This window comes from Dasypus novemcinctus, chromosome 1 (assembly GCF_030445035.2).
Source record: "Dasypus novemcinctus isolate mDasNov1 chromosome 1, mDasNov1.1.hap2, whole genome shotgun sequence".
Taxonomy (NCBI): domain Eukaryota; kingdom Metazoa; phylum Chordata; class Mammalia; order Cingulata; family Dasypodidae; genus Dasypus; species Dasypus novemcinctus.
In genome coordinates, this window is record NC_080673.1 from 9,036,656 (window position 1) to 9,180,834 (window position 144,179).

Below are 144,179 nucleotides of genomic sequence, written 5' to 3' on the forward strand. Positions count from 1 at the left end.
CAGAAAATGATGTAAAAATCTTCCCCATGTCCAGGGGTATGCATGGCCTATCACTGATCACAGCTTTTGTTCAGTAACTTTATATCATGGGGTGCCCAGCTCTGAGGACAGCTGTTGTTTCAATCCAATCTGGCCTGGGAGGCAGTGGTAGAAACTTGAGGTTGCGGGAAACGGGCTTGGCCCAGTGGTTAGGGCGTCCGTCTACCACATGGGAGGTCCGTGGTTCAAAGCCCCGGGCCTCCTTGACCCGTGTGGAGCTGGCCCATGTGCAGTGCTGATGCGCGCAAGGGGTGCCCTGCCACACAGGGGTGTCCCCCGCGTAGGGGAGCCCCACGCGCACTTGCGCCCCGTAAGGAGAGCCGCCCAGCGCGAAAGAAAGTGCAGCCTGCCCAGGAATGGCGCCGCACCCACTTCCCGTGCCGCTGATGCCAACAGAAGCGGACAGAGAAACAAGACGCAGCAGATAGACACAGAGAACAGACAACCGGGGGAGGGGGGAAATTAAATAAATAAATAAATCTTTAAAAAAAAAACGAAAAACACTTGAGGTTGCTGCACTTTTTCAGGGTTGTGGGGGGCGTTTAGTTGAAGGGCTTCATTTTCTGCAGAGCAGGAAAGCTCAGGTTTAGGGAGACATGCAAGAACCTCTTGACACTCTTCCTGATTCCCACTTCAGGGTACTGTGGAGCCAGTCTGCAACCCCTCGTAGATCCTTGGGCCTGTTTCAGGTGGAAAAGACTGATTTGGGAAAGTCCTCTCTGGTGTGTTCCTCCTCCCAGAATTTTCCTTTCAGGCAAAAACAGTGTAAGAGAACAAAAGGATGCGAAAAATTATAGAGGGAGAAAGTCTGGAAAAAAGGCTTGCTGGCTTCAAACACCCAGGAGATGGAGGTCTGTTACTCTAGAAAGAGACTGGCCAACAAAACTCTTGCAAACAGAAGAACTCCAAAACAGTTAACAAGAAAAATCTCAGGACAAGACATAGACCCAGAAAGACAGGGAAAACCTTAGACTTTGCATTTGTCTTAAGAAGACCTTCCTGACAAGAAGCTTGAAGCTCAAGAAATTATCTGTCTTATCACCAAATGGTTACAAAATCCAGAAGCAGACATTCCAGGGAAAAACCCCAGACTTAACATTTAAAAATACTAAAATGTGCAGACAAAGAAACAGAAAATGATGGCTCATCCAAAGGAAGAGGATAAAAATCCAGAATACACATATGAAGACCAGAATGTGGATAGGCTAATAAATTTTTTAAAAAAATTATCTAAAAAATGCACAAGGTGATGAAGGAAAATACAAAGAAAGAATAAAATGATATTAGTAAAAAAATGAATAAACAATATAAGAATCTTAGTAAAGTAACGGAAATATAAAAGGGAACCAAACACAACTCCAGGAAATTCTGACATTCAAGAAATTCTCATTCATATCAACAACGGTTACAAACACACAAAACAGATATCACAGGGAAAAGGCCACAGAGTCAACATTATAAGATAACATTATAAATTAAGATTATAATACAAATGAAGAAACAGGAAATAATGGCTTCTCCAGAGGTGGAGAATAAAAATCCAGAAAACATGAATAGAAGACACTGGGCAATGACTTTTTTAAAAAAATGGCTGTGAATATCCTCAAGGATATGATGGGAAAGATAGAGAAAGAGTTGAGGGATATAAGGAAAACAATGAATGAACATTTTGAGAAGCTCAATAAGTGATAAAAATTTTAGAAAGGAACCAAACAGAACTGCTGGAATTGAAAACCACAATAATTGAAATGAAAAGAGCCCAGAAAGGTTCAAGAGCACATTGGATCTAGGAGAAGAAAGAATCAATGATTTCGAAGACAACACACTTGAAATGAGTCAGGATAGGGAGCAAAGAGAAAAAAGAATTACAAAAATCTAAAACAGCCAAAGACATCTTTGGGATACCATCAAGTATGCCAATAGACACATTTTTGTAGTCCCAGAAGAAGAAGAAAGGGAGAAAGGAACAGAAGGAATATTCGAAGTGATAATGACAGAGAACTTCCTAAACATTGCAAACTAAATGAATATGTACATCCAAGATGCCCAAAGAACACCAAATTGGATAAACATGAAAAAATATATATATATATATATATACCCCATCATATATTTACCACACTACTGAATGTAAAGGAGAGAGTTCTGAGAACTATAAGGGAAAAGCAACATGCCATATAAAAGGGGGTGTCAAATAGAGAACCAATTTTGTATTAGAGAATTGGAGGTAAGAATGCAGTGGGTTTAAATACATAAAGCACTGAAAGAAAACAACAGTCAACCAAGGATTTTATATCCAGTGAAACTTTTCTCGAAACAAGAAGAGATTCATTCATTAAAACGAAACCTGAAGGAGTTCATCACCACTAGACCTGTCCTACAAGTGATACTAGAGGAGTTCTTCAGACTGAAGGGAAAGGACATTAGACAGTGGTTCAAAGTAGAATAAATAAATAAAGGACTGTGATAAAGGTAACCATTTAGGTAATTATAAATGCCAGTATTATCATAGTGTATTGTTTGGTATGTAACTCCGTTTCTTACTTCCTACATGTGCTAAAATGCAAATACATAAAATGTAACAATAAATCTATCAGATTGAAAATAGCATGTAGAAAGATGGAAGTAGTAACAAGTATGCAAAAAAGTGGAAGATGAAGGGGTATCTATGTGTTTGCTATTGAAGTTACGTCTATTAAACTAAGCATGATTGTGATATATTAAGGATGTTAAATTTCAACCTACGGTAACCATAAGAAAATAGATAAAAGATATATCCAATTATAAAAGAGAAGGTACTCAATATGGTCAAAGACTTAAAAAACAGATAAATATAAAAGTAGGTATTAACAGAACAATTGAGCGATCAAAATTGTGTAAGACATTCAATGGCCAAATAGCAGCATGATCCTGCTTTTATCAATAGTGACTTTAAATACAAACAGATAAAACTCTCCAGATAAAACTCTCCAGTGAGTGGCAGAATGAATAAATAATCATGACCCAACAATTTGCTGTCTGGAGGAAATGAACCTTAAACGCAAAGATACAAGTAGTTTGAAAGTGATGACAGAAAAAATATCCCATGCTAGTAGTACCCAAAAGACAGCAAGGGTAATTATATTTATATCAGATAAAATAGATTTTAAAAGTAAAAAACAGTTGCAAAGGACTTAGAAAGTCATCATATACTGATAAAGGGGACAATTAAACAAGAAGATGCAACAATAACAGACATATATATACGATGAACAGCAGAGCCCCAAAATATATGAAACAAATACTAACAGATTTGAAGGGAGAAATTGACAGCTCTATGTTAATAATAGGAGGCATTAATATACTACTTTCAATAATGGAAAGAATATCTAATCCAAAGATCAATAAGGAATTACAAGACTTGAATGATACTTCAAACCAACAAGATCTTACAGAAATATATAGAACCTTTCACCCAACAAAAACTGAATACACATTCTTCTTAAGTGCATATGGGTCATTCTCTAGGATGGACCAAATATTAGTTCTCAGAATAAGTCTCAAATAAATAAAAAAATATTGAATTCGTACAATGTATATTCTCTGACCATAACAAGGTGAAACTAGAAATTGATAAGAGAGGGAGAACTGGAAAACTCATAAATATGTTGAAATTACACAACATACACCTAAACAACCAATGGGTTAAAGAGGAAATCACAAGCAAAATAAGAAATATCTTGAGGTGAGTGAAAATGAAAATACAACATAGTGTTACCAGATTCCTCTACATTATTGACTATGTTTCATGAAAGAATTTAGGAATATGCCAGCTTATGTAGGCCAGTAGTTTATTAAGGAAATGAGAGAAGAGAATAGAAATGGGAGAAAATAACAGATTACGGGTCCCCAGTTGTACCTGAGCGCTGGTCCTGGCAAAGAGAGAGAGCTTTATCTTACGAGCCTACTTTTAAATCATTAATTACTCCTCCCGTTGTTAATGTTTGGGGGAGGGGTGCCGACTGTTGGCTGTTTTGATTGATTACCCCACCTGTCAGTTTCCCCTGGGGGAGGGGGAATCAATGGGTAAGGCCCTTGAGAGTATCTGGGGCTTTTCCTTGATCCTGGATGAAATGCTGTTCTCTGCGGAGTATTCCTGTGGGATTCTTCCAGCAACATTCTCATGCAGTCTTTTCCCGTGGGGTTTCATGGCCACATGTTTCATGCCATGCTTTTCTGCCTGGATTTAGATTCATTTTCCCATTCCCTAAACTAGCCTGCCTCAATAGCAAACCTTGTGAGATGCTGCAAAGACAGTGCTGAGAGGGATATTTATAGTTCTAAACGCTTACATTAAAAAAAAAAGACTTCAACTTAAGACCTAACCTTAGCACTGAAGAACTAGAAAAACAAGAGCAAATCACCAAAACAAGCAGAAGGATGGAAATAACAAAGATTAGAGGAGAGCTAAATGAAATAGCAAAGCATTAATAGAGGTAATCAACAAAACTAAAAAGGTTCTTTGAAAAATCAATAAAATTAAAAACCATTAGCTAGACTGACAAAGAAAAAAAGAAAGAGGCTACAAATAACAAAAATGAGAAATGAAAAGGGGACATTCCTACTGACTTCAATGAAATAAAAAAGATTTTAAGAGGGTATTATGGACAACTGTACACCAATCAGTTACATAAACTAGATGAAATGAGCCTATTCTTAGAAACACACAAGCCAACTACATTGACTCAAGAAGAAATAGAAGATCCTTACAAACCAGTTGTTAGTAAAGAGATTGAATCAGTGTTCTAAAATTCTCCTAATAAAAAGCCTAAGGCAGGCAGGTAAAGCGAATTACTCAGTTTTTTTTAACAGCAGTTTCTCAGTCTTTTTGTCCTTTTCTCCCCATGGCCTCTGGAACTATAGAAGAGTTGTTTTCCACCATTTCTCTCTGTCCCCTACTTCTGTCTGGAAGTTCTCAGCCTTGGAGATTTTGCTTTGTACTTTCATCTTACTCTTTATTTTTATGGGCACTAATATTCTTACTTATCTTCATGACCATTACCTTTGGGGTTAGTAAAAGTCTTTTAAACAAATATAGAAATTTGTGTTAATATTGAATGATCTCAACTGTTAAAACCCATTTAAAAATATCAGTACATGCAATCAAATTACTATCAGGATCATGAGAGACTTTTAAACTTGGTTAAAAATCTTAAGTGAAATAATTTTGGTAGGTTCATAATTTTATCACAGTATTTAAGTTCTGTAGGAACCAAACCCATTAAATTACCTATTATATTTTGATTTCTATATGTCATTTAGAGTGTTCCCAATTCATTTACAACTATTTTTCATTGTTGTTGGTTGTCTTTGAGGTTTTACTTTCACATCAAGCAAACTGTTCTAAGTAAGTTACTGATAGAAAGAACCAGATCAAATTCCAGATTTTTATATGAATTAAAATAGTCATCATACACATGCCATTCTCCCTGCTAAATTTTCATTCTGGATTCTGGGTTTATCACAGGCTCATTGATAAGAAGAAAAACCAGGTCTCGTTCAAGTTATCTGTGCAGGATCCAATAACCTTCCCAAATGGAGGTCATAGTCTTACAAAATCTGAACTTGTTGACCAGGGGTTAAATTTCCTGTTTGGATAGAGTTAGGTACCTAATTTATTTTTAATTGCCTGGGATTTGCCCAGATTGTTTCTGCTCATATGATCACCAAACACTTAACTTGCACTAACTACTTATTTTGAATCAGTAGTTCTCAAGATTATTATTTTGCATGTCCAATTGGTAATTGCTTTCAAATAGGGGAGTTATCACTGATTATCCCAATGCCAGGACTTTCCACTATTTTAGGAAGAACTGCTGGACTCCCCAGATGAGGAAGCCAGAACACCTCAGGCTGTTTTTAATCAGATATTAACAATCCCCTATGAAGGCCTTCATTTAATCACATATCACACAATTCATTCATGTACAGTGCTTAATGCAATGGTTTTTAGTTGTAGTTCGCAGAATTCATAATACCAATACATGCCACAACATGGATGAACTTTGAAATTGTTACACTAATTGAAAAAGACCACATAAAACATGATTCCATGTGTTTGAAATGTCCAGAATATACAAATCTATAGAGATTGAAAGATGGTTAGAAGTTGCCTAAGGCTAGAAGGTACAGGATGCTATCTGCTGTCTTTCTTTTGGGAGTGATGCAAATTAGTTTGTGGTGATGTGATTGCTTTATTTTGAGTGATTTCCATTCAAGCCTGTATTTTCCCTTCTTCATTTGTCCTTTCTTTTATTCCCTTAGAGCAGAACCCAGACCTATTGTGACATTCTCCTACCCTGTAATCTTCCAGCCAAGACGAGCTTGGCTGTGTCTGAGCTGCGCACATGCAGAGGGCTCTTAAAGCTAGCCTGGGGCCCCAGCACCTGGCTGAATTTTTATCACAACAACTCCAAGCAAGAGGTCACTCCTGTCATCTGTTCCCTCTCAGGATCTAGCAGTCAGAGCTCCTGATGCACAGATAACTAATGAACAAGACATCATTGTTTTCATTGATTAATATTGTCCACTAATGGCCTCCCATATTTCACTGTCGGAAGCAATGAGGAGCCAGTCAATGTCCTCCCCACTACCTATTCATATGCATTCACACTCAGTTTGTCCTTTTCTTTCATATTTCAGAACTACAGAAGGCACTCCCAAGCCAAGATTATGCTAATCTCACTCTAACTGTACGTACTGTGTCCCTGCAAGATTCATCTCGAGCCAGAATCTTGAATGCGACCTTATTTGGAAATTTTTTTTTTATTAGAGAAGCTGTACAATTGCAGGAAAATTATGCATAAAATATGGAGCTCTTCTATACCACCCCATTATTAACAACTTGTTACAATTCATGGAAGAATGTTTTTTTCTTTATTAGAAAAGTTACAGGTTTACAGAACAATCATGCATAGAATGCAGGATTCCCGCAGACTACACCCTATTATTCATACCTTGCATTGATGTGAAACATTTGATACAACTGATGACAGCACATTTTTACGATTGCACTATTAACTATATGCCATCATTTACAATGGAGATAACTATTTGTGATATACAGTCCTATGTTTTATTTTTCTAAATTTTTATGCTAGTAACATCTATACAACCTAAAATTTCTTCTTTTAGCCACTTTCAAATAATTCAGTGCTGCTAATTATGTTTACAATATTTGGCTACCATCACCACCATCCATTACCAAAACATTTCCATCAGTCCATATATAGAATCTCTGTGCAATGTAAGCATCAACTCCTCATTCCCTTCACCCACCCCAGTCCCTGGTAACCTATAATCTAGTTTTTGACTTTGTTCCATTATTTCATATCGATGATATTGTAAAATATTTGTCCTTTTGTGTCTGGTTTATTTCATTCAACATGATATCTTTAAAGTTCATGCATGTTATCAGATGTATCAGAACTTCAATCCTTTTTATGGCTGAATCCATTGCATGTATATAACACATTTTATTTATCCATTCATCGGTTGATGGGCACTTGCACTGCTGTCATCTCTAGGCAATTGTGAATAATGCTACTAATAACATCAGTGTGCAAACATCTGTTTGAATCCTTGCTTTCAATTCCTTTGCTTATATACCTAGAAATGGGATTGTTATTGCATATGGTAATTCTATACTTAACTTCCAAGGATCCAGCAAATTGTCTTCCATAGTGGCTGCACTATATTATATTGACACCAAATGTGAATGTATGTTCCTATTTCTCTATATCTTCTCCAACATTTATTATTTTCTGTGTTTTTAATAGGAGCCATTCTAGCCAGTATGAAATGGTATCTCGTGGTTTTGATTTGCATTTCCCAAACGGCCAGTGATGTTGAGCATTTTTCATGTGTTATTTTGCCATTCTTATATCCTCTTTGGACAAAATTTCTATTCATCTATTCAGCCCATTATGTAATTGGGTTGTTTGTCTTTATGTTGTTGAATTGAAGAATTTCTTCATATATTTTCAATATTAAACTCTCATTGGATGTGTGATTTCCAAACATTTTCACCCATAGTATAGTTTGTCACTTTACTTTCATGATAAAATCCTATGATGCAAGAGTTTTAATTTTCATGTGTTTTTTTATTTTTCTTAATTTGGATGTATAGGCTAAGAACCCATTACCTAAAACAAGGTTCTGAGGTGTTTCCTTATGTTTTCTTCTAGGAGTTTTATAATTCTAGTTCTTGTATTTAGGTCTTTGATTCATTTTGAACTGATTTTTTATATGATGTGAAATAGGGGCCCACTTACATTGTTTTGCATATGGACATGCAGTTTTCCCAGCATGTTTTTGAAGATAATAATTTTCACAATGGAGTAGACTTGGCACACTTGTCAAAAATCAGTTGGTTGAAAAAATCAGGTTGATTTCCGAACTTTCAGTTCAATTCCATTGGTCTATTTGTCTTTGTTTATTTATGATTATTTTTGATTTATGTGGCTTTGTAGTACGTTTTAAAATTGGGAAGTATGAGACCTCCTACATGGTTCTTCTTTGTCAAGATGGCTTTGGCAATTAAGGGTCCCTTACCCTTCCACATAAATATCCTGACTGGTTTTTCCATTTCTGCAAAGAAAGCTGTTGGAAATTTAATAGTATTGCTTTGACTCTGTAAATCAGTCTGGGTAGAATTAATAATATTTAGTCTTCCAATAAATGAACATGGAATGTCCTCCTTCCATTTATTTAGGTGTTCTTTGATTTCTTTTAATAATGTTTTGTAGTTTTCACTGTATGACCTTTACATCCGTGGTTAGATTTATTCCTAGACATTTGATTCATTTAGTTGCGATTGTAATTGAAAATTTTGTTTCTTGATTTCTTCTTCAGATTGTTCATTACAGATTGTTAATTTTTGCATATTGATTTTCAAATTTGCATCATAATTTTTCTTACTGTATTGGCAAATTCTCCCAAAAATATATCAAATTAAAGCAATAATAGTGGCCATCCTTGTTTTGGGTCTGATTTTTAAAGATTGTATGTAAAAAATATTTAATGACATGAGTAAATATCCATGATTTTATATCAAATTTTCAATTATAAAATAATAGAATCTGATCTTGATTAGTTAAAAAATGTGCTTATATCATGCAGTTCCCTATACATCTTGCTCATTTTTAAGTATTTGAAATGTAGTTCTGTATCTATCTCATGAATTCAAATGAATCTTACAAAGGCTTTGGACTCATGTGTTTGTCTGTATGTGTTGGATCTGTACAGTGGCTCCAAAGTGTAAAGACAATATAACATGTACCACTATGAAACAAAGGTTGGATCTGGAATATACATGTAAGACATGCTAAGATACTATCAAACTGGTTCTATCATAAAAATCATGTGCCCACCTTGATTAATGAATTAAATGAATCAAGGGAGAGAAAAAGAGAGAGAGGAAGGAAGAATATTACTTTAGGGAGAGTAGTTGAAATGTTGTTACATTTGCCTCCTCCATCTTCTCCTTAGACACCATGGAGAAAGCCTGGTTTTAAATTTCTTCTTTCCTATTTCTAAATGCATTCTCTATTATAAGTTAGTTGCTTAGAAAGTTTTGGATATTATATATTATGTGTAGCTATAAAGTAGGCATTTGATGTCCTACATCTGTTAATGATTCTTGATCACCCCAATCAACAGAGCAGGAGAGCATCAAGAGAAACATGAAAATCTCAGACTTTACCAGTTTGGGGAATAAAGAACCTGATGTCTGAGATCCTAGCAGAAGAAAAAAGGAAGACGCTTGACTGCCTGTGTGAGCCTGAAAGCACAGCAGGGGAAGGTGGCTGTGATGGGAGATGTTATCTCTATAGTGAGAACAGAGCCAAAGAGAATGTATTGGGGAACCAAATTCAAATATTTTTAATGTAATCTGGACCAGTGTTATCTTTAAAGGAATTCTTCTCTACAGAACCATCCAGATAAATAAAGGGACCTTGTGGTAGCCATTGTTGTCCATCAACCAAAATGTGTTTCCGTAATCTGAAATGGTTACTTGGAATCAGCGGCCCAAACAAGGTTTTCATTTTTTTGCCAACTTCACATCTTTGCAAGGTCAAAAGACTAATTCTTCACAATGGGATATAATGAAAATGAGTGTCACTCCAAGACTAAGGAATTTAAGTAACAGGTAGCTTTTCCAAGCTCTCTTTCTCTCCCTTCTAGCTTAATGTAAAGCTCTCTGAGGCTTTCAGGAATTGATGTAGCCACATGCCTTAAGGAACCTGGCCTTCTGAATCATCACATGGAGGTAATCACTCATCAACTAAAAATATTGAATTATTATACAAATAAGAAAAGAACTCTGTGGTGTAAAGTCAATGAAATTTGGAGTCATATTGCTATAGTAGCTATAATTACCTGATAAATATAGATGTTTTTGAAGATTGGACAACCTGTAAACCCAGGGTATGAGAGGACCCACAAAAGCTGTATAATGTGGGAAAGAAAGTCAGAGAGTCCCTGTGAAAAGATTCCTGATACTAGGACATTTGATTCCCTGAGGGCAGAACCAGTGACTAGTTGGAGAATAAGTAGATTTAGAAATAAAAAAGGTAAAATCCCTCCCACTAGAGTAATTCTGGGTGTATTATTAGCTCCCTATTGCTGCTGTAACAAATTACTACAATCTCAGTGACTTGAAACAACACATCTTATTACCTTGTAGTTTTTGTAGATCAGGAATCGGGTGTGTTTGTTTGCATCTCTGCCTAGAATCTTACAAGGCTGAAGTCAGTGTCTTGGCAGGGCTGCATTCTTTTTGAGAGACAAAACCCCATTTCCTTGCTCATTCATTTTGCTGGCAAAATTTAGTTTCTTGCAGGTCTAGTTCTGATGCCCTGTTTCTTCGCTGGTCATCTTCGGAAGACTTTCTCTGCCTTCAGAGGTTCCCACATTCCTTGGTTTGTGACTCCTTTCCTCTGACTTCAAAGCCAGCAAAGATGGGTTGACGCCTTTTCACACGGCGTCTCTCTGACCTTTTTCTGCCTTCTTCTCCCACTTGTAGGGACTTATTTGATTACATGGGGGCAAATCCTGACTATCCAGGACAATTTCTCTACTTTAAAGTCTGCTGGCTAGCAGCCTTAATTCTTCAGTAAAGTCCCTTTGCCAAGTAAAGTAATATAACCATGGGGGAAACAGGAGAGTAGCAGAGAGCAAATATTGTGTGGTCCAAAGTCCTGCCTACCACACTAGGATTCTAACTTAGTTACAGGCCTCAGGAAAGGGAATATTTTTTTAAAAATCGACAAAAGTATACAGTCCTTTATATCGGACCGTATTTTTGTCCAGCGAAATACACCTGGCACAACTTTGGCTCTGAATAAATATCTGTTACATGACTGAATTATAAGCAGGACTTGATTTTTTGATATTTGAGATTAATTGGAAAGCTATGGACTCTGTCTAAGATTTCATATAGCAACTATATTGGGAAAATTCTCTCCACATTTTAAAAATAAATTTCAAATTCACATATACTTTTTGATAATTTAAAAATATGCCAAAATGTTTAATATAAATATCTTGTGATAAATACTTTATAATAAGAATAGTACATTTCATAGGGCAGTAGAAAATACAGATACATAAATAGAGACTCTTGGTAGGAATTCAAATAGAACTATTTTTCTAAGGGTAGTACTATGTTTAAAAGGCTTTAGTTTCCGCATCCTTTGTTGGAGACATATTTATCTTTATGTGTCAATTTCAATCTACTGAAGTGCTCTACGAAGTTCTTGATTATACTTAAAACAATTAAGTTTTACATATTCATCCTATATTTCTAAATTTAAAATACTATTTTTATCTCTTTTAAATACCCAAAGCTCCTTATCTGATCTGACCTTTAACTTAGCTACAAAATCCATTTAGTATTTTCCTACAAAGAATTCTTAATGAATTTACTTAAGTCCTCTCCTTTCTCTCAAATAATTATTTTCCAAGGGCAGAATGAACAATTCATAATTATAAATGTAACTGGACTTGCATTTTCAATTTTATTGTTATATAGAAAATTTACATTATAATGTTTTTACATTATAATGTTTATTTGTTCTGTTACTTTCACACACTTAATATTTTATATAGACTATATTTTCACTATAATAAAAAAAGGAACTGGAATAATACCTTTACTTTTGACCAATATGTGTCCTGGATTGGCTTTTATAAAGGGAATTTTATTAAGGTAAGACCGGAAGTGGGTTGGCGTTTAAAAAGGAGATTTTACTTAGGTACAATCTTAAGGTTCTGAGGTGATGAAATGTCCAGATCAAGGCATCATCAAAGATGCTTTCTCACTGAGTTGACCTCGAGCAGATCCTGGAATCCTGCCATGTAGTGAGGCAAGAAGGCAAGTCTGCCTGTCTCTCTCTAATGTTTCCTGAACTCAGCTGTGGGTGATCATATATCACTACCTTGGCTTTGTCTCCGAGCCTCTTAGGGCTTCTCTGTCTTTCTGCAGTGGTAGGGGAACATAGAGTCTTCCCTTTCACCTGACTGGATCAAAATGGCAGAGCTCCCTTTTCTGAGTCTTTCTTTCTGTGTGTTTTCGGTTTATATAAGACACAGGAAGATGGCCTGGGTCACACCTCACTAATGTAGTCCAATCAAAAGCCCTAAAGCAACTTAATCAAGTAATCTAATCAAAGACGCCTTAATGCAATCAAAGGGCCTCACACCCACAGGAATGGATTAAGTCAAGAATAATATTTTCTGGGAATCACAATATTCAAACTGTCACAGTGTTTGAAGAATATTGCTGCTGTTATCTTGCCTTGAGAAAGGAGATTGAAGAGTAATATGTTAAAAAGGCAATAATTCAGAGGGAAATTTAAGTGGGTTGGCTAGATCTTATAATAAAATTATGATAAAATATATTCTACTCTCTTGATAAATAAAATTTGTGGTCGTCTCTTCTCTCACCACTTGTAGGTTATGGCCTTACCTCCCCCCTTTTCCATAAAGCTTTGTCATATGTCAAGCAAAATAATAGAAGGGATCCTTTGGTCAGGAAAAGAAAACAAATAAAGTCACCATTATCATGAAATTCAATGAGTTATGCTTCATGTGGTTATTTTAAAGTGTTATTATCCTGTTAACTTTGTAACCAAAACAGAGTCCAACAAATGATGTGTTTATAGGAACATGCCATTATCATCAAATCAGTAAATATCCCATGTAGCCAGGGAAAAAATACTTCATTTTTTATATTAACTTACATTGAAACCAGTAAGGGGAGACTAAATACTTCATAATTTAGGCAAATTCAAATAGGTCTCTTTTCCTTTTCTAAATACTGGGACTCTGTGGTGGTTTGAAACTTTAAACACCCCAGAAAAACACGCTATTAAAGTTAATACATTCCTGTGGGAGCGAATCAGTGTGAGTAGGACGTTTTGATGAGGCGACTTCAGTTAAGGTATGGCCCACCTCATTCAGGATGGTCTTACCACTCTTATTGGAGTCCTTTATAAACAAGATGAAGAGAGAGGAGGAGAAAGTCACCAAAGCAAGAAGCAGAAATAAGTGAAAGAGAAGGGAGAGACCAGCAGTTGCTGCCATGTGCTTTGCCATGTGACAGAGAAGCCTGCAAAGAAAGTATCATTTTGATGATGCCTTGATTTGGACATTTTCATGGCCTCAAAACTGTAAGCTTGTAAGCTAATAAATTCCCATCTTAAAAGCCAACCCATTTCATTGTATTTGCTTTAAGCAGCTTAGGAAATTAAAACAGACCCTATCAATAGGATCATTAAAATTGGCTAAGGTGGACTTTAAGGTTTTCCCTTGTACACATGCATTCAGATAAGCAGAAAGTCTTCCACCATAAAATCATATCTCTAATTGAATGACCATCCGAGCTCATCCTATTCTACAAAAGTCACTCTTGAATGTTCCTCCCATGTTAAGCTTTCTATTCTCTGAAATATGACGGCAACTTAATCTTCATTACACAAACTAACATGAAGTAATGTTTTGTCATGTATTTTGTGCTACTATTTCACATTTGTCAATCTCATCTTTCAACTTAAATAAGTGTTTTGGAAGATAGCATATTTTTATTATTTTATAAGCACTTGTACATTACTAGATTTAGTTACTATTGAAGGACTGATTGACTCCTTGAAATAGCTAGAAGTTGGGATAGATACGATAAAGATAAATAGACGTAGATGTAGATGTAGCTATAGATAGACATAGACATAGACATAGACATAGCTATAGATAATACACACACGTACACATACATACCTACATTTTATGCTATGTGAAATGGTTCTGAATATGTAATCATATTTGTCAAGCATTTCTTAATTACCTAATGAAGTCATTTTGTGCTCATTTATTTTTCTCAATGCTTAAGGTCATTTCCTAGTAGCAAATTAGATGCTAGTAAGCCTGGAGAACGTCTGCTACTGCTAAAAGTCTAAGTCATTGGATCAGGTGCTTTATTTCTTGTGATTGAAACCACACCTCTGTATAAGTAACAGAGGCCTAAAGTCTGCTGAGATGAGCTTGGGGAAAGGTACTAGAGCTGAGCCCCAGTCTGCTTCTTCCTCACAATTGCACATCCTCTTGTATATTTTTGCCTTGTTCCTCTGATGACTTTCCACAGTATAATTTTCAAAAAGGAAAACTTAAGATTGCTCAAAGGTGCACACTGAGGATATTGCATCTAAGCTATAGGCCAAATTTCATACTTAATGAAATGTATTATGTTTGCTTAATTCTATATTTCATAGAAAACTTATAGGTATTAAAACTAAGAAGGTAAGGTTCTAGGGCCTTTACTATTTCAGAATTAGGAATTCCAAATAGTTAAATTAAATTGGACTCAGCAATGAAGAAAGGCAGAACTCTAAATTTGCCTTCGTTTCTTAGGGAGGATATGTCATTATTCCAAACTGAAGTACCTTGAATGGCCAAAGACTTACATAATAATCTTATTTCCTGTCTTTTTGTATTCCCCACTAACACTTCACAATTTCCTGGTCAGTTTCTGCAGGTTGCTTTGCATGAGGTTAGGTTCATTATATCCCCTATGTAGCATTATGTTTACAAAATGTAGGGTGTTCACAGCCTCACGGTATGGGCATGGAGGCCTGTATCACAGCCTATTTGCAAATAATAGTCCCAAGACAAAGCAAAGCCCCTAAATGAGAAACATCAATAAGCTCTACCGGCACTTTTTAAAAATATGAGCTACATAGTTTTTGGAATGTAGGAGGGAAATAAATGAAGCCCAGAACAATGGAAGGGTCAAGTAAGCAACCTTTAGGTATAGCTACTCCAAGAATATGGTTGTTATATTTGCTAACATCTGTCAAGTTGTGTATAAACCAAAGGAAGTTTCCATTGGCTTTGTTGGTCTAAGCCTCTATACCATGTGATTGTTTATGAGCATCCTGATTTCATCCTGCAGCGCCAGAATTCAAGGTGAAGCTGAGATGCTTTTAAGTGCAGTTACTTTTGTTCTCTTTGTCTTTCACCTCAAGACTTGCCCTTTCCTCTCCACAGAATGTCTCAGACACCATTTTGACAACTGCTGAATTATAGACCTTTAAGGTCTGATCATTAAAGTACAAAACTTGCAATCTTGTTTTTTCTATGTATTGACCTTATGAAATTCACCATTCGAATAATTTTGTTTATAGGAAAAAGTATTTACTCTGATAGAAAAACCAATTATTTTATTTATTCATCTATATTTCACATTCCCTATTGACCTTTATAGGTTTCAATCTCATCACTCCTTAGCATTGTGGATCATCATTCATTCATCAAATATATATTGACTATCTGATGCAATGTCAAAAGATTTGGTCTAGTTTTTGATGCCTTTAAATCAGTCTTGAAAATCATGCACATTTTCTTACTGACAGCAAAAGCAATAACCCCAACTACCTTTCTTTTAACCAAAATATGATTCACTTTTAACCTATGCCGCCCAACACAAAAATCTCTTAAAAAACACTGAATATTTCTAACTAGTCGACTCTGTAGAGTATCGTGATTTCACTGCTGGTAGTCCATACTTGGGACAGTGAAAAATAAAAAAGCCTTGGAGAAGTGTATGATAGATTGGGTTAAGTACTCCAATTTAGACATGTTCTTAATCCTTATTCACATTTCTTTGGGAGTGAACCCATTGTAATAGCATATGTGAAGATGTCATTTTTAGTCAAGGTGCAGCCCAACTGATTGAGAGTGTGTCATAATCCTGATTACTGCCGGCATTCTGAAGAGAACTGGGAAGCCACAGAAGCTAGAGAGGAGAGGACATTGCCATGTGACATGAAGCAGAGATGCAAGTCAAGGAGCCCCAAGGGTTGTGGCAAACATGGACCATAACATTACAAACTCCAGTAGAAAACAAGCCTTCCAGGCTCTAAAATTGGGGGACAATAAATTTCTAATGTTAAAACAACCCCATTGTCCAGTATTTGTGAGAGCAATTTAGACAAACTAAGACAGATGGTGGTAAGATGATGAGACAACCTGCCTGATGAATTATGTATGTGTTCAGCAATGCAAACATCTGTTTTGGGTAAGGATTTAAGGTTTCTGAAAAACACAACGTCTACTTATTCTGTGGTGACTGGGTCCCTAATCCATTGGTTAATTCAAGAGGGAGATAGAGTTACTTTTCCATGTCATTAGAAGCCAATGAATTCAGTTGCTGAAGTGAGAAACAGGCAAACCAGGTTGGTTGCTGTCATAGGTTTCATGAGGAAGTTTAGTAGAAAACAGGAGTTCATGACTCGTATGGATCAAAGGGTGTGATGGAGAGTTTTGTGTATCAACTTGGTCAGGTAATGGTGTCAATTTCTTTGGTCAAGAAGCACTGGTGTGTATGGGTATCTCCTGGATGTAAATCATTAGTCAGTTGATTGCATTTATGGCTGTTTTTACGTCTATTATCAACAAAGGGAATCGCCTTCATCAATGAATGGTCTCATTCAATCAGTTGAAGGCCATCAGAGGAGAAGTGATGATTTCTGCAGCCAGAAAGCAAAATCTCTATATCTGCTTCAGCTAGATAGCTTCTTCTGGAGAATTCACCATTATCATCAAGATCATCAAGTTCCCAACTTGTAGCCTGCCCTATGGAATTTGAACTTGCCAATCCCTATCGTCTCATGAGCCAATTCTTATAATAAATCTCTCTATATTTGTTGGTTCTGCTTCTGTGTGGAGAACCCAGACTACTGTAGAGAGTTTAGGGTAAAATTAAGGAAATATATTACAAAATGCAGGTAACAAATTAATATGAAGCAAGACAATTGGGAAATGAGATTCATGGATCCATGCTTCCTTTAATTTGGGCATTCTCCATTCACCACCAGCTGATTATGCCTGTGTGTGAATGAAGATCCAGGGAAGATACTTTGATTTCATTTTACTTAACTTTTATTATTTTTAGCTGTGTATCAAAACATAAATCAAGCAGAAATCTATAGTGAGCACCTATAGAAACCCTTGCCTTGTTAAGAAATATAATATCGTCATCTCTCTGGAAGGATTCCCAAATATCTTTGCAATTGTTCCTTGCCATCTCTCTGATTGTTTTCTTATTTTTGCCTTTTTTGAATTTTTAAAGAAGTTTAGATTACATAAAAGTTACTTTGAAAATATAGGGGATTTCTGTATTCTGATTGTTTTCTAACTTATGTCATCTTTATTCCTTTATGTCTCTTTTTCTGTCACATTTTGTATTAATCATGTATTTTATTATTTTGATTAATTGCCTCTGTTACCTTTTGATATAGCTTTTAATATTGCTCTAACAGTATTAAATAGTAATACCAAAATATATATTTATCTCATTACAGTTTATCTTAAAATAATACTTTTGCTTTATCCCAAATAATTCACAAAAATGTTTAACACTTTAACTGCAATTAACTTCCTCCTGCCCTTTTTTTTTGATGGAGTCATATATTTTTACCTCTATGTAACACAAGACAATTTGATTATTATTAATGCTTTAAACAGTTATTAATCATACACTAATTATATTCAACCATATATTTGCAATTTCTGCTGATGTTCATTCCTTGTTATCTGCTTCCATTTGGGATTATTTTTCTTTAGCCAAAGTAATTACTTTTCATGTTTGTTATACATTGGGCCTGTTGGTGATAAAGTCTCCAAGCTTTTGTTTCCAATAGCAGCTTCATTTTTATTAATTCTAAAGGATATTTTCACTGGGTATAGAATTCTATATTGACATTTTTTTTTAGCACTTCAGAGATTCTATTTCATTACCTTTAGTTTCTATAATTTCTGTTGAAAGCTCATTGTCCTTGCTGTTGTTCCTTTGATCAGCTCCCTCACTCCGGTTCCCTGACTTTCTAATCTCTGTCTTTTTAGCAGGCTTAATGTTTGATCTCTGCTCATTTGTACAATATGGGAACTCTACACTGGTGCTCCAATTCCTTGCACCATGGTTTGCAAAATAACCCCTGGGACAAATCAATGGTGAAGGTGGGGTTCATTTAGTTTATTTCATGTTTTTCACTTCTCAAAATCACTGCACTGACAACATCATAGATATAAGTTTTAAGGTTGTTGTTTGAACATACCAACCTGTTGTTAACAGTTATTCCATTATTCCATTATACTAGAAAGTTAATATTATTTGTATGGAATAGTTGGCCCATCTGCATTTCACAATATCACTCATGTAAGTGGGTTTAAATGTGTCAAGCATATGGCATTTAACATTTCTTGACTTCTTTGAGAGTGACCAAGTACATTTAGTCATTTTTATCTATTTTTTTTTTAGGTACCCAGGGCTGGGATTGAACCCAGGACCTTGTATATGGGAAGCTGGTGCTCAACTACTGAGCCACATTGGCTTCCCTGAGTTGGATTTTTCCTTTGTTTCATTTGCTGTTCATTTCTGTTTTTACAGGATGCCCTGGGAACCAAACCCGGGACCTCCCATGTGGGAGGAAGGAGCTTGACTGCTTGAACCACACCTACTCCCCCTTTTTAATTGTTAATATATGCACTTTTATTTTCTTCTTGTAGTAGTGATCCTAGAAATTACATGTACATCCTTCACTTCCTGAAGTCAATGTTTGTTGAAACCTTTAGTGTCTTCCAGAAGATGAAGAATGATGCTATTTTTATTGGGATTACAGAAGTAATGCATCTAGAGCAAAAAAAGATTTTTGATATATGCATACCAAAATACCCCACAGTACTAGAGGCATTTGTAGAAAGAAAAACTACAACAGCATCATCTGAAGTCTCTAGCAAATTCTAATAGGACAGTCTCGGTGAAGATCTCTCAGTTTCTGGAGTGAGCCCTGTCCTTTGCAGCAGAAAATTACAAACTACTCACAAAAGAGCTCCCAGCATATAACTATAGCAAGAAGAACCTCTGACAGTGAAACAGTAAGAGAAAATGTGGCCAGAATTGCTCATCATACGCTGAGTAGTAGTATAAGCACCTAAGGATGGGTGGGCCTAAAGTCAATCTGTCATAAAATGGTGATGATATAGTAGGACTAAGCTTGAGTACGGCCAGAGGGCACACCTAAGTTGTAAAATCAGATGGCCTCCACCATCATGGCATGCCTCATTTTTTCACCAGTACCTTTTACTCAGCTTATATCTATGACCTCATGAAAGATTTCTTTAATCAGCTGAAGACAAAAGCCTGAGCTTGCTGGGGCAGCTTGGTATGTTCATGCAAGCCAAAAATGGACAATTTTTGTAGTACAGATCAACTGAAACATAACCCTGAGAGATGGTAATGAAGTGGTGATGCAATAGGTTATTAACTTCGCATGAAGATAGAATTGGACCAACACAAAGATACACGTGACCTGAGGAAAATTATTAAGCATATGAAAGGATTAGATGACTAACATTTTATTCCATGGGCTAATTTCATATAAAGGTACTGGACAGAAACCAGGCCAATATTTTGAAAGTAAAGATGGTGTGGATTTTCCCACAAAATCATGAAATTTATTCAATTATTCATTCACAACATGCCCTGTAGAAATAAAATTAATACAACAAGTAACTTTGCAGTCAAATTTTTGCTGATTTTCAGAAGCATTTGGAGTAGCCATTAGTGAACTACAGAGAAATCTATATGCCTGTTAAGACTCTCTTTTCGGCTTCAGGGTATACCAAGTTCAATCAGCAATGACTGTCAGATTAAATTCAGATAACATTTAGTGTGTAAGATCATTGGTATTTCCTTTATCCTTTCTGCAATGAGGTTTAATTGGGTTCATGACCTCAGCAGAGAAGAAATGCCAATAGTTGTGCCCAATGGACATTTAAGTTCCAGACATGGTCTTCCTGTGGCAATAGTGCTGCACTATACATATTAAAAGGAACCTAATATACTGAAGAATGGACTAAAATGTATAATTAAATCACTGACTGAAGTATGCTGTTAAATTGGTTTGGTTTTTTAGGAAACTGCTATTTTTTGCACTGCTCGAGTGGTAATAGATTGAAGCACAAATGGGGGGGGGAATACAAATTTAATTTACATTAAGATTTTGAAAATAAAAATGTATCAATCTCAAAAAAATTGATGTTTCTTTTTTCTAATATATATGGTATGAGGGCAAAATTTAGAACTTGCGTAACTGTGTCGAGAATTCTGAGTTGCCTGAAAATAATAGACTATAGAAATTACAAAGATGTTAAGTAAAAGCAGAAAGTACAAAAATGATGGCAGTATGTGACATAATTCACCTAGCAGAGAAAAGTTTAAAGTTGCCATTAATTCCTTCACAAAAGATAAAGAAAAAGTAAGATGGATAAAAGCCATTCTTGGCAGGATGGAGGAAAAAAGAGAACTGTAGGTAAGCTATAGCTTAAATAATGACAAAACCAATGAAATATCTTCCCATATCTAAACTCCTGTATCATGAAACAAGGAGTCCGAGGTTGACATTTTCTGAAAATGGCTTCTCTTCAAAGAACTACATAGGCCTTCTAATTAATTGGGATATTAAATACCAATGATTTGTTATTTCGGTAGTTGTTTTTTTTTTTTAAGGAACATAATTTCATGTCCTGAGAGTGCCTTTATATACACTTTCCTGCTAAGTTGAAGGGGGAGAAAATAAATATAGATTCCTGCAGAGATGAAGTGTGTACCAGAAGCTTAGAGCCAGAGAAATGATCTTGGAAAATGTGATAAATTTAGTATTATAAAAATCTCCACTTGAGAGTGACAGAAAATTGAAACAAAGTACATAGAAAAAGTGCAGTCTTTAAAGGCCCATTTATAAATGTCATGGTATCAAGGAAACCTATTTCTAAAGACAGATTTTTCAATTCATTTTAGTGTTAGGTGTCAGCGACAAGTGGCACAGGTCAATCCTTAGTCAACGATGAAAGGCAAACGAGTGGCAAATATTTATAAATATACTAAACTACTCATGGAAGGTCATGTAAACACCGAGTATTTTTTACCTCTACCCTGAATGGTATAATTGCTTATTACTCATCCTGACCTTAGAAAAGAGACTCATATTTAATAGCAATAGCAGAACTTTCGTGGTTCCCTTTTCTGAGAGCAGTTTTTCCAAAGTTCATAGCAAAGCTTTGCATTGGATAAACTGGTAGTGGGGACTGAATTAGGAGCGATTTTTAGGATTAGTTGTCCTTCAAGGATAAAACCCCATACCCTAGATGGAGGTATTTTGGAAGACATTTTTTCTGTGATCAGTATATGAGCATTATTGAATGGTATCTTTAATTTTAGCAAATAATAATTCTGTCTTTGCTAAAACATTTCAAGGAAGCTTTAACATGCAATTCTAGCGTAAGTCACGGAGGGCTGTTTTTGTCTGATCTTAATTGTTTTTTCTTAAGGTTATATATTTTCATTATAATAAACTGTAAAAACAAGGATAAGAATATAGAAGATAAAATAAAATTTTATCAAAAAGCTTATTATCCAAAGACCATGTAATCAGGATTTTGATGAAAAATCTGTTGGTTTGTTTTTATTTTACAGATACAATTAATACTTTTTAAATATCAGGATTATGATGTACACATTACTTGGTAGTATATTTTCTTTTTACTTAATTATATACAATTGATTTATTTTTCAAAGTGCTCTGATTAATATAATTTTCAAATATGGTACAAAGACTGGGTATTTAGTGATGCAAAAAATTGTTCACATTTTTATGGCTAATCCTTTGGCCGCTAAGTGCCCACAGATATGCATTGTTAATATTAATTCAAGCATTGTTATCTTACTTTTTTTTGAAGATAATTTCCTAGTCAAAACTAAAAACAGAAAGAAAATAATAATAAAAATAATCACCAAAGCATATATTTTTATGGGCTCACAATAATTCTTTTATTCTTAAGAATGAAAAATGGAAAGAACTAGGAGTAGAAAACATTGAGGCTCTGGATAAGGGTTCATTCAAAGAGTAATATTGCTTTGGATGTAGAATTATGGTCTTTATTTGGAGGATATCTGTATCTCAATTCCCCCATTGAACTCTTAACTATGATAAACAGCAGGAAAATCAAAAGATGATTTTCTACAAAGAAAAAATAAAGGATATTTTGATTGGAAAGCATGGCCCTTTGGTTAAGCAATCTGTTTAAAAAAATAAAGTATGAAAATTGTTCATCTCTCTTTTGCTAATTGTATGTACCTCTGCATAATGATAAATGCATTGTTACCAATTTATAGAATATTAAATATGATGCAAAGAATACAAATATATCAGAAGCTTCCTGACCAAAATAAAGTCCAGTTCATTATAAATCACTATGCACATGATACCTTTACGAAAACCCATTTTTGCCTTCTACACATATTGTTCAATCAGCTTGATATGTTTTAATTAAAATTTAACCAGTCCTAAAATGGCAAAAACCTAAGGGCATATTTATAACGTTTGGAGGAAGTCATGTGAAATTGAATTTGCACTAATTCACTTGAGGTAGAATAGCAAGAGCAGTGAATGGTTTTGTCAGGTGTAATAATAGTTTCATAGGACTGCTGTAACCAAGTGCCACAGAGTGGGTGACTTCAAACAGTAGATACTTACCATCTCACGGTTCTAGAGGCTGGAAATCTGAAATCAAAGTTCTGGCAGGGCCATGCTATCTCTGAAGGCTTTAGGAGAGGATGGTGCAAAGCTGCTTTACTCATCTCTGCCACTCTCTTGAAATAGTGTTATCCCTTCTGTGTCTTTCTGGGTCTTTTCTCCTCTGAGAAGGACACCAGTCCTAGGGTTAGGGTGCTCCTTTTAACTTGATTACATCTGAAGAAGCCCTGTAAATAAAGTCACATTCACAGTCACAGATACTAGGGGTTAAGACTTCAACATTTCATTGTGGGGAATCCAGTTTAGTCCATAACACCAGGTTTACATGATCCTTTATGAGTTTCTTTCTAAGCAACAGAAACTTTCTAGAAAGAAACTGCTATTAGCTTGGGTATGGCAGCTTGATTGTGATTCACAAAAATTTTAAGGACCAATTGTGTTTATTAAAGTCAATGAATAATTGATATTTAATGCTTCCCATTTCTCTTTGTGGACAAACTTTTTCACCCATAAACACTGATTGAGATTTTCACTGGAGTTTTAAAGGTGTAATGATGGCAATCAAGAGTATATTACCATAAAATGTTCTGGTGACATATGAAGGATTTGGGGTCTCATTCTTATCCTTAGCCCCAGAGGTTTCATATTGCACTTGTATCCTAGAATATTTTTTTACTCAGTTTGAATCTGGATGATTGTTATCTAAATATGTAAGATTAAAGAAATTTTTTTAAATAATGCAAAGTAGATTACACAAAAGTAATGTGGAAATTCTAGGATCATTTCTTTTTTTTTTTTGTAAGCTCATGGTAGATTTTACAGAGAAAAAGAGTAACTATTTCATGGAAACTTCCTTTTTCAGAATATCTTAAATGTAGAGTGATTCTTTTTGCCACAGTAGAAGCAGAGGCCACTATAAGCTATTGCTTCATGCTTATGAAGCGTTTAATATGGCTTGCATATTTCATTTAAAATGCAAGGTCTGTTTGTCCTTGTTGACAAGAATTGGCAATTAAAGTCAATTAAGAAGAAATAGAATTTTAAAAATTGATTAGGCTTTATGTGCATGATGAGTTAACTCTCTCAAGACAAGCCTAAATATTTCAATATTTTTTATTCCTCTTAAACTTGTAAGCATCCTTATTGTGCTTCCTCATTAATAAGGGGAAATGACAGAATCTACGGTCCCTTTAGCCCTGGCCTTCATTATTAATTTAATGAGCAAGGCTCTAAACTGATCAATGCTTTTTGTCCTTACCTACATGTTTGGAACAAATAAACCACGAAGATCACAATTCTTGTGTGGCATCCCTGCAGCAGTTACCTCCCTATTAACATAAACTTTGTAAGTCAACAATATTTGTTAAGGCTGTTAAGTGCTGAACACTTAATTTATTACAGTGAGCTGCAGAGAAATTAGAAAATGTGGCTTTTGTATTTTCAGAAGTTTATAATTCATGCTTATATACACATTCGTCTCTCTGACAATGCCATTGATAATGCTTAAAATTGCATTGTTTTCCTTTCTTGAATCAAAGTGCTGCATGCAACTGTTTAATATAAAATGATACAGAAAGACTTAGAATGAATAAAGTTGTCCCTCCTACCTTTCCTTGACTAGTCCTAAGAGGCCATCATCTTCAACCATTTATGGTTAAATTATATATTACTATTTTGTACTAGCAGCTGTAGACATTACCCATTTGCCGGATGTGATGAAATATTTAGATTTAAAGAATTTAATTGACATTCATTTCTTCTCTTTTCTTCCATTTTCAGATATTTTTATTTTTCAGTTCTACTTTTCCTAAGCATTACCTTTACAATTTTAAATAAGATACTAATGTTTCTATTATTTAATTCCTCAATATGTACCATAAAGATATCATATTTTTGGGAGAAAATCTTCAGAAAACACATATCCAACAAGGGTTTGATTTCCATGTTATACGAAGCGATTACACAACTCAACAACAAAAGACAAGCAACCCAGTTTAAAAATGGGCAAAAGACTTGAACAGACGTTTTTCCAAAGAGGAAATATAAATGGCCAAAAACCACATGAAAAGATGCTCAACATCACTAGCTATTAGGAAAATGCAGATCGAAACTACAATGAGATATTTCACACTTTACAGAATGTCCATTATTAAAAAAACAACAAAATCAAAACAAAACAAAAAAACCCAGAAACTCACCAGTGTTGAAAAGGATATGGAGAAATGGGAAACACCTTCACTGTGTGGGAGTATAAAATGGTGCGGCCTCTGTGGAAGACAGTTTGGCGGTTCCTCAGGAAGCTAAATATAGAATTACCATATGATCTGGCAGGCCCCCTGCTAGAAATATATTCAGAAAAACTGAAAGCAAGAACACCAACAGATATTTGCACAATGAAATTTATAGCAGTGTTTTTCACAGTTGTTAAAAGATGGAAACAACTTAAGTGCCTGTCAGCTGATAAATGGATAAACAAGATGTGGCATCTACATAGTATGGAATACTATGGGGAAGCACATGACAACATGGATGAAACTTGAGTGAAATAAGTCACACACAAAAGGACAATGATACTGTGGTCTCACTAATATGAAATAAATATGATTAGTAAACTTTAGAGTATAGATTAGTAGGACAGACCATGAGATGAGAAGGGGGGGCTGATACTGAACGGATGTAAAATGTTTAATAAGGTCAATTGTAAACTTAAGGTAATGGATAGAATCAATGGTAGAACATTATAATGAGTATAACTAACATTCCTGATATATAAATATGAATGTGGAAGAAATGTGTAGATCAGGGAGTTTAATTTTAATTGAAAGCCAGCTAAAGGATAATTTAGGGACTGTATAACATTATGATTTGGGTGGTAGATGAGAACTATCTTTAATAATATAAATACAAGAATGCTACTTTACATGTTAGGAATATGGTGTTACATGAGAAAAATACAACTATCATAACTTATGGACTATAGTTAACAGTATTTTTATAGCAAAGCCAAAGAAAGCACTATATCAATGCTAAAGATAAAAAAAAAGAATATGAGATTTAGTTGTATGAAATATGAATATGTTTAAACATTTTTTCTTCATTTTCTTCATTAACAGGAATACCTTGGTCATGTTATTTAACCAATCTATGCTCCTTTATGTTTCTTTCTGAACACTGCAGAAAAAATTGAGTTTGTTTAGGATAAGCTAAACGTGCTTGGACAGAATTTCTTAAAGCGATTCTTGTTTTGTAATGCTATTGGCATTGCCTGTTATTTTATTTTTTGAAGGGGAAATAAAGTTTACTTTAAAAAAAAATCAAGTTTTCTTTTCCCAGCTCCACCTCCCTAGTCACTTTCCAAATGCTCTCATCTATTTTTATGAAAAAATAAATTTTACCTTTTCAAGATTCAGACCTGCACATTCTATAATGTAGAGCAATTTAGAACACCCAACACATGAAATGTGTTTAATTGCAAAATTTGAAGATTAATAAATATCAATAATGTAGCAAATTATTACTGCAGAATATCCCTCCATGCAATGTCATCAGCTCTGTACTTGCTGGAGAATGCTGTTCCTATTGTTAGGGTTCAGTGTATTTTCATTTTTATAAGAACCCTTGATCAAATCACACCACATTTTAATTTGCTTCTTTCTATCTGAATAATGACTTCATCATTCAGGTTTTGTTTTTCTCTTTATCAAATCACTGAGATCTTTCAGGCTTTTACTCTGTATTTTAAATAGAAATCAACTCCACTTTTCTTATAAAAACAGTTCTTTGGCCCAAAGGAGTTTTTTCCTAAGGTAATACTTCCTAAAGCACAAGCAGAATTTCATTCTGAAATTTCTCATTCACGTAATCTTTTTCCACAAGTGCACAAATTTCTCCAATATTTAAAATTGGTATGTGCATCTTTAATTTGCTAGAAGATACTGGTGTTTTAATATACTTCAAACAATATAAACTGCCCAGAAGTATATGAATGTCCCAATATTGTCTCCAACTTTTTATTATTTTTCAGTGTGGTGAATATGAGAAAGTACCTCTTGTGGTGTTAATCTATATCCCCCTGATTACCAGAGAGGTTTAGCAATAATCCAAACGTAGGCATACCTCACAGATAATGTGTATTTGGTTCCAGATCACTGAAAGAAAGCAAGTCACATGAAATTTTTGGTGTCCCAGTGCATATAAAATTTATACCACACCATAGTCTTATGTGTGCAATAGCATTATGTCTAAATCAACAATATACCTACTTTAATTAAAAATACTTTTACTAAAATAATGCTAACTATCATCTGCGCCTTCAGCAAGTTGTAACTATTTGCTGGTGGAGGTATCTTACTCCAATGTCGATGTCTGCTGACTTGTCTGGGTGGTGGTTGCTGGAAGTTGAGGTGGCTGAGCCAATTTCCTCAAACAAGTCAATGGTGAAGTTTGCGACAACGATTGAGCCTTCCTCACATGAAAAATTTCTTCATAGCATGAGATGCTGTTTGATAGCATTTTACTCACAGTAAAATTTCATTCAAAACAAGTCAATTCTGATTTACCACTGATTTACCAACTAAATTGCTGTACTATTACCAGCAGCCACTGATTTACCAGCTAAATTGGTGAACAATTCTAGAATATTTGTTGTATTTCAACAGTGTTCAAAGCATCTTCACCAGGAGTATTTTCCATTTCAAGAAACCATTTTCTTTGCTCTTCCTTAAGAGGGAACTCCACTTCCATTCAAATTATATCATAATATTGTAGCAATTCAGTCACAATTCAGTCAGGAATTAGAAGCTCCACTCCCAATTTTAGTTCTTTGGCTAATTCCACCACAACTGCTCTTTCTTCCTCCACTAAAGTCTTGATCCTCTCAAAGGTCTCCACGAGGGTTGTAATCAACTTCCTCCAAATTCCTGTTAATATTGATGTTTTGACCTATTCCTGTAAATTACATATGTTCTTAATGGCATCTAGAATGGAAGGTTTCAATGGACTTGTTTCAGATTCATCAAAAGAATCACTACCATGGCAGCTACAGCCTTATAAAATATATTTAATTAATAATAAAACTTGAAAGTTGAAATGACTTCTATCAAGGACTGAATAATGGATGTTGTGTTAGCTGGCATGAAAACAAAATTCATCTCATTATACTTCTCCAACAGAGTTTTTGGGTGACCAGACGCAAAGTCAATGAGCAGTAATCTTTTGAAAAGGAATCTTTTTATCCTGAGCAGTAGGTCTCAATAGAGAACTTAAAATAATCAGTAAATTATATTGTAAACAGATGTGCTATCATCCAGGCTTTCTTCAGGTAGATTGAGCATTCCTCTGAAGGGCCCAAAGATATCTGGAATGATAAAGGAGCACTGGCTTCAAAATAATGTTACCATCATCATTAACGCCTAAGGAGAGGGTCAACCAGGCTTTTGAAACTTTGAAATCAGACATTGACTCTCTCTCTATGAAAGTCTTAGATAGCATCTTCTTCCCATGTAAGACTGCTTCATCTACATTGAAAATCTGTTGTTTAATGTAGCCACCTTCATCAGTTCTCTTAGCCACATCTTCTGGATAACATGCTGCAGCTTCTTCATTAGCAGCTGCGGATTCCCCTTGTACTTTTATGTTATAGGGATGGATTCTTTCCTTCAACTTCATGAACCAACCTCTGCTAGCAGCAAACTTGTTTTTTTTCCGCTTCCTCACCTCTCTCAACCTTCCTAGAATTGAAAAGAGTTAGGACTTTGCTCTGGATTAGGGCTTTTGCTTAAAGGAATGTTGTGGCTGGTTTGATCTTCTAGTCAGACCACTAAAACATTTTCCATGTTCGCAATAAGGCCTTTGTGCTTTCTTATTATTCATGTGTTCATTGGAGTAGCACTTTGCATTTCCTTCAAGAACTTTTCCTTTGAAGTCATATCTTGGCTTACTGTGTAGAGCAGAAGGAGTACAACTTTTGGCCTATCTTGGCTTTCCACATGCCTTCCTTTTGATTTAAAATGAGAGACACTTGAAGACTTAGAGACCATAGTAGGATTATCAAGGGGCCTAATTTCAGTATTTTTGTGTCTCAGGGAATAGAGAAGCCAGAGGGGAGGGAGAGAGATGGGAGAACAGCCAGGTGTTGGAGTAGCCAGAACACACACAGCATTTATCAATTAACTTTTGCCCTAAAATGGTTATCACAAATCACTACAACAGATATAATAATAATGAAAAGTTAGAAATATTGTGAGAATACCAAAATATCATAGAGAAATAAAGAGTGAGCCCACGGTGTTGGAAAAAAATCACAGTGATAGACTTGCTTGACACAGAGTTGCTACAAACCTTTCATTTGTAAAAAATGCAGTATCAGCAAAGCGCAAAGTGCCCGAGACTTTATTTGTGTGATATACACAATATATGCAATATATGCACTGGGAAGCCAAAAAATTCCTATGACTCACTTTATTGTGATGTTCTTTTTACTGTAGTGGTTTGGAACCAAACTGGCAATCTCCAAGGCATGCCTGTATTTTCTTCTAAATTCAAAAATATATTTTTTTCACACCGAAGTATTTACTACTGATGGAATTAATTTTTCTGTAAAATGTCGAGTTAAGGTTCAATTTCATAATCCCCCATACAGATAACCAATTTTACTAGCATTATTTATTTATGAGAGCTTTCTTTCTCAACTTATCTGCAATACCAGATCTTACATTACATCTTGTTCCCACATATATGTGAATCCTTTTGCCACTTGGTTCGCTTCTATTGATCAGTCTAATTCCATGCTAATATTCCTTCTTCACCCTTTGGTTGGGAGATACAAGCCACCATGGTTCTCTGATTCTCGTTTGTGTCTTTACTGGCTGTATCCCATCCAGGGTACCACATTATTTTCAGTTGCCATCTCTTCTTAGGCTCCTCTTGGCTGTGACAATTTATCAGACTTTTCTTGTTTTTGACAACATTGGTAATTTTGAGCATACTGGTCAAGTATTTTGAAGAATGTCCTACAATTGGAATTTCTCTGATGTTTTCCTCATGATTAGACTAGGGTATGAATTTTTTGGAGGAATACCACAAAGGTAACATGCCAATCACATCACCTCATACCAAGAGTACACTAGTAAGATGATTTTTTTCCTGTTGATGCTAAACTTCATCATCTACCTGATGGAGGTAGTATTTGTCCCCGTTCTCCACAGTAAAATTTACTCTTTTATTTTCATACTTCCTTACTATACTCATTCCAAAGAAGTCACTCCACACAGCCCACACCTGTGGAGTGGGGATTTATGTTTAAAATACTCGAGGACAAGGCATCTACATAAATTGTTTGGAATCTTCTGCACAGGAAATTCTTGTATTCCCTCTATTTTTTTCTATCATTTATTTACATTAGTGTGGACTTACTGGATATTTATTTTATCCTTTAGGTTATAATCCAATGCTATTTTTTTGTTGTTGTTCAAATTCTTCCAGCTTTGGCCATCGTGTTATTTTTTCTTTGTTTTGCTTTTTAACACTTCCTCATCTTCTAGCACTAAACGATTGTCCAGGTTCATCTTGTATATTTCAAACCCCAACCATAGAATCAGACATTTCTCCAAGGAGCCCTGATTCCTTTTATTGCAAAATGGTATTAGAAACTGAGATTTGCTCATTGCAATTGGGGCATTTGCCTCTAGACTCTCTCAGCTGACAGAGCATGTGGGTATAGTGACCACATATATACATTTATTTATAAATCTCTTTATGTATAATCACCTTTTTATAGTAAGCTAAACTTGGTTCATATCAATGTCTCCAATCCTAATCTATTACCACCTAGATTCTAGCCTCATTCATGCCTCCTCTACTTCATTATCTGTAACTTTCCTCTTCAGCAGTGAGAAACCTGTCTCCTGCCATGAATTTACTTAATTATTGTATACTCTATTTTATTATTATTGTTATTTTTATTTCTCTCCCCTTCTTCCGCCACCCTGGGTTGCCTGTTCTCTGTGTTCATCTGCTGCATGTTCTTCTTTTTTGTTCGCTTCTGTTGTTGTCAGTGGCATGGGAATCTGTGTCTCTCTTTGTTACATCATCTTGCTGCTTCAGCTCTCTGCGTGTGTGGCGCCATTCCTGGGCAGGCTGAAATTTCATCCGCGCTGGGCAGCTCTCCTAATGGGGAGCACTCCTTGAGCATGGGGCTCCCCTACTTGGGAGACACCCCTGCCTGGCACAGCACCCCTTGCGCGCATCAGCACTGCACATGGGCCAGCTCCACATAGGTCAAGGAGGCCCGGGGTTTGAACCACGGACCTCCCATGTGGTAGACGGACGCCCTAACCACTGGGCCAAGTCTGCTTCCCTGTATACTCTATTTTTAATTCAACTTCTTGAGTGGGATAATTGGTTCTTAATTTTCTGCCTTTCTTCTAATTGCCTAAGAAATTTTAAATCTAAATTTTATTCCAAATGTTTCTTTATTCGTGTACTCATTTCATAATTAAAATTTCTGTTTAATTTGTTTGGCCCAATAATTATTTTGGAATGTGAATTTAATAATGAATTATGATTGTTTATCCATTTTGGTTTGCTAGCCTGTTGAAGGTGATTTCATGAAATGGGTTGACTTTTAACAATGGGAATTTATTAGTTTACAAGCTTACAGATTTGAAGTGGTGAGAACATCCAAATCAAGACCTCCTCATATGATGTTTTCTTCCCAAATACTGCCTGCCAGCAATCCTTGACTCCTCTGCCAAAAGGCAAGGCATGTGGCAATGTCTGCTGGTCTCACTCTTAACTTCTTGGTTTCATTGCTTTCAGCTTCTTGCTTCTGTGACCTTTCTTTCTTTGTCTTAATTTAGTTTTCTTATAAGAGGATTAAGACCTACTCTGTACAACACCTTAACCGAAGTTACCTTCAGAAGGTCCTGCTTAAATAGAGCTACACCCACAAGAATGGATTTATGTGGCAGTTTGAGATTATTTTATCAATCTCAAAAAAGAAAAAGATTTTGTTTCTAAACAATGGTTTTGATACTGTTTGTTTACATTAAATTGAAATTTTAGATTTGTTAGAAATTTCTGGAACATATTTCACTTATTTTTATGTAGCTATTATATTTATAACAATGTTATATTATTTTTGCATAAAACTTTATTTTGTATGTTGATACAACCATATTTCCAAATAACTAATGAAACAGAAAAATATAATAGATATTTAAAAACACTTATTGTTGGATAATATTGAGTAATTCATACAATATCCTTTACTATTTTTAACTAATCTGCCTTATCATTTTTTTTCATTTTTTCATTTTCAATCTTTGCTACTTTGTAGGTGAGTCTCTACAAACAGTACTTATTTCTCTATAATCACATTTGAAAATAATTTGTCTTTCAATTACATAAATATATCATGATCACTGATGTATTTGGTTAGTGTACTCATTTCTAAATATATACTCCCTCTCCCATTGTTACTACTCTCCTTTTAAAATTATTTTTGTCTTCCACTGAGTGATTAAACATATTTTTCTTATTCACTATTTTGCTTATTTTTAAAATGTTATTTATTCTATTCTATTCTTTTACTGAATTCACGTAAATATTTTCTTGCATACTTTAAAACGTCTAAACTTAGACCCAGAAAATTGCTATATCTAAAAATGCATTTATTCAAATCATTCCTTCCACATACACCTTATTTTTTAGCATATCAATTCTACTTTGTTTTTATACTCTGTATATGATCTTATTGTTATTGCTAAAATAGCTAGTGTTTGCCTTAGTTTGCAACTTGCTTGCCAACTATATTCGCAACATTTTTCCTTACCCATCTCTCCTTCCTTGAATGTTAAATTATCTTTCTCCTGACTTACATATCAAGATAGTGTTTTGGGTAAGAGTCCTTGACTGGAAAAGTTGTCTAAAATATATATATATATATATATATATATATATATATATATATATATATATATATTTAGATTTATAAAACTATATAGCTTTATTCTCCTTGACACTTGGGGGATTTTTCTACCATTATTTCTGTGGAGATATTTTCTTTTAGTCTAATTGTCTTTCGTTTGCAGGTAATAGCTGCAAAATTTTTTATTATTTAGTTCATTGAAATATTTTCATTTGTTGTCGAGATTCTGTAGTTTTGTTACAATGACTCTGCTGTATATTAAATAGCTTTAATTAATTTGAAAAGCATCTAGTTGTAATTTCTTTCATTATTGCCTCTTCTCTACTCTGTAAGATTTCCTTCCACATCTTTTAAAACATTTTAAATCTATATATACTTTGAACATTCTTTCATATTTTCTCTTCATTTTTCCATGTTGCATTTTTAGTAATTTTTTTTGATTTTCTAAATCACAAATTCTTGATTCAGCTGGTGTCTGTTCAGTATTAATTTTCAAAGAATAGTTTAGGCATTATAACTATTGCTATCTTATTATTAAAAATATCTTTCATTTTTAAGTGTGTTTACTTCTGTTCATTTTATTTTTTTAAATTTTTACTGCCTGTAAACTTTGTTACTTTAATGCTCTATATCACTCTGTTAAATAGAAGTTTCTCTGGCAATGGATTATTCTATATCTGTTCTGTCCAGTAAAGTAGCCAATAATTGCCACATGTGGTTACTGGGCACTTAAAATGTGGTTCGTACGATTGGGGAACTGAATTTTCACTTTTATCTAATTTTATGATAGTCACATAAGGCTACTAGTTACTGTGTTGACTGTGATGTTCTATACATGTCTAAAACTGAAGTCTTAGGGGTTTAACTCTTTTATGTAGCGTTTTCTGTTGTAACACAAGGGTTTTGTCTTTTTTTGGATTGTGGGTTAATTTTCAGAGGAAATTTGTCTGTGGAAATGCCATGCAACTTTTGGGGAGGATACTTCACAAAACAATTCCAAGATGCAATTTTCACATCTAGTAGTTCTTGGGTGTTAATTATAATTTAACCAAATGATTCTGGAATATGTCCTTTTGATTTGGGATACTGATTTCTATATTCACTAAATAGCTTAATAATCTCTTTTGTTTTTAACAATATAGACTTTTCTTTTTAGGTGTCTATATTTTGTCCAGCTCTAGGCTCATGGTGATGACAGGTCCTGCTTATCTCAGCAATCTCAGTGTAAAGTTCAATCAGAAAGTATAAACAAGATGAAATGGAGGATATAATTACGTTAGAAATTTATGATTTACTATATTTGTGTGAAAAAGTTCTTTCTGTATTGTTTTTTGTAATTTTGTTAATGGTTAATTAGCTTAATTAGCATTTTCTAAGCACCTATCATGTGGTAAGAACTGTCACTTTCAATATGCATAAAACTAGCCTCTTCCCTTGGGGATTTTCTCATTCAGTGGCAGAGATGGGCCAGCGGCTGAAGCCCATAGCAATCAGGAGATAAAAGGGGGGCTCTGGAAGGAGAGAAACCCACACAATCAAGACCTGGGAGGGTGCCCCACGGGAGGAATAATTTGAAATAGATGTTGATAATCAATCTTATTGTTAATATTATCTATGGCCATAATTATACCAATTGATATTAGTGACCAAATGACTGTAAAAAAAAAATAATAACACTAAAAGCTACAAAAGATATATCCCTACAAAATTAAATATTAGGTAAAATATAATCACTAGATTTCACTTGCATCATAAGTGCTTAAATATCTTTGGACAAAACGTACTGCAAATATAGAAGGGGAATATCAATGTTATTACTTACTTGATGCCTTGCAAACAGAACAAATTGATGCAATGAGAAAAATGGAAACAATTTACTTTAGAAAGAAATAAAAATGAAAGGCACATCTGAAATATTCTTTTAAAGAAAGCTTTAAATATCGCCTTAGGTACAACTATGAAATTTTTAAGTAGAACTATTCTACTAGTTTATCTATTGAAATTTGATGTGAACATTTTCCAATATTTTCCAAGAAAATTGATGTGAATATTTTCCAAGATTCATATCTCAAAATGAATATTAAATATTCTTAACTCTTTATTTTTGCAGCCCATAATTAAACCTTACACTTCCCATATTTAGGCAAAAAATTTTCCCTGAAACAATATTTTTCTACTTTCCTCTTTAAAGTTAATACCCTGCTTATATTGTTTTTATTTTTCCTAACTCAAATGCATGTACTTTTTTAAAATTTTATTTTATTTTTCAAATGCATGTAATTTTTATCTGCTAAATTTTCAATATATTGTTTTTTTCAAACCTATTTTTAAATGTGTGCTCAGAAGAAATTTTCTCATAATTTCTCTTTCTAGAGCTATCCAATATTAGTTGGGCAGGAGGGGAGTGTATTTTATTGGTTAATTCTGGAAGTTTATTTGTTAAGTATCTTTAATTTCAACATATAACTCTTACACCAAAATTTTGTCATATTCACCAAATCTTATCTTTGTATTACATATAATTTTAATATGTTTAATAATTCAATATATTTTTATATAAACACTTTTAATGCATATATTTAATTCAATATATTTTTGTATATAAACATCTTTAATGCATATTTCTATAAATGTGAAAATAATTTATTAAATCTTTATGGATCACTTGGTTAAAATCAATATTGTTTTAACCTTTTCTCCTATTAAAAAAATAATTTGGGTGAGCATATGTGGTTCAGGTGGTTGAACACCTGCTTCCCATATGGGAGGTCCTGGGTTGGGTTCCTGGTGCCTCCTTAAAAAAAGAAAAACAAAACAAATGAAAAACCAGCACAGGGAGCCTATGTGGCTCAGTGGTTGAGCATCAGCTTCCCATGTACAAGGGCCCAGATTCAATCCCCAGTCACTGGAACATCAATAAATATAAAAATAAAAATAATTTGCCTCTGAAACCTACAACTATAGCACACAAAGATTTCCCTGTTACATTCTCTATAAATATAGCCCTCATTTTCTAGAAACCTCAGAAAAGTTCAAGTAGAAAAGAACTATTAAATCTGTAAGAAAGGGAAACCCTTGCTATATCCCATCTGTACCAGATATTTTCTGTCACATCTTGAAATCCTGTTTGGGCTGCTTCCCATGATTAATCTCAGGGCAATATGTGGGGACAGGCTCATGAAGAAATGGCATTGGTTGCTTCTTCTGTGGTATCAGGAAGGTTAGGTAATTGAAAATCTGCTTCCTTCCACCAGAAATTCTACCCAGAAATTACACACAATTCCTCATATTGTACATTAGAACCACATTTCTTTTTCCCTGATAAAATTCAGAAAAGCTTATGAAAAAGCAAACACACTAAACCATATCAGCTGCTTAGTCTACATTGTCAAAGAGCACAGGGGATTGCTTTTGGGAAATCTATCAAGTAGCTGTGAAATTAGAAATATGATGATGACACTAATGTAAAGGCATAAAATTATCGAGGATGAAAGGACTGAAGGAAGCTACGGTTGTTGGCAAGGATTATAATCAATCATCATTTATTGAGTGCCTATTATATGTTTCTGGAAGATACATGGAATATATTATTAAAAGCCAACCTTCATATTTCATAAAATTAACAAAGATGCAACATTTCCTAATTTGCTACATTGGGCCAGCAAGATCCTGATACAAAAGACATCAAAGAAATCTTTCATGAAATACGGGTAACAAAATTGTAAATGCGACACCAAAAATATATGAAAGTAAGACAGAAAGGAAGAAGTAAAGAAAGAAAAGCCTCTGTGAGGCTGATGACAAGAATAAAGTTCCTGCTGAGCTTGGACAGAGTTATCTTGCTACTGGCATTATCTGAAACATAACAACCTCAACAGGCACAGCTCCAAGGCTATAAATAAGACAGCAAAGCTGCTACAACCTCTGAAGGCCATTGTAAAGCATTTTCACCTAACAAAAACAGTCAATTTTTCCTGCAAATGCTTCCTCAAACTTGTCAAGTCCTCTTTCCGATCCCTCTGCCTCAGAGAGAGTAACTGTCTTGCATCTCATGATGGAAGACTGGGGCATCGTACTTCCATAGTCTACAGACTGCATGGCTGGGCACTTCCGGGAGTGGCAATCACCTTGAAAATAAGCCATCACTTTCATCTTGATAAAGGGACAAAGCAAAAGAAGGAAAAGAACAAAATGAGACATGAGACGCTGAAAAGGAAGTGTCTGAAGGAAAGCAAATGAATAGAGTAACTTAAAAGAAGTGCTAATTCTTTCTCTGCATTTGAAGATTTGAGGTCTTCTACCTGATTTAGAGGGGAAAATCTAGTTAATAAAATCTTAGGCTAGTTTCTTAACATTTGAATAAGCTAGCAGAAAATCTCTAACCACATAATCTTTATCAGAAAGCTAACGAAGCTTCAGCGTCATTGACCCTCCCTGACCTTGGCCCTTTAACGTCAGGAAGGAGCCCTAACAATGTGGGCACATGGTCATTTGCTTGTAAAATTTTCAAAAGAAAAGCATTTTAACCATTATGTCTTATGAGCATCATCTCTTTCCATTCTGACTTCCCTTCCTCTAGATGGCTTTGGATGCCATATGGGCATTTTTTAAATTATTTTTAATTTTTTTAAACAAATCAATTTTATTGGTAAACATTAATAGAGCAGAAATCCATTAAAAGTGTACAGTCAAAGGTATTTGGTGTAATCACATATTTGTGCATTCATCAATCATTCTTAGAGCACTTTCATTATTCCAATAATAATAATAATAAATATAAAACAAACTCATGACCTTTCACTCTCTCTATACTTCCCAGACCATGCATAGCTGCTGTTCTTGTTCCTTCTCTCAGTGTATTTGTTAAAACAGTCTTATATATTTGTTTTTTGCATAAGGTTTTATTGTCATATACTTGTTACAGTTTATAGCTTTCCTTCTAGTAATATACATGATCTCAGACTTTCCCTTTCAACCATTGTCATACCCTTACAATAGCACTGCTAGTTACAAACTGCTGTGTGTGGCAGTTTGGTATGGTTTTTGATTCCAAAAATAGATATTGGTTTGTGTTTACAAATTGGTCTGCTCCTCTGGGCATATTAAGATTGAATTAGATTCAGATTCAGTGATTTCACTTTTACTTCATTAAATCAAGATTAGGGCTTCTCTTTGACCAGATTGAGTCATTAGGGTGACTCAATCTGAGTCCTTGCCACCCCCACTTTGTGGATTATATATACGAATGCTCAGGGAAGTAAATACGCTTACAGGGAGAACATGGAGAGTTTAGTTTTGATGCTGGAGCCACAGGAAGAGAGCCAAACTGTTGGCCTGATAGTTTGCAGCTAAAGAGACCAGAGACCTGAACAGTTGAGAAAGCCTAGAAAGAAATGAGCCCTGAGAAAGAGATAAAGCCTATGCCAGGCTACAGGTAGATAGGACCATGAAGCCTTAGGAGGAAGAGGAAGTCTAAGCCCTTGCAGAGATTGGCAGCCATCTTGCTCCAACACTGGCAACAGACTTTGGTGAGGCAAGTAACTTACTCTTTATGACCTTGTGGCTGTAAACTTCTACCCCAAATAAATACCCTTTATAAAAGCCAACAGATTTCTGGTATTTTGTATCAGCACCCCTTTGGCTGATTAATACACCACAATATGCTATCACCATTTCTATTCATTTCCAAAGATTTACAAACAATCGTTTACCAATTCTGCACATATTAAACCTCAGCTTTACATTCCCTATCCTCATTCTGTTTTCTGGTAACCTATATTATTATTTTTTAAAGGTTTATTTATTTATTTCTCTCCCCTTCCCCCCCTACCCCAGTTGTCTGTTCTCTGTGTCTATCTGCTGTGTGTTCTTCTTCGTCTGCTTCTGTTGTTGTCAGTGGCATGGGAATCTGCGTTTCTTTTTGTTGTGTCTTCTTGTTGTGTCATCTCTCCATGTGTGCAGCACCATTTTGCGCTGGGCAGCTCTCCTTATGGGGCGCACTTCTTGCGCATGGGGCTTCCCTATGCGGGGACACCCCTGCATGGCACGGCATTCCTTGCACGCATCAGCACTGTGAGTGGGCCAGCTCCACACGGGTCAAGGAGGCCCAGGGTTTGAACCGTGGACCTCCCATGTGGTAGGCGGATGCCCTAACCACTGGGCCAAGTCTGCTTCCCGTATATTCTAATTATTAACTCCATGAGTTTACACAATATATTTAGCTCATTATAATGCAATCTTATGGTATTTGTCCTTTTGTGTCTGGCTTGCTTCATTCAACATAATGTCTTCCAGGTTCATCAATCTTGTCATGTGCTTCACAACTTCATTTCTTCTTACCTCTGCAGAATGTTCCATCATGTGTGTATACCACAATTTGTTTATCTATCCATCAGCTGATGGACACCTGGGTTGTTTTATGTGGACATATTTGAAGAATATGCTAGAGGAAGTTAAACTGGGAATACATTAGCTTGGATTTATTGGTATTATAGATATTTATGGAGTTTAAGATTTCTTCCATGAGTAGTCAGGTTGGTAATAGCTTTTACCACTAGGGATAGCAATGGTTTCTCAAATTCCTCCCACCCACTATGCCATCACATCAAGATTCATGTCACAAAGATTTAAGACCAAAGGCCATATTTTCATACAGTCATGTCCTATAGCATCTGAACTAGAACCCTGAAGATTGAAGAGAAACTAGATTTGAAATATGCCCAATAAGATAATAATCTGTGGAAAATTCTTCTGATGGTCAATCATGTAAAATTGAAAACACACGCAAAAAAATTACTGCTTATACCTAGCTTGTCAAAAGGATATTTTTTTTCACATCAGAAATATACATGATAATGAAACATATGTAATTACACATGCACCATGCATTTTTGGTGGTATTGTTTCATAGAATTTATCAGAATTCAAAGGACTGGAGGCTCAAATTGGTAGAAGTGAGTACATTTGTATATGAAATTGCTCTTTTATATATCCCAGCTTTCAAAAATAAAAAATAATAAATTTTAAAATACTATGCCAGAGGAGTAACTAACTTAATTTACTTTTCTCCATATAGAAAAAGACAAAACTGTCACATGAATAGGTAATCAAAGATTACATAAAATGTCAAGGAAAATGTATTATAGAAATACGTCAGGCAGTTAATAAAAATATTATTTTTATGTATTTTATGTAGTTTTGTATTTGCCACCTTTTCAAAGATGCTTAATTTCCAGGTATTTCTTTTTAAATACAAGTTCAATCATAAATAAAATTAAATAGTATTTCACTGGTCATTTACTAAAAATCTACCATAAGCAAAAATTGTAGTAGGTAGAGGAGCTGTAGCTATGAACAATATAAAAACAGTCCTTGTCCTCTTTAATATTATAGAAGGTGAAATGAACACTGAATAACTAATGAAGCAATATTTTTATACAGTGCAGCAATGGAGAAATTCAGAGTGCTTTGTGCCCATGTAGGGAAGGGTAGACCTATTTGCCAAGGGCAAGATGGTGGGAAAGGAACTGTCTCTTTAGGAAGTGAATTTTTATCTAAACTCTGCAGCATAGCTAGGGATTATTATAGTGAATGGTTGGATAAGGTGAGAGAGGAGGAACCCAGGAAAAACAGTAACAACCTCTGACTGAAGCAGGAAGGACCAGCATATGCCTAAGACGTGAAGGACAAGGCAGAACATAGCGATGAGGTGTGGCTGGGCTTGTTAGGTGCACCCCACACATGGAACATTTTTTCACTGCAGCAAAGAGGAGCCCTTGAAGAATTTTACGTACTTGAATGAGAAGACCATAGTATCTCTCTTCTGATGTGTAGACAATGCCTGAAAAAAAAAGAATGGGAGGGACTATTGCAGAAACCACCATGATTCCTGATGAATAAACTGGCTTCTACCCATAGAGATGCACAATGTGTAGTAAAAGGTAATTGTAACAAGTAATCTCACAGACTAAAGCATTATGGGGTAGGTGGGAAATCCAGAAAAAGAAGAGAATGATAGCCACCAGGGCACAGGAAAGGATTCATGTAGGTGTTGCTAGAAAACTATAACAATTTGGCAGATACAGCAGCAGGAAATCTACTCTGGATGGAGAAAAAAATACAAATAAGAAGATAGAGGTGGGAAAATTCAGAACATATTGGGGTGGGCTGGAGCTTTGGATTATGCTATTAGTAAGACTCTATGGTGACTCTAAGTCTTTAAGGAAAACTATAGAAAATGGTTTTCAGAAGATAGGACACTTCCTTCAAAATATGTGTTTTAAAACTAACTCTCTCTACTAATCTAAGTTCTGTTTTGTTCATTTATGTTTGCTATGTTCTCAAAAGAGGGTTTATCACCTAAAACAAAGTCAATAAGTATTTGTTGAATGATAAGTAAAAACCATTCTGAGTAGTACTTGAAATAATCAAATAAAAAAAGCAGAAGCAATGCTTCTAAAATAACTATATTTGGAGCATTAATCCTGGAAGAAAGATTTGTTGACCAAAGCTGGCCTTTCAAAATCATCTCTAGAGCCACATCTTCATTGCAGGTCACTGTAAAGAACAGGAATAGTTCTATTTCTATTTTTATTATCTCAGGCTCTGGTGGTATTTCAAAATAAGAACTCAATTACAGATGTACTTAACATTTAGTTTGAAAAGATATGAAAAATTCTACTCAGGAAAATACAAAAATGGGAGCTATCCTGTTTCCTATAAAAAGTGTACTCATTTGCTAAAGTTATCTGCCCTGGACCACTCAGCACAAGATCACACGAAAGGTATAACAATAACAGGCAATGGAGCTCTTAAGAGTTCAGATCAAATGTACAAGGTCTTACAAGAAAGCACAAAGTTGTCTAGAGTCAAGATAATCTAGAACCTGGAATTGAAGCATCAGCGATCCATAGTTCTTATCAGACCAGATGTTTGTTAAATATAATAAAGTCTAATCCCACAATGTTTTAAACAGATTTTAAGCATTTCCTTTTTTCAAACTGGAGGCAACATTCCTTTGATAAGTCAATAACCAAATATTTTTCCAAAATTCTTACAAACTTTTGAATCTATATAATATTGCTTTGAAAAATTAAACAAGGCTTAAACAAAGGGGAAATATACAGTGTTAATGGACTAGATAGTTCAATATTACTAAGATTTCAAGTCTCCCCAAATTGTCCATGTAGTCACTGTCATCCCAGTTATAATCCTAGCAGGCTTTCGACAAGATGACTTTCAAAGTTATATGGCAATACCATGGACCTAGAATATCCAAACAGATCTTGAAATATAAGAACAAAAATGAGAATGCACACTATTTGATTTTCATGACTTACTGTAAATGCAGGATATTAAGTGTGATCCTGATCTAAGTATTATTAATAGATCAAGAGAAATCAATAGATCACCAAGAAATTGACCCACTCTTATAAGGTCATTGAATTTTCAACAAAAGCATGGGAAGAATCCTATTTGTATAGGAATGATTTTCCACAAATGGTGATAGAATAATTGTATATTGATATGGAAAATGAACCACTTCTCATACCTCACCCCAACCCATTGATTTTTTAGATGGAGTGTATACCAAATGTGAAAGCTAAAACCACAAAGATTTTAGAGAAAAACATAGAAGAATATCTTTGTCACTTGAGGGTTAGGAAATGTTTCTTAGACAGATCATGAAAATCAATAAACATAAAAGGAATAGAGATTAATCAGACTTTATCAAAACTTTAAAATTTCTGTTCTCTAAGAGATATCGTTATCAAATTTATAGGCAAGCAGTAGCATAAGTGAAACTCTTAAACAAATATATGTCTGACAAAGGACTTATATGTAGGATGTACAAATATCTCCTACAACTAAATAATAATACACACAAAAAACAATTTAAAAAATAAATATAAAAACGACCATTGTGCAGTTAGAAAAGTACTCAAAATTATGAATCATTATGCATATGCAAATTAAAATCCCCATGCAATTCTTCAAAACATCCACCAGTCTTACTGAAAACTGAAAAGACTGTCAAATCAGTTTGATGGATAGAGGGATTGATAGATATATTGTTATGTGTTATATGATAAACAATTACACAACTATACTAAAATGTTAATGAATGACTATTGTTTGTAAGCATACAAGGGCTCAGTGTAAAATTCTATCAAAATTTCTGTATATTTGAAAAATTTAATAATACTATGTTGGAAAAATAATTTACTGATGAACACATTTGTACGATCATAATATTTTTCCAAAAATATTTTCCTACTTGAATAGCTAGTCTCTTATAGTGATAAAGTACTAAAAATGACTAAATTCATTTAAAGTAAAATACATTTAAAAATTAAACAAAAATCAAAATAAATTTAGAATTAATTGTTCCTTCCAGCTGATATAACTAGCATGTAGACATGCAGTATACAACGTATACATATCTCTCTAATTGGGCTTTATTATGACAAACTTTTGAAATTGCTCAGTTTAAGTCTATGTCTGAAGTATCATTTTTTAACTTGTGACACAGTTCTCAAAATTTACACATAAACATTCTGGAATTATCCTATGCTTCCATTTGTATACCTTAAAATACATAAAAAAGAGAGAAACTGTAATTGCATTATCTTATTCTCTCACAAGTACAGGAGCTATGAGCTACAGATATGAAGACAAACTCATAAAGCACCATATTATAAAGAGAAATTTATGAGTATGCATAGGAAAAATTATCTCTCATTTACAATAAAGTGGGAAAATTAGTAATAGTTAGCTGCTTGACACATTCTGCACAGCAGATCTGAAAAATAAAATAAGAAAATTGGGAAAATAGTGTTATCAATAAAATGAACACCAATTCCATTTTCTAAAATTTCAAAAAATGTGTATTTTTCCTGAAAGACCCTAAGGTAGAATTTAAAAATGGGAAATAACTTTTATTCTTATTTAGAATAACTCAACATAATAGAGATATTGGTATTCATAGATAAGTTATAAATGTAATATAACCCCAATAAAAATACCAAGAAGCTCTTGTAAGTAGCAGGAAAGGTCGATAATGAGGCTCATATGGAAAAATAAACAAATTTGCCAAAACAGTCAGGAAATTACTGAAAAAGTAAAGTCCCAAGGAGAGACTAACACCATAAGGTATTTTAGAGCCTTTAAATTAAAAGAGTGTTGTACTGGCACAAGAATAGACAATTGTACAAGCCTAATAAAATAATACAACAATAGCTCTAGCCACAATGGAATTTATATTTGATAAAAGATAACATAAATTCTTGGTTCAAAGGTGAACTCCTTGCTGGGACCACTAGATAACCATTTGATAATATATACTATTAGAATCCAATTCTCATAATTTGCACAAGAATAAACTCAAAGCCAATCTTAGCCATAAATGTATTTCTCTATAACATGAGTATAGGAAAAAGTTTTTTTCCCTATAACTCAAAATTCAGATGAAATAAGTTTGATAAATTTAGCCACAGGAAGTAAACATTTTCCTGGATGAAAACAAACAAGCAAACAAACAAACAAAAAACTGTAAACACAGTCAAAAGACAGCTGGAAGATAAAAAGAGCGGATGTATCTATTTAAAAGTATTCATGAAATTTGAGTTTTTAAAGGACTAAAAAACCTATAGAAAAATGGGCAAAAGACTTCCACAGATAATTCATGAAGAAAGATATAAAAATGTCACTTAAATATAGCAAAATATGCTCAGCCTGACTCATAATTAGAGAACAAAGTGCAAATTAAAATTGCCTGACATATCATTTCTTACATAACAGAAAGGCAAAAATTTTTTTAAAAGGATGAAGTGCATTCTGTTAGAGAGGCTGTAGGAAAATAACTGTATATCGTGTATGGGAATGCAAATTAATACAGCTCTCTTGGCAATATGGAAGGGGCTACATATATTTTTTATTTAAGCCAGCCTTTCACTTCTAGGAATTCACCCTTATGTCATGCTGCTAGAGATATAAAAAATGCACGTATACAAGACTGTTCATTTTAACTTGGTTTGCAAGTACAAAAAGTTGGAGACAACTTAAATGAACTCTGGCACCTCCATGCAGTGCAATATTGGTCAACTGTAAAAAGAATAAGAGCTCTACATAAAAGTACATATATTTCATAGCTCTGTCTGCTTAAGGGGCCTGCAAGCAAATGACATCATGGTACCAGTGTGTACAACTAGAGCTCAGCTTTTGGTTTCTAAACACTCTCCCCACACAAAGGAAACAGAATTCCAGAGCTCTTTGGAAAAATATCTAATACCTGGTCTGGAACTGGGTCATTATCTTGTGCCTGAAAGTGAAGCAGTGCTAAAAGAATAATTGTGGTGTGTTAAAAGACAGAGGAACTAGTTTTTAGGGACTTAACACAGGCCAAATCTGGGACAGTTTGAACTTCAATATAAATAATGAAAGTAATGGATTGAGATTTATTGATAAAATAAAAATCCATGAATTTATACTTCCATAAAATAACGTTTAAATACATAAATAAACAAGAGAGGAAAGAATTAATTTCTTTATAGTAGAATGGCAATTATTAGGTATATATAGAAGAGATAATAAAACTGCAAAATCACCATTTGACAAACATCATAGTGATAATTGTTTCAGGCAAGAATCATCTAGATGCTAAAACAGTGGGTGAAATTTTGATGAGAAAAGGGTTATTTGCCTGGTCTCAAAGTATCTCCCCATGAGACATCTATTAATTACAAAGAGAACACAGAAACTTTACAGTCCACCTCACCAGCTAAAGGAAAAAGAGGCATCATGTGCCTGTGTTATAATGCCCTGAGAAGAACGCAACATTAATTTTGTGGTCTTCCTGCCAAAAATGCATAATATAATCATGAGGAAACACCAGGAAACCCAAATTGTAGACACTCAACAAAATAAAAGGCCTGTTGGCTTAAAAAAAATGTCAAAGGCATGAAAGACAAAAAGAATGAGGAAGTGTTCCACATTAAAGAGACTAATGCTCTTTGTGTCACATATGATGTTGGATGGATCCTGCAACAGGAAAACAACATCTTAACATATTTGTCATAATGGATATTACTGAGATAATTTACACAATTTGGATAAAGAATACAGATTAGGTAATATTTTATTAACATTGATTTCCTGATATTGTTGGTTATACTGTAGTGAAGCAAGAAAATGTTATTGGTTTCTTTTGGAGACACAAATTGAAGTATTTAAAGCTAAAGGGACATCTCTTCAGAAACTTACTTTCAAATGTTTCAGGAAAATTATACATATTACTAAGTTATATATAAAGAGATGAATATTTAAAGATTATTATGAAGTGAAGGATCATGAAAAATCTTTGTATGATTCTTGCAGAAATTTTATGTTTAAAATTATTAAAAATATATTTATATATATCAAGTTACCTTTAGATACTAATCTATAAGACAATGAAATTAAAGTACTGTTAAATGAAGATTTAAAGAAAGGTATATTCTGTGAGGTCTTAAATATATCTTAGACATAAATTAGCGGTGTCAGAAATTGGACAAACTTTTATTTCTTTAATATTTTTTAAGAACTCACCTGTGTCATCAGCTCTCTGGGAAGAGCAGAATAATTAAATTCTCACCAGTTAAATGTGTTGAATAATTAAAGTTGTCAAAATCTCCAACATGCATGAATCCTGAGGCTATTCACATAAACAGAGCTGAGCAATATATATGGAGTCATTCTGAGGTCATTTTTAGTATTTTTGAATTAAAGAACAATGACATGTAAAACCATATAAAACATCTAATATGGAACTTAAGTAACATTGGCAGGAATTTTCTCTTTAGAATAGAAATATAACAAATAATATGGGTTGATAATTCATTTTTTTCTAAATGCCACCCTCTAACTACCAGCCTTATCATTCCTCTCTTTCTGCATAAATAAAGGGAGAAAAGGCATATATGGTGGTAGAAAATGTTATGGTTAGTGAGAAATCTATCGAATGTGCAGGGTTCATAAAAGGGGAGACTCTTTGAAAATAAAAGCCCTGGGTCTTTTTAAAAAAAATCTGATTTTTAAATTAATTATATTTTATTTTTGAAGAAGCTTTAGATTACATAAATGTTACATCAAAAATATAGGGGATTCCCATATACCCCACCCTCTGCCCCTTCTGCACTTTTCCTCATTAACACCATCCTTCATTAGTGTGGTACATTTGTTACAATTGATGAACACATATTGAAGCATTGCTACTAATCATGGACTACAGTTGACATTATGGTTTACACTTTGCCCCACACAATTTTATAGGTTTTGGCAAATGTATAGTGGCCTGTATCCACTGTAGCCACATTGTGCAGGACAATTCCAATGCCCCCAAAATGCCCCCATGTTACACCTATTCTTACCTTTCCATCCTCTCAGAACCTCCAGTGACCACTGCCTTTGTATCAATAATAGAAGTTCTTCCATTGCTAGAATAATAATGTCTACTTTAGTCTGTTGTTCATTCCCCAAAATTGGGGATTGGGAGATAGGGATGGCCACTCTGTTTCTGACTGAGAGAGGAGCTTAGATCCCATGGGGCAGGTGGGTGGAACTGTTTTGCTTGCAGTTATAGGTTTTTTTTTGGAATGGGTGTTGTCCATCACCATTGTTTTCTTGGTTGCCCTGAGCAAGTCCATTGAACTGGAGAGTAGGTTTTGCAACTCTGCTGAGATTCAGAGCTCAACTGGCATATGAACAGCTGCAAGATTTAAGTCTCTGGGACAAATATTTAATTAGCATACTGCTAATTATAGGTTCAAATAAAAGAGGTAGAAGAGCCCCGTATCAAGGAATTATAAATGAGTCTAACTCATTGGGGAGCATATAACATTGTAAAGTATGTTAAGTTTTAAAATAATTTTTGTGATCCCTATGTATAGAACAAAGACAAAAACCAGTACTGCAGCTTTTGTATGCAGCTGCTTAGCTAAGTAAATTCCGGATTTAGATAGCATTTCTTTCTCTATTTCAAATATATGGTAAGGGCAAACAAAATAAAACCTTGCATTCAAAAACTAAAAATTTACATGGACAGCAAACTGAAAAGAAATGAAGAATATCATAAAAACAATAAAATAAGTGGAGGTAGTTCTGCAGGCTTCCTCGGGAAATAGGAAGAAACATATGTGGCCCGGGGTTTCATCTCCCGAAAGGCAACGGGTAGTTAACTCAAACTCTATGACATGTGGAACTGGAATCAGACACGCTGTTTGAAGCAAAGGTTTGCTGTGTGGTCCCTCTGATTCTGGAAGGAGGATGGAAAGTGCTACTACCAAGCCCTATGTGTAACCAGGGCTTATATAAAGTCGTTTACCTAGGAATGGAGAAGGTAGCTGACTAAAGAACTCATTCATGAAATGCAGTTGTGTCAGCCCCTGATTCCAAAAATCCCCCAGTCAATGGAAGGACTGAACATATAGGCCAGGTTTTGGGACTCTGTGAGGTTATGTGCAAGAAACAGAAAAAGAAAATCACTTAAGCAGAGGGAGAAAATTCACTCTACCCAAGTGTGCAAACCAGAATTCCTGACACATATGAGTAAAACTTGAAAATTTAGCCAATTAAATCATTGTAAGGAGATGAATCTACTACAGAAAAGGCTAAAGCAACCTGAAATGATTATTAAAAATGAATTCAGGATTTTCAAAGGATAAGTGGAAAATAACGTTATAAAAATGAAAATAAATTATTAAGTAAAAACAGCAGGCATGAAACAAAGAAATATAGATATGAATATTGATAAATATTTGAAATGAAAAGTGATATTATAAAAAGAATTAAATAACCTAGATAGACAATATAGTCTTGGCTGCACACAGTCAAAGAGAAGTAGGAAATGGGAGGATAATTTTCAGGAATTCTAGAACACAGCAAAGAGACAGAAAAGCTTTTTTTATTTTTTTTATTTTTTTTATTGATTTTGTAAAAATATTACATTAAAAAAAATATGAGGTCCCATTCAACCCCACCACCCCAGCCCCACCACTCCCCCCCCAGCAACATTCACTCCCATCGTCATGACACATCCATTGGATTTCGTAAGTACATCTTTGGGCACCTCTGCACCTCATGGTCAATGGTCCACATCATGGCCCATATTCTCCCCCATTCCATCCAGTGGGCCCTGGGAGGATTTACAATGTCCGGTGATTGCCCCTGAAGCACCATCCAGGGCAACTCCAAGTCCCAAAGGCGCCTCCACATCTCATCTCTTCTTGCCATTCTCCATACCCATCAGCCACCATGTCCACTTTTCCCACTCCAATGCCACCTTTTCTCTGTGGACCTTGGATTGGTTGTGTCCGTTGCACCTCTATGTCAAGAGGAGGCTCAGATTCCACATGGATAGTGGATGCAATCCTCCTGCTTTCAGTTGTAGGCACTCTAGGCTCCATGATGTGGTGGTTGTCCTTCTTCAACTCCATCTTAGCTGAGTGAGGTGAGTCCAATAAATCAGATTGTAGGAGCTGGAGTATGTTGAGGCTCAGGGCCTGGTTATCATATTGTCAGTCCAGAGATTCAAATCCCCTAAATATATCTTAAACCCCAACACCATCTACAATTTCAGTAAAGTAGCATGAAAGTCTTATGAAAAGAGATCCCATCTGAGTCCAGTTTCATCAGGCAGAAACACCAGCTCCAAAGAAGGGCCATGTGACATGGCAGTGAACCCCATCTGCCATGACCAAAGAACCCGTGGGTCTCTTTAGCCCTCCAAGGAACCAATACCTGGGGATTGTATCTGCTTTATCTGTCTCTTAGACTCTGCTCAGTTGTGCATACGGGCAATCCTTCTGACAGCCTCCAGACTCTTTTTTAGAGACTCGTAGCCATATAAACTCATTTCTCCTTTCCTTTTCCCCCTTACATTAGGTCAAACAGCATTTTAAATTCATGTTATTATATGTAGACAGGGATATTCTGCTGATCCGCATCGAACCTTCAATTCAAGGTCATTTTCCAGTTGCATCATCAGTTGGTAGTTGATAGTGATCCCTTGGTGCCAGGGAGGCTCATCCCCGGGTGTCATGTCCCACGCTGGGGGGAAGGCATTGCATTTACATGCTGAGGTTGGCTTCGAGACTGGCCACATTTGAGTAACATGAAGGCTGTCAGGAGGAAATTCCCAGGCACAGTGCTGCTCTAGGCCTTGTTCTTATTTCAGGCATATAAGCTCACAAGCATAGTCATTAGTATCAGGGGCTCACTGTTGGACCCTCATTCCTTCCCGGTCCTTGCCACTGCACCTGGAGGACTGCCGCTGCTCCCCCAGGGACCACGACAGAGCACCCCCGGCCAGGAACCCAGTACCCCCCCAGCTGTAGTTTTTAATTGTTGCCGCTATGAGTATAGCATTTTTCAAGTGCATATATAAAATTGATTTTTTTTTTTTGGTCTAGAATGGGTTCAGTTGAACCCTGAAGCTGTCGTCATCCCTCCTCAGAAAAATAAAAAAAAACAAACAAAATAGGCAAAGACCTTAAAAAGGAGTGTTAAGTGTCCTTCACTACATATTTGCTAAGGAATGATTATCATCAGTTTTTATTTTGGGGGAGTAGAAACAACCTGTCACATATCGGTGATCACAAGATGGTTTATGAGCTTCAAAATATTAAATTGTCTTAGTTTTGCTGTTATGACAAATACCACACACTGTGTTGGTTTAAACAGTGGAAATTTATTTGCTCACAGTTTTGAGGCTAGAAGTACAAAATAAAGATATTGGCAAAGCTTAATTTCTTCTAAAAATCTGTGGTCTTCCTGTGCTAGCTGCTGGCAATTCCTGGGGTTGCTTTACTTGTATTTCTGCCTTACATCACACGGTATTTCTATGATTTCTGTGATTTCTGGGTTCTCTTTATAAAGCAGCCCAAAGTCAGATTAAGGCCCATCTTGGTTCAGTTTAACTAGAAATAACTTCTTCCAAAGATTCAATTTACAATAGGTTCACACCAGCATGGACACAGATCAAGATTAAGTACGTGCATTTGTGGAGGTACGTAACTCACAGCTCCTGATCTCCAAATAGAACAGTATAGAATATATTTGGGAGGAAGAGATGGTGATAAATGTTCTGTTTTGAACTTTGAATATGTCAAGTTTGAGATACCTTTTGCACTAAAATGGAACTGCCATGTAGGCACTTGTGTAGATTAACTTGCAGCTGGGGTCTTGATATATAAACAGAGGAGACATTAGATTATATGTAATGTCATGGGACTGGATGTAACAGCTGGGGAGAATTTTCAGAACAAAAGAGAACAGGGCCCAGGATGGAACTTAGGGACACCCCAACATTCAGAATTTAAATATAAAAGGACGATTTAGCAAAAAGAACTCTAAAGGTGTGGTCAGGGAAGGGGATGTCTTGGGTCTAGAATGAGAGAGAACACGTGTTTAGACTAGAGCTGGGGCCAGGAGGAATCCTACTGAACAGTCAAACAAGATGAAGAAAGAAATGTCCCCTGGGTTTGGAAACGTAGGGGCTGTTGATTCTAGTTCCAGCAGTGTTAGGAGGTATGGGAGAAGAAGTTGAGTTTCAGTGAGTTAAGGAAATGGAAGGGGGAAAATTGGAGATCAGGTAATAAGACAATATTCTAGTAAAAAGTGTCTGATAACAAACCAATGAGCAATTAAGCTAACTAATTTTAGTTTAGTGGTAGGTACTACGAAGAAAACAATGCTGGGCAATGTGATGGAAAGTGACTGTAAGTGTAGCCAGTGTAAATTTGTTGATCAGAGAGCAGCTCCCCAAAACAGTAACAATGGAGTTTAAATAAGGTATAGTTAATAAGGCAAATGTCTAGGAAAAGGTAAAAACTATAATCCTTTCACTCCATTTATTTTTAGAAGGCTGAGGAGTTGAATGGTTTAAAATCCTTAAGATTAAGTGGCTATTTTGTTTTTCCTACTTCACATCCTTTTCCAGGTGTGGCAGAATGATGATTTCTCATCATTTATTGACCATGCAATGTTCTGCTCTTTTGTCTTTCCAATTCCCAATCACTGCACAAAATTACATTTTGGTAACGTAATAGGCAAAAACGAACTAACATTTAAAGATCAAACCTACACTACTGGTTTTATTAATACTAGAATCTGAGGAAGTAGATCCACATTATTTTTCCATTTATGCACCTGGGCTCAGGAATAAAAATTGCAAAATTAACTTGTGAAATTGTTCTCATATAAAAAATTCATTCGTCCCCTAAAATATTAAGCAGAATTCAACAGAAAAATACTGTCCATTACTAGCATGAAAAGCATTCAAACAATTAAAGTGTTCTAAGCTGCTTTATTAAATGACTACTCAACTTTCAAACTAACACCATAAAGTTACTAATATTTACCCTGGGTAGAGAGTGTAGAAATAACAAACCAAGCTGCAAAGCAACGGAGGCATTTATGTGGGGTCTTAGCTTTGCAAATCAGGGAGCACAGATCAGGTAGCAACTCAAATGGTACCCTGCCTTGGTGTTCCAGGCAAGGCTTTTTTTTAAAAAAGAAGGTCAAGTAAGTTGTTTGTGATTGGTGGATATTTGGGGTACACGAGTTGTCCTTCAGGCAAGATGGCTGGCTAAATTCCTTATCTTGTAGTTTGTTTATGGTGTCCAGGCAACCTCAGGGTTTTGAGGGAGGTTTTGCTTGCTATGGCAGTTTGTGATATCTGGCTGACAGTTGCTAAAATTTACCTCCAGAATGACCAGCTGACTCCGTTTTCAGTCTTTTAGCCCTAGTGACTCTAATTTTTAAAATTTCTTTTTATAATAGCATCAAAACCATTCAAACAATTAAAGTGTTCCAAGCTGCTTTTTAAAATGAGTACTCAACTTCCAAACTAAAACCACGCACGTATTAATAATTTACTCTGGTAGTGATAAAGTGATTTCCCAGGCTCAGAAGAGTAATCGGTTGTTTCTTGTCAGCCCACTTGGGACAGTAAGGAGAGAGGGAATATGGTTCAAAGGAAAGAGCTAGAAATGCCTGTCAAAGCCTGTTTCAGGCTGTGAAAAATCTCATAAATTTTATGGCACAAAGGTCATTTACCTCTGACTAGGAGATGCTTCTGAGGTCCAGGCAGCAACTTAATTTGAAAAAGTAAAGCAAAGCAGGTAGAATACTTCTAGGTGCTGGTGCATCCCCTTGTCCTTTAATCCTGCTGGTGCTATTTCAAGAAATGAGACTTTGGTCTTAGAACTGGTAACTAATCATTTAGGCATTAAATATTGTTATTATTTTTTAACTTAGAGATAAACTGAAATGTTTTCGATTGCCATAAAATTATGATGTGTTTAATAAATTATTTATAACATTTAAATAACCTGTATTTTATACTTTCTAAATTGTGAATACTAAACAACTAACAGAAAAGTGTTCAAAATGGTAGCATATAACTCCATAAATTGTGTCAAAGTTAGCACTCATAAACATCCAACCACCACCTTCATCCATCTTCCCAAAGGCAATCATTGCCATGATTTTTATGGTAATCATTTACTTGAACATCTTTGTAGTTTTACCAACCATATAGTCATCCCTTAACACAAGAGTGTAGTGTTGCCTTGTTTTGATATTTGTATAAATGTATGCATACTATGTGTGGCTTCTTAAGCACAATATTATATTTGTGAGCTTCTTCTATATTGTTGCTGACAATGTGCTATTGGTTTTTTAATTTTCATTGCTATATATTATTCAATTATATTCACATACCACATTCTTTTAAACATTCTTCTGGTGCCAGACATCTGGATTGTTCCAGGTTTCACCTATTACTATTTACATGGCAATAGAAGTACATGTAAATGAAGTACATGTGCACACATTTCTGTTGGAAATATTTGTGGGAGTGGAAATTTTGGTCATAAAATTGTGCATCTTCAGTTTCACTGGATAATGCCAAAATTTTTTTTGTAAACAGGTCTTACCAATTTATGCTCTCAGATTATAAGCTTTCTCTTTATTCCCCAGTCTAATACTTGTTCATATCCATCTTTTAAATCCAATCAACATGCTGGATGGCTGGTATTGAATTAAGATTCTCATTTACATTTTCTCATTAAGAATGAGATTGAACACAGTGTAAACATATGGTCACCATGCAGCTAGTCTATGGTGATTCTAGGCTTTTTCTCCAGGGATTCCTGGATTATGGTACTGAGCCATGATCAGGTTAGAAATACTAGTTAGTGACTTATAATACACTGTTCAACGTTTGAAGCTCTTTGGAAACACTATACACCACTGCTGATAGAATGCTCATTGAAAATGTGTAGATGGATGCTTTGCCTGGTTTATGTGATTATACAGCCTAGTTTTAGCTACATGATCGATGAGATATAAATACCTATCAATAAATTTATTATCTTGGTAGTTAACCTTCCTAAACTAAAGTACGTACGGCAAGCCTGAGAAAGGACATGAAGGCTGCGCATGAAAGACACAAATCTTCAGGATGTTCACCTGTGCTTGCTTTCTTTCACTCTACCATACCCGCTAACTTTTGTAAAGTATTATGTGGGTATACCATGTGAGTAACTTCCATTATCTGATCTGTAACAGTTTTAAACAATGTCAAATATTTTAATGGTCATTTGCATCAACTTTATTATAAAAAGTCTGTCCAACTCCATAGCCCGCACATTCATTTCTAGAAATTCTTTCTAATTTATGAACATGAGCCCTTTGTGGTTATGGATGTGACAGAAATCTACACTTGATTTCTCACTCTATTAATGGTGTCTTTGAATAAAGGAAAGTAAACTAATTTAAGTTGAAATTTTTGGTAGATGGAGTTCCAAAGTGGCTCCCTAAGATTTGTGCCTTTTGGTGTCCATGCACTGTGTAATTACTAGGACTAGAAGTTATAGTGGCCTGAGCTGACAAGCAGGAAGGAAATGGGAATTAGGTCCTACAACAAGAAGGAAGTGAAAGTGCCTGCCACATCCACATCAGCTCGGAAGAAGACCTCAAGTTCCAGATGAGAATGCAGCACTGCTGACGCCTTGTTTTCAATCTTGTGGGCTCCAAAGTAAGGAATCCAGCCACCATATGCCTTGACTCCTGAACTACACACTGTGAGCTAATAAATGTGCATTGTATTAAATTGCTAAATTTGTGGTAATTTGGTACACAGTAATAGAACACTAACACATAGTTCAAATTTCTTCTCATTTACCTTCTGATTTTTACTTGTTGCATTTTATTTAAAAGGATTTCCTTACAACAAAATCAAAAGATGACATTCTATCTATTTCACAGTGTTTTATAATTTTGTTTTCATATTTATAGCTACAATCTAAATTATTTTCAGATAGAATGACAACTTGACGTTCTTTATGAATCCCCCCCAAAATAAAGATTTTGTTGCTCAACTAATCCAGTCCTTTGTGTGTGAGACCCTGTTAATTGGACTACATCAGTGAGGCATGGGTCTTCATTGTCTTGCTGGGTCTAGTATAAATTGAGACACAGAAAGAAACAGATACACAGAGGAAAAGGAAGGCACCATACTGATCCTGTCATATATATGAGAGTGGATTCCATTACCTACAGATGCAGAATGCAGAGAAGCAACAAGATGCGAAGAGAGGATGTCCGTAAAGACACAAGCCCTATGTCTAGTTGCTCACAGCTGGGGTCTGGGAGCTGGGCTCCAAGAGTGGTGACCCCTGAGGGGAAGGCTGGGACCTGGGCAGAGATGGGCAGCCATCTTGCTTTCCCATGTGGAAACATGCCAGTATCAACCAAAGCTGACTTTTATTGTCAATATACACTCGACATTCCAGATAATATCAGTGATATAATATTTCTCTATCCAAGGAAAATTACTCCCACTGTTCTCCTTTTTTATGACACTGGTCTTATTATAAAGTGCAATAATTAAGGCAGTATGGTAATGACCCAAGATAGAAAAATGCAAAATAGAATCAAGTAAAAATTCAGTGAAAAATCAAGCAATATAACGTATTTATCACAAAGATCGCCCTGTCAAACAGTGATAAAAGTTTGCAATAAATGCTGTTAGGCAAACCATAGGGGAAAAATAAACTTTGACCTTTACTTTATAACAAACCAAAAACGTGTCAAATTCGTGACATATTTCTTATATTAAATAATTGGCTTTCATACACATTTAAGCTTTTTAAGCTTTATTTAAAAAGTTCTTAACACATGTTATTTCCCACATCACATAGCAAATCTTATGTTTAAAATATATTTATTGCTCAAATTTTTGTAAGCTTTTGTTAGCTTTAGATACATAAACTTCAGAGATATTGTAATTTGGAACCATTTAGTTCCCAACCATTCTGACTACTTGATATTCTACAGTTTGACTATTGGACAGATATTAACACTGGAAAGATGAGCAGAAAGACAAGACTATTGTTCAAATAAGAAACTTTAAAAGGTACAATGTTTAAGTCAGACTCAATTTTGCATGTATGTGATAGAAAAATTATGTGGAGTGTGATTGTGAAGTGTCAAGTTTTGCTTTTCTCTTAAAGATCATTTCTTGAAATAAATTCTTCCCAGTCTATCCCAAATTCTTACATGTGAATTTTACACTAAGAAATATTTGGGGCTTGCTCTTCCTTCTCTCAAATTAAATTTTTGCAGATGCCAGTAGTCTATTTGGCATGACCAGATGTTTTAGAATTGTTGAACAGACAACTGTAATTTAAATTAAAAAAAAGAGGAGTTTCCTGTTTGTTTATATTTTGTTTGTTTGTTTGAATCAAATGTGAATTGTTTTTAAAGGTAGACCTTCAGTTCTTACAGGGTTAAGAAATTATGCTAACTTGAATGTTTTCTCTTTTGCTTGGTATACACTGAAGAAATGATGCAGTTAGCCAACTAATCAAGGATTAGAGAAAAACAAGGACACTTTGATATTTTGAAATTACAGATATAGACAATTGAAAGGATTATAGGGTTTTTTCTCTATATATTAATTTCCAGATTTTATCAACACAGATAAATGGAAGACTAAGGTAATGAATGATATAATATATAAGTAAAAACCAGTGTTTAACTTAGCTATCTAGATATCACTCAGTTATTAAATAGGATCTTAAATAAGTTGTGAACAAATTTCCTCGAATATACTCATAATTTTGCTAGAGTTGATCTTGTCTATGTCACAATGTAGAAACACCAATTCTTTTTTATTTAGTGCACAATAATTGAATTATAATTCTACATTTCCAGGGTATTAATGATACTGATTGGGATTTATATCTCAGTTAGAGATCTACTAGCAGTAAGTACTTCTTAAAGGTAAATTATTTTATTTTTCAATAAGGTGCTTTTTTAAAAATTGAAGTTAATAGATCACAAGGAATGTTACATTAAAAAACATAAAAAAACAAAAAACATAAGAGGTTCCCATATAACCCACTCCCCACCCCCACCACATCATTTTTGTAAATTGTATTTTTTTGAAGATATAGACATCACAAAAAAAAGTTACACTAAAAAATATACGAGGTTCCTGTATACCCCCACTCCCCCCACCCCACTCCTCCCACACCAACAACCTCCCCCATCATTGTGGCACACTCATTGCACTTGGTGAACACATTTTGGGGCACTGCTGCACTACACAGATAATAGTTTACCCTGTAGTTCACACTCTCCCCCAGTACATTCAGTGGGTTATGGCAGGATATATAAAGTCCTGCACCTATCCCTGCAATATCATTAAGGACAACTCTAAATCCCCAAAATGCCCCCACATCACATCTCTTCTAATTTGACTTCCTTTTTCAGAATCAAAAATAAAAACATCATTTCATATTTTGTTTGTGTAGATCTCTTATTCATTTATTATACTATCTTCCTGAACAGGTAGATTATGAATATGGAAAGGAAGAGTATAGTAGAAATTATACAATATAAAACCAGTAAAATAATGAAGATATTTATCTGACATGGTATATTTGCACAAAATTTCTACCCCTTTAAAACTATGCCAACAATACTTTATAGAGTCTTTGAACATTGAGCACAAAACTCCCACAATTAATTTGATATTCATTTTAAGATTTGGTTCACAAAGTAGCATAAAATATGAGTTGTTTTCTCATTCTTTTTATTTCTACTTATTATTATATTTAGAACATGAAGAGCAAGCATCACATATTTTGAGGAATATGCAAAGAGCAAAATTCTGGAATCAGTGTATTTTTATCACATGACCCTATTTCTGTTCTCGTAATTGCTTTTTGAAAAAAAAGGAAATATAGGAAAATGTTTTAATAGTTTACAAAAGACAAATACTGTATTGGGAATAATTATAAATATGTCATAGTAATTTTTAAAAAGTACAGAACTTCTGCATCAGTTTGATATTGACAGATAGCTCTCATTCCTTAAACACTGGAAAAGTCAGAAGTAATCTAAATCAATTCAAAAGTAATAAATATGCTAAATCAATGCAATGTCAGACCAAATCGATGGTCCTTACTCTTTGCCAAAATTCAAACATATTTTTTCTATTGGAATAAAATTCAATTGTCTAAATTAGCTAGTTTAATTCATATAGCCACTGGCATCAATGCCCAGCCCTTCACTTGGTTATATACAGGGTTGATATGTAACTGAACACACTTAGTCAGTTTTGTTAAATGAATAGGTAAAATAGCCACAATATTAACTAGTTTATTGGGTGTCAAATAAAAATATTTATTATATTTTAAGATATTTTTTGTTAAATCACTTTTTAGCTAAATAAACTCCCACAGGAAAACAACATCCATGTAAAACCCACAGATCTTAACTGTGAATGTGAACACTTTTCAGGTCTGTCTATAACCTTGATAACTTCATGGGGGCAAAAATTTGTCTGTGGAAACTTGAAACTTTGAGCAGTCTTTTTAAATGATTCTTCATCAAAGCAAATTCCTACATAAAAAATACTTTGCTCTCCACATCTGTTTAATTCATATTGATCTTTTTCTTTTCAACTTTCATTTTGATAAAGGAAAATTCTTTTTCACTTATTTTGTAAAAATTATGAACATTATCCTACTTTGCATTCCTGGTATCTTATTAGAATATTCTAAATGACACTTCAGTATGTGTTTTCCAGTGCCCATAAACTAGTATATTTGGATATATACAAAACACCACTCAGTTTACCTTTAACAAAATTCAAAAGCATGCTAGCATTTTCATTATCATTTTTCAGTGCTTTTATTTTATTCATTAATACATATATGCTTTCAGGATAACTTTAACACTAAGCTATAACAAATGTAGTCTAAAATCATTTTTCTATACCTTTTCAAAAATTTCTTTGAAATCAGTGAGGAGTTTTCACACCAAGAAAGCAGTCAGCTTTTAGACAAGGAAAGAATGGAAGAAGATATCATTCAAATATAAAGGTTTAAAAAAGGAAGAGATATATCTACTGCTTTATAAAACCTTAAACACTGTAAAGGCTACTCTCTCTAAATAAACTTGACAAAAGCAACAAAATTATGATTGAAACAAAAAAAATCAATTTTTTCTCATACTTCTTTAAGAAACATCAAAATTTTGACTTTTTTCTATCAGATCATAAGACATTATGTTTGAAGTTGAGGGTCTTTTTATATAGATGGAAGCTGTATGAGTTTCTTGACACTTATTTACAGGTGTTCAGTCCTGCCAAAGTGATTTGGCTGAAGAATTGGCAATAGCATTATTTTTGTTTCAGAAAAATTTTACATATACAAATTATACGAAATATATAAAAAATGTATGTAAATATAAATGACCCCGGACATTTAATTGGAAAGAAAGATAAAGGCTTCATCCTAACATCAGTTCCATCTTAAAATAGTATCTTCTAGGTTATCAGAATGGAGAGAGAATTCCAAGGTTGCATTTTATTAAAAAACTATATATTGTAAGAAATACGAAATGTTACTCTATTCTTTCTCTGATAATTTAAAGGAATGTGATTCAAAATAATTTCATTCCCTATTGGGGGGGCAGAAAAATTTATTTGGTAATTTGTAGCATAAGTTTACATCATTTTCAGACATTTAGAAATAAATCTTAAGTACATTTATTTCCATATTTTGACTTGAAAACTTGAAGAAAAACCAATTTAAAGTATGGGTTTTCAATTTTAAAAAAAGTAAAGTATGAGTTTTCAGGAATCCTCTATTTTTCGATGTGGGTATTTAAATATAAAAGATTACACTCACAAAATTATTATATAAAAATTATACTTGATTTTTAAACTATGTAAGGCAAAATATGTTTTTTTTGGCAAGAAGTTTTATGAACATCTTTTAAATCATTAACATATATATACGTATAATTGAAGTTGTGTCTACACAACTTCAAATAGATAAAATTAGTTCTATCTTCCTTGCTGTCACTATGGATGATATGCCCTATGCATATTTAATATAACTTCACCATTTTTCCATCCTAATTTTGGTTTTCTGTTCAAGTACAGTCCTCCAGCAATATCCCCTCTTGTCTGTATTGATTCTCTCCTCTCTGTCAATATACAAACATAAATCCCTTCTTTACTGGACATACTCAACCTGCCTTCCTATTCTCCTCCAGCATTTACATCAATATCTCTTTAAAGAATTGCTTAGAATGTCTTGACATTCTCTAGTTTTTGCCTCTAAACAGGCTTTTATCCCGCCTCTATATACTCACTTGAAATTGTTCTTGTAGGAGTCATCCATTTCTAAAATTGTGGCAAAAACAAATGATAATTTTAAGGTTCTGGTCCATTTAGAGTCCTGAACTCTTTTCAGCAGTGATGCACGTGACAGTACACACTGGTGCCTCCTGTGCTCAAACTGGCTAGAACTCAGCTAGAGCTGATCAGCGCCTGTCAACCTAAAGTCATGTTCAGTGTTGTTATGGATGGAATTATGTCTCCCGAAAAGACGTGCTGAAGCTCCTAACCCCTGTCCCTAGGTATGTGGCCTTATTTGGAAATAAACCCTTTACAGATGTATTCAAGTTAAAATGAGGTCCTCCTGAATGGGGGTGGGGGGAGGGGCTAATCCAAAATGGCTGGTGTCCTTGGAGGAAGGCGAAGAGTGACACAGACAGCTGAGAAAGAGGCCGATGCTGTGTGGAGATGGAGGCACCGATTTGAGGGGTGCATCCACAGGTCAAGGAATGCCAAGAGTGCTGGCAAAAACCAGAAGCTCAGAAAGGAAAGGAAGGACGCGCTTCTACAGGTTTTGAGGGAACATCGCCCTACTAACACCTTCACCTCAGGCCTGTAGCCTGAACTGGGGGACAGGACAGCTCTGCTATTCTCACCCATCCGGATTGTGGTAATTTGTAACCGTAGACTTGCCACAAGACTAGGGATGCTTTGTTTACCGGGACGTAACACACCTCTGGTTTTCTTTCTGTCACATGGGCAGCTTCTTTTCCATTGCTTCTGCTGTTTCTTACTCGTTTCCTTTAACATGTCCTAAACCATTAACCACAAGAGGATTTTAATGTGGCCTGGCACCCCACATAATTAACCTGATCTTTTATGTAGGCATGTCTACAGCTGCTCTTGAACCCATTTTCTCTTTACATTAGTTTCCCTTAATGAACTCATCTAGTGTCATGTCTTCAAATCATCTCTCCTTGTTCTATTTGCTAATGACTTCCATGTCTGGGACATGTTAGGTTTGAGATGCCTGAAAAACGTCCAATTATAGATACTGCATTGGCAGTCGCACATAGCAATTTCCAGTTCAGAGAGGATTTAGATAGACATTTTCTCCCCTAGGTGATTATTTCGTGCTTTCTCTTCCTCTCCTGAAAATTTAAACACCACCCTTCCATCTTAACTGTTTCCCTATTTTATTTATACAGTAGAGACAATCAGAAAAAAACTTGTTAAAACTCATCTTATGTCTAGCCAATCTATGTGCATAGTAGCAGTCACAGTGTAGGTCGAGATTAGGATTTAATCAAGATTGGGGTTGTTCTAGAAGTGTATGAAAAGAGAAATATAGAAGCAGGGGAAATAAAGAATTGTGCAAGGACGAAAAAAAAAAAAGATGTGTCATAATATCCAAGCCTTAAGAAGGAAGGAAGAAAAGGAGAGTGATAATGCACAGAGAAAAGTTAGTGAGATTTAGGTGGTTCATTGAGAGGTTAAAGAATAATTTGAATCATTTTAATGGAAGAAACTGGGAGACTAAGTAATGGCAGCTGAAAATTGGGATGCCTGAAGTTTACATACCAGGAATTTTAATGATTAATGGTAAAAGTTAGTAGATGGTCATGGGGGTGAGAAGCTGAGGTGGTTAGAAGAACAAGGTCATGAGTAAAAGTGAAGTCAAAAAGGGCAGAGTTAGGATATTGAAAACATATGATAAGTAGGTCCAGAAGTCTTTATAAATTATTACATCAATTATGAAGATAATGATAGTGATCTAGAGCTGAAGTTTTCAAGGAATTAGAGGAAGTGATTATGGTTTTGCAGGTGATTGAGACAGGAGCTGTAGCGAGGGATCTATTTGGGTGGCATGGATTTGATATACTGGGGAGGGTTTAGGGAGAGGAGAGGGAAAAGCAATGAAGGACTAAAAAGATACTTATTCTACGTGAAGGGAATAGGGGAGAAAAGAGCCACTTCTTACGGAACCTGCAGGAAGGAGGCCTGGATTTCAGTTAGAATAGGAACGTGAAGGAGAAGTTAGAGAAAGGGTTGAAATATGAGACATTTTGCTGGTGATTGGCTGTGAGTCCTAGGGCCACAATGGAAGGTTTTGGGATTTGGGGGGTGTAGAAGTGATATTAGAAAGGAAAATATGCTCATGAAGCGATCCAAGTCCAAGGATTCTGGGTTAATTTGGTTCGTGGTAGTGACTGATATCAAACGGGGCAGAGGACACACTCTCATCAGGTCTGAACACTTCAAACACGACCCAGTGCCTGGGCTCCAAGAGCAATAGAGGTGGTCATCTTTCAAAGATCATGTGGAGCTTCCAGACTCAGTGTTGACCACCCAAAACAGTCATGGGCATTTTGTGCCAATAGGAATCATGCCCAGACCCCGCCTGCTGACAGGACTCTCCACGTCTGCTGGAGGCTGGGGGAAACCTTCTTTGACCACACAGGATTCCATTCTATGCCGCCCTCTTCACTCCTGCCTTTAGCTCTATGGCAGAGAACCTGAATCTAATCTGAAAGGTTTTTAATCTAACATTTATAGACTGTTCTGATGCACTAGGGTTTCCCTAAAAGGGCAAAGCAAAATGATAGTTTTTTACATAAAATCTTCATGGCTGAAAATTCTTATTAGAGCAAGATAGGCTCAACATCAGCATTGGAAGCTGGAGAAAATGGTGGTTAAATATCCTGGATAAAGTGTGATGCTATACCCATATATCTTTTTTTAAAGATTTATTTATTTCTCCCTCTCGCTTCCCCTTTCCCTCCCGTTCCCTTCCCCACCCTCCCCTCCCCCTCTCCCTCTCTCTCCCTTTTTCCCTGTTGTCTGCTCTCTGTGTCCATTCACTGTGTGTTCTTCTGAGTCTGCTTCTATTCTCATTAGGCAGCTCTGAGAACCAATCTTGAGACCTTCTGGAGCGAGAGAGAGACTTCATTCTCTTGCACCACCTCAGTTCCCTGATCTGCTGGGTCACTTATTATCGCTTCTTTGTGTCTCTTTTTGTTGCGTCATCTTGCTGCGCCAGCTCTCTGCATGGGCCAGCTCTCCTGTGCTGGGCAGTACTCTGTGCAGGCCAGCACTCCACACAGGCCAGCTCAGCACATGGGCCAGCTTGCCCTCACCAGGAGGCCCTGGGCATCGAACCTTGGACCTCCTTCATGGTAGACGGGAGCCCAGTTGCTCGAGCCACATCCACTTCCCCCTGTATATCTTTTGACACAAGCTCTCACCTCCTTCTCTCACCTTTTCATGACCCTTTTATGAGGGAAGGCCCAGCAGTGCAGCCATCCAAGCCATGAGACTTGCGCTACAAGACACAGGACTACGAGTAAACTCTAGCCCCCACACGCCCTTGAGTAAACTCAGGGATGGTCTTCAAAGCGCTGAGTCACGGGGCGAGGACAGTGCGCATGCGCCGCGCCGCCATTTCATCTCCTTCCGCCATCTTGTCTAGTAAATCTATAGTTACCATATATAGACATATTGCTGTCCCAACCAATCACATAATGTTTCCGCGTTCACCCGATATAACTCCCGTCCACTACCCCCTCCCCGGAGTCGCTCGCAGATCGTGCATAAGCCCGCGCGCCCTGGCTCCCCGCTTCTGCCAATAAAGCCGTCTACTTCTCCAGGCCTGTGGCTTGCGTGAGTGTGTAGCACGGTCCCCCTTCGCTGACTAGCAGCCCCCGCCAGCGGTCCCCGGCGCCCGGCTGGGGAGGTGTGTCGACAGCCCGCGGCTCGCGAAGGCAGTGCGAGGAAGCCTTCCAGCAGCCACCGCGGGCGGAGAAAGCGAACCCAACATCTGTGCCGGCGGCGCGAGTCCACGCTGAGAGTTTTAGATAAGGGAAGAGGAAAGTTTTGCTAAAAGGAATAACTGTGTCATTTAGGGTAAATCCAGACCTTCTGTTTTACCTTCTGTAAAAGTGGATAAAGAGGATTATAAGAAATTTTCCTACTTACTAAAAGAGGTGAAGAGAACCTGACCTGCGTGGTTGGCATAAGGTGAGCACTGGCAGCTCTAGCCATCCAAGGGCTCAGTGGAGATGGGAACTACAGAGAAGGTCAGCAATGTCACAGGTGGTGGAAGAAGCTGTCACGAAGTGGATGGAGAGCAACAGTCATCAAGGGAACAAAAGGAAAACAAGGCTGAAGGGATATAGAACTTGACCTACTGGTTCTGATGATGGATGAAAATCATATGGAGACATTTCCAGGCTGGAATGATCATGTGGCAGTTTTGTAGTGTTTATGAATTCCAAAAAGAAATATAGATTATGTTTGTAAACCAGTTGGTTCCTCTGGTGTAATAACCCTTTGATTGTATTAGATTCAGCTGAGGTCTGATTAAATCATGTTAAGATTAGGGCTCTGATCCCACCACATCATTAGAGTGGGACTCAGTGTTGAGTACCAGCCCCCTCGGGGATAAAACAGATGCTCACAGAGAAGTAAATACATGGAGAAGGAAAACAGAGAAGCAGACACAGAGAAGATACACAGAGGATCTTGCAGCCCTGGGAAGAGAGATGAGCCCACTAGTCTACAGTTGACCTTGTGAAGAGAACAGAGCATCTTTGCCCAGAAATAATTGAGCCCTGGGGAAACTGATATGCCTTATGCCAGCCTACAACTGAGAAGGGAAGAAGTTGGGACCACAGAGCCTTAGGAGGAAGAGGATGGCTGAAACCTTGCAGAGACTGTCTGCCATTTTGCTCCAACATGTGGTAACAGACTTTGGTGAGGGAAGTAACTTACTCTTTATGGCTTTGTGACTGTAAGCTCCTACCCCAAATAAATACTCTTTATAAAAGTCAACTGATTTCTGGTATTTTCCATTATCACCCCTTTGGCTGACTAAGACAGACTGGTAGAGGGACTAAATAAGAGGGAAATCGTAGGAGAAAATTAGACCATTTAACTTGGTAGGGGCCCTGAGTATTTAGTTTGTGAGTTGTTGTAAATGTGACACACATACTCTTCTGAAAGTCCAGTCAGGGAAAGTATTGCTTACAATATAAAAAGAAATGGAAACATATTTGCTGTCCTAGACCACGGTCTAACTAAAGACTTTAAAGTCTAACAAATTAGTGAGAACTAATGAACTGGTGACTTAAAACGGCACACATATTAAAGTACAACCTCATATGGAAATAAGCTAGATTATTTTATCATTAGACATTGTTACTAACTAATGTTTTGGAAAATCAGATATCCGTGAATTGGAGGTATCTTTCTCTAATTACATTTCTCCTTGCATTTATACTGGCTTTCTCTTTTAATTTTTTTTTCTATAAGTACTATAGGAATATGCCATGTGTTTCCCCATTTTACCCAATTGAAGACCACTCTTCTGACACCAGTGAATCTGGGTCTTCTGGTTTCCTAATAAGTACAATAAATAGTGTTAAATTTGTCACATTAAGAAACAAGCATACTTTTCTATCAATTAACATGAACCCACTCATTTTCTTGGCGGTAATTCTTGATGGTACTTTTCTTTCTCTCAGTATAGTGTGGTAATGAACTGAATATATACTTAATTAAAAAATTAAATGTGAATATACATAATGAATAAGCATTCATTATTGAATGTTTTCAAATGGCAAATTGAAACACAAAGGCTTGGACAGGCACCCCTGCAACTTAAAACCTTATCCTGGGAGCGGATGTAGCTCAAGAGGGTGAGCACCTGCTTGCCATGTATGAGGTCCTGGGTTCAATCCCCGGTACCTCCAAAAAACAAAGAATCAGAAATGACAACACCAACCTTCCTTGGAGAACGGATGGAGCTCAGTGGTTGAGCACCTGCTTCCCATGTACGAGCTCCTGGTTTCAATCCCTGATACCTCCTAAAACATAAATCAAAGCAAAACAAAAAGGAAAACCTTATCCTGAGAAAAGAATATGTCATTTTTGCTCTTCACCCTTTGACAAGAATTAGTCACATGGCCACACTTAACTACAAGGGATAAGAGATGTATAGCTAGATGGGCTGCTACTTCCTACCTATCACCCTGCTTACTATAAAAGCTGAAAATGGAATCTGGTGGACAAGATTGCCTCTGGTCCTAAAAATTCTGTTTGCACTTTTCTTCCCACACATGGAACACATTCACTCTGTTTCCAAGGAAAATAACCCAAAGTCCTATCCAGTCACAGGGCCTCTAAGCGATGTATATATGTCTTCATTGAGCCTAGACATGGCTCCTCATGTTCTTGTAACTTATTAAGCAAAAATCCAAGTTATTTGATTGCACACTCATTAGATATGCAGGTCCCTTATTACATATTGCATCCAGCAGGGTTAGACAGCAGAGAGAAGGATAAGGGACTTCTTAAACCGTGAGATTAGAGAAGCACCAGATCTGCCTTTGGTAGCACCAGGGCCTGGGATTCAGCTGCATTAAGATGTAGCAAATGCTTGGCTCCAGTCAGATTTTTCCAGCTTCTCATCCTTGGAAGGAGAAACATCATTTCATCTCCTAGACCAACCTGGGCTTTGCTGCTGTGTTGGATGACAAGGCAGGGCAGTGGGCTGACCTGCCCTAGAAGCATTCCTGTGCTCTGGAGGAGAGCACAGACTTTCCCTTAGTGTGATCAGGAAGCTAGAGTCCAAGCCAGTTATGAAATCAATTTATGTTTGGTATGATCAATAGTATTGATCAAATTGCAGCTTGCATGGCATAGTTGACAGGTGGCCTAATTTATCACATCAGGACCCTGAGAATCGATGGCCTTAAGCTCTTGGCAGTAGCCACCTTTCCTGGAACTTTAGCAAGAGACTTCTCTACAGGAAATCTGTCATCCTTTCCTTCTCAAATATATAGGGCCGGGATGCATTATATTAGACATCACGTGATTACTCTAGGAAACGTGAGAGAAATTACAGGATAGACGTAGTACAGTAAGTTAGTCTGTTTTCAGACTTTGGGGAGTTTCTAACAGATATGACACTTAAAGACATTGACAAAAATATATTTTATAGGAATGACAACCTCTATACAATGAAATTATTTATTGGGGAAAAACCACACAATATGAAATCTTAAAGTAACTGAATGCAAATAAAACATTTCTGGAAACAGTTGTTTCAACTCTCACATATTCTGACATGCGTATCTATTTATCTTTTTCTATTTTTATATTAGAGAACATTTAATGTGGGTTGAAGGAACACACTTGATGGGAAAGGAAAACTGAGGAAAACTTAGAATTGTGTGATGATATTTACAATATGAACTAGCCAGAAATTGATTGTCTTGGTCAGATCAGAGTTAATAATTTACTAGATATACAACTTGTCTTTTATAAATAATGAACTAGTACCAGACTAAGGAAATATGACTATATATAATCAAACATACATATATGCAAATTAGCTGTTGTTAGCAATAAAAAGACTAAAAAATAAAATTTTTTCCTGTTCTATTCACACAAGTCTGTGCTTAGTATAAACATGAATCTTTTTTTACTTTTTGTTTATGTATAATAAAAAGGAATTTCTTTCAATTGACTGAGGAAAGGATAATTTTCTACATTTTTACTAAGAAGGTCAGAAATCTTTGTCTCCTTTATTTGAATGAATTCTACTTGTACACAATTACCTCAAAAATGTATTCCACCATTTACCTTAGGAAGTTTACTAAAATGTAATTTAAAAAATTCAGAGTCAATGAGAGTCTGTCTCAATGCCAACTTACTCTGTAGGCTTGTTTATTTGCAAGCAGTGCTCCAGAAACAATCTGAGTTATTTTTAAATGATTTAGAAAACATCAATTGGACTAAGTTTGGAGAAAACCAATAGAATTTTTCTTCTATTAGTTATTAAATCTATTTATAGTTGGTATAATTCAATTGTATCGATCATATTTATTGATATAATTAATAAGACTTTATTAAGATCAAAATTCATGATTACTATCGTTTGTTTCTATTTCCATTTGCTCTATACTACTTGGGCATTTTATTTATCAGATTTTACTGATTAGATGTCATGTTTTCCCTTACTGTATGGGATGTGACAACAGAGGCAAGATTGGCAGTGGTTTAGAGAAACAAACTCCCAGGTATCTGAAGGATCAGGCACACGATTGGAATGCAATGTGCTCTTGGCCTTCAATTTTTATGAGATTGCCTGCGTTCAAGGGTTAAGCCCAAGATCTGGCACTGAGGGAGATTGGTGAGTTATTAAACATAAAAGACGTTGAAGGGGAATGAAAAAGTCTGCTTCAAATGTAGATATTTAAAATAATTTTTCCTATGAATTTAATGAATGCATATCTTTTATTTTTCTGATTTGAATTGTTTACTAAACAGTTGAATAAATTGTTTTATTCAGATATGGGCTGTGCAAAACTAAACTTTACGTATTTCACTTTAAAAAAATATATATATATATATATATTCTTAAAGATACTTAGATTACACAAAATGTTACACCAAAAAATAAGGGATTCCCATATGCCCCATTCCCCACACCTCCCATCCTTCCCCATAACAACAGCTTTGTTCATTAGTGTGGTATATTCATTGCAATTGATTAACACATTTAGAGCATTGCCACTAAGCTTGGATTATAGTTTACATTGTAGTTTACATTCTTTCCCACTCAATTCTGTAGGCTATGGCAGGATATATAATGTCCTGTGTCTGTCATTGCAATGATATTCAGGACTTTCTAAGTCCTGAAAATGCCCCCATATTACACCTCTTTTTCCTTCTTCCTGCCTTCTGCACCTCCATTGGCCACTTTCTCTACATCAATGATGTAATTTCTTCCATTGCTAGAATCACAATAAGTCTGCGGTAAAATACCAGCAAGTTCACTCTAGGCCATATATTATTCCCCAATCCTAAGGACTCTGGGATGGTGATGCCCACTCCACCTCTAATTGAGAGGGAGCCTCGATCCCATACAGCCAATGGATGGGACTCTCTTGCTTGCCATTTTAGATTCTCAGTTCCTTGTTGTGGTGGTCGTCCATCCTCACCTCCTTGTTAGTTGTCCTGGGTGAGTCAAATGAACTGGAGAGTGTGTCTTGCAACTCTGCTGAGGCTCAAAGCCCAGTATGTAGTTCACTTTTGAAAACTGTGTACTTTGATTTGCTTGAATGAAAAATAAGCCTACAGTCATAGAAAATGGCAGGAAGAAAATAAAATTTTATTTTAAACTACAGAAAGTTTAATTTTTTACTATGTTAACTATGTTGTTTCATAGGTCACATAATAAGTGTATTTGCTTGAGATTTTTACCAGTTTTCTGTTTGTTTGCTGGTTTTAATAGTTTAAGAATGCCAATTGTGAAATTTTAGCTCCATAGTTAATGAAGATCTCACAGATATATGTAAGAAAACATATAGGGATAATTTGGAATTTGATAATTATAGATATTTTGGGGGGAGAGATGGACTCTGTTCACCTGTTGATTTTTATTACTTTTTAGTAATTAGTTTGCTGTGTTTTATTTTGCTAAGCAGCCAAGAGCAGATACCATAAAATGAGTTGGCTTTAACTACAGAAATGTATTAGCTTGCACTTAGTTTTGAAACAATGAAAATATTCAGATCAAGGCATGATCAAGGTGGTGGTTTCTCCCTGAAGACCAGCTGCCAGCGATCCTGGATTCTTCTTTGCATGGCAAGGCACATGGCCGTGATTGCCCGTCTCTCCTTTCTATTCCAGTTATCATTGCTTTCAGCTTCTTTCTTCTGTGGCTTTGTCCCATATGAATTTCATTCTTTTATAAAGAACTCCAATAAGAGGATTAAAAGCCACTTTGAATGAGGTGGGTCACATCTTAATTAAGGTCCTGCTCACCAAAGGATCCCACTTAAAATCGATCCACACTCATGGACTGGTTTAACTTTTAGAACATATTTTTCTGGGGTACATACAGCTTCAAACCATCATACATTGGAAATAGTTTGTCTTCTCTAAATGTTCACTTAGCTATTTTTTATATATTTTAAGAGTCTTAAGAAGATATGTAAATGGAAATCTCAAGTACAGAGTTTATCAGCATTGACCTGAGTCATGCAGTAGGATTATAAATTAAGAGTATACATTGATTTCTCTAAAAATGCCCAGATTTGAGCCTGGAGGAAATCATTTCTAATATTGGTTCATCCAAATTTTTGTAGCACTAGATAGAGTTAATGAAAAGACACAGAAACTGAGAGTTTTATTGTCAAAGATTAATGAACATAGTATTCAAGGCAAGCTTAACAAGGGTAAATGGAAATAGAAAAAGAAGTTTAATAAATGGGAATATGTTTAGAACTCGAAGGACTAAAGTTCTATGTAGACAGTTTAAATGCTCCTTGTGGGGGTAGTAAGGGTAGTAGGATTGGTTTTGAATGGGGAGAACTTCTCACGGTACTGTCTTAATTTGCCACAGGGCTGCCGATGCAAAGTACCAGAAATGGGTTGGCTTTTATAATGGGAATTTTATTTAGAGTAAAAACTTACAGTTCTGAGGCCACGAAATGTCCAAATTAAAGCACCATCAGAGACACTTTCTTACCAACATTAGCTACTGGTAATCTCAGCATCCTGCCATAGAGCAATCAGGCACGTGGCGGAATTCATCTTCTCGCCTTGAGCCTCTGTGTGGGCTCAGCCTCTTGGCCACTTTGTGCTTATGCTTTGGCTACTAGTGATCCTCAAGTCCTCTCTCACATGGCAGGATCAAAAATGACAGAGCTTCCTTTCCCTGCGTGTGTGTCACTCTCTATGTCTCCATTTACATCAGACCCAGCGAGAGGACAGAGATCCAAGCTGATTCATGTCTCACTGTTGCTAGTCCAAACAAAAGGCCTAACTTGATCTTAACCATAGGGCGTCACATCTACAGGAATGGATTAGTTTAAGAATAGAATCATTTTTCTGGGATTCACAAAATTCAAAAGCTCACAGGGACATAAGGGAGTATAAGTGGGCCCAGGTATAAATAGATTTGAATGTTTCATAGAATAAAGGCCCCAGGTGACTCTGCTTAGAGTGTTCCATGGAGGTCCCAGGTTGTCAGTCACACATTCCTTCATTCATTGAACATGTAATGAGAGGATAATAGATGTCAAGCACTATTGCAGCTGCTGCAAAGTTATTATTGAACAAAACAGACAAGAATCCCTGTCTTCAAGTGCCTTATACTTTAGTTGTGAGGGATATAAAGAACAGATCATAAGGAAAAATTTGTAAGTACTATTAATAGTAAGCTGGATGATGACAAGTGCTACGAGGGGAAATAAAATCAGGGTTAGATAAAAGTGAGTGTGTATGTGTATGTGTGAACAACTTGACATTGTGTGATGAGAGAAGACTTCAAAAGAAGGAATCATCTGTGTAAGGATATGAAGGAGGATAGGAAGTGTATTAGCCAAAGGGGTATTGAAGCAAAGTACCAGAAATCTGCTGGCTTTTATAAAAGGTATTTATTTAGGGTAGAAGCTTAAAGTCACAAGGCTCTAAACAGTCCAACTCAAGGTATCATTAGAGGTACTTTCTCACCCAAAGTCATTTGTCCTGTGTTGAAGCAAGATGGTGGGCGATGTCTGTGAGGGTTCAGGCTTCCTCCTTCCTCTTAAGGCTCCATGGTCCCAGCTTCTTCCAGTCTCAGCTGTAAAGTGGCATAAGGCTCATCTCTCTTCCCAGAGCTCATTTCTTTCTGGGCTCAGCTGCTCTGTTCTCTTCACAAGGTCAACCATAAACTCTCAGGTGCATGGCTCATCTCTCCCAGGGCATCTGCCATGTCTCTGGAGCTGCCTCTTTTCCTGTGTGTATCTTCTCTGCATCCAATTCTGGTGTTCTTGATTGAGTATCTGTTTACATAGCCCACCAAGGGGAAGGAACTCAACCCAGCCTGCCCTAATGACGTGGTTGAATGGAAGCCATACTCTTAACATAATGAAGTAAATATAAAGCCTTTGAATTTAAATCAATCAAAGGGTATCACACCCAGAGCAACAGACCCGTTTCCAAACATAATCTGTATCTCTTTTCGGAATTCATAAATAATATCCAACTGCCACAGTGAGCCATGTAGGAATCCTGAAGGAAGAGAACTACCCTCTGAAATAAAAGCAACACCGGTTTAAGGGACAGCTTTGTAGCTGGAGCAGAGTGAAGAAGAGGGAGGCTTGTATGGAAGGAGGTCAGACAGGTAATAGGGGGCTAGGTCTTGCAAGCCCTTGTAAACCGTTAGACTGACTATATTTACACGAACTGAGCTAGAATGGTTTTGAGAAGAAGGTTTTGGTTCTAATAGTATCATTGTCCCTATGTGGTTGAAACTGCATGGAAGAGTGGGGGAAAAATAAAAATAAAGACAATACTGATTTGCACTAGGGTGGTAGCAATGGAGACTGAGATGTGGTCAGAGACTGGATATATTTAAAGTAAGAACTGTCATATGTAGAGTAATAGAGAGACCGAGATGGGAAAGTCTAATAGAGAGGCAGGTAGAAGAATGGAGTTCAGGAATTCATTCCTTGTTTCTTATTGTAATCACATGGGCTATTATTCATCAACCACTTCGTGTGGATTTTAAAGGATTTTTGAGAAAAGGGAATGGTGGCTGTTTACTGCTTTTATTTACGTTCCCAGTTGGCCACCTTCTTCTAAGTAGAGTGATAATATGCAATATTTTCAGTAAACGCATAACAGAAATATAATTTACTTTTGTTGGTTTTAGCAGGATGATTGGTTGATACTAAATAAAAAGATTGGTCTTGTCATTTTCAAAGCAGTATTTAACAGTATGACAATAATTCGCAGCATAAATAATTACCATGGCAGCAGAGTTAGGATAATGAACAACAAGCAAAACATGAATGAGATGAGGCAAGATCATGCTGATATAGGTTTATTTCTTTAAAGTCCCTAATTTCTGCATGTTGCCATGATTTAAACTTGATTCTCTAATACCGATTTTCCATTGAAAAAGCAATCATCAAAATATTTGCCTGGAATGGCAAACTCCCTGAGTCAGTTGAGCTAGATGCTAGATTTTATTTGGAAAAAATCATCAGAGTTTTTATGAACATAAAATGATATACATTCAAAGCTTTAAAATAGCCACAGAATGCTGATGGTGCTTTCAAGTGTCTACACAAATACCTTAATTGTTCCTGTTCTAGAGGTATTTTTAATATTACATAAGCACATTCTTAATGGATGTATTAATAGTTTATTTATACCAGAATTTCTAACAAACTAAGTGTCTTCTTCCAGTCATTTTTTATAATCTTTGACTTATTGCTCATTCAAGCAAAGCGAGTCTATGATTGTGAAAATGAAGGTTAGGATTCAGTGATACTATGATATTATCTTTATGTTGTTCTTTCTTCATTTATATAATTCCTTCACCAAATATTCTGAATTCTTTGAAAAGAAAACAAAATATCATCACCGTAATTCATGTGTGAAATTCATCTAATTGGAAGTATAATGAGTATAGAGTCAAGCCCAGAATAATGGTAATTTCACAGCCCCTATTTTTAAGACTGTCCTTTTTCTCTCAGGCCACTTTTTAAAAGACAACAATTATAACTCTATGCATATAGAACAAATCACTTAAAACACACCAGGACACTTGGAAACAGGATTGTTAATATGGTCTCTTGATCACCAAGAGCCCAGGACTTGCTGAGTGGTGGGCAGCCCTACAGGAATCTTTGCAGATTCATTGTTACCAGATGGTTCTGTTATGCACTGTAGATAAACATTCTAGCCAAACTATATTTGATTTTTAAAATAATCCACATTTGTAATGTTGGGTATATCATAATATTAAAAAAACTCACACTTTAATAACCCATTAATAGCTGACATATAATAATTTTCCACCATATGCTAGTATTTGTGTGACATGCTAATGCATTATTATAAATAATTCTCAAGTCTACCTACATTTATTTCTTATGAAAACTCCTTTTGTAAATATTCTTATTTCCATACAGAGGAGACAATTGAAAATCAGGTAGGTTAAATTACTTTCCCAAGATTTCTTGATTAGAAAATGGTGGTACCAGGATATTCATCCCAATGTATTGGGTAAGACTCTCCATTTTTAAATTCTCTCTGTTACGTGTGACATGTGGAAAGTAACTTAAAATCTCTGAGATCCATTTTCCTTATCCTGCTCTTAACCTTATATTACTGCTATGAGGATTGAATGGGATTATGTACATAAAACACTTAGCACAACAAAATTGTATTTTTTCTTTAGTCTTTTATAAACTGTGGCAGGATCTCGATGATTAATTCAAAATGCTAATCCAAGTAGTTAATAATTCCTGGAGGAATGAATTTAGGATCATTTCATCTAAGCCCACTCTAAATTTGTCCTTTTCTTTGTTTGGAAGAGGTATTAAAGCTCATCAAATATTCTCATAGTTCCCCCTGTATTATCTGGGCTACTTTTGGTTAAATTGGGTCCTGTGATAAACTCTGGCCAGTGGGCCATAGACAGAATTGATGTGTGTCACTTCCAGGTCAAAACATGAAAGAGTCGGTGTGAGTTTTCTGTGTGCTTTTTTCCCCAGCTTCAAGATGAGTTTGTGTAGTGCCTTCTTGGAAACAGCTTAAAATGTTGAGTAACTACATGAAGGACAGATGCCATGAGAAACCAACCAAACTTTCAGTGGACAATGCTTGAAAGAGAAAACCACATTATCATATCCAGGGCCAATGTTTTTTTCTTTACTCTCTCACCATTAGCTTGGTCTACCCAATCGAATTTACTTTCTCATACTGATTTTAATCTTGTTTGATTTTTGAGGTTATAACTAACTATATAAAATGAACTGTGTAACATATTGTGTTTCTTAAATCTTTGACAGATTTTGAGTTAGATTACATTTTCCCCCTGGAATATTTGGATGGCCTACCTTTAAACTTTTGTATGCCTCCTAATTCTATTTGTTGAATGAAGATAGATGTGTTCAGATTTTATAGTCTTCTAGCAAAACATTTAGAAATTCATTTTCTGGGGATGGTGCTAATCTCTCAGTTACTTCTCTCCTTTGAGTGATATATTAGCTGTTTTTAATGTTACTTGTTAGTAGCTAGTACCTCAGCATTCTGTAAATATAATTCCATTATCTTCTGGTTTATATTACCACTGTTTTGGATGACTATTCTTATTCCATATCAAACTCTTGCTGATTTTGGTTTTTTTTTTTTTTTTTTTTCTGGCTGCTTTTCTGATATTCTCCTTGACTTTTTTTTTTACAAGTTCAATATGTCTACACTTGTGGATTTTTCTTAATGTTTAACATTTTAAAAATACTTCCCAAGTTTGAAGATTAATTTAATTGTTATTTTTGGAAAACATAACCTCAGCCATCAGCTATTATTTTATTATATGTGGTTTCTTCCCTACTGGTTCTCTCTGCTTCTTCCTAAATATAATTTCTTCTCTACTGGTTCTTGCTGGTTCTTCTGGAAGGCCAGTGATATGTATATCATATATTCTTATTCTAGCTTTCATTTCTTTAACCCCTCTATTGTATTAAATAATCTTCACTTCTCTTTCTTGAATGCATTCTATAAAATGCTTATTTTATAAGTCACTTTTCAGCAGGTTCTATTCAGCAGTTTAATGCATATTTGAAATTTTAATTTTAGTGTTAATATTGGTTTCATTTTTAAAGTACTCTAACTCTTTCATATCTGTCAATTATTTTTGATGGTATATCAAATGTTTTGTTCTTTAAACATTTTAAATACTTTATTTTCTTTAATATATTATTGCAAAATCTAAATGTATTATGTTTTCCTTCTACTCTTTATTAATCCTAATATCTCTGGCTAATATGGCCTGTGATCCCTCACGATTTGCAGCTTGATTAATGAGATCAAGTTCCCTAGGCTTTGGTTGAGAGAGGATTTGCTTTTGCTTTTGTAAAACTAGAAATGTGATCCATTTTAAGCTTTTTTTAAAATTTGTAATTTACTTGACCACATTATTAATAAAAATCAGACAATCAGGCAGTGCTTAGACTTTCTCAGGTGGAGATCTATAGAATATAACACATAGGATCAGACTGATGAATTTATACCATATCTCATTGCTATTTATATGCTTTTTCTCCATACTTCTCCCTTTGATGGAGAATAATTTGTAAGTTTCAGCTTTGCTGCGTCAAGTCTTAGTACTCAGGGTCTTTGAGATTGATAGACTAGCAAATGCCTCTAGAGAGTCAGAGCTTAAGCTTCAATTCACTAGTCTAGATTCCTACTACTATTTAATCTTCACTTCTGATGGTTTTGTCTTCCTAGGCTGGGTAAGCAAATACCATGAAATGTTTCAGCTTACACAATGAAAATGTATTTGCTCTTGGTTTCAAGGCCAGGGAAATGTCCAAATCAAGGCATGATCAAGGTGATTTTCTTCCCAAAGATGGGCTTTCTGGTGCTGGCTGCAGGTGATCCTCAGCAGCTCGCTGAGGGCAATCTTTGTTGATTTTAGATGCAATCAACTGATTAGAGATGTAAATTCTACATTCAAAATACCCTCACACTAACAAGCAGATCAGTGCTCAACCAAACAAGTGGAAACCATAACCTAGTCAAGTTAACACATGAAATTAACCCTCACATCCCCTTTCCATATATGGGCCAGGCCACTGAGACCCCATCTCTGGTCAGAGCACTGTCTCATTACCTTCACCGGGAAGAGTAAAACGTGGATCTTCAAAGCCCTAGCTTGGGGAATGCCTGATCATCTCAGGCCTTAGGCTGGGTCCAATCTGGAAGCCCAGCTTACTTACCTGTTCTTTGACCCAGCCCTTTCATAGCTGTGATTTCTTCACAAACAACTGTGGAGTACTAACAGGGAAAGAATATTTGTTGTGTTTTCACATGATGGTTCCTTTCAACCCTTGAAATTTTTGAAATAGTTTCTGAAGCTACCTTTGTGCTTTTCCATGTGGCCTAATAGCTCCCTTAAATGGCATTTTATCCAAATACTGCTAAAGAAGCAGTAATTAGGGCACATATCCTTTCCCCGTTGGTGACAGCATGCCCATAAGTCACAATGCTGAGACTGCTGCTCTGGAAAACTCCCAAAGCTTTCTCGTCCTTTCCTATGAGGGCTCAGGTTCTGCATCCTGCCCCCCTAAAAATAGAAATCCTCAGGGTCAAGAGATCTAGAGCCATTGTGGAATCTAGAAGGATTAAGACAGAATGGCATTCCCCCTAGAATAATCTACTGCACCCACATACCAAGAACCAATGGAACTAGTATTCGCGATGAGCCAGACAGGTATATAAAGTTGAACATTTGAATCATGCCTTCTATATCCTTCTGTCCACCCACTGTAAATTCTGGATAAAAGGATGAAAAGAAGCATATTTCTCACATTATTTAAATTATATTATTTATATAAATGGTCTAAGATTTTAGCATATGTAAAATTAGGTAAGTGGATAAGTATAGCTATACATACCCATCTTTGCATTTTGCAAGCATATTAAAATTTCCTTATTTTTCAATAAAAACATATTATGACTTGAGTCTTGTCACTTTTTTGACATAAGACTTGTGCGTACCCTCAGTGTGTGAAGGAAAAAATACAAACAAATAAAAACAAAAAACAACCTAGAGCTCTTCAGCCAAAAGACCTCTGTATAAGAGCTACTTTCTCTCAAGTTTATTTAGTTTTAAGTATAATTAGAGGTAGTCCCCTGTGGTTAGAAAAAAAAGAAGTAATTCATAAATTTAAGCTGGTAGAACAGGTTTCCAATTTAAAATTTATTTTTTGCAAAATACGATAGAGACATTTTCCAGGAATGTCTATTTTTTAGGGCTATGAGAAGGTGCCGCTGGCAACAATGCTCTTTCCCTTCCTTACCTCCTGTCATGATGCTTGAAGTCACACCATTCACTGACTTGACCATAATCCTCAAATATATTTGCAAAAACTTGTGTGTTCAGACCATAGATATAGTCTTCAAATTGCTGAGGCTTCAAGGACAACCTGAAATGGTACTTCAGTACTTACTTCAGTAAATTTCTTTACCTTCAGGAGTAGGATTCATTTGCATCAAAAGAACAATCATCATAGAATCAAGCTTTGAAACTATTTTTAGAAAAATTTTCAAATATTCTTACAAGCTAAGGTTCAGCCAATTTTTGTATATCACTTATATTTTGAGATGTTTTTCTATCAGAAAACTGAAAATTATAGAAAATACCCCAGGCTTATGAAAAAAATTGAATTAAAGTACATGCATAATTATGTATTTGATACATTTTTATTTATCCTTTAAATATGTTTTCTCCACTTGATGTTTTATTTTATGTTTTGTATCCTATTGTAAAATTTCTGATTTAACTACATAATAAATGACAGTCTGCTTTAATCTTCTCATCACAAGGAAGGCCTTATATTTCATTGGAATTAAGCTTACTAAAGTCGTGTTAGTTCTGATGCTTTCAGTTGTGAAGCATAGAGAACCCAAAGTCAGCCTCCTTAAAAAATAAGAAATATTTATTAGCTCATTAAATAAGATATTCTAAGGTAGGATAGTTTGAGGACTACTTTATTTTAGGGAATCAATGTCATCAATGTGTTTCTTCTACTTCCATCTCCCTCCTGGTAACAAGTTGGTTGTAGGAATTTACTTCTCATGTTTCTTTCATCAAAATTAAAGTAAATACTTGGGCTGAGCTAAACCATTGTTTTAAAAAAAGTGAGGTCCAAATGATTGATTTACACAAATAAGGATGAACCTCTGAATCTTGGGGAGAAATTATAGTAAGAGAACAAACTGAAGTTCTGGTAGGGCCTCTCAGCAATAATTGCTAAAATTGCAACTTGAGAAAATTTAGCCTTAATTATTCTCAGCGTAAAGCTAGCATACTTAGACTGATAAACTTTAATCATATTCAAAATTTCAGCGTTTCTAATTTTTACAAATTGTCTCTGATTCACAGAACATTACAAGCCAAAGATAGCTAAAACCTGAACATGTGCCCTCTGATCTCTTCTTTTATCAAAACCAAATTAATTATAACAACATGCTGTAAGAAATTCCCCAACTTGAAGCTCTCTGCTCTTTGTTTCCTCATTTCCCAAAATGAGGTGACTATAATGATAATTTTTCAAAATAGCTTATAAAAAGCTGCATCATATGACTCAGTAATGCTCACAAGTACATCTCTAAATCCCTGCTGGTTTTCACCATAAGTTGGATGTATTTTCTGTCCCAATTAAATTCTACTCTTGTTTCAAGCCCCAGTTCAAACAGCAGGGTTAAAACATTCTCTAAGAGAACAGGCAGAATTAACCCATCCCCACAGAGTCCTGATAGCCCTTTATCTACTCTTCTGTGAAAGAAGTACAGTCAATGCTTTGGAGTGAGAAGAAACCAATTCAAGTCCAGTATGCCACTTACCGTTGCATTACCTTGAAAAAGTCAATTAACTTTCCAGAGTTTCATACTTCTCCTTTGTAAAATGTGGATATCAGAACTCATAAGATTATTATTATTACTGTCATTAAATCATATGGTGATACTACTAAATGATTTATAAATGCATGTTAATTTTATAATCATGTTGTACCTTTAATATTTTTTATAGAGGAATCATCGAGCTGTTACATGGGTGACAATTTCCTTGGATAATATGCTGAAAACTAAATATCTCCTCCTGATAGCAATGAACATAATCAAATAAAACATTTTGCATATTTTATAACTTTGTAAATGTAAACCCTGACTCAAAAATGACTCTAGCTTCAAATATAATTATAACAATAATATTTATTTTTTATGTTTTAGATAAAGGTAAATTTGGATCAAATAATGCCAGAATTCTTCAGGAATATTTTGAATTAAATTGTTGCAGTGTTTCCTTTTTGTTGCATTCTTGGTACTAGAGTTAATTTGGTTAAGTCCGTATTATGAAGGCTATCTCTATTGGCTAGGAAGTTATTATGAATCCATATTTCAATTCTAAAGTCATCAGACAGAATTATTTTAAAGTGTTCTTTGATTTCAAGTATCTGGAGATTTCTGTCCACAGAGAAATTGACAAGGCTTTGTAGTTATCAATTCCATCTTGAAAAAGTGCTTTTTCTAGCTTTGCAAAGTTTGCATAATTGAACCTTCTGTCTTCTTTTCCAGACTGGCAGCACGGAAAAGGGCCACACAGTCCTTTCAACAGCATCTATAATGATGACCTCAGGGTCTTAAAAAAGAAAGTTATATCTCATAAATGTGGTCAAATTATCTGACAGTGAAGCACCAAAATATCCTCCCTCTTGAATTATTCTGAATTTGAACTTTTTTTCCCCATAAAACAATAGAATTTATACCCAAAGCCAAGTTTTAAGACTTGTCTTATTTTTAAAAGTTGCTGACCATCTATCCAGTAGTCAAGAATATTATATCTTTTTCTGTGCTTTCCTCAAAGACTCTCTTTAATCAAGATTTTCATGATGCTGATTCAGACATTGAGATTTTCAGGTCCATAGGCAAAACTCATTTTGTTCTCATTAGTAAAGGCTTTGATGCCAATGGATATTCATATAGAAAATCATGAGTCACAAGGACATCTGGAGCTGTATCCTTGCTTCACGTAGCAAAATTAAATGTGATACACAACACCACATTTCTTTCTGAGCTCAGTGTGAGAAGACATTTCTTCTAGTTGAAGTTTTACTTTGAAAAGAGATGATTCATGGTTTTTTGGATAAAACAACAGCCTTTCCAATTTCCAAAAGTACATCACAAAGTAGAAATTCTCCTTAGTATTCAGCATGACCTGAGATGGAAGCTGAAAAATTGTGTTACTGAGAAGTATCAATATGTTTATGCAGGTGCCAGCTGAAAGGAAATGGCAAAGCTGAGAATTCTACCATGACCTAATTCAAAATATTGAAGAAAGATTACAGCTTCAGAAGTTATGATACCATTTGACAGAACTAGTACTCCCATTTCCCTCCTCTACCTAAATATGCAAGATAGCTCAGGCATTTCCAGAACATATGAACCTACCAACTACTCTCCAATTTCAAGTGACTTCTTTTGATTTGCCATTCAACCAGCAAATCTGAAGGGTATTTCACATCAAAGTTTTTTGGCTAGAATAAACTAGACTTCTCAGATCTGGTCATTTTCCTTTAAGAAATTTTGACTTCATGCGTGTCACACAAATAGTACTATAATTTTGTGTTTAAATGATTATATGGGATTTCTGGTGTTTTTTATTTCCCCTATAGTGTTTTCCCATATTCACTATGTTCAATATACATAAAGTCATGTGTACATAATCATAATGTCTGGTGGGTTCATTTTCTTCAAATTTTAACAAATGGGTACTGTTATGAATATTATGACAAAAATAACTACTGCTCTGATAATGGTAAATTGAGCCAAATGTTATTCTATATTTTTGTAGTGAAATAAAACATTTATTACATTATGTTGCCATTTTTATTGTAAATTTTTATGGGAACAGGAAAGAAATTTGGGAGTGAAAACATAAAATATAAAACCCTGTCAAGGAAGCGGACTTGGCCCAGTGGTTAGGGCGTCCGTCTACCACATGGGAGGTCCACGGTTCAAATCCCGGGCCTCCTTGACCCGTGTGGAGCTGGCCCAAATGCAGTGCTGATACATGCAAGGAGTGCTCTGCCACGCAGGGGTGTCCCCCACCTAGGGGAGCCCCATGCTCAAGGAGTGCGCCCCATAAGGAGAGTCACCCAGTGCGAAAGAAAGTGCAGCCTGCCCAGGAATGGCGCCACACACACGGAGAGCTGACACAGCAAGATGATGCAACAAAAAGAAACACAGATCCCGTGCCGCTGACAACAACAGAAGTAAACAAAGAAGAACACGCAGCAAATAGACACAGAGAACAGACAACTCGGGGGCGGTGTGGGGAGGAAAGGGAGAGAAATAAATAAATAAATAAATAAATAACCCATCAGGTCATGGACCCAATACTGTTTCCTAGATATGATAAATTTGGAATCAGGCTGATTACTTATTCTCTGTGTACACTTGGGCAAAGTACTTAATTTTCCAAACCTAGTTTCCTCATATATAAAAATGGACATGATTATGCCTAACCGATTCTATAAAAAATTAAATGATACAATTTTATACTGTGCTTAGCCTGTATCTGGTATATGAGTACATTACCCAAAGAAAAAAACCTATTTTCTTGTTATATACTGTATTAATCAGCCAATTGGGTGCTGATGCAAAGTACCAGAGATCTGTTGGTTTTTACACAGGGTATTTATTTGGGGTACAATTACAGTTACAAGGCCCGAAAAAGTCCAGCTCAAGGTTGCTTTCTCACCAAAGTCAGCTGCCATGTGTTGAAGCAAGATGGCGATCTCTACCTGGTCTCTCCTTCCTTCTTCCTTTTAAGGCTCTGTGGGTCCCACTACTTCAGATCTGAGATGTAGGCTGGCAGAGGGCTACATTGTATATCAGGGCTTGCTTAGCTGCTCTGTTGTCTTCGGCTGCAAAATATCCGGTAAATGGCTCAACTTTCCCAGGCTTTAGCTGTTTGAGCCTTCTCTCCTCTGGCATCTATGGAACTCTCTGTCTTCTCCTGTATCTTCTTCTGTGTCTTCTTGAGTGACTTCCCATTTATATCAGCCCAGCAAAAGTGCAGGGACTCAACCCTCAGTCACGCCCTTCTGATCTGGTCAAATCAAAGCTCTAAACTTAACAGGTAATTTAATCAAGATATGTCGGAATCCAATGCATTCAAAGGGTATCACATGCAGAGGAACAGATCAGTTTACAAACATAATCTTTTCCTTTTTGGGGATTCATAAATAATCTCAAATCGCCATATGTGTCCACTTATTTTTCCTCTGTATCCCCTGTTATTTGAGGAAATTTGACATAGCACATTGCTTGAACATTTAATTCAGAAAACTGTCACAATATTTTTTTAATGCCCTTGTGTTTTCGAAGCACCACCTCTTCTTCTGATAGATTTATTTCTGGACTACATATTTGATCAACCTTCTGCTTCAGCTTTTAACGAACAGTTTGGCTGAATATGTGATATAGACCATAGCTCTAACTCAATATTCAGGACCCTGTATTTAGACTTTCATCCCTAACTTGCCTCTATTTAGAGCTTTGTCTAAACATATTTCAGGAAAAGTGTCATATTATGCTAAGTAGGAACAATTCCATAGGTTCAATCATTTAATGCAAAATGCTTTTACCATTTTGTCCCCATATCTTTTCTCTATAGTTCAATGTACAATAAATAGAAAAATGTTTCAGAACCCAATTATTGAGTTTTCAAATTATCATATCACCATTCAGTCTGCTTTTTGCTTTATGGCTCTTTTTTATTCACAATGAATAACTTCTATTTATCAATGAAATTTAATCAGTGTTTACCATCATATCTTCCCAAATGTTTGGATTTAAACTGAAAATAAAAACATAGTTGTATCTATGCCAGTTTATCAAAAAGGGGTGGCAGCACGTTCTCCTTCTGCATCACACGGCTGCCAGGATTTCTGTGGCTATTCACAAACAGCTTGGTTTCATCTGTTCTCACTTTGGGGGAACACTATTCTTCCTTTCACAGGACACACATGAGTAACTGAACATTTTATTTTGCTTCTCAGAGATCTGCTTCAAAAAGAGCACACAAGTAAGAATAGGGACAAGAACCAATGATAGGAAAAAAGGAAAGGAACAGAATGTACTCTTGTGATAAATTATGCTTTGGTGCTGTTAGGGAACCACAAAGCCTGCGATGTGAAAGAGGAAGTATTTGGTTTTTCAATGGACAGAAGTGTCCCAACCTCTTACCTCCAAAAAATGCAAGAAATAGAATATTGCTTAATCCAGATACATTTAGATGTGAGAAGTGGATGCTATGGTATGTTACCTCAATACCACTGTGTACCAGGCTAACTTTGTATTCAATCCTGCTTTCTTCCCTTTGGCACAGGAATTGATCTTGAGAGTACTCCTTAAACTTCTAGCATGCAAATCTCCATCTCAGAGCCAGTTTCCCAGTGAACCTGACCTTCAAGAACACGTGTATTACTAGTGACAGAAACGTAATGAAATTTTATGCATCGTATTGTCATATGAAAATTTTCAAACATCTCATAGGCCTATATGGGGTAACAATAACAACTGGGTTTATTCTGATGCCAAAATAATTATGACCAAATAAGCCATTTGGTAAAAATGGAGGGAGGATTTAAATAAAAGATCACATTTAATTTTTATTCTGTTTATTGGACCGTAATAAGGGATAGTGATTATACTGAAATTACAAAACAATCTATATGATCCCACAGAATTAAGCAACAATATTTTGTTATTTGAAATTGCTTGATGCTCTCTAGTTCATTAAAGGGCAGTTACATTTGAGGTCAAGAGAGAAGAAGGTATGATATAATTACAAACAAAGGTAAATCCTGGACATAAAATAGACTGGAATTTGGGGAAACTTCAAAGGCAAACCCATATCCTATTCACTTTCAGATCAAGGGCCCAGCACTGAGACAGGGTGTAGTACAGTTAACCAAATATTTACTAAACCAGAATAAAGCAGCTCTATTCTTTCAATGTCATTCTTACTTTGTCTAGCTTTCTTGTTTTACTCATTCATATAGGTTTTGGGAAAACACCCATTTTGATTAAACAAGGGGCTATTTTCCTGTTGTACAGGATAGTTGGTGAACAGTTAGGTAAAGAAAAGGCTCTTAGATTTGGAATGGCTGTTCCAGCAATGGATACTCTGGCGACAAGGAGCAGCTGCAACCGCTGAATGCCAGGGCCTCTGGAAGAGGGCACTTCTGTGGAGAGAAGGGGGCATGACAACACAGATTTTAGTACTTATTTGCCATTATCTTCCCATCTAAGATTCATAAAAGGTGAATGAGAACACCTCCATCCAAATTATATCCAATTAAAGTTCCTATTTGCTGAAGTACATTTTGGATAATAAATAGAGAGACTGTCTGAATTAGAGCAAAATAGGTAGTTAATCATTGAAAAGCCAAGGCAATAACAAAGTCAAGTATTTGAAGGAAATTATCTTAGGGGAAAGCGAACTGATATTTCAAGCTTTAAAAGCCAATTATAAGTTACACAACATTACTTGATGAATTTAACATTCCTTCTGGATTGGATATATTTTATAAGAAATAAAAATCTTGTGCCAGGAAATATTTTAAAGTGATGCTTTAATTTTGATTCATGATAGACATCAGTATGCTTTAAGCAGCATATGTACAAGGGTAACTACTTCAAAGAGGAGAAATCTAAGTCTAATTTGCACTTGAGAGGAGGCACATGAAGGGCTTCAGTCAATACAGAGGAGTTCATTGTATTTCTGTGTTAAGTATTTGATATACTCTTCTGGCAGTTTAGTCACATATCTAATTTGCATGAAGAGTTTTTCTTAAATGTCAGAAGTGAGATATGACAATAAGTATTCACTTTGATTAACATGTTCAAAATTTTGCTTGACCTTAAATGAAGAGATGCAATAATAACTCACTTCAAAAATGTGAATTTGGCCTTTATAAATTAAAACAAAAAATCCATACTGACAATTAAGATCAGAGTGCCTTTCCGAGTACATATAGATGCAGTGCCAGAATGCATATCTTTTGCCATCTTTTAGACATTTTCTTATACTGTCTTTAGTAGGGTTTATTATTCAAAGTAGATGATCGCCTTAATTTTAAATGTCTCTGTACTTTAGTGAATTCATAAACTATTTTTCTTAGATAAGATACATTAGAAGAGGAAATTTTCCACTAGTAATAACAATTTACTTAATAATATTTACTTTTAAAGAAAATTATTACATAATGAGGTTGCCCAAGTAGCTTCAGTAAAACATCATATGCCTGTTGGCACATCCATACACACATATCTGTTGTTTTGTTTATGAATGCATATATATCCCCACATTTGTAATTATACTATGATTACTGACAACCTCAATGGTTTATATTGGAGGAGGGGCCCATTATACTGAGACGCTTTGTTCATAGTCAGATTTTGAAAGAACCCACAAGAGCATTGTTTTCCCATGCGAACATGCGTATTCAGGTAATAAATAAAAAGCCCAGCGACAGAATTTTTTTATTTCTATACTCTATAAAATAATCTGGAGATGTTTAAATGTATATAATAAGATTTTAAATTTGCTTAATAATTGGGCATACGAATTTATACTCCATTACTCGTGACTTTTTTTCCGTCCTTGGATACAACTCCTCTTGCCTCATGCTTCCTACATGCCCACAGAGTTTAAAGGCATTGAAAATTCACTGGTTCGTTATTATCTTATTTAAAAAGAATCTTTCTTGTAGCTTTATGTGTTTATATTGGTTATATAAAATTCGATTAAAATGGCCTGTTTGGAACACAGTTACCAACCCTTCCTGTGAGCTATTTAAAAAGTGAGGAGGAAGAAAGAGCAACCTGCCATCATCCCCCAAATCTATTTCCATTGATTATGTTCTGCATCGAAGTCACTTCAAATATGCCTAGGAGAGCCAACGAACACTGACTGGGGAGTGGCTGTGTATAAAATCACTCTGTTTCTAGTTGTTATAGTGTAACTATCCAGTGGTTGAATGTTCAAGTATTATTTCTTCTATCATCACCTTGCCTCTCTCTCTGCACTGTGAAAATCATAGTATATTTGTGAATCTCTCTAGTTTTAATGATAGGTTAATTATGTTCAGTGATTCTATCTTATTAAAACAAAACAAAATGAAAACACCTAAAAATGACTTTTAGTCTCACTGGGAACACTAAAATAGTTTAAAGACATTGAAGAAAATAAAAATACTATTTTAATTGATAAGAAAAACACAGGTTATTTAAATATGGTTATGTTTTGTCCATTCACCTTTTTATTACAACAATGTCATAATCTGAAAAACAAAAACCCCACACAAAACCCACCTGTTTCACATCTTCTTTACCCCACATTATCCATTTTTTCATTTTTGTTAAAGCACTAGTCATCTTTTAAGATTTTTTTCCATGTACTAGTTCCTTTAAAGAATTTTTCATTCATACAATGTTGTCACCTAAAACTGTCTTATGCCCACATTTAAAGTATGAGCAGAGGAAAAGTAGTATCCTTCCCCCAATTAACGTAAACACTAAGAAATTATGAAGTCAGGTGAGAATTAGAGGAATGTGGAGTCGGAGATGTTAAGAGAAAGAGTAATTCCCAAAAGAAAAGCACTAAACAGCAGTGAGGAATCAAGCAGGACAGAAACTAGTGGTGGGGGAGCAGGCAAAGCTGTGGTTCTGACGTCGGCTCTTGATAATATAAGGGCACTTTTATAGGTTTAATGCATCGAGTGCCACATGGAATTTCATTCGAGGAAAGTTTCCCTTTAGTTAAAACAAAGCAAAACAAAGGCTTTTGCTTATTTGCTTGTGTTTGTTTATTTGCTTTAAAAACAATCACGAACAGAAAGACCATTGTAAAAGAAATCATAAGATTGTGGTTGTTACGTGACTCCAATCTTCATTAACTTGCTATTTGATTTTGTGCTTCAACCATATAGTGAAGGTGTCTCATACTCATAAATTTTATTACATTTAGAGGCAGCACAACAGCAGTTCATTGCACACTTTGGAGATAGGCTGCTGGATTAAGACCGTGGTTCTGCAATCCACTGGCTGCATGACTCTGGAAAATTTATTTCATATCTGTGACATGGTCTTCTCATATATAAAATGAAATGATAATAAAAGGACCTACTTTATAAGTTTTTTGTGAGAATCCAAGAATTAATAAAGAAAAATATTTGCAATATTCTGGCATGGTAGGTGATATATAAACCCTTTCTGTGTATCATGGCCATATCATTTAAATATTCTGTTTCTATAGAATGGTAGTACGGAACAGCAATACCAGAGGATGGAGAATTGAAGGCTCTTTAGCATTACTCCTCTGAATCCTTCCATACCTAGATAACAGGGATACAACCATATCTGAACTCGATAATAGAACTTCTTGCTTGGAGGAGAACTATAAAGTTTAATACAAAGCGAGCCAGTCTGGTGTTGCTTTACATTTATCCCCATTAAGTGCATGTTAAGCATGTTTGTGCATGGACAATGAGAGTTTAATTATGATTTCCTAAGAAATAAAATGCATTCACAAATACCTTATTGAGCTATCTAGAACACAGGAGGACGAAATCATGAAGTAGTTTTCTTTTTCCTCAAACCACTCTCTTTTAAACCTACTATATTAGATTTCCTGTCGCTGGTCCTAGAGAAAATGTCAGACAGAAGACAAAGTTTCCCAGTCACTGTCAATGTCATTTTCCGAAATTAACCACCTAGCCCAATGTAGATCAAACATGAATTACTATTCCAATGAAAAATTCTACCCTCCCTCCCAGCTCTCTGACAAGTCAATGTTCAGAAATCTATAGAGGCAAAGGGAGTTCATAACTTTCTCCATCTTCCTTGTTTGACCTCAGCCCTGCTTTCTCTACCCAGGGTCAGGGAAGCACAACTTGAAGCAATAGAGTCAGAATTTATTATTTAAACATTGCCATTTTATGATGACATGGAAATCCCCTGTTGGACAGATGTCCAGGCAGGCTCTGACTTCCATGGGATGCTTTCTTAATTCTTCAGAGTTGGCCCCTTCTCCATCCCTGTTACGAGTGATGTACGCTTTGATTTCTCCACATTTCCAAGGGGCCTCTGTTAGAATCACCTTCCTTGGAAGTCAGACTGCTTGGCTCATGCATGTAATCTTTTCACATTGTTACTTCTGGATGACACAAGGTAACTACAAATTTCAGACTCCAATCTTAGAAGTGTAGGGCACCTCCACTCTAGTTCTACCACCATCTTCTGTCCTCAAGAAAAGCTCCAGCCAGAGTCTCACCTTTATACATTTTCTTTAGCATTTTTTTTTTTAATTAGAGGAATTGTGAACTGAGAAAACATTCTTGCATAATGTTGAGAACTCCCACATACCACCCCTCCACCAACACATTACACTGTCGTGGAACATTTGTCACAGGCCATTAACTATGTTCTAAAATGTACACCAGCCACATTTTTGCCACATTCCCACCCCATTACTAACACAATAACTTCTTTAACATTGATGCAAGAATATTACAATATTATTGCTAACTATAGTTATGTTAATTGTATTTTCCCATGTGTCTCCGTGTAATAAGTTACATTAATTGTATTTTTCCCATGCATCTCCATATTCTTACCACCTTGTAATAGTGATGTGCATTTGTTTTAGTTTATAGAAGAGCATTCTTTTATTTGTACTATTAACCACAACCCTCATCCATCTCTGAGTTCACTATGTTTTTCAGTCCCTAGATTATTCTCTAGTTTTCTTTGACGTTTGTATCCCTAGATACCCCTTTCAGCCAGAATTCCATTTATAAACCAGCTATAAACCACTATAATATGTTCTCATCATCAACTCTCTCCATTTCCATGCTTTTACAGTTAAGCTAATTATAAACACTCTGTGTTAAGCATCTGTACCCCTTTTCAGCCCTCATTCTAACTCCTACTCACCCATATTCTAAGTTTTAGCTCCATGTGTTTCTTCTTCATATTAGTTCATAATAGTAGACCATACAATATTTGTCCTTTTGCGTCTGACTTATTTCATTCAGCATAATGTCTTCAAGTTTCACCCACATGATCATGTGTCCCCACTTCATTGTTTCTTACAGTAGCATAGAATTCTGTCATATGTATATTCTGTATTTTGTTTATCCATTTATTGTTTGATTCACCTTTACGCATTTTAATGCAAGTCATTTACCATTTTCTGGGTCTTTTGAAAGCAAGGGAACATATGTCAAATTCCCCAAGTTTTTGAGAGTCTAGAGAAACAAATAGCATTTCCTTTACATCAGACCTAGAGGAAAGAGACATGATCAGAACTCACTTTCTAAAGAAATATCCCCTCATCTATATTCTTCTCATTTTCCTGCCTTTTATATATAATGGCTAAGGAGATCATGGACTTTTATCCTTGAACTGAGCAATCTAGCATTTTTTATGTAGACTATGATGGCACCTGTATCTAGATCAGCAAGCACAGAGGCAAACAAAAAAATCTCGATTAATTTCCTGATGTACATCTCTGGCTAGCTCCATCTGTGAAAAATAAAATTCTACCTGAAATCTATTTAATGCTGCTAAAACTTTCAAAAGACATATCAGTATATACAAATTCCAAAGGTGTTCATTTTTACCGTGTAGGTGTAAAAGCTTCCCATGACTTTATAAATTTGGGAAATTCCAGGTTAAACAATACTAAATTAAATTTTTCTTTATTATACAAATAGGTTGTAAATTTAAGAGAGAGTTTGAAATTCCATGCTTTCCAAAATTCCTTAAATAGAAGAACATTTTAAAAGTAACATTAAAATAAATAAATAAATAAATAAATAAAATGAAAGTAACATCTAAGGGAAAGTTCCATGGTATACCAGATGTGAAATAAAGTGGTATATACCAATTCTTATTCATCCTTTTTCACTCTTTGTGACTACGCAGCTTTCATTTACTCAAACTTCTCAAAGATATTCCTTCCAATGAAGAAAAATGCTATGTCCATTCTTAAATCCCTTCTTTGGTTCATTTCTCATTTGAAATATTGTGAATTGACTTATCACAAAATAATTTACCATTTATTAAGTGAAACACAAATTACAACATGTCAGGTGTGCTTTGGTCAGTGTAGGGAAGTGTAATGTTTTTAAATCTCTAATTCTATAATGATTATTATATATAATTATGTCCCATTAACATGCAATTAATGAATTACTTATATTTCAATGATTGTGAGCTTGTTTTTGTTTTATTTCTAGTTTGGCAAAATTCTTTTCCCTGGTTAACTGTTGATGAGTCTAATATCAACTAGGAAACCCTAAGTCTTTTCTAGATCCAGGCAACCAATCATTCCTTTCCATCCAGTATTGCTGTATAATATAAAAGTCTATAGCTTTGATTTAACAACTGCTTCAGAAACTTGGCAAAAGCAGAGTCAAACTCATTTCAGAGATGAGAAACACTAAGTGGCAAAATTTTAGTGACCAAAGGTAGTTCGCCTAACATATACTACCTGATTTACTTAAGTGATGTTTCATCTGTGTGACATTTTATCTTAATTATATTTTACATTTTTGAGGTCCAGAAACTACATTTTTTTACTTCACAATATAAAATCTTATAATAATTACCAAATGCATACTCTTCTCTATAAATATATCTCTCAATTTTCCAGTGCTGTTATGACAAATACAGCAAACTGACTAGTTTAAGTAACAGGAATTGCTTCCTGTCAGAGTATGTAGCATTCTGGCAATCCTCTGTCATATGGCAATCTCCTCCTTCTCTTTGCTTCTTGGGTTTCTGCCGACAATTGGCTTCTCTGTCTGTTGTGTGAATTTTTTTCTGCCTTATAAGTCTCCAGTAATGGATTAAGACCCACCATGATTTAAATTAGCCTCATCTAAATAGATCCTCTATGATCCTATTCACAAATGAGTCCACCTCTTAACTAATAATAACATCTTCAAAGGTCCTATTTGCAAATGAATTCCACCCACAGAAACCACAAATTAAGACTAAAGCTTATTTTTATGGGGTGTATGGTTCCATTCTCAACAATGAGCAAATGAAAAACACTTAAAAGTCAATAAAATTTGAGTAATTATTACATAGAAATGATAAATGGTCCTTTTAAAAGACTTTTACAAGTTTAATTGTACTTACTGCTTAAGTTTATTTTCTAAGGAAGTGAATAGAGGGAGAATATAAAGCTAAAGCCTCTGAGACTGTTTAATGTATTATTATTTTAAAATATATAATCATATTTATAGAAATGCATGAAGGCTCCAAAGGTATCAGACCATCTACTACATTACCCAAGAGTGTATCTTAATTCTCAGTATTTGCACATAAGTGGTTATACACGTTCACTTGTTTGTAGCAGGTAAAACAAGATTTAATATGCTTCGGAAACATCAAAATTAATAATAGATGTGTTTTGTTAATCTGTTTGGAAGGTGCTCTTAGCTTTTGTAATAACCCATTTACCACATTCTCTAGCTATTTCTCTTTGGATTATAAGTGGATGAGAACACATATTTAATTTTTGTGTGCATGTAGAATCTAAAAAAGGACAATGTTAATATTTATTAACAAAAGTCTTCGAGTTGTAATGAGTTGTGTGTGAATATAAGAAACGGTAGCAAATGAAAAAAATGTAGAACCATATTTATGGTTTTAAAAGATATATTCCTGATTCAATATTTTATGAATTTTCATCAATATTACTTTTTTATCATTACAATATTCTAATAAAATGAGATGCAATTCCTTATAATAGTATGGACTTTCGAGATAACCATATTAAGGAGGCTTTTCAGAACATGAATTGGTGGTGATTAAAGTTAAAGTTTCATTACAATATACTCTGACGCCTTTTCCTTGGAATAAGAACTGTAATCAAATTTATTTACTTTTTACTGCTCCTTAGTCTTTCAGTCACTTTTCCCTATAGTTTGACATATTAGGTAAAAATATTTTCAAGGACACAAATATATCTTCAGAGTCATCTAGTTTATCTCAAATTAAAATCTTTGTATGGGGGTTTTCTACTTTCAACATAGTATGATATGTCCATTATGGGTGATCATTCCTACTGATTACAACTGAAAACTCTGATATTCTGATATTATTGATAAGGAGCTAAATTCTGATGGAGAGTACCTATCAATGCAAGTATCTGAGGAGTCTGAAAAATAAATGAGCAAATGGGTTTTGGAGGAGAAATTGGATTCCCTGATAATGTACATAAATCCAAACTAATCTCAGGCTCACATGTGAGCTGTATATAATCGACATACCCACTGCAACAACAAAGCAAAGGTTTGAGTAATTGAGATGGGAATCATCACTTAAAGAATAGAAGATCAAACTTGTTGTCCAGAAACAAAAGGGATGATGGCCTACCCAAAATAAATTAATATTCTCTAGAAGATTATAACAGAACCTTTACTATAAACATAACATTCAAATTGTCACTGTTATAATACAAAATTAGTAAAGTTTCAAATAATTAGGAAATGTGACTACTTTCCAAGGGAAAGGAAAATGAACAGATGCTAACCTGGCACAGTTCCAGAGGGAATAGAGTAACCCCTTTGTGCATAATGGGATTCTGGATGTTGTTGTCAATCTATCAGGAGGCAGAAGAATTTGCCATGCAGGAAGGAGCAGTTTGCTGATAGCTAGAGAAGTATAAGAAACAATTATGTCAAAGCAGCCAGGGGCAAATGACTAAAAGCTTTAAGACATACAAGAGAGTTTCCAGAAAGGGGTGAAAATCTATTTCCTAGAGAGTGGAAAGGATATTTGGATTCCTGTAAACAGGGTATTCCAAAGGCCACACACAGGCCCAGGACAAGACACAGGTTTAGAAAAGACAGAGAGGACCCTGTATTTACTTTTTCTTTGGGCTGGTATTCTTGCTAGAAGGGCTAAACTCTGGAGGAGGACACCACTCAATGCAGAAACAATTTTTAAGACTGTGAAAGGCATTTTTGCACTGGGACATTGGTTTGTTTATTTGTTTTCATTAGTTTGTTGAACTCAGGGAAATCTCTGTCATATCACTAGCTGGATACAAACTTAAGGAACAGATAGCTCAGGTACTAAATCCCAGAATTAACACAGTAAAATATAAAATGCACAGTGTGCAATGAGAGATTATAAGACAAAGAACAAAACAGGAAATTATGGCCCATACAAAGGGACAATATAAAAAATGAGAAGCCATTAATGAAGAACAGACTGACCAAACCAGACAAATATATATATATATATATATATAGAGAGAGAGAGAGAGAGAGAGAGATTTAAATGTTCGTTAATATGGCAAGGAAATAAAGAAAAACATGGCTAAAGAATTAATTATGGGAGAAAAACAATGAATGAACAATATGAGAATCTCAACAAAGAAACAAAAATTTTGGAAAAGGAACAAAACAGAAAATAGGAGTTAAAGATCACAAAAACATAAAAGAAAAATTTCTTTGAGTGTTTCAACAGCAGATTGGAGCTGGCAGAAGAAAGAATCAGTGAACTCAAAAAGAAGATGATTGAAATGAACAAGCTGAAGAACACAAGAAAAGAAAGAAAAAAAAAATTGAGTCTAAGAGATTCAGGGTGCACCACCAAGCATGCCAATATATGCATTAAGAGTTTCTAAAAGGAGAAGAGAGAGAGAAAATGGTAGAAGGTATATTTAAAGAAATAATAGAAAGCTTATCAAACTTGATAAATGACATGAATATGCATATTCAAGAAATGCAGTGAGAATGAAATAATATAAACTCAAAGAAAACCGTGGCCAGACACATAGTAATCGAACTGTTGAATGCATTAAAAGAATTATATACCATGATCAAATAAGATTTATACCAGGTGTGCAAGGGTGTTTCAACAGAAATCTATTATGTAATAAACCACATTAATAAAATGAGAGGAAAACCACATGATCATTTTTCTGATATAGAAAAAGCATTTGACAAAATCCACACACCTTGATAAAAACACTTAGAAAACTATGAATTGAAAGAAATTTACTCAACATAATAAAGGTCATATATGAAAAATCTGCTAATATATACACAGTGTTAAAAGTCTGAAAGCTATCTGTATTAGTCAGCCAATGGCGTACTGAGCAAAATACCAGAAATTGATTGTTTTTTTTATAAAGGGTATTTATTTGGGGTAGAAGCTTACAGTTACCAGGCTATAACGCATAAGTTACTTCCCTCACCAAAAGCCTGTTGCCATGTATTGGTGCAAGATGGCTGCCGATGTCTGCAAAGGTTCAGGTTTCCTGGGTTCCTCTCTTCCCAGGGCTTGATTCTCTCCAGGCTCAGCTGCTCTGTTCCTCTGTGTGCTTACTGCCCAGGCTCCAACTCAAAACTACCAACACCGTCCTTTACCATGTCTTTTCTCTGTGAGTCCCCACCCTTGGTGACATGGCCCAATCAAAGTCCTAATCATAATTTAATCAGTTAAAGGTGTTACCTCTGGCAGACCAGTTTACAAACATAATCCATAAACAATGGCAAAATGCTACACTATCCCCCTAAGATCAGGAAAAAGATAAGGGTGGCCACTGTCACCACTATTGTTAAAAATCAGATTGGATTTCTAGCCATAGTATAAAGCAAGGAAAAGATATTAAAAGCATCCAATTTTAAAGGAAGACATAAAACTTTCTTTATTTGCAGGTTACATGATTCTGTACTCAAAATATGAAAAATCGCCAACAAAGATACTAGAGTTAATAAATGAATTTAGTAAAGTGGTTGGAATAAGATCAACACCCCAAAATCAATAGTGAATAGTAATAAGAATAAATCAAGAAAAAAATTCCATTAACAGTAACAAGTAGAAAAAACAAATATCTAGGAATAAATCTAACCAAGGATGTAAAGGACATGTATACAGAAAACTTCAAAACATTGCTAAATGAAATAAAAGAAGATTTAAATAAATGCAAGGACATTCTATGCTCATAGAGTGTAACAGTCTATGCTCATAGATTGTTAAAATGTCAATACTACTCAAAGCAATTTACAAACTCAATGCATTGCCAATCAAAATTCCAACAGCATTCTTTGCAGAAAAGGAAAAGCCAATCATCAAATTTATATGGAAGGATAAGGGATCCCAAATAGACAAAGCCATCTTGAAAAAAATAAATGAAGTTGGAGTACTCACACATCCTCATCTTAAAACTTATTACAAAGCCATAGTAGTCAAAACAGCATGATACTGGCACAACAGTAGACAAAAAGACCAAGCTGAGTGTTTAGAAACCAACACTCCCTCATAGGCCCAACTGATTCTTAAAAGGATCCCAACTCTACTCAAATGGGAAATAATAGTCTCTTCAAAAAATGGTGCTGGGAAAATTGGATCTCCATATTTAAAAGATTGATGGTAAACACCTAACTCATACTATATACAAAAGTCAAGTCAGAATGGACTAAAGACTTACACATAAGGAGAACTATAAAACCTCTAGAAGAAAACAAAGGAAAGCATCTTCAGGACCTTCTGTTAGGCAATGATTTCTTAGGCTTTTCGACAAAAGCATGAACAACAAAAGGAAAATTAGATAAATGGACTTCAGTGAAATAAAATGTTTAGTAACTCCAAGGACTTTATCATGAAAGTATAGAGAATCTTCAGAAAGGGACAAAATATTTGGGATCTATATATCTGATAAGGGTTTAATATCCAAAATATAATTTTAAAAATCCTACAACTCAATAACAAAAATAAAAACAATCTAATTAAAAACTGGATGAAAACTTGAGTAGACTTTTCTTCAGAGAAGATATAGAAATGGCAAAAAACAGAAGAAAATATGTCCAACATCATTAACTATCAGAGAAATGCAAATCAAACCTATAATGAGATACCATTTCACAGCCACTAGGGTTCATAAATGAACTTAGCAAAGTGGTTGAGACAAGATCAACACCCCAAAATCAATAGTTTTAATATACAAAAGCAATAAACAATTGGAAGAATAAATAAAGAAAAATGTAGTCTATGAGAATATAACTATATATGTAGATTGACAGTAAAGAGAAAAATATATACCATGTAAATGAATTAAAAGAAAAGAATCAACAAAGGCATGAACAACAAGAGGAAAATGTTCACATACAGAATTCAGCAATTATAAAATATATTTTATAACTTGGCCAAGTGGAGTTTATTACAAGGATACATGGTTGGTTGAATATTTGAAAATTAATGAATTTAATCCACCCTATTAACAGATCTAAGAGGAAAAATCACATGAACATATGTCAAAATATAAAAAGCACTTAACAAGATTTAACACCCATGCATGATATCTGTGGATTATATGCACAAATATATTTTAAAATTTATTAGAATCATAAAGGATATAATTCAAAAGTTCTAAAGAACTTTTGAAAAATAAGAATAAACTTTGAGGAAACAGTCTACCCAATTACAAATCTCTTTAAATAACTATAGTAATCCAGACTGTGTGGTGGTGAAGGGAGAAACATAAATAAATAGAACAAAACAAATATCCAGAAACAGACCCACACAAAATATTATGACTATGATAGAAAAAAAAATCAGCAAAGAAAGACTTTGCAGCAAATTGTGCAGATATAATTGGACATCCATAGGCAAAAGAAAAAAATAAAAAAAAACAGAGAGAGAACCTAGAACTATAAACTAAACTTCACAATTTATACAACTATTGAATCAATTTGGGTCACAATCTTAAACATAAAATGCAAAGTTACATAACTTTCATAAAAATAAAACATAGGAGGAAAACTTTAGGATACAGTCTATAAGAGGGTTCTTAATTTTGACACCAAAATCATAGTACATAAAAGGACAATCTGAACAATTAGATATCATATCTTCATCATCTAACATTGCTCTGTGTAAATCCCTCAAGAGGATGCAGAGACAAGTTACAGACTTGGGGAAAATATTTGCAAACCAAGCATCCAACAACAGAGTAGTATCTAGAATATATATAGAACTTTTATATTCAACATTAAAAAAACAAATTATCCAGTTAGAAAATAGGCAAAGGACATGATGAGACATTTAACCAAATGGAATAAGTAGACGGCAAATAAGTACATGAAAAGATGATCAAAATCATTAACCATGAGGGAAATGCAAATTAAAATAGCAATGAGATATCACTACAGAACTAACAGAATGTATATATGTATTTATCTTATATATATCTTGTATATATGTATGTGTGTGTGTGTATATATATAAAAGGTCAACACCAGAGGTTGACAAAGATGTGAATAAATTGTATCACTCGTGCATTGATGTAAAATGCAACAGCCACTTTAGGAAAGAACATGGCAACCTCTTACAAAACTAAACATTCATTTGCAGTATGACTTATGATTGCAAACTCATGTTTATTTCACAGGGAAATGAAAACTTTCTGTCACACAAAAATCTGTGCATAAATGTTAATAGCAGTTTCATCATCATAGTAAAGAGATGAAAATGACCCATATATCCTTCAGTGGGGGAGTGATTAAACATACTTTGCTACGTCTATTTCCTGGTATGCTGCTCAAAAATAAAAAGTAACAAGTTCAACTTAAATGAATTTTTTACAGAATTCTGCTGAATGAAAAAGAAAGCCAATTCCTTAAGGTTACATACTGCATAATTCCATATATATAACATTCTCAAAAGAAATGTTCTGTATCTTTACTTCATCAGTGTCAATATCCTGTAATGCACCATAGTTCTGCAAGATGTTACCACTGGGGAAAACTGGATAAAGGGTACATGCAATTTCTCTGTGTTAATTCCTGCATGTGAATCTATAATTATCTCAAAATTAAAAGTTTAAATAAAAGCAAACATGGATAAAAAGATCTAATTACCTGCTGTCTACAAAAATTCTCACTTTAAATAAAATATAATAGAATGATATTAATGAAATGATTGGAAAAGTTATACAATGGAAACATTAAGCTAAAGAAAGCCAAGTTGTTATCTTAATATCAAAGAAAGTAGACATCAGAACAAGAAAACTTACCTGGAATAAAGATGGAAATTACAAAATGATAAAATTGTCAATTCATCTAGAAGGTAAACCAAGCATGAATGTTTAGTACCTAATGTTAAGTACCTAACAATGAAGTTTCAAATTACATGAAGCAAACAAACAATAAAATAGACAGGAGAAACAGCAAAATTTAAAATTGCAGTTATGGATGTTAATATTTTTTCTCTCAGTAATTGAGATAACAAGTGGGCATACTATCAGCAAGGATGACATAGACAATGCCATCAACCAACCTGACCTAACTGGCATTTAAAGAGAAACCATTGAATATCTGCGGAATACATATTTTTTTCAAGGTGCATGTAATTTTTACAAAGATATACTATAGACTGAGGCCTAAAACAAATCTTAACAAATCTAAAATAATTAAAATCATATCAAAATGATGTCTCCACAATGAAATAAAAGTAGAAGTCAATGAGAGAAAAATATCTGGAAAATGTGAAAGTATTTAAAATTTAAATAACTGACTTCCAATTAATATCAGATAACCTCAAGAAGGAAGTCACAAGTGAAATTAGAAAATATTTTAACTAAATTCAAATGAAAATAAAACACGACAAACATTGTGTGACACTTCAAAACAGTGTTTAAAGCGAAATTATAGCATGAAATGAATGATCAGAAGAGAAGTCTTGGGAAGCAGACATGGCTCAACTGACAGAGCAACCACCTACCAATAGGAGGTTGTGCAAGGAGTGCCGTGGCACGCAGGGATGTCCCCCATGTAGGGCAGCCCCATGCGCAAGGAGTGTACCCTGCAAGGAGAGCTGCCCCGTGTGAAGAAAGTGCATCCGACCCAGGAGTAGCACCGCACACAAGTAGAGCTGACGCAGCAAGATGACACAAGGAAAAGAGAGACAGAGATTCCTGGTGCTGACGAGAATGCAAGCGGACGCAGAACACACAGCAAATGGACACAAGAGAGCAGACAACCCTGAGGGGCCGGGGGGAGGGGAAGGGGAGAGAAAAAAATAATAGTAATTCTTTAAAAAAAGAGAGAGGTCTCAAATATTCTAAGAATCCCCCTTTTTTATATACTTTTTAAATTTTTTTAAAGATACTTAGATTACATAAATGTTACATAAAAAATATAGGGGGAAGTGGCTGAGGCTCAATCAGTTGGGCTCCCGTCCACCATATGGGGGGCCCTGGACTTGTGTCCTGGGGCCTCCTTGTGAAAGTAGGCTCACCTGCATGTTGCAGAGCACTGCCTGGCCAGCAGATGCCCCAGAGAGCTGACTCAGCAAGGTGACTCAACAAAGGGAGACAAGCAAAAACACAGAAGAGTGCGCGGTGAATGGACACAGCGAGCAGACAGTAAGCAAGCCACAAGGGAGGAGGGGAAATAAAATAAATAAATACAGACACAGAAGAATGTGCAGTGAATGGACACAGAGAGCAGATAGCATGCAAAAAAAAAAAAAAGCTACGAGGGGGGGATAGAAAAATATATAGGGGATTCCCATATTCCCCACTCCCTAACCATCCCATATTTCCCCACATGAATAACACCTTTCATTAGTGTGGTACATTTGGTACAAATGATGAACAAATTTTGGAGCTTTACCACTAAGTGTGGATTATAGTTTGCATTATAGTTTACACTCTCTTCTGCACATATTTTGTGAGCTATGACAAGCTATATACTTGCCTGTATCTGTCATTGCAATGTCTTTCAGGACAGTTCTCAAGTCTCAAAAATGTTCCGATATTACACCTGTTTTTCCCTCTTCCTCCCCACAGAACATCCAGTGGCTACTGCCTCAACTAACATCAATGATAAAAGTTCTTCCATTGTTAGCAAAATAATAGGTCTATAATAGAATTAGGTCTAGCCTGTTATTCATTCCTCAATTCTGAGGATTCTGGAACGGCGATGCCCACTCAGCCTCTAATTGAGAGGGGTCTCAGATCCGATGGGACAGATAGATGGGATTATGTTGCTTGCAGTTGCAGACGCTCTCAGTTCCTTGAGATGATCATTGTCCCTCATCATTGCCTTGTTAGTTGTCCCGATTGAGTCCACTGAATTGGAAAGTATGTGTTGCCACTCTGGTGAGATTCAGGGCTCTATTGGCACATGGAAAACCCAAAGATTTAAGTCTCTTGGACATACACATACCAACTCTAGTACTAACTATAGGGTCAAGTAGAAGGGGCAGAAGAGCCCTGTATAGAGAAACCTCAACTGAGTCTAACTCTGTCACACTGGGGAGCATAAATTCCAAAGTAGAGACCACTGGAAGGTCGCCAAACTCCTGAGCTATCTGCCCTGACTGTAGTGTCTGGATGTCTCCAGAGGCATCGGGAAACCAGATATTTGGGGTAATTTTTACTTTGGCAGTCAATGAAATCCTGCTGAAACAAGCATAAATGTAGCCTTTGGAATGACCTCCTGACTCACTTTGAAGCCTCTTAGTCATAAAAACTCATTTGTCTTTACAGTTTCCCCCTTTTGGTCAGGGTGTTTTTCTAGTTCCATTGCTAGTTGGCTTTTGGTAGGAATCCTTTGGTGCCAGGGAGGCTCATCCCCAGGGTCATGTCCTATGCTGGGGGAAATTTAAAGCCTTTATATGCTGAGTTTGTCTCAAAGAGAGACCACATTTGGGCCATAAAGAGGCTTTCAGGAGGTAACTCTAGGCTACTTTCAATTTCAAAAGTAAAGGTTCATAAGTATAGTCATCAATATCAAGTGTCTGCAAATGGTCCATCCTGCTTCACTAGTCACTGCCCCTGTACTCAGCGGATTCTTGCTGTCCCATTGTAGAATGTGGCAGAACTCCCTAGGATGAGAATTTGATATTCTTTTGGTCATTGTGTGACTCTCCACCCACAGTGACAATGCCCCATGAACATTTGAATTCATTCATATGCCATATAGGTACGCCCCGGGTGAACCTCCTCCCACACATCCCCCATCATACCAGTGATCCTCCCTGCTGCAGTTGTAACCCTCTGTCATCCAAAACTTCTTCAAGAATGAAGCCAACAAAAAGAAAATGCAATAATAATGATAGTTTTAAAAATAAATAAAATACAGAAAGTTTTAAATAAAAATTTTTGAAATAAAAATATATAAAATCAAAATTGTTTTTTGACATAATGTCTTCATCACTGTAAGATCTGTTGTCTTGTATATACAATGACATTTCCTTCCATTTATTCCCCCACTGTCTTATTTTTTTCATTTTGTCTTCAAAGAAGGTTTAGGTTACAGAGTTTCTCGAGATCATAGGCAGTGAGTGCCCAATAGGGAAGGACAGGCCAATATGTCAAGCCCTCAATGTTGCCAGTAACTACGAATCTTTTTCTTCAAGGAGTGAAGCTTAGTAGTTGCAGTTGGTCCCGAGAAGAGATGGAGGGATAAGTAGAATAAATGGAACATGGGGCATTTTTAGGGTGAAGAAATTGTTCTACATGATCATACAATGATGGATACAGGACATGTTAAATTTCAACAAAATATATAAATGTGTATGGTAAACCATAATGTAAATCATTGACCATGGTTAGCTGCAATGTTTCGATATGTGTACATCAATTGTAACAAATGTACCATCCACATGTAAAATGTTATTAATAGGAGAAAAGGGAAAAGGGGGAGGATGTTAGGTATGTAAGAATCCCCTCCTTTGAAAATGAAGAGAAAAAATAAAACCACAGGACACAGAAAGACACATTAAAGATAATATCAGAAATCAATGAAATATAATACAGAAATACATTAGAGCAAATCAGTGAAAGAAAATGCTGATTCTCTGTAATAAACACTAAAATTGAAAAGAAAAAAAACCCCACAAAAATGTAAAACATCTCTAACCAGAATGACTAAGAAGATACAAGAGGATTTAAATTACTAATATCAGGAATGAAGATGATATCACTACAAAACAAAGATATTAAGGATGTCAGTGAATTATTACCAACAACTTTATCCATCTAAATTTTACCACTTAATTGAAAGATAGCAATACCTTGAAAGACAAACTAAAAATATTCATTGAAAATAAATAACCTCAATAGTCCAATATGTATTTAAACATTGGCTCATATTACAACTTTTTTACAAAGAAAATTCCAATTTCATTACATTGGGCTGGATTCTACCAAATATTTATTGAAAGACCAACAATTCTATTCATTATCACCCAGAAAATAGAAACAAAGGAAATTCTTCTCAAAATATTTTATAAGGTAATGTTTGTCTTAACAACCGCATACAGACTAAGACTGTAAAAGAAAACAAAACAACAAAACAATGTCATTCATGAACACAGAACAAAAGTCCTCAAAAATATTAGCAAATGATGACCCCATCAATATACAAAAAGAATAATATGTCCTGATCAATTAGATTTTATTATCTGAGTACAAAGCTGGTTCAATATTAAAAAATCATTCAAAGTAATCCACAATATCAAGTGACTAAAGAAGGAAAACAATCTAATCATATCAATAGATATAATATGTCAACAATGTGATATAATAATGCCTATATTCCTAACAAAAACTCTGAGCAAAGTAGGAATTAAAGGGAGATTTCTTAACCTGATTAAGGGTAACTACAAAATAAGTCTTCTCTAAGAGTATGCTTACTGGTAAAACACTGGTAGGCTTCCACTTAAGACTGAGAACACAGTGAGGAAGATAAACCTACTCTACCAGTAAGCATTCCCACTCTGAGATATTTACCCAAGAGAAATGTTTAGTTATGTGCACATAAGAACCTAAATAAAATGTTGGGGTTTAAGATATATTTAGGGGATTTGAATCTCTGGACTGACAATGTGATAGCCAGGTCCTGAGCCTCAACAGACTCCAGCACCTACAATCTGATCTATTGGACTTACCACACTCAGCTAAGATGGAGTTGAAGAAGGACAACCACCACACCATGGAGCCTAGAGTGATTACAACTGAAAATGGGAGGATTGCATCCAGCATCCATGTGGAATCTGAGCCTCCTCTTGACATAGAGGTGCAATGGACACAACCAATCCAATGTCCACATAGAAGAGGTGGCATTAGATTGGGAAAAGTGGACATGGTGGACGATGGGTATGGGGAAAGGCAGGAAGAGATGAGAAGTGGAGGCGTCTTTGGGACATGGAGCTGCCCTGGATGGTGCTTCAGAGGTAATCACCGGACATTGTAAATCCTCACAGGGCCCACTGGATGGAATGGAGGAGAGTATGGGCCATGATGTGAACCATTGTCTATGAGGTGCAGAGGTGCCCAAAGATGTACTTACCAAATCCAAGGGATGTGTCATGATGATGGGAACGAGTGTTGTTGGGGGGGGAGAGGGGGGGTGGGGGGGTGGGGTTGAATGGGACCTCACATATATATTTTTAATGTAATATTATTACAAAGTCAATAAAAAAATAATAAAATAAAAAAAAATAAAATAAAATAAAAAAGTGGAAACGACCCAATCTTTCAACTGATGAATAAACAAATTGTAGTGTATTCATGCAATGGAATTTAACTTTGCAGTACAAAAGAGAGACTCGTTGATATAACATGAGTTATCAAATGCTTTATAAGTGGAAGAAACAAAGTTCAAAAGGCTATTTATGGTATGATTTAATATATATGGCATTCTGGAAAAGAAAAATATCTCTAGTTCTAGAAAGTATGTCAGTCGTTGCCAGGAGCTGGAGGTTGGGAAAGTGTGTGGGTAAACCAATTGCAAAGTGGAAAGGAGAAATCAACAAGACCACACAGTATTGCTCTCCTTTTGACAAAAATTGCAAAATTTGGGGGGAGCGTTTCCCACCACCAACCCTGTGTTCAATAATTTTCTAGAAGGATACACAGAACTCCCTGAAAGCCATATACACCCTTGGTTACAGTTTACTACTGGGAAATGGTACAGATTAGAGTCAATCAAGGGAAGAGAGGAGGCGGACATGGTAGGGGAGGATAACAAATGTAGAGCTTCCAGGTAGCCTCTCCCATGGAGTGTATATTCATTTAATAAATATACTCTCTCTCTTTATATATATATATATATATATATATATATATATATATATATATATATACACACACACACACTTTACATATGCTGCATATATATGTACATATTATATAAAAACAACAACTCTTTCATGATTTCTTGTGATTTTGTAGGAAATTCTGGTTGTGCTCAACTGTGTAAAGCTTTTACTGCCCACAGTTAACTGGAGTCAGTTGGTGTCTGGCTGATGGCTGGTCTGCAGGGTCTAAGGCATCATCTTGCACATGCCTGCATGTTGCTGGAAGGATGGCTTTATCTGGGCCTCTCTCTACCTTTGAGGCCATTCTATGGAACTTCTCCAGTTGGACCATTACACTTCTTCCATTGTGGCTTAGTGCCCTGAGGCATGAGCCAAAAGATCCAGATTCTCTTAAGGATTGGCACTGAAATACCATAATATCGTTTCTATGGTGTGTTATTTGTCAAACAGTCAATGGTGCCTAAGAGTTACCTCCTGAGAGCCTCCGTGTTGCTCAAATGTGGCCACTCTCTAAGCCAAACTCAGCATGTAGATGCATTGTCTTCCCCCCAGCATGGGACATGACTCCCAGAGATGAGCCTCCCTGGCACTAAGGGATTCCTACCAAGCACCAGCTGATGATGTAACTACAAAACCATGAACAAAGAGGTCAAGTCAAACCGGCAGAATATCTCAGCCTACATGTAATATCAGGTGTTAAAAACTGCTTTTTTACTTTGAATAAAAAGAGGGAAATGGAAAGGACAAGTGAGTTTATATGGCTAAGAGTCTCCAAAAAAGGGTTGGGAGGTCATCAGACAGTGATGCTTATGCGTGCCTCAGCAGGGTACCAGAGACAGCCAAGGTAGATGGAAACCCAGGTGCTGGTTCTCCTGAGGGCTGCAGTGATCCACAGATTCTATGGTCAAGGCAGATGGCTCTGGAGTTCAGGGCCATGTCAGTTGGCCTGACTTTGGAGTTTGTGTTTCTAAGTGTGATGGAGTTGGACTCAGATGTAACCTTTCTACACATGCCTCTCCTGTTACTTTTACCAGACCTGTAGTTGGCATTCAGGTTGGTGTATACTCAGGAGACCTGGCCATGTGATGGCCAGGCCCTGGGCCTCAGCAGACTTGCGGATCCTACCAATTGGTTTCTTGGACTTAACCTGGCCAGCTGACAGGGAAGTGAAGGTCAACCACCACATCAGGGATCCAAGAGTGCCTACAGCTACAAGCAGGAGAATTGCATCCATCATCCATGTGGAATCTAAACCCCCTCTTGATGTAGAGGGAGACTGAATATAGCCATCCCAGGTCCACAAGATGGAGGAATAGAGTACGGATTAGAGTGGACTTATTGGTGTTCTGCTGGGGAACTATTGTGATTAGTAAGGGAAGAAATTGTAGTAGTGATGTGGAGAGGGTAGTCACAGTGGCTGCTGATGGTTGGGAGAAGGAAGAAGAAATATAGTGTGGGGGCATTTTCAGGATTTGGAGTTGTCCTAGGTGGTGCTTCAGGAAAGGATGCTGGACGTTGTGTGTCCTGTCGTGGCCCACTGGGTGGACTGGGGGAGAGTGTGGACTACAGTGTGGACCACTGTCCATGTGGTGCAGCAGTGCTCCAGAATGTATTCACCAGGTGCAGTGGATGTGCCACAATGATGGAAGAGGTTGTTGCTGTGGGAGGAGTGGGGTGGGTGGGATGGGGGGTATATTGGGACCTCATATTTTTTTAATGTAACATTTAAAAGAAAATAAAGAAGAAAAAAAAATTAAACAAATTAACCTAAAAAAAAAAAAGTCATTTCAGATTTAAAGAGAGGTGGAATCAATGTCACATCTTGAAAGGAACTGAATCAAGGAAACTGCAATATCTTAATCCATGTTTAAATTGGGGCTAAATATTTCATTGTAATATTTGCCTTTAGGAACTGCCTATAATTCTGAAAAGAGGAGAAATTATGGGCTGTAAATGAACACATAAATAATTCTTGTATCGTTCATTTCAAATTGTACAGCATAATTGCAGGGAAAGCATCAGCTTGAATAATTTTTTTAAAATGGGAATTAAATATTGAATTTCCAAAATTGTTGTACTCTCTAACAATATGAAAGTAATATGAAGTAACTGTTTCCCAAATTATTCAAATTTTAATGCTTGTCGTTCCTTTAACCAAAAATATTTTATTATATGCATTTAAATATCTATTATGATTATCATTGCATCCTTAGGTTTCTAAACTCTCTAACAGAGTATACAGCATCAGCTATTATGGAAATTGCCAGATTTTCCTTTTACCCTTTTTCACATTTGGTATTGGCATTGGGATCAGAGCAAAAATTCCTATGTTTGCTTTAAAAATATGATTTTCTTTTTCTTTAACACTGAAGTAAAAATGCATATTTATTCCTACCTATTAACCTTTAAATCTGCTGCCAGCCTTTGTTGATAGATCTATAGAGTTTTGAGAAGGGAAAAAATGAAATTAAACTTTGCTAAGTCACAAGCCCACATTTGCCTATACTGAACTTGTAACCTTATGCCATAAACACAGCATTCAAAGAATTGAATAGAACATGGGACACTGACTGATGATTTCAGAGATTTAGTATCATGCTTCTGTGGGCATTAATGAGCTCATCATTGCCAATTCCTGGGGTAGCTTGCTGAAAATGTACTGTTCTATATCTAAAGCACTGTCCTTTCAGTCAGAGTGGAAGGAAATGAGTAGTTGCTGCTCCATAAAGCTTAATATCCAAGTAAGGCAATCCCAGGTCTGTTTCAGACCCAAGGTGATCTCTGGGAATTGTTGATTGCATAACTATGGCAAGGTTATACATCATTTTTATTGATAAGAAAGAAGTCATTTATGTGGTAATAGTACAACAAGATGCATGAGTTTTAAGTTGTTTTATAACATTATGTTTTTAAGTAGCCATAAAATTACATATTTGTTCAAATTATTTTCAGGAATAGAATGTTTCCTCTCATCTTTCAACCCCAATACCAACAAATATGATGTGTATTTGCATTATTCTTTTAAAACAATGAACTTGACCCTGAGGAAGGAGAATGATACTTTTATTAATTTTGTAATAACAGTTTTTGGTGACAACTGAATTTTCTCTATAGTTCTTGTCTGAGCTAATATCATTATGTGGAGATAATTCAGAAAAGCAAAAGAGTCACTCTTTGCCTAGTAAATGATATAATGTACTTAACACATATCTCCTAAATGAACAGATATATTATTTCTTTGCATGCAGAGTTGACTTTGATCTATTCACTGAGGGCATATACCATGCACTGTTTTAGGCTATAGGTAAACAAAGTCACTGCACACATTGATCTTAAATTATGTGAGTAAAATGAAAAAAATAAATGTACTATATATATCAGGCAAGAATTGTTATAGAAAAAAACAGCATGGTGAGGAGGAAGTAGAGTGATAGTGGAGCTCTCTGTGAGGAGGTGATATATGGTCAGAAGCCAGAAGAAATTTAAGGAAAAATCATGGATAATTTTGATGCAAGAGTACCTTAGGTAGTGGTAAGATCCCTGAGACAAACATGCCTTCAAGGAAGGCCATTGAGACCAGACAAATGGGAACAGAGTGATAGGAAATTGATTTTGAGAGATAGGTATATCAGTTAGCTATGACTGCAAAACTAATCACCATAAAATTTTAGAAGCTTAAAACAACAACTATTATTATTTCACTAGTTATGGGCCTAAAGCAACCAATCTTGGCAGGACTTTATTATGTACCTGGTGTCACCTGGTATGTGAGCTGGGGTTTATCTAGTTTAGGATGGTCTGAACAGCGATGGCTCATTTCTACTCCATGGGAATTTTCACCCTCCAACAGCCTAGCACCAACTTGCTCCCAAGACAGAGGGAGAGGTCTAAAGGAGAGAGCAAAACTAGTGTATGCTAGATGTGCAACTGTCACATACTTGCTTCTGCCACCTTCTGTTGGGTAAAGCAAGTCAAAAGGCCAACCAAGCTTTATAGAGTAGGAAACACAATAGCTCTTGAATGGAGCAGCAAAACAAATTGCAAAAGGAGAGAGAAACGATTGGGGCAAGTTTTCAATTTACCCTAATGGGACCCAATTTATTAAGGTTTTGGAGGGCATTAGATGAGTTAATATTTTGTTTTTGAGAAAAGCAGGGGGTAATTTTATTTCTGCTTTAGAAATAATGCTTTGATGGTGAGTGGACTAGAATTTAACACTGGTTGGTGGGTGACTCAGGGAAAGGAGATCAAAGTTGAGGCATTTTTAGTGGAATAGGGGAAAAATTATGGTAGCATAGATGCTGGTCATAGCAGTGAGGATAATGAAACTACGTCACTTTGAGTTGTTTATTGATATTACAACCAACATGCCTTTTAGAATGATTGAGAAAGAATTAGTGGTCAATTCTGTACCTTAATTTTTTGAATTGACAATGCATAACAATGAACATATTTTACATATGAAATCTATGACTACTGAAAAATAATTTTTATCATTTTGAATATATTATCTTTTTCCTTAATTATAACAATTTTACTATTCAGGTTAATCAGTGAGCTGGTACTAATTGAGATATTTATGCTTTGTTGAGGATAAGCATCTCCACTGATGGAAAACAGGATTTTATAGAATCATTTTTATAATAATTTTGCAGTAAAACTGGGCTTAGAGAAATATGCATTTTGTAATGATCCTTTATATTTATGCAAAGGTGAGGAAATAAAATATGAAAAAGGATAAGTTATCCTGATGCAGCAATTCTAAAGTTTTTTAATCCAAGGACTCCTTTACAGTCTTAGAATTTTTGAGGAATCCCAAAGAACTTTTGTTTATATAGGTTTTATCTATCAATATTACCTTATTAGAAATTAACACTGAGAATGTTTAAAATATTTATGTATTAATTCAAAGTCACAATAATAAACCCAGTAATTTAAATATAAATCCCATATTTATATTAGTAACAACTTTACTTGATAAAACAATGAATATGAACAATAGTTATAATTTCTTTTAAAAATTAATGAGAAGAGTCATGGCATTTTACATTTTTGAAAGTCTTTTTAATGTCTGCTTTAATAGAAAACAGCTGGCTGCTCCTACCTGTTTCTGCAAATTGAGTCGGTTGCAATGGTTTGTTTTGATTTAAGTACATGAAGTTGGTAAAGGAAGACATCACAGACCAAAACTTAAGCCCCCAAACTGTCTTAGTCTACTAAGATTGCTGTTACTAAGTACCACAAACTGGGGGGCTTAGAACAATAGAAATTTATTGTGCCACAGTTCTGGATGCTAGGAATCAAGGTGTCCGTAGAACCATATGTCAGTCAGACTCCACAGGAAGGAATCTGTTCCAGGCCTTTTCCAACTTCAGACCCCACTCTCCTAGTGCAGTTGGTGCCGTGAGGGCACATACCTTTACCGGAGACCCCAAACACCAAGCAAGCATCTCTTCTTTCAGTTCTCAAGGAACACCTACGTGTTTTGGTAAGGAAGGGAGTGATGACCTTTTCTTCAAGACTAGTGTTGTATGTGATTAAATTCTGGTGACATGCACCTTATATACTGGATGAATTTGTTGTTATTTTGCCAGATACCCTTCTGTAATTATGACTTTCCGTTCTGGCACTAAAGCGAAGTCATCTTCAAACTCCAGGGGGTTGCTACCCCACCGACCCCATCCCCACTGCTAACACACATTATATAGTGTCCTTAAAACGTAAAGGAAGAGAAAGAAAAAAGGAATTACTTATTGCATGACCTGTAAGGAGAAAAATGATAGAGGCTCAAAGACATTATGCTGAGTAAAATCAGTCTCAAAAAGGTTAGTACAGTAGGATTCCATTTATACTCCATTCTCGCTCAGACAAAGCTATAGCAGTAGAGTAGAGATAAGTGGTTTCCAGGAGTTAGGGGCTCGTGGAGGGTGTTAACACAAAGTGATAGCAAGAAGGAGATTTTTGGAATGGAAGGATTTCACTGGGTCCTGATTTTGGTGGTGGCTATATTTATCTATACATGTGTCCGAATTCATAAAAGCATAAACTATACAAAGCCAATTCTAATACATGCTACCTTTTAAAATTAAAATTTTAAATTAAAAGAACTAAAATCTAGTGAATATTTTTAGCAAGTTCCGATTGCTAAGATGAGCCAGGATGCTCTTCTTTTTCTTTGCTTTGTTCATGTTTTACTGATCCTGTCCATATCCCGTGCCACACTGCAATGGCATTTTGTTTACAGAGCAGCTTTGTTCAATATCTACAAGAAATTCTTACCATTTGTTTATGCGATTGAAAGAATTGTGTTTTATGTACTGTTTTAGGTTGCTCAAAGCTGCTGGGAGCAATATACCAGAAATGGACTGGCTTTTAAAGTGGGAATTTATTAGGTTAAAAGCTTACAGGTCTGTGGCCCGGAAAGTGTCCACATCAAGACATGGTCAGAAGATCCTTTTCTCCCAAGCTGCAGCTGTGGGCGATCACGCGCCTGGCAGGGCTCAGCTCCCTCTCCCCTCCCCTCTGGTCTGTGACGTCCTCTCCCCTTCTGCGTTCCTCTGATTCAGCCTCTGGCTCCTGGGACCTTCAATCTCAGATTCTAGGGGATTTTCCCCATGTCTCTGCACCTTTTTCCTGTGTCTATAGCTTTTTATTCCCCATTTATAAAGGACTCCAGTAAGAGCATTCAGACACCCTGAGGCCAGGATATAATTCAAGGCCCTGAACTGAATTCATTTCATGTAAAGGTCCTGCCCACAACAAGTTTATAGGCACAGGAAGGGATTAATTAGCTTTAAGAACAGGTCCACAAAGGATTCAAACTGCTGCCTGGCCTGTATCTTCTTTTAACCTCAAGAATGACAAGCCTTTGCTAAATTGCTTTGTAATGGCTGTAGGTTTTCAGGCTTCTGTTTAGATTAGGGAAAAAGAAATGGCTGTTTTCTTCTCTCCATGGAATTAGAGGCAACTTCAAGAACAAATAATCCTATTTTGCTAGTTTTCTCCCAGGGATTAACCATCCTCCCACAGAGAATCTTACGGGTTGTTCTATTAATATGTAAACAGGCTTATATCTTTTCTATCTTTAAAAAAATTACATTTCCTCCACTCTTTGTTTCTAACTTCTGCCCTTTCATTTAGTCTGGGATGTTGAACATGACGTTAATTTTCACCACCTTTTCACTGAGCCCTCTACCGCAATCTGGTATGTCCTAAAACTTGTGATGATAACTTCACTGCTAAAAACAAGTTTTACCGATTTATTTTTTAATTGCCATCTCTAGAGCATTTGGTTCTATGGGCTATTCTTTCTTTTGTCCCTATACTTTCCTATTTTCCTGTGTTTTAGGAGGCCTCAGAGTCAGAACATACAATTAAGAGTAGTGAAGATAGCTTAACCTTGTCATTAGAAAGCTACATACATGTAGTGATAAATTTGAGCAGTAAACTCTATGGTGGTAAATAAGAATAGAGAAACTAAAGTATTGGAGGTATCAGTAATGGAAGGACATGGCGCCGATCACCATGACCGCTTATCATCCAGACTTACTTGCAAGATAAGGAACTTAGTCTGGTCATTCATCATTCTTAAGGATGCTGCTGAAGATGTCCATATTGTCAGGAACACCTCTTGGACCTTAGCTGTACTGTACTGGTTCCTTTTCAAGGATGCTCACGCCAAGAATATCCATGTGTGAAATTTGTGTCAGCCGTGGTCTCTGAACAACCAGAATATTTGTTACACAGTTACATAGTTCCTATCTCTTTTTCGGCAACTGTCATCAGCAGTGTTGCAAGGTTTTCAACTGGTAAGCAATATTGGCATTTATTCCACTTATTCTGTCCTCTTACTTTTCAGTGATAATGAAGAAGTGAGCAGACAGCCCTAGACATTTGAAACAACTCTGGAGGGGCACGGCGTCTCAGCAGGAATGGCTGGGAGGCCTTCGCTGTGCAAAGCCTGCCATATTCAGCTGCTGGTCATTCTATAGACTTTGTAACTCTTCCAGGGCTTGAAGGCTTTTGGGCTTTGTTACAGTCCATGACTTCCTATATTCTAAAGCATTGTTCAGAAAGGGAAATGAGCTAAAAGCCACAGGTAAGAGCTCCAAATCTGTCTTGTTGGAATAGGCTCTAGGTCTGAACTTTTAGGAAGGTGGTAGAAAAAAGTCAAGCTCAAATGCCTGTGAGTGGATCATCCTTAATCCAAACCAGTTCTCTGGTCCAGGAGACTCTGAGGTCCTGAGGCTAAAGAAATGTGGGTAAGAAGAAAGCTCAAACAGAAGAATCTAGTCTCAGAAAAGGTGTGAATAGTGCCAAGGAGAACTGACCCTAATTTTTCAATGAAACCAGAATTTCTAAGCACATGATAAGCTTAAGACACATGGAAAGAAATGGAAGAAATAATATGCAATTTACCCTTGAAGAAGTTCCAGAGAGAGAAGAGAAGGTTAGAGAGAGAACAAAGTCTGTAAAATATAGCTAAGAAATCCAATCAAAAAGAGGAAGTTTAAGTCAAGAAATAGAAGCATATTTCCCAGCTGTGCTAGATTTCATATATAAATTGAATGTAATATGTATTCTAAATCATTTTGTTCAAGTATAAGTTGATAAAACAAAATATTTCTTGAAAGGAGATTGCAGAGCTATGAAAACAAAATTAGAGTCAACCTAAACATCCTTATGTACTAATGAACAATTTAGAAAAAAGTGGCAATATATAATGTGTTTAAAATAAAACTAACGGGATGGAAGAAATAATGGATATGTTCATATCCCAAGAGAGGAAAAAAGACAATTTCACTATTGTCATTAGAGTAAATGTGATGGATATGAAGGTCTGAAAAGATACTTCAAATTTTCCTGAAGGAGAGAAGAAAAAAAAAATTGACCTCAAAAATCTACTTAGAGTAAACAAGAAGTATATCCATAAAATAAATGTCACACCAGGAATAATTGCTATAGACCATTGACCTTGAGGCATATTATTTTTTTAGATACTGATAGATAGGCAGAAAAACAAACTAAATTAGACATCTCATATAAAAAGCAACTCATTATTGGGAATCCAGACTAACCTCAGACATAATAACATTCAAGCTTTGAATTTAATATCCAAAAAATTTGAAGGAAAGAAAATGTTATCCAGGTGAATTACCAGCCACTTTATCATTCTATAGACAATGGATAGTCTCAAACAATAAGCATCTCAAAAATTGTGCTCTTATGATAATTACATTTATATAGAACATTATATATATGCTATAAATTCTGAAAAAAAAATCTGTATATCATAAAGAAAAACAATACATAGGAAAAGTAATGGGGGACAAATTATAAAATTCCCTTCACCTCTCATGTTCATAATAGTAGCTTGGAGTCAGGCAATTTCCTGTTCAAAATTGTGTTGTTAAAAATAACAGCTCTAGGATTTTCACTATTATTACAATATTTCTTTCAATGATACAAGTATAATTAGAAATTAAATTAATATACCTTGAGATGAACTGATAGACATTTAAAATTTAGCCATTAGTTTATTTTAGTAAAGCTTTTAAGCTTTATTTAAAAAACGCTTTTAAATTTGATTTAGAGGATGATCTTACACTTAAAATTATGTGCCTTTCTTTCTACCTACTATCTATCAATTCATCTATTCACTCTTCTTATTTTATAAAGAAATGTTGAAATGATTTCACCAAATGTTAACACTGTTTATCCTAGATGATGGGATTTGAGTTAATTTGTCAGCTTCCTCCTTTCTTTTCCTTTGTACTTGAATGTTTTAGATGACATTCTACTATGTAGTAATAATAAAGCTATTGCTCTCAATTTAATAGTGTGAATAAGACATAAATAAAATGTTTAAGCCACTAAATAGAAAGAAGTCTAAATGAAAAATATTTGATAAACTGAACAAAGAGCAGGAAAAATAGTCAATAAAAGGGCTTGGCAAAATTAAGATAGATAAAAAATTCAAACTCATTAGTCACATGAAATATGAATGGTGAAATGCCCTTCATTAAAAGATAGAGATTTCCAAAGAGCTGAAAATATATATACCTAAAGGACAGCAGTGATTCAATATACAATTAACAGTACCACACCAATAAAAAAGGAAGTTGAAAAGATGATGAGATAAAGACATTTAAATTACACAAAAATAGACAAAATAAAAGATGAAATAAAGTCAGACAATGTAGAATTTAAGGTGAAAAGCAATAAATGTGCAAAAAGTTTTATTTTGTGGTGATATAATCTATAATCTATCAAGAACACATGCCATTTTAGCTTCAAAATTTACTTTTAACATAAGAGAACAATCAAAATACAGTTTAACAAGTAAACTGTCAATCTGAGGGGCTTTTACATTCCTGTCTTAGAAATCAATAATCAAATAAACATATATGGAAATATGGATAATATAGATTTAACAATGTTGACAATACTGATCTTTAAAGTATGGAAAGCATTTTGCAGGCCAAAACAAAAGGGTAAGATTAATTTCAAATATGTTTGCAATATTTAGATATATTTTCTAGATGATATGCCATTAAAAAAATCTCTACATTCCAAAAAGTAAAAACTCTATAGACCACATTCTCATACAACAAACAAAATTAGAAAATAACAAGAAAAGTAAAATCACATATATTTGCTTGTGCATTTTTGTCCAAAAATAAGAATTAAGACATTCTTAAATATAAAAGTAATAATCATTAAAATACATACACATATTGGTGATACAACCAAGCCAGTAAGAAAAAGGAATAAGAAACTCTGTAAAATCTCACATGCATATATTAGAATGCAAGAAAGACTAAAAAAAATAAAAGTCCAAAACATGTCACTTGGGATGGTTTCTTTTTATAAAATTAAAAGTTTCATTGCATATATATTTAATTATAGGTGCATACATACACATCTCTAATTAGGGAATACAAATGAATGGAGTGAATCCACATAAAAAGAAAGGCAAGGGAATAATGAATATGGGATTCAGGCTTAAGTAGGTGAGGCAGGGGATTGGAATGGAGGGAATATTATGATTAGATATAGGTTATTATCAAGGACCCAGCTTTGCCTTGGATAATGGACTTGTGGGTGCTCAGTTCATCATGATCTTTAGTATTAAAATAATACTTTAATTTTTAACCAAGATATAACCCAATGCGGGAAAGAATACAAAGTCCACTAGCGTGAAACCTGATAAAGTTTTACATTATGTACGTGCACCATGATCCACCCCACAGATCAAGATAAGGAACATTTCCAAGACCAGAGAAGATTCCCTTGTGCCTGAAAATGGTGTTTTCCTTACTTCTCTTAGGCAGTCATGGTCATTGGTGCTCAATTTAATAAGCTTGGACCAGGTCAACCAACTGTAGCTGGCGTTTAGCTGCAGTCTAGGCCTGTTGGTTCCTATTTCTCAGATGCGTTTCTCTTGAAATTTTAATTGGCATGTCTTTGATCCTGGTGGTAGATTCAATTGGTCCTTTGGGATTTTGAGTCTAGCTCTGTAGATTCCCACTCCACGAAGTTTCAAAGTGTCTGGCAAATGTCTTAGGTGAGAGACCAGCACTGCCATATTCCTTTTATGACCTTCTAATTATAGATTTGGAAAATATGCTTATGCTTATTATATCAGTAACCTATAAGTTTCCAGCCATTAATTGGAAGCAGTGTATCTTGAAACCCATGAGTTACTTATCTCAGTCAGTGCCAATGTAGGAAAGATGTTTTATTGCTAAACAACAAGCACAGGTTTGTGAAGATCTCTTAATGGTGTGAGTAAAACCTATGACAGCTCAGTCCTAAAGCATCATTTCTACTTACATATCTCGTAGTGACAGGGCACTTACTGAGTTAGCTTTTTAATTTACTTATATTTTAATTGGGTAAGAGATGATAACGAAAGGTTACATGGTAATGAGACTAGATTTCAGGATAACTCCTATTTTTGGTGAAAACAATTTTTCTAATTAGTTCACTGCCCATCAATGTCTATGATGTGGTTCGTTGGTGAATGGATCTGGGCAACTTTATTCAAGCCATGAACAAGCTCTGATTACCTAACACTTGAGGGAATAAGTTCAAACTTCGCTTTCAATACATGATAAAAACTATAGAGCCATATTTATTCGCAAAGATTAAAATATTAGGCAAATCATTTCTTTCAACAAAGCAGAATATTTTCTTTCAACCATAAACCAGTAGTTAAGGGATCATTTATTTTCATACAATGTGGTTAAATAGTGTTTGATGATTTTCATTGATTAAAATATCCATATAAAATAGTGCAGGATGTTATAGCTTAACTGAGTATTTTTAATTACATGCTGGTAGTTCATTGGAAATGTGAAGATGAGGACATTCAGCTTTCACTTTGTAATAATCTACATTCAATACTGAAGATGTTATAACTCTATTAAAAATCTTTATTAGCTTGAACATGTAATTCTTGTATTACTCTTGGATGTAACAGGAAATAGGGTTGTTGATGAGTTGCTTGTTCCTATTTTCACAGTAAGGGGCACATGAAATTGTCTTGCTTTAAGAACTTTCCATTATTAGCCCACTTTATGGTTCTCCTGGCTATTCCTGTTTCAGGTCCACTACACATCTGCATTTTTGTTCCCATGTCGGGATGGGATTGGATTAGAAAATAATAGCACAAATTAGCATGAAAGGAAAAATATGAAGACATCCAGTAATATAATTATATTTTTAAAAATGAATTGAATGGAATTTATTAGTAAACATTCCAGTACTCAAAACACTCAATCATCAATGTCTTATTATTTTTATTGATTACATAAATTTTAAAAGTTGAATTATACTGTAACCTTTTTGATACTAAAAATTGGTATTGTTTTTCTTTATATTATCTTTCAAATTTTCCTTTGTTTTAAAATTCTTCACAAACAAACAAACAAATAAAACCCGGGAGAATAAGAAAAACATTCCAATTTGCAGGAAAGGAGTTCTGATAACCACTGCGGAAACCTACTAATTTCTACACTAATTCATACTTACTTTCTGCTTTTCAGTCCTATATCATCATCCCCGCCCCCTACTCCCCCCAACTCATGTGGGTTATGGAATTCCATGCCAGCACTGAGTACATTCTTCACAGAAGAGTTCCATTAACTATGTTGCTAAATTCGAGATTTTTCTCATGTTTTAGGTACACAATGGTACTCTGCCTTCTGGGGACTTTCTAAAGCCTCCAACGTCCATTCTCCAACTACTGTGTCCTTTCTATAGACAAAGGGAATGAAATTCTCACCGACTCAATGAGTCTTAAGAAGAGTTAATCCAGTTGTTTATTCATACACTTTCCTGTCTTGGGAAATGGGATGAGATCTAAAATTATCTGTGCCATATAAAAGTTATGAGCATTCTTGAGTCACGCAAGCATATCTGCCTACAATGTTCAGGAATCGACTGCACATTATAAAAGTATATGAAACCACATTGTAAGAATTGGAAGGAGAATGGTTGTATTTATTTTGTGGGGTTAACTGCCTTTGAGATGAAGATGTCATTTAGGTTTGATGCCCTAACATGAGCAACATTCTCCCTTGGCATTTTTCTCCCAAAATATGCTAATTGTTGTTGCAGCACTTTGTTTAATTTCTGTGGGGTTTGCTATTCTGTGTGTCATCTGTCTTCCTGAGGTTCTGTCAGTGATCTATGAGGCAACTGATTGCTCCTGTCAGCCTACCTTAGAGGTCCAATGAAAATGAACACCTCTGAAACTGAGCTCAAGCAACACTGGCTTCTGATGTGTTCATTTTCATGCCCCTCTTTGGCTACACTCTATTACTTTCATCTTATGTGCTATTTTATAATGTGACCTTAGTCATAAAAAAAACCCTACTTGAATTTTAAGTGGTAGTTGAGAGAAAGCAATGTTGTGCAAAAACAGAAGGAAAAAAAAAAAGGAAAATAGGTTTTCATTTTAAGGCATTGCTTGTTATATGCAAGGGTGTTAATCATAGCTGGAATGAGAGTTTCAAATCCCAACAATATAATACATCAGTACCCCTGAGTTTTTCATGAGGGAAATGTGTTTTTTATTTTATGGAAAGCATAACTTCTTTGATAACCTTGTTTTTCTTTTTTGTATAAAATATGAATTTTATATATTTTTATTTAGTTTCTGGTTGACTTGGCTTACTATTCTATTAGAGTGTTCTACATGAAATGAGCATAAGATATTAAGAATATTATTGTGTCTATATAAGGGTGCATATGAGAACATGTGTTCAAAATATTCCAGTTGACTTCCTGGGTTTTTGAAGGACTTTCTATCAACTGATGAGTGCATTTAAATTTGAAAATTTTTCTCTTGATCAGGCCCATTTTTTTCATTAAGTGTATATTCAGATAGCAACTGCTTCAAAAATCCATGACATTAAAATGGTTATAGAGTAGTTTATTTAAAAAGTAATCTGCACCTTCCCCTTTGTATTTTCCTCTCCAATATTCTACAAATTACAGTCATTTTTGGGTTTCACCGCTTCAGGAAGTTTTTGGCAGGGCAGAATGCAGGTGCAGTCCAAAGTCAGAGCTTTTTCTCTATTTAAAAAACCCCCAAAGCCAAGTGCCATTAAGATAATGAAGATGGCTGGGTTTAAAAAAGAGGACAAAGGAAGAAACCTTTCAAGGTCAAGAAGACAGAAAGAGAGGGAGTGTATTTCAAAAGACTAGAAAGAGAAGAATCCTCCAGGATCTGGCCAAGCCTCCCGGTAGAGCTGAAAGAAGACAAGATTTAGATGGAAATGGAGGTAAGGGGCACACACGTCAGTGAGGTGAAGAAAGGCCCAACCTCACGCAGGAGCTCTGTGCCCTTCTCGCAGGGGCCTGAGAGAAGATCTGAAGGCACTAGGCTACCAAGGTCCTAAGGAACAGAGGCCCCCTTCTCTGACGTGGAACTAGGTAAGGTCTTTTCACAAAACGGTGGGTCTCACAGAAGGCAGACTGCGGCCTTTCACTCTCAATTAAGTGGATTTAAAGAAATTAATGAAATGTAGTATTTCTCACACTTAGCTTTTGAGATCTGAGTTTCATTAACTGCTCTTAAAAATAGAGATAGAGATGAGGGGAGAGAGAAATGGTTTATTTTCAGACTTATTTCTACGCCACTTTTTATCACTATAACATTTCAAGGTAATGTAAACAAATTATCAAAGGTTTTGTAGAAGTTTTAAAAATGCAACGCAATGAAATCTTCAAGTTACTTATGTTTGTAATTGTTAGCTAATGTTTAAATGTTTTCTTTGTAAGTATTAATTGTGGAAATGTATGGAGTTAGTAGGTAATTTTCCAGAGGGAAAATGTCATTAAAAAGTCCCTGAGAAAAGACGCAAAAGAAAGTTGAGAAGGGAGATTGCCTATTTTCCCTTATGCAGCTAACTTGTTATTCCTGATATGGATAGTTTTAGCTATCACAGCTATTATCCTATTATCACTTTCCCCTAGAGTAGTGGTTCTTAATCTTTTTTGTTCCATGGACCCCTTTGTCAGTCAGGAGAAAACCATGGACCCCTTACTAAATCCACATTATACTGTGTATTATTTAGTAAATATATCACACCCACACCCACAAGAATAATGTTTTTTTTTGAATTTCAATTCAAGCTCGCTGACCCCTTGTTAAGAGCCCTTGGACTAGAGAACATTTCCTTACCTAGCCGCAGACTCGGTACCACAGCATGAAATTTGTATAGAATATATTACCAATTTAATAATTTTTTGGGGAGGGGTTATATTCTATTTAGGAATCTACAAAGAAGTATTCAAGTGCCACAGACACTAATTATTTACCAGCATGGGTAAATTCCATTCTGCTCCCCATTTACCTTGTTTTTCTCTTATTTCACCTCCATTTATTCGGATGGAAGATGCAAGCCAAGTTTTATTCCTGTAGCCATAGAGTGGCATTCTACATTTCTCTCATTCCATCTTTCTAGGAATATTTCATGCTACAGTTGTATCTAAAATCTCTACATTACTCTTACTACCCTTGACTTGATCTGCATGAACTTAGCTCCAAATCGAACAGCATTGTATCTGGATTCGACGTGGAAAAATGAGTTCAAACTTAAGTTCCCACAGTGGTTATCAGCCTGAACACAAGTCTGAAGCTCATCAGAAGGGTCACTTTAATCTTAGATAGAAAACCCAGGGTAAGAGGTCAGGCAAGAACATTCTTGTGGACAGGAAAATGTTGAGAGGCAGTTACTAACAGATCGGAGCTTTTATGTACTTAGAAATCACTCTGAAGAACAGAGTAGTTGACACCATTGTCAACTTTTATTCTTGTGTGTTCTTTATATGATTCCTCCCCCCACCAAGTCAGGGTTAAAATATCTGCTGGTGGGACACAAACATATATTTAAACATTATAAATGACTGCAACTTTAAGGTTGTCCACAATGCTATGATTTAGGTCGAGTTTTTGGTATGATAGTATCAGGGCCGAGTATATAAGGATGTCAGAATACTGTACTATATTTCTTTCTAAGGTTTCCAAGATATATTTAGATGCATGCAGAACAATAAAATTAGATATCGAAGAGTCATTTGTTATAGTAAATAAAAAGCGAAGGATACCAATTAATAAAAAGGCTTGTCAACCCTGATAAAACCCCCATTCTGTACTCCTTGGTATAAGGTATATTAGAGTGAGAGAGAAGGAGAAGTGGAAGGAGGATTGGATGAACATTCTCTCCTCTACCAATCTGCATGGAATGAAAATAGGTATGCTGCATTAAAATGCTATACCTTGCCTAAGCATGAAACAGAAAGACAAAGAGCAAGATTGTCCACTGTGGCCATGGGCTAAATTTACAAAATGGCCTGGGCTCAGATCATTAGATAAGTAATTCCAACCCCCTGCCCAGTGGGCGTAACTGCTCCTCCCCAGTGGGTTGTGGTGCTCAGAGAAGTTGGATCTCTCCTTACCCTATCCTTAAGAATTAGATAACAAAGGAAACAAGATTTTCCCTTCAAAATTTAAACTAAACTAAACATAAGTAAAATGCTTATCAATTAAGGACAGCGAATAGATTAGGAATGTCCTGTATTATACAAAACTTAATGAATGGAAACATCATGTATGCATTTTACATTGCTAAAATTCTGCAGAGAGAGGTGAGGATGCATTCCTGCTTGGCCCCAGAAAAGGGGGCGTAAGAGGTAGAAAAAGACAGTGACTTTCCCAGCACTATTTATGTAAGGTAGAGGCCAGGTCCATGCAATTGGAGCCCAGTGATAGTCATTCACAGTCACAGTCCTGTGAATCAATTCATGTTCTTAATCAGATTCTATGTTTACAACACACTCTCTCCATTATTTCCCTCTAGTTTCCCACAGTAGAAGTATATTCCTGCTATATATATGTGTGTGTGAGTGTTTTCCCATTTTCACATTCTCCTCCTTTTAAATGTATGTGATATTTTTGTGTTTTGCTAACAAAATGGGATCAATGGAAGCATCTTGTCCAGGTGATTATACTAATTTTCATTTTAAGCAAAAATTATTTCTCTTAATTAGATATGAATCTTCGTGAGCTTATGTTTTGTTGTTGTCTTGCTTTTATTCTACCAGTAAAAGACACATGCGCTGAGTCTGCAAGGCTTAAAGCTAGCCTTTGAAGGGTGTAGAGATCACTAAAGTGCATTCAACATTATGAATTATCAGTTTTTAAATGAAACAAATTACCACAAACACACAATGACTTCAACAACAGCACTTCATTATCTTACAGTTCTGAAGGTCAGGTGTCTGAAATGGGTCTCGGGGGCCAAAGCCTATGTTAGCAGGGCTGTGCTCCTTCCGGAGGTTCTAGGGGGCAATCGTTTCCTTACCTTTTCGAAGTTCTGGAGACCAACTGCACTCTTTAGCTCATGCCCCTCTGGCTCCATTTCCAAAACTAGCAGCTTCTACTGATACCATCCTTCTGGTTCTCTCTCCTGCCTCCCTCTTCCACTCAGAAAGACCCTTAGGAGTTCTTTGGCCCACCGGGATGCTCCAGGTTGCTCCCCATTTTAAAGTCAACTGAAAAGCTTCTCTAATTCTCCTTTATAATGTAATATTTACAGGTTCTGGCAATTTGGGACTTTAATGTCTTTTCTTTGGGGATGGGGGACAAGGACAAGTGTTATTCTGCCCATTTCATGCTTTCTCCACCCAACCTGTATCACAGAACAAGGCAATAACATAAAAATCTAACATGGTAGTAAATATTTAGTAGTCAATATCATTCATCCTGATGAACGATTTTCAACACTAAAAATTAAGTGTTGTTGTAGGAGAAGAAAAAGGATGTACAAGAGCACATGAAGAAAGAAAGGGAGACTCAGAGAGAGAGAGGAGTGAAGGTAGATCAAAAATGAAAAGTGGTGGTGATGGTAGCACAACATTGTGAATTTAATTGACAGCACTGAATTGTTTACTTGAATGTGGTTAAAAGGAGAAGTCTTAGGTTATGTATATGTTACTAGAACACAGGGTTTAAAATTCTACAGAAACTGAAAAACACAAACTGTAAACCCTAACTTAAACCACGGACTATAGTTAGCCATACAATTATAAAAGTGGGTTTTCGTCAATTTTAACATATATGTAACACACCAAAGCAAGGTGTTAATAATAGGGTGGTATGTGGGAAACCTCTATTTTATGCATACCTGTTCTATAAATCCACATCTTCTCTAATTTAAACAAAACAAATTGAAATTAACAAGAAAAGTATCCTTAGGTAGGTGAAGTATTTGAAACACCATCAGGTGATAGTAAGCAGCAGTGTCATTGACATCACAGGAGGGAGGTGCTGAAATTACAGAAACTCAGGATCCACCCCCAGTCCCAGCTAATAAAAACCTGCATGTTCAAGAATGAGTTTAGATGGCTTATGAACAATTGAGAAACTTTGGCCTAGATAGCAATGTTGCTCTCACTTAACTTCCCCAAGCCTCAGTCACCTTATCTGTCATATATGCTTATTAATTACCTACTTGTATAGATAGTTGATAAGACTAAATGCAACAGTCCATGCAAAATGCTTGTAACACCCAGTAAGTGTTAATGATTTGCAATATTACTCCTTCACTGGAGGAGCCATGATATAGATGAAAGAGAACAAATCCAAGAATTAAGAGTCTTGGACTCTTGTTTAGGCTGCTTACTATCTCTGGGACTTTTGACATATTGAAGGCCTGTTCTGAGCCTGTGCTTTCTCAAGTGTTAAAATAGAGATATTAATGCCTCTGTGACAGTCTTGTTACAAAAGAACATTCTAAAGCACTTAAAAATGAGAAAGAATAATACACATGTAAGCTCCATTATTATCATCTATTCTTAATGACAGCTACGAGGTTCTAATCTGTTCTCTATCAGATGGAGATCGACTCCCTATGTAGCTGGGTCAAATGACATGTTAATGCAACTTTAAATTAAGAAAGGCACAATGACTTACTCCAATCCATGTCTGCATTTTCTGTGAATCACAGAGGAATCTGCACATAACCATGACTTACTGAAAGGCAATTTTGAGCACTTTCCCAGTATAGAGTCAGGACATCTGGCTCATAATTTTCAAAATCCTCAATGGATAGAGTGTCTTATACCAGATAATGATATAAACAATTTATGTATTTTCATACATGAGAGGAGATGACCTTCATAACTTACTTGCAGCTTCATTTCTCATTACTTATAAGTCATTCAATAAGTGATAGCAATAAATTATATTGTTCAACTGCCCTTTGTTATGTATTCCCACTGTAAATGGATATTTTTCATCTTCCTGACATGTTTGTAACAATAATGTGTTTTCAAGCTATAAATATTGATAGAGCAAAGATGTGTGTGTTTGCACTTTGAATATTTGATAAGTCTCACAAACACCTATAGAATGAACATTAACAGTTTTAGGAAGATTTACTTATCCCCCAAAGGACAGTTCATGGTGCAGGAATTTAAAAAATAGCCTTCATTAAACGAGCTGTTTCCACTAAATAATCACTTAATTTTGACTGATATTTAACTAAATTTGAACTTTATATTCTTAATATTAATCATTACTGGGGAACTAACAGGAGTCCCAAATGTTTATTAATTTAATCTAGAATAATATAAAGGTAATTTTTCTTTAAAATGACCTCATTGATTGACATTTGCCTGATATTTTTAAAAACACAATACAAAGATAAACATTATCTAAATGTGGAAGGATTTGGTTATGCAGTGTGTGCAGGAAAGGGGCAGGATAGGGTAGAGAAGAGGGGTCGGTGGAGAAGAGCTAGAGCAGGAATATTTTACATTACAATTGCTGTTAGCCCAATTGTAAGTGAAAATTATCTTTCTATAATTTTTTCTATAAACTAAAAATTTGCAAACTTCTGCCTGCTAATATCATTTAAATGGACCAGGCAAGGGAGCCTATTTAAAAGTAGATGCACGTCTTTCCTCTGATAAACTTTTAATTTTTTAGGGCTTGGGTAACTTTTCATCTTTTTCACAAAGCTTTCCTTCTTCTTACCTTGAACTTTCCTCCTTCATTTATCCCTATAGTAAAAAATACATATGTAATAATTTTTGATTCCTTCTTGAACTCACTGTTTCTCCCTACATTTCAGATTTTTCTGACAGAAACATTATTTCATGGAAGGTTATTTGAAGCATAATCAGTCCATGCACTTGTCAGGATAATTAAAAAATTGACCCCTAAATAAGTATACTGCTAAAACATGCATACCTGGACCATTTTTAAATTGGCATCCAGTAGGATTACTTTTCATGCATTGCAATTTCAGCCTACTTTGAGAGTCACTAAAAGACACACTGTTCTGAAGACTGCCACTTTAATTACGGCAAGGATTTCACTCACTATACGCTGTGCCCCCCTGCCCAACTCCCCCAGTGCTTAATTATTTGAGAACTTTCCTCAGCTTCGATATTCTTTCCTGCGTTATTGTTTCACTTTTAACATTTGAATGTTAGAAAGAATATTTCTGACTTAGAGCTGATTGCTTGTCTACAAAATCAAATTTGGAGCTAACTTGTAGTTAAGTGTATAGGTCTTTATTTCAGATTCTATACATCCTTATTCCTCCTCCATTTCGTTTTTCTACCTTCAGTTTTGGTTTTCTTATTATATTAACTATATTTTCCTTAGAATAGTCTGCATGTATTTCTATCTTATCTTCAATTATTTTTGTTGTGTAAAGGCAGAAAAGGAAAATAAAATATATATATATATATATATATATAGACACATTAGATTATATATATATAATCCAGAGTGTTTAGGGTGTAAAGACTAAGTGGATTCATTTACAGATTTTTCCCATTCACTAAATACACATTTTGGAAACATAAATCTAGGAATTGTGGGAAATATATAAATATCTCAAGTAAGGGTTATTTAGAAAGAGTTGAAGACAACCTATCGCGTGTGGTTCATCCTGTTGAAGATATAGAACTTTTTCAGTTCTTTTAAATGGAGCTTTGTGTGGCAGATTTTATTTTTTCCCCTAGAAAACTGTGATATGTGATCTATTTAACTGGAAGAAGTGGAGTTATTAACAGCTCTGTTTGAGAAAGCTAGCACTGAGATCTAATTCTAATGTCAATAGTATGTTAGGCTTTGCTTATCAAGGCATAGGGTAGTCTTGATGAATCTTAAAATGGGGCCAATCCTATAATTAAGGCTTTTCCCTTCCCTATTGATGCAATTTCCCTTTACTGTTTTCTAAGAGGGTGGTCAAGAAGAACAGCTGCTCTATGTACAGGGGTTTACTATAATGCTGTCAAAAATAAAATTTAAGAGTTTTAAGGGAATCACACAGGCATTCTTTCCAATAGCAGCATTTTTGTGGATAGAGACAGAAAATTTTAATTTCTGCTGACAGTTATTTGTTTTTTATTTTTCCCTCTCAAAGTCAGAAATGGTGGTTTAGAGGTCTAAAAATGGGTTTCTTACTGGGTTCTTTGTCTTGAGTCATCTTCATTGTTCCAATTTAATCTGTATACTGCCTCAAGAATGATCTAAAAGAACTGTTTAAATCATTTTACCCTCAGGTTTGAGGCATCGTTTCATGTCTCCTCACGGCTTCTCTCAAAGCAGGAAAGAAACTTTTTTGACAGCATCGTTGGAACACAACTATAGGGAAGGGATTATGAGCATAAATGCTGCAATCAGACTTCCAGGATTTGAAGACCCTCTTCTATTCTTGTGCAGGTTCATGTGTTTGACACTTAGTTCTATACTAAGTTACTAGGACTATCATAAGACTGTAATAGTATGTGTCTCATGTATTGCTATGAGGAATAGAGAGAACTAAGATAATGTATATAAAATACTTAGAAGAGTGTCTAATACATAGTAAGAACTCATTCACTCACTCTGCTGTGCTCCACATATCTAATCTCCCACCGTTTGCCATACCATACATCTGGTTCCACAAATATGGGCTGCTACTTGCCTGTAGGTACTTTTGCACCTATTCCTCCCATATTTTGATGCCAATCTTCTTCCCCTTTCCAAAACCAATGCCCTTTTCTTTTCCGGCACCTTCTGCTTCCAACCTTAACACATATATAAAGTCTATGAGACTTGGACATTTTCTGTTCATCTGAGAAGTCTCATCTCAAGTATACTTTAATGGCATAATTTTTCATTAAACTTCTTTGGTTTAAATAACAAATACGGAAAGACCAAAGGGAGGAAAATGGCTTCTTTGTCAGCTGAATCCAGAGATCATCAAAGTCTTCTCTCTGTTCTGCCTCTTCACTGTAGATGGGATTTTCATTGCAGACATTCAGGATTAATTCCCTTCCATTTTAGGGACTCTAGAAAATGGACAATGTAAAAAAAAAATCACAAGAATATTATTGTGAATATTCACTGTATTTGCCACTTGTAGATCCAGCTTTAAGCATTGAGGAAAAGAGTCTATAGGAAAGTAACAGAGTTCATTTAAACTTGTCAAAACTTAAAAGTGTTGACTGTTTTCATCGATCAATATCCTAGGAGTCAAGTATTCTTTTCTTGCAAAGAGGGGACACACAACACTATATCGAATGAAAATGTAAGATAGCGTTTATTCGGGGAGAACCTTTTAAATACAGGCATGCAAAGTACGCACCATGTCCTGAGATGGCGTTCCTTCACATAGAGTTGTGCTCAAGCTGGGTCTCACTGTGGCACACCCAGTGGCCATTGGCAAGTGGCAAGAGGACCTGCTGCTATGTGGAGGTTGAGGTTGCCAAGATTTTCAATGTGACTATGTAGCAATGGAAGCTCTATAATCCAGAGGATTAGACCTTGCTTGAGGAAGAATTCAGAGTCTAAAGACTAGCATCAACTTGAATATCCTTAAACTAATTTGGACCTGCTATCTACTAAGGTCGCAGAAAGGGAAGGAAATGAGCTACAGGGCCATCCTGACCTATCTCTCCACGATTTCCACAAAGCTCAAGGTGAATTAGTTTTATTCCAAGTGAGATGTTCTCAAAGCAGTATATAAAGTTCCTTAGACTTGATCTAAAATTTCAACATTTTTATTGCTTAAACTCTTAGTTAAGATAAGGACAGAACAATTTGTAATGCCATTTTATTTTCTTTATAAGTAGACATCACTAATTGAAATTGGACTCTTGGAACTGCACTCTGTCTCCGTTTGTATCTTTTTGCAATTTTTGCATTTTTTTCTCTTATTACATGGATGTTTCAATGTTTGTATTTCATATCATTGTTTAATTTTATTTAGCACTGGTAGTTTTACATTTGCTTCAAAATAGATGCAATTACGTCAACTCAAATGACCTTTCCTTGAGAAATTATATTTCAAATGTAATGTTTGTTAGACAATATGGTTTTCATATCATATTCTACAATATATCAGATTTCAGCTCGGGTTCTCAAAAACTAAAAGATTCTGTTTCCTTTACAGCTATTTGTATCTAATTAATAGCATCTTTGTAAAATCCATTGCTATGGTGATAGAAGTTCTGTACTGAAAAGAAAATTTTAAATGCCCGCACAGTAAGTCATATATTTACAACTCTGATAATATTGCCATCTTAGCATTCTCATCTTTTTGTCATTCCTAGATAGAGGCACATGGACCTTTTGCCCTTGCTGTGTATGTCCTAAACAACAGATTTTATAATGAATTGCATTGATTATTTGTGATGTGAGTTGTAATTGTGCAGGGCAGTTTTAGAAACGAGTCTGTCATGTCAAGTTTGCACCTTTGACAAAATGACCCACTTTTAGAAATGCTTTCAAATCTATGGTTGAGTTAATGACCTAAATCCCTGCCTTGATGGGTTCAGTGCGTTTGACATCTTTCTCATAGGAGCATGGAGCTGTGATAGCTGGACATTATTCATAACTGCCTACCCATACCAAGAATTTAATTGAACCATGGTTTGCAAATGAGAGCAAGAAATCAACCAAAGAATTCATTCTCCTCCTAAGATGTATTCATGAGAGTTTAACTATAAAGTGTATTCCAAATGATAACTTAGCATACATAAATTGTTCCTAGGAAGAAATTATTTACATATTAAAATGCATCCAAACACTTTAACTGACTTTAAATTGTAGGAGATCTGGGCATGTGTGCAATGCTACTGATTTTATCACTATAATGTCAGAAGAATCTTCAGCATCCAGAATTACAATGAATGTGCTAGTTCAGGGATTAAAATCTCCTTAAATACTCATTCACATGACAGACTGGAGCAATTAGTGTATAGTAACAATGGTGCATGGATAACCATAGTGTCTCATACATGTCCACTGAGAGCCATCTTCCATTATAATCATCCTAATGAAAAAATCACAGGGGTTGAAGGGAACTGCGATTGGTATAGTATTAAAAAAAATAAAAAGAAACGAACACTAAAAAATATCATTAAAGTCACATTAAGGAACTGATTGAAATTGACCAGAAAGAGAATAATCATGGAACTGTCATTACTATGCCTTTCTTACAGCTGAGTCCAGGTGCTGCAGAATTCTCCTGTCCATGGGTGCCTGGGCCATAATATCTTTGCAGGGTATTGTGTCGTGATCAAGATGACAGATCTAATGATCCTAGTAGCTCTCAATTTTGTCAGCCAGGGTTTAATCTCTATCCCAGAATCTCGTCTCCATGTAGAGCTTCTATCCATGTATGGGAAATCACTTTAAGGCACTGAATAAAACAACAAATCACGCTATCGTTGGCTCTATCCACATCCTCCTTTTTTTTTTTTTTTCCTTTCAGTTTTTCGCTTACATCCTGGCTGTTTTTTTAGCATATTGAAACACATTTTCAAGGGATTTCTCTTCCTCTTCCTTTAACTAGTTTTTTTCCCTGTTCTCAAAAATAACAAAATAGAAGAAACATAGGCCCAAACTGAAGATAAAGAGTCAGAAGGAGAGATTTTACTGAGATTGATGTCTAGAGAAACAGAGTGTAAATCAATACATGGAGTGGAATTGGTTTGTTAAAACATCAGCCAGTCTTGCTAGCAGATGGAAGAACGACGTGTGTGTGGAGGCAGGATAAGGAGGCTCAGGCCAGGAAAGGCTGATGATGTTGCAGAGAGAGAAAGTGTTGACAGTTATGCTCATTTAGTACTACTTTCCCCCTGATCCTTGAATAACAGACTCAGTATTGAACTGCCACACTTGGCAGGTAACAAATCGAATCTAGCTCATCTGCAAGTAAAATAGTATCACTGAATTAACCAATCTGATGATGTTCTTTCCAAGTTTATTACTGTAGTGTATTTGAAACCTGATATTGATTGTAGGAATAATAAGGTGATATTTCTCTTAGGATCCCATGTTTGGGCAGAGGGAAAGATGGAGATAAGTTATGCCAAGTTAATAAGCTGCAGAATATTTAACATAAGTTCAATGGCTCATCTTTTCATGTATTGTGATTGCTGAATGGAACATTTCAAATATTCAACAATTCTGCCAAGAAAGCTTTGAGTGCAGACACAGGGGCCTTGGTGTATTGTTTTGATATTCACCTTCTTTTCTTTAATAAGGTATTGGACAAACCTCAGGACATTCCTATGTTCTTTTACCCTTTATAAAAAGACAAAGTGAAGATTTTGGTAGAAAGTTTCTTTCCATAAAACCTCTTCGAATTTGTTCATTAGCAAACTGTTTCCTCTTTCATAAAACTCCAGTTCCACCATCATTGAACACAATTAAGTAGTGTATAACCTTGGAATGAACAATGTCAGCATATATCAGACAAACGAGATAATTTATGTTATAGAAAATTGGAAAATGCTTGCCTGTAAAATCAAGGACCTTGATGCGAATCCAGTAAGAGGTCCAGAACTTGTCTGTTCTTCAGAGAAATGTGGTGCCTATTTGCTGTGCTGCTGTTTGTATGATTCTCTGGAACAATGTTGACAAATTTATGCAGCCTATTACTAATTTGTTGATCACTAACAGGCTCACTAATATGAAGAACCAGAGATTTTAGAATACTTTCTTAAAATCTTGGTATCAATCTAGTTATCTGTCAATGTCGATTTTAAATAATGACATGCTTTTGTGTTTGACTGGCCAGGCTCATCTGTTTTTTGAGGTAACAAACAGATAAACTGTAAGGAAAAGCCATTGTAAACAAATTAAGGATATAGTTTCATTCATAAACTGAGAGCAACTAACATTCACTATTGGGATTTTTAATGGTGAAATAATACGAATTGTGTAAAAGTAATACCCATGCATATGAATCACATCATTATATAAAAATTGCCTGATTCTTTTAAAATCAGATCCCACTTCTTTTAACGGCTTGCTAATTTATATCCAATAAAATTATATTGATAATCATATTCATTTATTTTGTTTTAAGCAACTAAATCTCTCTCTTGAGCTCCAAATTATTACTCCAATTATATTTTCTCAAGTAAACGACAAGAAGTATGGAATGATCTTTCAAAATTGAATGCAAAAGTCATTTTGTACTAACTGATCCCTTGAATTTATATTATATGGAGTTTTGAATGGATATAAACAAAATTATATGTTTTTTTTTCAGAAAACTGGAAAATCTTTAATTCCTAGTTTTGTTGAGAGGATATTTTCTCAAAATTACTAAAGAAAGAAGAAGGACAGTTTTAGCACTTGCATGTAGCAAGGTCTGAGAACTTGATATAGAGTTCCCTTGAGGATATAAGAAGGCGGCATGCAGAAGCCAGTATCTATTATCAAGTCTTGGCTGCATTCTGTTTGATACGTTCTACCTAAAGGTGAGAATTGTATCTCTCATAAGTATTACTCACTCAAAAGACGTTAATTTGCCAATAAGGTAACTATTTTATTAAAGTGGTGTTGAATAGGGTTTAAGAGTATGGGTCTTAGAGTCAGTCTACCTGTTACTGAATGTGAACTTTGCCATTTACTATCTCTGTGAACTTGGCCCAGTCATTATATTTCTTTGGGCCCTAGTTCTGTAACAATAGTAATTTTCTACTGAGACTTGACAAAAGAATTCAATGATTTAATAAAGGCAAAACATTAGAACAATTCTTGGCACATTCTAAGTGCTATGTAAATGTAAGCTATTATTATTCCTATTCCTGAAATTGCTATTGTCACTATGATGGTAAAATTGTTAGAGGACAAAACTACAGTGAATCAAGCAGTCAGCTAAAAAATTCATTTCATGTTCCAAATATTCTCTTCTCTTCACTTTCCCCATCCTTCTCCAGTACCACCCTCAGGTTCGACTATGTGATTAAACGAAGGAGACTGCTGGGGAAGGCACATGCCATTAGCCATCTCTCAGCACTCCCCTAGCCCCGCTGTCTCTTCTGACAATGTTTCAATTTGTTTTCATCTCACAACCTGGGGGAGATTTTAAGTCTAATGAAAAGGTCCAACCAGACCTTGAACCAGGAGTTCCAGTAACAAGCAGGCCCAGGGGCTTATCAGGACAGGACTTCTCAGTGGCACGGTCCCCTCCTCCTGGGGTGGATAAAACGTCCACATTCAAACAGCATTGGTTTCTCATCTCCTGTGCCAAGTGGGGCGTGTGGAGCTGCCACGCACCGGCCCTGACCTGAGCAGTTGGCTTCCTGGGAAACCGATCATTAGGAGATCTCTTCCCCAGCTCTTTTGGACCCTTTTTGCTGTGTAAGTAATGAAGTGGTCATTTGCTGAAAGTTTCTGTTGTGCTTGAGCCCGTTTTTCCTTGACATACCATAGAGAGACAGGAAGAATATTCTGAAATGCTGCCCTTTGACTATGTTGATAACATGTCTGACCCAACACAGAACTGTGCCTGCTTTTTTAGTTTTCCCTCTGGTGTTTTTCTGTAATGTATCTAGTGTTTTCTAAGCCACAATTTCTGGCATTAAAAATCATAAAGGTCTATACAAAGACCTTTTCATGTCCATAGTAGCTTTATTTACAGTACCCACAACTGGAAACTCTTAAAATGCTTGTTGACTATCCACTGGTGAATGGATAAATAAATTGTGGTATATTATAAAAAATAGGATAATATTCAGCAATAAAAAGGAACAAATTACTGATATACAACATCATGGATTAATCTCAAGAACATGAGGCCGTATAGAGGAAATCAGACCTAAAAGACTATATGCCCATATCTTTTATTTGAAAGAAAACTCTAGGGACAGAAAATAAATGCATGCCTGATTGGGAATGGGAATGAATGGAAATGATTAACTGCAGAAGGGCATGAGGCAAGTTATAGGGGATGGTATTGACCCAAGTTTTGATTGGAGGGAGGTGGTTTTGAGACTGTGGGCATTTAACAACAGTCATCAAACTGTACACATAAGAAGAATTCATTTTAACGTATGTAAATGATACCTCAATAAACTGACATTTTTAAATGGAAAAGACATTAGGATGTATTCAGCAGCTACTACTGTTAGATAAAAAGTTTGCCAATTGAGCAGAGATGCCATTTAGCTTTGAATTCATGAGAATTTATGAAAGGGAGTTTGTGAATAAAAAATAATATTGAAGACCACCATGACTGCCATATAACTTTGGGTTTTAATGTTTTTATGGCTCAAAACCTAAATATTTCATGTAAAAAAATATACGCTGTGCTTAAAGCAATGCTATCTAGAGTTTGTAGGGACCACTAATCACTCTGTAAATCTATTTAATTTACCATTGCCCTTTGAATTCTAAATTACTCCTCTGTCTTTATTCTGTTTCTATTATTTAACTTCAAAATTTAAAAGAGTTTGCTAATTTAAATGCCATCGTATAGAATACAATAATAGAAACAGATTGTATGTGTCTTTTCACACAAATAGTGTGTATTATTTCCTTTATATTGCTGCATGCTTTTATCCAACTACTCCCACATTGCCTTTTAGCTTAACCCTCTATCACATAAATCACCATGAAGTGTGTTTATTAACTACTCACCAACAATAAGTCCTTTGTCCTGTGTCCTGTTCTTGAAATGAAACATCACCTCAGAGCCTCATCTTTGGCTTCTTCAGGGAGGTTCTTTTGTTATGATTTGAAGTATACACGCCTGGTAGTTATGATTGTCACAATTTAACCATTTTCAAGTGATGGTTTTACACTGCATCTTGTCCAGATGGAAAAGCAAAATGAAATTTGACAGAGTTCAAGAAGTAGAAATTCTCACACTGTCTTAAATTGGACAAACACTCTACCTAGGATTTCTGTCACTTGACCATTTTATTCTATTTTATTATGCAATAAATATGTAAAACATCTTTACATTTGTTTTTTAGGTGTACTTTTCTAATATTTTGGTTTTAAGTCTCTCATGCTCTCGTCTCTTAGTTAAGTACTTAGAGTTCTATAAAACACTTTCTTGCCTTAAAGAAAATGCACTAAAACTTAGCGTGTAGGGAGAAAGCATATTTAGCCAGGCTTTGAAGACATCCATTGCTAAGTTGTGGGTTTTTTTGGTAAAATTTTCAGGTTATCTGTGCCTTTTATTGCTCATTTGAAAAATTAAAGATGAGCTAAATTATTTCTAAGATCCCATCAAGTTCAAAATGATTACATGTTTGGTTTGCGAAAGATATATATTATGTACCTGAACCTCTGAGATAAATGGCAAGTTGATGGTATTGAGATTTCTGAAATGATGGTAATAAATATATATATATACACTGAATATATCATTATTCCCTAAAGAATTTACAAAGTAAATGTCTACTGTGAAAGATATCACACCTGTATCATTTTTGACAAACATGTTAAAATGTTTAGTTTCTGTTTTAGACTACGACCACATTTGTCACTTAGAAATTTAGCATTTTCCCTTTTGATTAAACTTGCCATGGTTTTCTTTCCTTCTACTTCTTTGTTCTTACCTGTTCTTTAATCTTTTCTCTATATTTTATATAATCCCCAAAGTCTTTCCCTATCTATGATTTGTTTTATAAAATCGAGATAACCTTAGGGCATAAATCTTTTCATTTCTACATTTTGCATATTGCATTGACTATGGAAAGAATATTTGGGCTTTAGCACTGAAGGGAACCTTGAGAAGTTAACACTTCTATTTTCATGTTTACCAATTGGCCCCTGGATCCCTATCTCACTGACTGTCAGTCCACCACATTTTGTCAAATGATTCCTGTGCAGTAGAACTTCCATCCTAGGCCAGTGCCTTCCTAAAGGAAATCATTCTGTGGCATCACTTGCCAATCCATGTTAAATAAATCTAATAATCTGCTGTGCACACAGTCAGCTGTTAAAGCATATGGAATTTCTTTGATATTACTTGTAATTGAGTAAAAGTTTTCTGTTGTTAACAGTCCTACTATTGTTCCTCAACTACCTTTCCTATACAATTCCCTTTCCCACTACTTACAAGGAAATAAATACTTCTTGAGCAAGAAATGAGCCATAAGCTTAGGGTTGGATCCTTAAGGCAAGGTGTGAACTCTAGAGAATGATGACCTCTAAATTCCGTTAGTCTTCTTTCTAGCTACCTGGCAGGTTGTAAATATTACATTTTATCTTACAAGCATAAAACACTTCCGAGTTACAACACACTTTCTAACATCCACAAATAAGTAAACCAATGTAAAAGAAAAATACTGAAACATACCTATGTTTATCACATGTATAAAATAATACTATGCATTTATGCTTTCTAATGAGTATTAGAGGAAGACTAGAAACTGGATCTCTCATTTCAATCAATGCTTTTACTACTAGGCCATGTGATCAGAAATTGGCTTACCCCAAAGGAAGCAGAGGAAATGCGATATGGGGGAGGGCAAGCACCATTGTAAAAATCATGATGAATGGATTCCAACTTTGCTTTTTCCATAACTCTGCCTTGTGAGAAACAGGGGACAAACGTTTTGGTCTTTTTTTTTTTTTTTTTCTGGACATCTGACTATTCACTTAAGAGTAGCCATGTTAGAATTCTTTTTCTTAAATTAGATTTTTCACTGAATAATCATATTTGGACAATTTTAATTCATTACAGATTTTTTTTACAGCAACTTTGCCACATTAAAATTTGCTTTACATATTTTTACCAACATGTAAACCTGGTTCTCAGGATTACTGCATGGTCCATGGTTCTTTCAACCACACTGACTCAGAGATTAGAGATGCAATGAAAATTTTTTTTTAAATCAAAGTGGAGTTTTAAAGGAGAATCTCATCTATGCTTTGCTTAGATTTTTAGGTCATAAAACATCACCAAGAAACGTTCACTTTCAATTTTTTTCTTTTCTTCCTAGAGCATTCACTGCTAAAATGAAACCTGAATAGATTTATAGAAAAGATAAGATTGAATTAGATTTTCAGTCATGGCAAAGAGATAATTTGGGAAAAGAAATTATCCCAAATTATGTAAAAGATAACAAAACTTCAAGAGGATGATATTAAAACTAAATAATATTCAAAAAAACAATATTGGAGAAGATACAAATATGCTTGCCACAAAGAAGACATTTCAGTGGTTTTTCAGCTAGTATTCATAGTCTGTAACTGTCAAAGTTCAGTTAGATGCTGCTGCTAGCACAGAGGCTGCAGCCTGTCTTGCTGAGCAGTGTCCTTGAGGGGCAGTGAACCTCTAGGCTGATAGATACAAATGCCAAGGCCAGAGGCAATGCCTCTACCTTATTACCACTTCAAGAGCCGTCTCTGCAGGAATTAACATGCAGTTTGAACTGAGTCTTTCCCCCTTTGGCCACAACACCCTATCTTCTCTTTTTTGGACTTTCCCACTCTAAATTTCATTTCATAAAAGGGATGTGCCAAGTGGTACCCCCGATAGCCTGACTGCTACTCTACCGCGTGATAAATCAACAGTGTGTGCTGCTTTGGGGCAATCTCTAATTGGATCTATGTAGAAATGTACATTTATGTAATGTCACTGAGCACGACAGCACTGATTCCCTTCTTGGAATCAAATCTTTGATTTCTCCCCAGGAAAACAAAAAGCCTTAAAACATGCACACATATACACACATGACAAAACGGACTGTCTTGGAAAGACCTAACTTGGCAAGTAGTATAGGAGTAAGTCTACAGCAACAGCTGTTGCTGCTTCTGTTGTCTTTTCTCAGGTGGTGATTAATCAACCAAATAAACCCCAGATGACTGAACTATCAGGGTTTTCCCAGTTATTAAAGCATTTTTATCATAACCACATTGGACAGTGTTGATAGAGAGGGCTCTGGTTCTATCTCAGGAAAGAATTCAAGGACCGAACTAGACATCAAGATGGTTTATTAACACTATGAATGGACGAAAAGCAGGAGCATGTGGGTGGGCAAGTGTGGAGAAGCACAGGGTCGCCTCCCAGCAAAGAGCTACCTCCAGGGGTTGTTAGTTGACATCTTATAAGTCCTTGGGCAAGGGGTGGGTTACTAGATAAATTGAGACACTATTTGCTTAACCTTAGGCTTCTATCTCTTGCAAGCAGATGCGTCTTTCAGCTGGTCTTTCACACTTAGGGGTCTCTGACCCTCCACCTGCCTCCCATCTCCAGCTAAGTGACTCTCCACCTGCCCCAGCTTTCTAAATACCTGATTCTCCGCATGCCCCAGGCTGTATATTCTCCTACTGAAATAACATTCTTCAGATGGCCATTGTGGATAGACTGCTGTTTTGTTATCTACAACGGAGGCTTGAATACTTAGAAAACTAACAGTAAGTTTAACAATTATTATAAAAGGAATAATAAAACTAGAAATTAACTACTTAGCCGCACAGTGGCTAAGAGTTCAGACTCTCGATTCAGACGACTTGATTTCAAGTTTCTGTTCTGATCTGCCACATGCTAGTTATCTGATCCTGGGCATGTTATTTAGTCTTGCCTCATTCGGGAAATGTGAATGAGAAATGACCTAGCTCATGGGCTATTGTGAGAATCATATAATATGTCATACAGAATGGTAGGCAAACTGTAAGGGCTCAGTAGACATGAGTAATCCAACAAAAACTATTTGATAACTAGGTAAGAGAGAGGTTTTAGGTAACTAACTAGACAGAACTATGTGGTTTTAAATGTTCTTAATTCAGTAGTTTAAGTTTTCCTCTTTCAGAACACCTTTCCCCATCTTCTTGGTAGTCTGGAAAACACTCATTTAAGGACTTAAATAATAATTATCCTACCCTGAAATGCTTTTCGGGCCAGAGATTTGACCCTTCTCCTCTATTGCCCAGTGAGACTTGTCCTTTCTCCTTTATCCCCCAAATGTATCCTTGTTTTAGAATACAATGTATTCTTAATTCCATTCCTTTTTAATTGTGCACCCTTAGATTATCTAATTTCTTGCAGCTTCCTCTCTGTAAATGGGAGTTATATGTTAACAATACAGTGTTGTCTCACATGCTACCACAAGTACTCACCAACTCTTTCACATCGAGAAATGAATAGTGAAGTGGATTGTTTTTTGCAACTAAATATCTTTTTAAAATAATATTCATTAGGTTCTCAACATACTAAATTGAGGTTAAAAATAATACAAGCATACAACTCATTCATTAGCTAAATTAAACAAATATGAACCGATAGCTACTAATAGAAACATAGGCTAAATAAACAAACCACTATTTAAAGTGTAAAAAAGAATGAATTTGTTGTTTATTATAATTGGTATCCACTAATGATCCTTATAATGAGTATCTATATAATGTAGTAAAACCTCAGCCATGCAGAATTTTAGTAGTAATGGAATGGCTGCAAACCTGGAAACCATTTCTGGCCTTTTCTTCCCCCTCCTATTCCAAGTCTTCTTCAGGGATAATGAAACAACTCCAGAGCACTTAGCAGTAAGACCACTGGTGCGATCACTTAAGAGTCAGAAATCCTGAAGCAAAGAGCGTTCTAGATGGTCACCAACACTCTAGCATACGATGTACACAGGTATACCATGACTTAGGGCTTATCAAATGTGTGGCATAGATACTATTCTCACTAAAACTTTTTCCATGAATGGCAAAATGTCTATTAAAAAGCAGCCAGAAATTGAAAAGATAGGGGGAAATAAAGAAAGAAAAACAAGGAGGAATGTGTCAAAAGTAGTTTAAGCACAATTAAAAGGTATTATTGAGTAAGTGAGTTCTGAATGTTCCGAAAGCAGAAAACAAAGCTGGCAATTAAGAGGAAGGATAGAGGAAAGCTCTGGCAGACAAAATAATACTTAAAATAGTCTTAGTGTCGTGGGACATAAATAAATCCTTTGAACATAAGAGAAATAGTCAAACAGCTGATTGGCAGGAGAAAACATACACACAGATACCAGTCACTGCACAGTAACAATCAGTATTCAAATGTGCAGCCTATTTCGGAGAATACTTCCACATATATTATCTCATTTTAGATTAATGACAACACTGTAATGGTATAAACTTATGCTTATTAGACCCATTTTATAGATGGAAAACTAATCTTCACTTACTTAAAATGGTTTCAATAGTTAATAAGTGGAGGGCAAAGTTTTTGTTTACATCATCTGATATCATAAAATAGTATTTGCAAAGAAACCTTTGAAAATTTTATTTAGCATGTATAAATAACATTAGCATTAGTGCCTCTAAAAAATATACTGAATTGCTGTAATTAACAAATTGCAATAATCCAGAGACAGTTCCCAATTTGTGTTGTTCAAACCTAATAAACAATCATGACACAATTGGGAAGATTTGGAGTAATGTATTGGATCTTCATAATTGCACATCTTTCCAGGGTTGCACAGAATATATATGGTTCAAATGTGGTTAATGTAAATATTACAGTTTCCTATAAAATGGAGCTAATATCTGTATATTACTCCAGTTATTTTGAGAATCAGGTAAGGTAATATGTATATAAACATTCCCATGCAATATGCAACTTTTAAGTAATAATAGAACTCAGTATCTTATTTCAGAAAAGTAGACAAAGTCCTATTTTTGGTCCATTAAGATACAAATAATATAATTGAAAAGAATTACCAGCAGTTCTAACTTCTAGTTATAGCTCTGTCTCTGATCAGTCACTGAATACCTTGAGACTCCAACTCTGGTATTTGAATTCCTAGACTAGACTGGCATTTACAGCATCTGGCAAAATGTATGACAGTTTAAATGAAGCAAACGGAAACTTTAAAATATTGTATTATAAACAAGAGATTTATTAAAATTTTAGTTTACTTTGTAGAGTTAAGATAATCCTTTTGTCCTCTCTAATCTTTCTGTGTAGGTTCTCTCTTTTTTTTTTCATTTTCTTAGTTTCTTATCACACCATCCTTACTCTATTTTCACTCTATCATTTTCCTCCATTTTCTTTGCTTCATAGCTTTTACCCAGGAATCCCTTAAAATATATCCCTACATTTCCACATCCAAGCCTAGTAGTATAACTGAAAAAGCCTGAAATTTTAGGTCGAATGTAAATTTATTAAGTCACAAGTATAGAGTGTATGCTGGTAGGTGCATATACTTAGCCTTGTTTTTCATGTAATAATGATGGATTAATTTGGGCATGGCTGGTGAGCCTTTCTCATGTTTTTGATTTCCATATTGGTTCAAGAATAAATATATCTATGAATGTCTTACATAGAATTCATTTACAGAACAACTGGCCTAAATTGTGATTTATGCATTAATAGGATCATAAAATATATTAAATATTTATCTCCTTTGAATTACCTTCTACTCTCACCCCAAATACCCTATGGCTACTCTTTGGACTTCAAGACTTTCTAGATGATGAATTATCTTTTATCCCTTTAAATACCAGTCTAATTTATAAGGAAAACTCAATTTTTATATTCTGGATCTTTGGGGACCAACAATGTTAACCGGTTGGTATAAAATGCTATTTGATATGCATTTGACATCTACAGATTTCAGGGATCCAACAAACTGTTCCTGCATCGTGGGTTCTGTGCACTTGCCAGCTGCTCCTCCTGCTTGAAATACTCGGCGGTCGAGGAGGGAATGCTCACATCCAGCCTCTGGTGGGCTGCAGCTGCGATCTGTGCGCTCATTGTTCTCCTCTGTGAAGCTAGTTATGGCCTTCACACTATGCCTATTAATTAGAACATATGAGCAGTTACTGGCACTTTAGAGGAATGTAACAATAGATATTGAATATTAAATTTGGGACTGCAATGATACGCTGTGGTGCAGAAGTACTGAAAGGACACACCTGTGAAATAGTTCGGCTGTGATTTAAAAGAAACAGAAAAGAGACTTTTAAAAGTATGGCAAGGCAGCATACATAAAGAAATGTACGTGCTATTTTGAGGAACAAAGAATAAAATTAATTTCTATAATGGAATCAAAGGTTGCAAACAGTAAACATCAGTATTAGAAATATGCAACTGGGTCCGAAATAACACGGACCAAGAATATAATATGCATTTATAATGTGATTGGCAAGGTTGGCAAGGGCTTGACAGGAGGTCTTTCTGTACATTTTGAGGCAACAAAACACTGTTCAAACTTTGAAGTTCATATGATTTTAGTGCACAGCAGCTAGAAAATATAACGTACATACAGTTAATACAGCACTGCAGTAGAACTGTATCATGAATACAGAGTTTATGTATGGCAATTTATCCAGAACCTTGCAGAATTCTATTGGGTAGAAGAAATTGAGTTTTGATAAACACAGCATTCTCTAAACCCAGAGGTTTAATCCAAGCCTTAACAGTGGGCCCAGCAGCCCATGAAATATTTATATTGTTTTTCTAAGTATATACATTATTTACTGAACAGTCTATAAAGTATTTACATTGTTTTTCTAAATACAATATACATTATTTACATTCCACTGTACTTTTTCCTGATTCAGGTGGAATAAAATGCTTGGAAATCACTGTATTTGAAGAGGTAATGAGAAATTGGAACGTGGGTGTGTCAAAAAATTCAACGTTTTCCTTTGCTTCTATTTCTTGTTACCCACTTATCATGGCATTTTGAACTCACCTGAAGGCCGCCAGACAAAATAATATTTGAATAATGCCATGCGCATATAAATTCTTTAAGACTATGTAGACCTGGCCTTAAGATGTATACACTTTTATAGGACTTGGTAGTGTGACTTCTAAGTTTAAATGAAGTGTTGTCCCTCACCCAAACCACGAAGCATGCATCTAAAAAGCCTTTTAAAATATTTATATTACATACTGATATTTTTTGTTAAATAAATGTTTCTATGCCTACCTTTCTGTTCTCAAATATTTTCAAGTATCACAATAATTATGCAGTAAAAGTTGTAATTTAATATCATGGATACACACTTATATACTGACAAGCAGGCAATGAAGTTTACAAAATATATTTATCATGTGAATATGGTAAAAAATTATACACAAATAATGGCTGGTTTTAGTATTCTATGAAATGCTCCAATTTGATATTCCTCAGGATTACAAAGTGTTTTCAGAATTCCTGCAACTAAATTAGTACCTTTTAGATTAAAATAATACTTTGAAAATCACTTATGAAGTGAGAAAGTGTGAACCCTGGCTAATGTAACTACGCAGTCAGACTGCTCTAAGCCACATCAATCGTTTTATTTAAAAGAGAGAGGGTCAGGAAAAAATGTTCCATTCAAATACATGCCGAAGAGAGAGATTGAAACCACTGAGGTACAAGCAAAACAAATCATCCTAATTAGTCATTAGAGGAAGGAACAATATAACAACAATAACTGAAAAATTAAAAGTCAAGTATATTTTTTTCTGACTTTTATATTTAGGCTCAAAGACAAAATGAATTAAACTCTATGGACCCATAAAATCCTGCAGTGAAGTGGTTCAATTTTTCATAGTATGCACATTGGTTATCTTCAGTTATTTATTTGTAAAAATAATATATTCCAGTTCAATTTTTATAATTATACAATACTATTCTGATAACGATGCTTTATACTTAAGAATAAGGAAATACGGCTAAAAAATAGATCACTTGCCAAGTGCTCTTCGCTTCACACGTACTCAGTTCTATGTGTGCTTCATGTATGTGGATTGGCTTCTTTTCTCTCCCTTAGGCTTAAGAAGTAGATTTGGTAGCTGGCCCTTTCAAGTCTCTCCATGCCGCAGCTTCTCCATGGAGGTCCCTTCCGACCTGCAGTCATGCTCAGAAACTCATGCCAGGGACTGATGTCCATTCCTATGGAAAGCAATGATGGGGTAGGGTGGATGAGCCTGCCTTCCCT